Source organism: Sander lucioperca, chromosome 9 (assembly GCF_008315115.2).
Source record: "Sander lucioperca isolate FBNREF2018 chromosome 9, SLUC_FBN_1.2, whole genome shotgun sequence".
Taxonomy (NCBI): Eukaryota; Metazoa; Chordata; class Actinopteri; order Perciformes; family Percidae; genus Sander; species Sander lucioperca.
Window position 1 is genome coordinate 24432342 of NC_050181.1, and position 144179 is coordinate 24576520.

The 144179-nt window shown below is 40.7% G+C and overlaps 10 protein-coding genes and 2 pseudogenes across 21 annotated transcripts in view; 11 read left to right on the top strand and 1 right to left on the bottom strand.

Annotated features, from left to right (window-relative positions):
- The first annotated feature begins 16636 nt into the window (after window positions 1–16636).
- LOC116043980 (tripartite motif-containing protein 16-like) lies at window positions 16637–18698 on the top strand. The gene has a single exon (XM_031291035.2). It carries the CDS (start codon window positions 16675–16677, stop codon window positions 18340–18342), a length of 1668 nt encoding a protein of 555 aa, XP_031146895.1. The 5' UTR covers window positions 16637–16674; the 3' UTR covers window positions 18343–18698.
- Window positions 18699–21944: 3246 nt separating this feature from the next.
- LOC116043974 (tripartite motif-containing protein 16-like) lies at window positions 21945–38489 on the top strand. Its single transcript, XM_031291031.2, has 2 exons — window positions 21945–23845; window positions 38383–38489. Exon 1 carries the CDS (start codon window positions 21960–21962, stop codon window positions 23649–23651), a length of 1692 nt encoding a protein of 563 aa, XP_031146891.1. The 5' UTR covers window positions 21945–21959; the 3' UTR covers window positions 23652–23845; window positions 38383–38489.
- On the top strand, window positions 25293–27792 carry LOC118492922 (tripartite motif-containing protein 16-like). Its single transcript, XM_036004917.1, has one exon. It carries the CDS (start codon window positions 25703–25705, stop codon window positions 27407–27409), a length of 1707 nt encoding a protein of 568 aa, XP_035860810.1. The 5' UTR covers window positions 25293–25702; the 3' UTR covers window positions 27410–27792.
- LOC116043972 (tripartite motif-containing protein 16-like) lies at window positions 28410–38471 on the top strand. Of its 2 annotated transcripts, none has more exons than XM_031291028.2 (3): window positions 28410–31114; window positions 31214–31219; window positions 38383–38471. In XM_031291028.2, exon 1 carries the CDS (start codon window positions 29232–29234, stop codon window positions 30936–30938), a length of 1707 nt encoding a protein of 568 aa, XP_031146888.1. In that variant the 5' UTR covers window positions 28410–29231; the 3' UTR covers window positions 30939–31114; window positions 31214–31219; window positions 38383–38471. The 2 variants fall into 2 exon arrangements, with proteins under 2 accessions (XP_031146888.1, XP_031146889.1); XM_031291029.2 differs by lacking the exon at window positions 31214–31219 and adding an exon at window positions 35714–35716 and having other exon boundaries at window positions 28410–31117; window positions 38383–38436.
- LOC116043976 (tripartite motif-containing protein 16-like) lies at window positions 32470–34672 on the top strand. The gene has a single exon (XM_031291033.2). It carries the CDS (start codon window positions 32644–32646, stop codon window positions 34327–34329), a length of 1686 nt encoding a protein of 561 aa, XP_031146893.1. The 5' UTR covers window positions 32470–32643; the 3' UTR covers window positions 34330–34672.
- Window positions 36344–38376, top strand: LOC116043977 (tripartite motif-containing protein 16-like). Its single transcript, XM_031291034.2, has one exon. It carries the CDS (start codon window positions 36525–36527, stop codon window positions 38202–38204), a length of 1680 nt encoding a protein of 559 aa, XP_031146894.1. The 5' UTR covers window positions 36344–36524; the 3' UTR covers window positions 38205–38376.
- Window positions 38490–41439: 2950 nt separating the features above from the next.
- LOC116043952 lies at window positions 41440–48932 on the top strand (annotated as a pseudogene).
- An 8003-nt stretch (window positions 48933–56935) lies between these two features.
- On the top strand, window positions 56936–58788 carry LOC116043981 (tripartite motif-containing protein 16-like). The gene has a single exon (XM_031291036.2). It carries the CDS (start codon window positions 57010–57012, stop codon window positions 58672–58674), a length of 1665 nt encoding a protein of 554 aa, XP_031146896.1. The 5' UTR covers window positions 56936–57009; the 3' UTR covers window positions 58675–58788.
- Window positions 58789–65938: 7150 nt separating this feature from the next.
- Window positions 65939–72312, top strand: LOC116043978 (annotated as a pseudogene).
- LOC116043975 (tripartite motif-containing protein 16-like) lies at window positions 66039–68116 on the top strand. Its single transcript, XM_031291032.2, has one exon. It carries the CDS (start codon window positions 66065–66067, stop codon window positions 67751–67753), a length of 1689 nt encoding a protein of 562 aa, XP_031146892.1. The 5' UTR covers window positions 66039–66064; the 3' UTR covers window positions 67754–68116.
- Window positions 72313–74377: 2065 nt separating the features above from the next.
- On the top strand, window positions 74378–116325 carry zmynd11 (zinc finger, MYND-type containing 11). 6 transcript variants are annotated; one of them, XM_031291022.2, is made up of 16 exons: window positions 74378–74600; window positions 80406–80541; window positions 87840–87999; window positions 90207–90230; window positions 96573–96734; window positions 98229–98306; window positions 101319–101411; window positions 102584–102671; window positions 102802–102857; window positions 103450–103527; window positions 104288–104406; window positions 106133–106499; window positions 109767–109841; window positions 111599–111907; window positions 114153–114338; window positions 115522–116325. In XM_031291022.2, the coding sequence occupies exons 2-16, from the start codon at window positions 80411–80413 to the stop codon at window positions 115642–115644; spliced, it is 2049 nt and encodes a 682-aa protein (XP_031146882.1). In that variant the 5' UTR covers window positions 74378–74600; window positions 80406–80410; the 3' UTR covers window positions 115645–116325. The 6 variants fall into 6 exon arrangements, with proteins under 6 accessions (XP_031146882.1, XP_031146886.1, XP_031146885.1 ...); XM_031291026.2 differs by having other exon boundaries at window positions 111629–111907; XM_031291023.2 differs by lacking the exon at window positions 74378–74600 and adding an exon at window positions 74664–74884.
- Window positions 116326–130275: 13950 nt separating this feature from the next.
- The window catches only part of LOC116043966 (disco-interacting protein 2 homolog C), a 270352-nt gene continuing 256448 nt past the window's right edge, over window positions 130276–144179 (bottom strand). For all 6 annotated transcript variants that reach the window (XM_031291012.2, XM_031291010.2, XM_031291011.2 and 3 more), the window contains 6 exons: window positions 143070–143131; window positions 140381–140438; window positions 138983–139057; window positions 138143–138317; window positions 135361–135484; window positions 130276–131266 (listed from right to left, as the gene is read on the bottom strand). In XM_031291012.2, coding sequence (XP_031146872.1) covers window positions 131014–131266; window positions 135361–135484; window positions 138143–138317; window positions 138983–139057; window positions 140381–140438; window positions 143070–143131 — 747 coding nt within the window. In that variant the 3' untranslated portion in view covers window positions 130276–131013. The remainder of the gene's footprint in view (window positions 131267–135360; window positions 135485–138142; window positions 138318–138982; window positions 139058–140380; window positions 140439–143069; window positions 143132–144179) is intronic.

The following is a 144179-nucleotide window of genomic DNA, read 5'->3' on the forward strand; positions in this document are numbered from 1 at the left end:
TAAAGTTTGTAAGTTGTAACTACAAATTAGGACAACATTTCAGGTCAGGAACGAATAATTACGGTAACTCCTACATGACTAAATACACACACACACGTGTTTTTGCTTACTTTGTCTGATTGGACCTCTTCCCAGGGTTGTGCAATGTGTAAAGATTTTTCTCCCTGACTCTTCTGTTGCACCTGTTCACATTAAGTTAAGGTCTTAACAGACATAACTGAAAACACCTGCGAGGAGGCTTTCTATCCTCATGTAATCTCTGTCAGTAGGCTGAGGGAAGAAATCCACTGTCACACCAAAGAGTAACATTTGAAGTGTTTTGTTTGCTTTGTGAGTCTAACGTTTGCTGGTGTTAGTAAGAGAAAAACAAGAAAGGTCAGATGGATTCCCTGTCAGCCAACGACTTCTCTTCCCATTTTGCATCCTGAAGGAATATTATACCACTTAGATGTGTCTTTTACTCAGAAGTGTCGTTAATGGCCTCTTGACCCTGTGTGTCATAAAACTGAAGTATTGTGTAAGGTGTACTGTTTTGCAGGAGTGTCTTTGTCGGATGAAAACATGTTTGAGCAAGAGGAAGTTATGCTGTATGACACACAGGGTCAAGATGTCCAAAGTGGTTCAGTTGCCTAGAACGAAGTAGAAAGTAGAAGTTGTGAAGGCCTTGCGTTGGCCTTGCGATGGCCTTGCGATGGCCTTGCGCAATGTCGCGGTCGGAAGGAGGATGCCTGGGCCAGGTGCAACTGATAGCAGCGGGATGCACCGTTTCGTGGAGGAGGAACCTGAAGAGGATAAGAGAGTAGGGCAGAGATAGGTACGGGGTCAGAACTCCGGAGAGACTGTTGTTGTCAGGGCGAGAGAGAATTGGCCTTAAAGGAATTCTGATCCTTATGCATAAGCTGTAATAACTTGCAATATTGTCACTAAAGATGATTGACTTCAACTAGAGGACTCCTTTTGTGTTATTTCTGGTCTACCGTCAAAGAACACAAAGGTTAAAGGTGCAGTCTGAGACAACTTGAATTGGTCCCAAATCCACTCAGGCCACTGGGGCCAGGCCCGAACCAGCACCAGCACCTAACAAAAACTTCAATCCTGATCTTGAAAAAGTTTAAATGAGCAGAGCGTCAGTGGCTCCACCGCCTTACATTCTATCTGTCAAAAGTCCTCCAGTCCTTTTAACTGCTCTCTAAAGCTGCTTCCACTCATCAGATAAGAGTGCAAACAATATAAGCAGTAGACCGCAATCGGTCTGTCTCTTAAGTCAATTCACTGACACTGCAGCAGGAAATGCACATAACAAAAACTTTAGACATGCATGATGAATTTCAGTTTAAGTGCTATGGTGGCTTTACGTTCTTTCAAAAACTGTGTATCGATTTTATATAAAGATGGAGAAAAAAAGAAGTCATTAGTTTGTGTTTGAAACTTCCCTTCTATCAATTAACAGAAAATCTAAAGAAAAAAATGCCACATTCAAGCTGTTTGACTGACCCTTAGTAGTCTCTCCTCTAAAGCGTGCTGGAGGAGGGTCTGGCTACTCCACATAGTATTCGGGGATGGGAGGGAAAGTTGCTCTGGTTTATTGGCATTTCTTTAAACCAATCGCAATCGTCTTGGGCGATGCTAAGCACCGGAGGAAAGCCGCGGTGCTGCTGCAAAATAGCCTCCGGAAGGAACTTGTTTTGGTGGAACGTGTACGTTTAAAAGTAGTTTTAGTCGTGCAACAGAAAACTCAGATTGGACAGATAGCTAGCTAGCTGCCTGGATTTACCCTGAAGAGATCTGAGGAGCAGTTAACCATAGTCCTCATACTGTAAATCCACCAGAGTTTAATATGCCAACACAAAGGAAGTCCAAGGCAACGGATATCCGGCCTAAATGAGTGAAATCCAGCACATTTACTGGCGGCAACGGAGCAATCCCGGAAGTGGAACGTCAAGGATATAGACTAAACCCTTAGCAACAGAGATGGAACACACCATTAAAATATGTATATAAATATCATATGGAGGCTTACAGCTTCTTCATGGTCCCTTATTTTTCTTCCTCCTCCTCTCACATGTCCTTTCTACATGTCGGCTCCATCCTCAGGGCTGGCCGGCCTGGAGGTGGCAAGCTCGATGTTCAGTCATCTCTGAGAAGACGAGCTGCCTTTGATCGGAGCTGACGGGCGGCTTGAGGCGAAGACACCGCTAATTGGGAGGGAGAAGGCGGCTGGGCGTGGGGGTCCGTGTTAGAGCGATGACTGAACACTTGGCTTCATGTCGCTGGTTGCTGTGTGGAAACCAGAGTCCTCTGGAAGGGGGGGGAACTGAATCTTTACTGCGGTTTCTATAATGGCCAATAAGGAAAAAAGACTAAAAATACAGAAAACATTCAGTCCTGCAACGACACGATCTCAGCTCTAGTGTCAAACGGGTTGTTTCCAAACTACTCAATTCAACAGTTGTGACAGGACGGCATGTACACCGCAGTATGCCAGTAACATGTTCATGCAGCTTTTATTCCACGTATGTTTTGCTGTATGCACCACATTGACTGCTGCTGTTAAAGAACACTGGGGACCGCGTACGGAGGAGATCGGTGGTGGAGGTTTGGGTCATAAAACATAGTGCTTTCAAGCCGGGGAGCGGAGTTCGCTTCCTGGGGAAAACAAAAGACTTTCACCCAGGAAACGCACGTTCATTCCTCGGGAGGAGTGCTTTGATCCAAACCCACTCTTTTTTTCTAATCTTAACTAGTCGTTTTGGTGCCTAAAGTTAAATGTCATCGCCGCATGATGCTCACTTTTTGTCAGCTAAACTCAACTGCCACGGCCCCTGAAAGGGCCGTCATCTGGCGGTGCCCTGTAGCCGGCGTACAGTCACCTTTTGTCAGCTAAACTCAACCATCAGCTCTGTAGCTGGCATCACGTTGGCCGACTAATTTCGTAGAATATCATTCGAACCGGCCAGGGCTGGTAATCAGTCTATCCCTACTTTCTTTAGTGAACACGTCACATGAATTCACACATTTTTTAGACAGCATGGCATTTTAATGAGCAGTTGGTCAACTTGTGAGAAACAGATCAGTGAGCTTGAAGAGTCGGGACGCCTTCAGCCATCTGGTTACTCCATCTGTCAGCGACAAACATCTGTTCACCGGTGACTTTCATCTCAACATCATTTTTTGAATGCTGATTCACTAAAACTCATAGTCTGCCAATTGTTCTGACACACAAACCCGTTTAATTGCAGAAACATATAGAAAACTCATTCCACCAGCAGCTTTTCAACATCACTGGTGTTTATTGACTGTGAGCGGCTTTACACCTACAAACTATGGCCTCATTTGTGTGTCACGTGTTTAGATAGAATCCAGTTATGATGTAGTACAATTGTTATTTAAAGGAGCTTGAAATGGGGCCAACACCTGCACCCACAGTTTCCCTTCAGGTGAGACCTAAACGAGCTGCAGACTGGGTCAGACAGGTAGCTACATTATTCTCAATTACCCCTCCTCTCAGGATAATCACAGAGACAGGAGGAATATATTTTTAACGTTGGAGGGAAATGCAAACAGTGGCAGAGAAATCCTCCGTCCCTTGGGGCTAAGGTCGGTGCATCTGCTTTGTTTTTTTGCAGCTGTTTGGACACTTTCAGGTCACTGCTGAGGCATTTAATGTGTTTACCTCTTCATAGGTTCAGTCAACGGGCACATCGCAGCTTTAGCATAAAGATGAGACTGAGACCATTACTGCAGTTTGTTAGTTCAGCGCTGTATTCTATTAAGCTGTTGTTTGGGGAAATCCGAAGCAATTACATTCAAGATATCTTGAATTTATGTGTGTCGTCTGCATATATATGACGATGCACTGAGGGTATCTTTAATGCAAATCCTGTCCATCTGTAAAATTAAAGGGGGCTTGCCACATGCCTCGGTTTATTCTAAAGATCAAGACGTTATCTGCTTGCAGAGCTGCAACTAACAATTATTTTAATTTTCGATTAGTCTGTTGATTATTTTCTCGATTAATCGATTAGTTGTTTGGTCTAAAGAAATGTCAGACAATGGTGAAAAATGTGGCTCAGTGTTTCCCCAAAGCCCAAGATGACGTCCTCAAATGTCTTGTCTTGTTCACAACTCAAAGTTATTCAGTTTACTGTCCCAGAGGAGAGAAGAAACTAGAACAATATTCACATTTAAGAAGCTGGAATCAGATACGTTTTGCTTTCTTTACATAATGAATGACACACGATTAATCGATTATCATATTTTGTTTTTAATAACTTTTTTTGCCTGAAGATGGTCTAGTACCGAAACGTTGCCTATTAAACTTTATATAATTCTTGCAAGTTAGACAGTGTGCGGGAGATTTCTTTGCAACTTCTGACCTACTTGTCCTACCCCAATGCACCTGTCTCACGTTAGGGATGTGCAAAGTATTTTTCTGCACTGGTTTTTAGTGATCAACAATAATTATAGACACTTAACTGACGTGAGAGAGTACAATTCATAATCACATAGATCTATCACTATGCACCAAGATTGTGCAATTTGTAATCCGGTGAAATTTGGCCAAATATTTTATTTGTTCTTCTTGTTACACTAGGTGTTATTATGTTAAGTAACACTTAACACTGTGCACACACTCACTCTCACAGGCCATACAGCTCTATCCCTGTGTTGGCTACCTAATGTGAACTGACAGGATGTAATGATAAAGGGGAGGACGTGATACAGTAGGTGTCATTATCTGTCATGATGCATCCTTTCCACTACGTAGGCAGGTGGAAAGCGGCAGATATGTCTCTGATTCTTCTACTCTGTCATTCCTCTTCTATTTCCGGGCAACCTGGACACTGAAGAGTTTACCACTCTCTGCTGCGGTTGGCTTTTTGTGTTATCTGTAAGCAGTAATGTGATGTTTTTCGGAGTATCCAAGCGGGTGTAATCAGGTTTCTAAAGCAGCTTTTGATCGTGTTGTTCTTCTTTAAATCAGATGTGGACCCGATGTTCTTTTGTCCTGTTATTGCTGAATATATATAATTGTCAGAATTTGACTTTAGGCAGCTTTTCATTTTGATCCCAACATTGCATGTTTTGGTTAATTGCCCAGTTTGAATTTTAGCAGTGTGTGTATTTTGCATGTGGTTTTACGGGTAGATGTGTTGCGTGTTTTAACATTTATTATTTGCATGGTTTTGTGGATTTGCTGGGTTTTGTTCATTGTTTGTTGGACTGGGAATCAAGGTGATGAGAAGCAGCTGTGATTGACTGGACCACAGCTCAGGATTGGCCACAGGATAGTATGATGTGCTTGTTAAAGATTGATGTGAGACAGGTGTGAAGAACAAGGAGGACAAAGGAAAGAATCACGGGTGTGGCCAGCTGCAGAAGAGTTTTGTTTTTTTAGTACTTTTTATGCTGTGCAAAAGTGCACTGTAATTTGTAGGTATTCCATGTATTTATTGCTGTATGCAGCACATTGACTGCTGCTGTATTGGAGCTCTCAGGTCCGAGTAGGAAGACGGTTGTGGTGGATGGGTAGAACACAGCGCCAGGAAAACACAAGTCTTTCACCCAGAAAACGCATGTCACGTGTTTTTTAGGCTACAACTTTTTTTGTCACATACAGCAAACATCTCCTCACTATCTGCTAGCTGCCTGTCCCCTGAACACACTGTCTCTGTAGACAGCCCCGGCTCCACAAACGGCAACAACAACAAACTGCGCCAACCTGCACCACCAAACATAACCAACAGTGTTCCAGCCAATAACAGACAAGAAGGATTTGGGGGTGGGGGTTGAGGGGGTTCATGACTGTTTCAGGAAGCACGGAAGGGAGGGGGATTCGACGCGATAGCCTCCGTTTTGTTTGACATTACTTTGAACATCAACAAGAAATGACGTTACCCAACATCGCTTAGAGCACCTTTAAGGGGAACCATGTTTTAAGCCAAACCTCAACTTTTTTTTCTAATCTTAACTAGTCATTTTGGTGCTGTCGTCGCCGCATGACGTTCATCTTTTGTCGGCTAAACTCAACTGCAACGGCCGCTGAAACGACCTTAACATCGCAGTGCTCAGTACCCGGGTACAGTCACCTTTTGTCGGCTAAATTTAACTCTAAATACTGCTAAACTTAACTACCACCATGTCGTCACATGACTGGTCGGCTGTTGTAATTCCGTTGGATATCATTATCATACGAATTGTTGTGCATACGTTTTTGTATGATATCATACAAACCCATTATATATCACCTTTATTTATTCAGGAAGGGCCAATTGAGAGCAAGCTCTCCTTTCCAATGACCCTGATTAGATGCCAAATAAAATTACAGTATATATAAAAATTGCTGAACATAGTAATTGATATATAATGTAATATACAATTGCAATACACAGTACACTCATAAAACAATTACAGAATGTTAAACAACTCAAAGTGCACATGTATATTCAGAATACATGGAATACAATTATTTAAAAGAAAAGTCTGAATTCTGACTTTAATCTCAGAACTCAAATACATTTTTCACATATGGCACTAATTATCTTCCGTACATTGATATAATATATTAAAAAGACGTAGAAGGGAACCTGATTTAAGCCATAAAAGAAAAATATCCCAGCTGATGTTTTTTGGATGGTTGGTGACACACTCCAGAGGAAGTCCTCTTTGCATTACCGCCAGAGTTTTTTCTTTATTCACTCTTTCTGATGTGTCCTCTACCTGTCACTTGAATGTGATGAGATTGTGTCTGAGAGAGCTCGGGGTGGGTGTGTGTGTGTGTGTGTGTGTGTGTGTGTGTGCGTGTGTGTGGAACTGAGAGAGAATGGTTGATAAAAGACTGACAGCCCGTGGGGAGAAAGTGATGGCCGGTGGTGGGTTGGCGTCGGCGGGGTTCAGGGGTCACCGGTGGAGCTCGTCATTACGATAACAACCAGAGGGGTCGGGGGGGGGGGGTGAGCTGTCACTCCGTCTCAACCAACAAAAGCCGAGACGTGTGTCTGACATCGCGGGCCAAACCTGCAACCACGATGATCAGTCAATCATCCGAGCCAACACTCTACCTCGCCACCTTGGAGGAAGTTCAAGAGAATCGATTCAAATAAAAGTCAAATTTATTTCCTGTGCTTTTTGAGCTTCTCTTGAACTTTACCCCCGACAACAAATGGGCACATCGTGTCCTTTTCTTCGACGATATCTACCAGCTGTTTGCAACCGGAAAAAGAATTTCAAATGATCAAGCGGAAAGGTTCAGCTGCACTGAAAATTACAAGGATTTGTGAATATTATTATATTTCAGGGTTACTTTGAAATAGTGTCAAAGGATTTGACATCACAGAGAGAAAAAAAAAATCTGTTTTTCTTGTTGCCCATGCACTGGAGGAAGCTTTGTTCTAATTTTTCAGCACTTGAGTTTGTCTTCAAACGTTATAAGAAAATGAGATAAGATAAGAAAAATGTTATTGTCTGTCATGAGTGACAGAAATTTGTCTTTGAAAGGGCAGGCTCAGATGACATAAAACAATAACATAAAGATACATATAGAAACAGTGTTAAGACATTGACCGTACAAACGTGCAAAATACAAAAACAGTGCAGGAAGAAGACTGATGAATGAAGCTGTTTAATGTTGTCTATGTCTGGCTGTTCAGTGTGGTGATGGCAGTGGGGATGAAGGATTTTTTATAAATGTTTTCGTCTTGCAAATGGGACTCTGTAGCGTTGAACTGAATGGATTGGTAGATGGGATCCTGTGTGATTATAGTGGCTTTCCTGAGTACTGACCATCCGGACTAAAATGAGTTGTTTTCTTCAAAAAAATAAGATACTGTACCAAGACAATGACTAAAATAGTCTTTACAAAAAAAGTACATTCTGCAAACAATCCCACAATACAATGTGTTATGCAGATGATAGTCTGGTTCAAGGGAAGTACATTTACAGGATAATTGCCATGAGTCGGATGTCCCTCACTTTCCACTCTCTGTGTGTTGCCGTTCTCAAACTCTGTTCGCTTCGGGAAACAAAAGAAAAATGCGGCATTAAATATTAAATGAAGTTAACTATTTAAATTAGCTGGACGAATGGTTAAACGTTTTTTTGCTCTTATCAGTGTATTGCCGTGTGTACATGTGTACGTCCACAGCAATCCCACCAATCAGCCCAAAACGTCCCAGTTAGAGAGTAAATGCCGTAAACATATTCTTTGTTCATCTTTACAGTCATTCCCCAAAAAAACCAAGCATGCCTGCCTTGTTGCACGATCCTAATTTTCTTCAAAACTTGCCATTTTCAGAGTGTAGTTGCCAGCTCGAAGTTTGTTGTAGTTTCCTGAAGCGAAGGGATTTTGAGAACGACACCACAAACAGAGTGGAATGTCAGGCAATTATTATGAAATGTACTCCCGTTCATTTTAAATGGACATCCTGCAGCCAATCAGAATCGAGTATTCGCCCAGGCCAGACCATGGTATACAGTGGTGAATGAATGAAGGAGGCTGTGACTTCGGACACATCTCCAGGCGAGCTTTTTCCCCCTGCTTCCTGTCTTTATGTTAAGCTATGAGTGAATATCCTCTAGCTCTGCATTTAACCACTGGTGTAGTGATCTGTGTACAGGATCATATTATCTCTAGGGGGTTTGTGTACAACAGTATGTCAGATGACGGATTATAGAAACGGTTTCAAACACTCAATAGAAATTCAACCATCTGGATTGCACTGCTACACGTGAAGTCCATGTTGTAGCATTAGTGAGGCAGGCTGGATTCTCGTGTCAGTCTGTGTTAGAGTCAAGATGTCTTCAGATGACACACACACACACACACACACACACACACACACACACACACACACACACAAACACACACACAAGCCTGGCCGACGTCCTCAGGATAACTTCACCACTCACTGTCGCTGTCACACATGAAATAATCTTTTTTTTATGATTACCGACGCTCCCTCAGAGCTGCCTGACAGCAAATTAGTATCTCCTGGCAGGAAGCCCTCCAGAAATTCTGTTTTCTTTGGAAAGACGTGTCCTATAAAGTTTATGAAAGGGCCTTTTGCCTTTTCTGCTTCACAATCCACTTGTCACTCTGGAGGTGACTCTCCTCCATCAGAATCAAAATAAAAATGTGTCCATTTTTTTTAGATCTAACTGCGAACGTATACTTTTCCCGTCACTAAGTGCTTTCCGGAGCAGTAGATAGATGACATAAATGCACATAAAAACAGGGTAGAACAAACACAACTTGAAGGAGGTATTAGTCATTAGATTATCCCTGTCATCCATTAAAAATTCAACTCGCCTTGTCACCTATTTACAGAAAAGCACATTAATACATTCAAATTGAAGCTTTTATGTCATTCTTGATTCTCATTTTTACCTGGGTGATTTAAACATATTTAATGAGCATTTTTGCAGGGAGCCAGAGATTTAACATCTTCATTGCCAACAACTGCTTCTCTGTAACTGTTGTGCAAATGACAATAAATAAGTTAAAACCTTATAAATACACTGAAGCTTGCGACTACAAGTACAGCTCTCGGGTGAATTCAATTAACCTGACGAGACAGATGATTTGTTAACACAAAACTATCTAAGAAGCTGTCATTGGAAACTGTTTGGAAAAGATCAAGAACTTTAAAAAAAAAGATTGTAGTAAAGATGAATCGATAAGTCCGCTGATTCCAGCTTCCTAAATGTGAATATGTTCTAGTTTCTTCTCTCCTCTGTGACAGTAAACTGAATATCTTTGAGTTATGGACAAAAGACATTTGAGGACGTCGTCTTGGGATTTTTGGGAAAACACTGATCCACATTTTTCACAATTTTCTGACATTTTACAGACCAAACAACTAATCGATTAATCGAGAAAATAATCAACAGATTAATCGTCAATGAAAATAATCAGTTAATAAGTTAGTTGCAGCCCTAGGATGAACTATTTGTCTGTCACGTCCACCATTGTTGTTATGAACCAACAGTCGCGGCCTCGAAACCCACAAAAACCAAACCGGTAGCTTATCCCCGGACGCTGATTGGTAGTTCAGACACAAAGGCATTACTTAAAGCTATAGTACGTAGTTTCTGTTGCCCCCATGAGGAATTCTAAGTAATGACAACAAAACTGTTGGCGCGTCCACATGATACAAGCCTTCCGTGACCGTGCACAGCCCCCACACCCCTCCTCCACACAGTTGCTAGTAACCAAGGAGGACATGGAGGATTAAACAAACATGATGGGACTCTTCAGAAGAGGTAATTATCTTCACTTGAGTTTCTGTGTGTGGAAGTCGCCGGACGCCCTAATCTTCTGAACATAGTCATACTGAGACATACAGAGAGAGTTGTGTGGAGCTGATAGTCTTAATTAGCTTTGTAGCAACTCATTTGGCGATGGCTTGAATGTAACGGACGGTCATTAATATGAAAAAGTTATGCACTAGAGCTTTAAAGCCTGACAAGATGGGTTTTGGTGTGATATGTATTCTCGCGGGATCTCGTGATATTGTGAAATTTCAGCTGCCGTGCAAGGTAAGAATAAAAAAGCCTACATTTAAAATTGAAAAAAAGAATGAGGCCTTTTTTGTTCGCATGATAAACATGATAAAAAAAAAAAGAAAATCTATAACCAGAGTTGACTGAGTTGTAAATGAGCGAACTAAAGAGCGGGGAGGAGGTGTCAGCTGTGCAGGCAGGATCCCAAATGTATTTTTCATGTACTTCCTCACTGCCACTTAACACTGCAGCCGCAGGTGAAGCTGTTGATATGTTAATCCCCTGGGTCGCCACAGCTGAAACAATTACATCCTTTTTTTCCAGTCTCTGCTGTGTGTAATTGTGTTTCATTGTTTGCTTCAAATTAGCGCATGGTGGGCTGAGTGATAATGAATGAATGAATGACTGAATTGTTTATTCGCTTACACGGCCCATCCATTATAGGATTATTCAGAGTAGTTTTATCCCTTGTGTTGACTTCGGGTCACATTGACCCGTTTTAAATTTTTGTTTTATATCAGAAAATATGGGACGTAGAAATAAGCGCTGAAAATGTGTAGAAGAGAAATTAAAAAACTTAAAACTAAATTGTGAAAAAAGGCGTCAAAATGTCGGGAAAAAAAGGCGTCAAAAACGTCGGGGAAAAAAAGTGTTTTTTTCAAGGTTGAAGGGAGGACAACACAAGGGTTAAATAAACACTTTCCTAGTGCTGACACAAAACAAAATATGTACATAAAGGATATGAGTATACAATGTACAATTCAACACCAAAAAATCTGATAAATACAGGGTAAATACAAGTAGGGTACTAACATAAAGTTAACATTTCAACATCAAGCCCTTTCAGACCAAAATAAATGATGGTACAAGTAGAAAATAAACAGATTGGGCAGGTACTGTTGGAGAGAGAGCGAGACAGACAGACAGACAGACAGACAGACAGACAGACAGACAGACAGACAGACACTGTGTTTATATAAGTACGCTTAGACATTCATACACTAGGCAAAATGATGCTCTGCAAGATCTACTCTATGAGCTGACTACTGTCCATAAGTTCTGTGTTTTCTTATATATATATATATATATATATATATATATAATTAGATATGGCAAATATGTGGTTAGTGAGTGAGTTTCATAATCCTTGGGAAATTGAAGATACTTTCATTTTCCCATACATGAATGTTGCAGGAAAAGGGAAACACCACCTTCATGCACATGCTTGTTAGTAGTCTATATCCTCGAATGTTCGCTTCCGGGATTGCCCAGTTGCTGCTAGAAATTCCGCCGTATGTCCTTCTTTTTGGCCGCATTTCCGTTACTGTTTTCTTTGTTTGAATTGTGAACTCCGGTGGATTTCTGAGGACTATGGTTAACTGCCCCTCAGATCTCTGCAGGGTAAATCCAGACAGCTAGCTAGACTATCTGTCCAATCTGAGTTTTCTGTTTCATGACTGAAATAACTTTTGAACGTATACGTTCCACCAAAACAAGTTCCTTCCAGAGGCTATTTTACAGCGCCACCAGGGCTTCATGCAGCGCTTAGCACCGCCCAAAATGATTGTGATTAGTTTAAAGAAATGCCAATAAACCAGAGCATGTTTTTCTCCCATCCCAGAATGCTGTGTGGACTAGCCAGACCCTCCTCCGCAGCGCTGTGGAGGAAGGTCTGGCAATGCGAGACTAGCTTGTTAGCAACCGCAACTTCGTTTACTCTTAAACTCTACTCATACAACTTCTGATGAAAATATGCTGTAGCCTAGTTTATAAGCTCAAAACCAGTTGAAGGAAACACACCTAATTCATATTTCTTTTGCAACATTTCAAAAGTTCGCTAAAAATTCACTTGACAATTGAATGGAAGCACAACTTATGTTACCTGCTTATACAGTATCTCTTCGTGCCATGACTACAGAGTCATCCCTATTCTCGGGTGCAACCTACAGCAGCAAGGCTCTTTGTCAACTCTTGTGATCAAATGTACTCAATAAATTAACTGACTTGACTTTTAGCTTTAGCAATTTTGGTGACTCTAAACGCAGCTTTTTCAAATGTTCATTCTGTAGAAAAACAGACTTGAATGCCCTTTACGCTTAAATAAGATTCTAAATGTACAGTGCAGCTGCATTTAGGTGTAATGGAGATAAGACGCCTTTTATCTAATGGTGCCATTAGATAAAAGGCGTCCTTGCACCCATACAGTCTTCTTTTTTCCTCTCTGTAATCTGGTTTGTCTGATAAAAGTCCAAAGCAGATGAAAGCAGTAAAATAAAATGAATGGTGGGAAATGTGTTGATAGCTTCCTGTCAGTGTATCTGGATGAAACATGGTTTACATGGTAAATGTGGCCTGAATCAAAGTAAAATAAATTGGGGAAAAAAGTGAAAAGAAAAGAGTTTGAAAGTAGTTGGTCTTCTTCCAATCGAGTATTTCTGTCATCAGTGATTGAAATGTATCTGGTGGACGTTTAACTTCACTAAACTATGATGTCTTGCACATTGCACTGGCTCTGCAGACTTTATTAACCATGTCTGATGGATTTATGGAAAACAAAGGCTGTTTTACTGCCACAGTCGGTTTAGCCTGTCTGATACAACAAAGAGTATACTCCTGCAGCGACAATTAAACGGAAATCTAATCCATCAGTGAGTTTTTGGAAAGCAGCGCCGAGTGGATGAGAGACGTGAAGTGAAGAAGAGTCAGCGCCTGCTTAGTTTTGATGAAACAACGTCTGCAAGCTTTTACGTCAGGCGGTGATCCAGATGTACGCATCATCATCACAATCTGGCTGTTGCTCCTGCACAGTGTCGAGCAGAAGAAATAGAAGCCATGAGAGAGTACCTGTAACTTTCTCCCTCAGTCTTATTAATACTTATTCAGACCGAAAACTCATACAGCAGAGAGCTGCCATACTATAGTGACTCAGACAGAGGATACAGGTCTTTTTTTGTCTAATTATATATACTAGTGCAGTGCCTGTTGAAAATGTGCCTGTTTGGAACGGGCAATTACTTGGCCTGTGGTATTGCTGCTTGTAGAATTCATCAAAACCAAATAGTACCCCAAAATGACTTACAAAAGGACCCCAAACCACTTAATATGCAACTCCACTGTATAGCCTACTACTGACTTACAGTGTAGGCTACTTCTACATCAGAGGAAGACATTGTACTACTGTATTAGTAGTACTGTAAGAGAACGCTTCAGATTCAGAATGTTATCACAAAATATCACAATGAAAATGTGGAGTAATCAGACATTAGCGTCATGGACTCATGGCAGTGCGCTACCCACCTGGCCCGTTATGAGAGCTAATACGCACATATCTGCGTTCACGTCCCTGCCCAGGATGGAGTAGGTTGTTACTTATAGGGGCGGCTGTGGCTCAGGTGGTAAAGCAGCCTACCAGTCGGAAGGTTGGTGGTTTGATCCCTGGCCCTGCAGTCCCATGTCGAAGAGTCTCTGGGCAAGACACTGAACCGTGAATTGCTCCCAATGCTGCGACATTGGTGTGTGAATGTGTGTGAATGTTTATCTGATGAGCAGGTGGCACCTTGTATGGCAGCCTCAGCCACAGTGTATGAATGTGTGTGAATGGTTACCGTGCTATGTAAAAGCGCTTTGAGAGGTCGTTAAGACTCGAAAAGCGCTAAATCAATGAAGGCCAATTACATTTAGGAATGTCATTGTCTTTCGAAACAACAGTAGAACTGCAGGTCATTAGCCATGCGCTAGTCGTTAGAGGAGTGGGAGGCTTTAGGTCTGCAGTTGTTGATCTCTCCAGACCCTTTCAGACAGAAGCAGTCGTTTGCTGAGAACTGCTGTTGGAGTTCCTCCGAGTACAGTCGTTTAACTTCTCTATCAGCCTTGATAAACCTGTACTTTGATTCTATAAATCTGTCCTTGTCCCCTTAGCTTGCTTAGCTGTGAATCAGAGTTCACCAGATATAAAAATATTGTAATACTAATAGATATACATTATTGGATTTTTATCCAAATTTTGCACAAAACTGAAAAGAATGTGACAGCCACACGTCACAAAAAAACTTGTATCCTATTATTTAGTTTTATTTAATTAATTTGTATTACATTTTATTTTGTTGTTTAAAACTGTTCCACTTTAAGGATATGGAATCATCAGAATCCACTTTAAAATTAAGCACTGGGTACTAATTGTTGGGGGCAGTAATTCACCTTGTAGTGTGTAATAATGACCAACCAGCATTGGTTCAACTGGAAGGAATCAAGGGTCTTATTTAAAAGATTTTCAAGGAAAAAAATCCAAAAATGTACTTGCAGCTGTTTCACAGTTGGTGTGTGTGTGTGTGTGTGTGTGTGTGTGTGTGTGTGTGTGTGTGTGTGTGTGTGTGTGTGTGTGTGTGTGTGTGTGTGTGTGTGTGTGTGTGCTATTTTTCTCAAAACAAAAAGCTCAAAACCAGTAATTTCTCCACATTGGTGAAATTTCAGTGGAAGTCTTTCGCCTCCCAGTGGCAGCTCTAGTTTTCACACCTTGTAATGCTAGTTCTGACATTAAAAACTTGTGTTATACTTGCAAGTTGAAAGCTCAGACCCAGATGGTGAACGACAGTTACAGAGACGAAGGCCATGGAAATGGTTCTGGACCCTCAATAGTTAGTCATTAGTTATTTGCAGCAAAACAAAAACATGTGATACATTATTGCACAAAGAGGGGATTGTGTTTTAGATAGAGAAAATGCAACATCAAACACGAAGATCAATATTCTTCTCTTCTATTCTGCTAAACTCTGAAATTATTCTTGGTGGAGTTTTATAAAGTCTTGGCTTTCTACAATATCTGCACACGGAAACTACAGTGTGATTAACGTTAGGAAAACCTTTTAGTAATATGGTTTTGTAACTTTATAAATCAGTGTTTAACATGCTCCTCTTTTCTATACATATTTAAAAGAAAGCTTGTTGAAACAAACAGATACAGTGTTTGCATTCATGTGAAGATGTCCTCTTCTGATAATGGGATTGTTAATCTTTGCAGTGTTAGCTACCATTGTTGTAACATGAAAGTAATTGAAAGAACTCCACGTGTAGATATATAATTGTATTTTTCTTCTAATCTTCACTGCATGATTAACACAGTGAAAAGTACACTTTTTTTTAGTACTTTTACTACTTTTAGTAGTACTTTTTTTTTTTTTTTTTTAGAAAGGGTACTTTTCACTGTGTTAGCAGATTCATCATTGACCATATTTATAAAGACTTTGCCTTATTGTGGAAGGATGTTATTTTTTGCTTTTATAAAAGCCATAGTAAAGAAAAGATGTACTTCACTATAAATGTATTAATTCTTTTGGCAAAATTTCACATTCATAAGTGTAAATTCAGCACTAAAAAACCTAGTTTTGTACTTTTTCTCCATGAAGTTGAACATTATATTAATCTGATTTCTGGCTGAAACAACGAAAAGGCTGTTAAAACTATCAACACATGGTCCTCTTTCTCTTTTAATGGCTTCCCCTGGTAATCTTGTTTTATATTTTGTTTATTTTTTTAATGTTGTATGTTATGTATGTTTTGGCTATTCACATGTGATTTGTATCCTTTATTTGCAATAAAAATATATATATATTTTTTAAAAAAGCATTCCGGGAAGGCGGCGCTGCATTTGAAAGAATGCTGCGCGTCCAGAAACTGGCCGATGCCCATCTTTATGCAAATTAATCCCTTGAACGCGACGCGACTATCCAGTAGAAGTAGACGAATATCTTTTAAACTGACCTTTGTCGATCTGAAATAAAGACAGATTCAGCAACTGCACGGCCTATTTCTCGCTTAAAATGTTTTCAGAAACACGTTTCGGTGAACTATTTTCGTAAAAAACGAGATCGTATTCTCGACGAGCCGCCATGACAGTCTGTTGAAATTCTCCAGAAGCCAAACCCACGTCACGCGTTCGTCCAATCAGCTGCCGGTCAGGGGCGTGGAGCATCAACCATGGATGTATGACGTGTGAACATGTTGCCTTGGTCCCTCCCCCTCACGGATCTGCATGTGTGAAGATGGGTGTAACCACAGTGGACAGGGCAGCAGCTGATTGGTCCTGCTCAGTGAGGATTAGCAAATGAACAGGAAGAAAAGGACACAGTTATGATTTAAATCAGAGCACACACCACACAGTCACTGACACGAGGTGAAATGGCACAGCGAAGAGTTAAGCTGGAACGAGAAACCTTCTCTTGTTCGATCTGTCTGGATCTACTGAAGGATCCGGTGACTATTTCCTGTGGACACAGCTACTGCATGAACTGTATTAAACGCAACTGGGATGGAAGGAGAATCCACAGATGCCCTGAGTGCAGCCAGACCTTCACACCGAGGCCTGTCCTGATGAAAAGCACCATGTTAGCAGATTTAGTGGAGCAACTGAAGAAGGCTGGGCTCCAAGCTGCTCCTGCTGATCACTGCTATGCTGGACCTGAAGATGTGGCCTGTGATGTCTGCACTGGGAGAAAACTGAAAGCCCTCAAGTTCTGTCTCATCTGCCGGGCCTCTTTCTGTGAGTTACACCTTCAGCCTCATTATGACTCCCCTGGGTTTAAAAAACACAAGCTGGTGGAGAAGAAGCTCAAGGAGAACATCTGCTCTCTTCACGATGAGGTGATGAAGATATTCTGCCGTACTGATAAGCAGTGTATCTGTTATCTCTGCTCTGTGGATGAACATAAAGGCCACGACACAGTCTCAGCTGCAGCAGAAAGGACTGAGAGGCAGAAAGAGCTCGAGGTGAGTCAACAAAACATCCAGCAGAGAATCCAGGACAGAGAGAAAGATGAGAAGTTTCTTCAGCAGGAGGTGGAGGCTATCAATCGCTCTGCTGATAAAGTAGTGGAGGACAGTGGGAAGATCTTCACTGAGTTGATCCTTTGTATGACAAAAAAACGCTCTGATGTGGAGCAGAAGGTCAGATCGCAGCAGAAAACTGAAGTGAGTCGAGTCAAAGAGCTTCAGGAGAAGCTGGAGCAGGAGATCACTGAGCTGAAGAGGAAAGACGCTGAGCTGAAGAAGATCTCAGTCACAGAGGATCACAACCAGTTTCTACACAACTACTCCTCACTGTCACCACTCAGTGAATCTACAGACTCACCCATCATCAATATCCGTCCTCTGCGCTACTATGAGCATATGACGGCCGCTGTGTCAGAAATCAGAGATAAACTACAGGAGCTTTTGAGAATGAAAAGGACAAACATCTCACTGACAGGGAATACAGTGTTTGGTTTACTATCAAATTCACAACCAGAGCCCAAGACCAGAGCTGACTTCTTAAAATATTCTCGTGAAATCACACTGGATCCAAACACAGCACACGGAGGTTTGTTATTAACTGCAGGGAACAGAAAAGCAACAGTTTTGGAAGAAGTACAGCCTCGTTCTCATCACCAAGACAGATTCAGTGAATGGATTCAGGTCCTGAGTAGGGAGAGTCTGACTGGACGTTGCTACTGGGAGGTGGAGAAGAAACTGTATGAAGTTGATGTAGCAGTTGCATACGAGAATAACAGACGAGCAGGGCACTCGGGTGACGTTGCATTTGGACACAATGACAAATCTTGGGCATTAAAATGCAACAAAAAAGGTTATAAATTTTTTTACAACAATGTACACACCACCGTCTCAGGTCCTCTGTCCTCTAAAATAGGAGTGTACCTGGATCACAGTGCAGGTACTCTGTCATTCTACAGCGTCTCTGAAACCATGACTCTCCTCCACAGAGTCCAGGCCATATTCACTCAGCCGCTCTATGCTGGACTTAGTTTTTTTTCCACTACTGGAGACACTGCTGAGTTGTGTAAACTCAAGTAAACAGAATTCATTTAAAGGCGCTGACGTTGCTTCGGTGTGTTCTGATGCACTTTTTTGACCAACTCGGGGAGACTGATCAGACCGACAGCCTTTTCTGCCGACGGTCGACCGTCGAGTTGATGTGTCAGAGCCTTACGGTTTGAATTCCGTTTGTTAACTCCTAAATCAGTTTGTCTCCATATTTGTTGCTCAGAGCTGATTGTTGTGGCAATTCTCACTGCACAGAGATCAGCTATCAATCAAACATGGGTGGTACTTTGACATTTTCTAAATAGTTGTATTTTGTTTGCATTACCCATGGGGTGCTTGAACAAACTGAAGGTTGACATTATGAATAAACAAACATCAACAAAGTATTTTCTTCTTGTCTTTATTCCAGGGTATCATACAAAGACCATATGGAAAATATGAAACTGTTCTGAGAGTATAACTGAGGCAGTTTTCCTCCTAACAAAGTACAGTGTTCATGTTTAGAGCAGAAGAGCATTTGTCAGTCAGTAACAACTGTTACCAGGCTTTATGGTAGGATCATGGGTAGTCCCTCCTCTTTCCGGTAGATTATCATGCAACCTTATTTCGGGAAAAAATATGTTTAGTTGTGATCAGCAAGAGACGAATAACAATTTTTTTTATTTTGTATTGTAAAATGTACAAAGTACAACAGTGGTTTCCAACCTTTTAGGTCTAAAGTACCCCACAGTCCTGTCAGATGAACACATGACGTAGCCCTTCATTCATTTCCAATGTATGTTCTAAATGTACAACACTGGTTATGCAATACTTTTTCAACCGTTTATCCATTACTTTTAGCTAACTAAAGTAATTAGTGTAGCCATTATTTTTACCTAACTATTTCAACTGTTTAGCTATTATTTTTAGCTACTTCCACTGTTTATCCATTACTTTTAGCAAACTATTTTAACTGTTTAGCTATTATTTTTAGCTAACTAGTTCAACTGTTTAGCCATTACTTTTAGCTAACTATTTCAACTGTTTAGCTATTATTTTTAGCTAACTACTTACACTGTTTATCCATTACTTTTAGCAAACTATTTCAACTGTATAGCCATTACTTTTAGCTAACTATTTCAACTGTTTAGCTATTGTTTTTAGCTAACTACTTACACTGTTTATCCATTACTTTTAGCTAACCTAAGTAATAAGTGTAGCCATTATCTTAAGCGAACTATTTCAACTATTTAGCCACTACTTTTAGCTAACTACTTCAACTGTTTAGCCATACTTTTAGCTATTTATTTCTACCATTTGTTCATTACTTTTAGCTAACTACGTGTTTAAACTTAAGTGCGCGCCTCCCAACTAGTTTTCATACACTCTTACATAACTGCAGCAGATAGTGTTCGGTGTTAGATCTGATTTATTCTTTTAATCAAATCAGTATTTCTGTTTATTTTTTGGACAAACATCACATGTCCTAATTTTATGTCATATGAAATAGGTTTCCCTTTGCTCATCATTATATAACCTATTGTTCTTTGTCAAACATAACCACTGGTTTAGGCTTTAATAATCTGATATATGATTTTTTTTAAAGGTTACTTGAAGCACCTTCGAAGTAATTTTAAGGCATTTGAGTAACCAGTTTGATATTTGAGTAACCTCACCCCATGTAAAAGGTTTCCTAAAGCATCTCAATTATATTTTTAAGATCTTTGGGTACCGTATTAGATATTCAAGGCACTTTGGGTTTATGTTGTGTCGGTTAATCACTTTACGAAGGACTCCTTTCGCCTTGTTATCCCTTTGTCATTTAATTTCATACATTGTTATTTGAAAAATGTTGACTATAGCTTGTCTTCTCCTATGAGGTGTTTCTTCTTCAATAAAAGATAGAGCTTAAAGAACCCTGTAAAGCTGAAATCATTCGTAGATTAATCAGTTTGATAGTGGAAATTAAATAGGTTAATCGTTTTACAAGTGAAAATGCCAAAAAGGCATCTGTTACGCAGATTTTCTTTGACCATGTCTCCAGTTACGCGTGAACCCTGGAAATGGTTGATCAGCACAGTGATTCAGGTGGAGGGTGAGACTGTCTAGTCTTGAACAGCCTGTTAACGTCCCTCTCTGGGATGGAGAGAGTCGTCGGTGTCAGGACTGTCCTATTGTCTTTTGAAACGATTCAGGGTGTTGGCCATACACAAGACGTTAAGTTTGCAGGAGGTGATTTGTCTCAGACCCTTTCAGACAGAACATTTAGAAACCTTCTCATCTGTCCCTGAACAATGCAACAAGTATCCCCCAAACACTCAGACCTGTTTCTGCCTACTGCAACGAGCACCTACTAACAAAGCCCAGAAAAAAGGGTCAGTTAAATTACTTTTTTCAACACTGACATAATAAGCTCAAAATCAGGTTTGATGACTGCATTGAATGCTGTGTTGGGAGTAACGCGTTACAAAACAGACAACTTCCGTGTAGCCTACTTCAAAATAAAAGCACTTCCTGTGACGGTTCGCAGTAAAACTAAATTACTGTTAAATAAGGTTGTGTAGGCTACCTTTTCACAAATCAGCTGTAAATCAAGTACTGTAAATAATGTTAATAGTGAGTTTTAATCACACTATAATTGAACATTTCCTTTAGAGTGTTTTAACCTAAACAACATGAATTTCTTAATGAAGTGCTATAAACAAACATTTTACAACAATGCCGTACTTTTAATTGAGTATTTTCATTTTCTCCTACTTGCCTATTATACGTTTTACTTATCTATTTTGTATAGCTTTAGTTACTTTGCATATTTATATTAATTATACAAAATATGAATAATCTATGATGTATTAAAGTGGATAAAGACGAGACTTTATTGATCCGGTGGTGAAATTCACAAGCTAGCTGCCAAATCAAACTTCCCCTGTTATTTTGGTGAAAGTAACTCAAAAGTAATGCAAAAGTAGTGTAACGCATTACAATTCAGAGACAGTAATATTGTAATATAACTAATTACTCTCAAATGACAGTAACTAGTAATCTATAATGTATTACATTTTGGAAGTAACTTGCCCAACACTGATTGAATGTATGCTGCTTGCACATTGATGCAACAGTATTATAGTTTATTATAGTCTATTTATCAGTCACAGGGGCCAAATGTCTGCAGAATTAATACCCCGTATCTTTTATTTACTCCTTATTTCTTTCATCTGTAAAGCACTTTGTCAGAACAGTTAAAAGTTCTGTTTCAATAAAATAAGTTACCCTGCTGGTATCAAACAGACACAGTGTTTGTCTTGATGTGAAGAAGCTGTCCTTCCAGAGAGAATATAAAAACTGTCCTGATAATGGGGTTGCTTATGTTTGCAGTGTTGTGACCTAAAATTGATCGACATGACTCCACATGCAAATGAATTATTTTATCTTTGTTCTAATCTTTACTTTAGTTGAAAAACACAGTGGAACTTGCACTGCCCCTTTAAGAGCAACCCCCTCCTGCTTGAAAGCATGAAAGCTTGGCAACTCCTCCCTCTTCTTCCTGCTCTCAAACACAGGCAGCTCCACTTTGAGCACAGGTTGCCTTGTTCCCTCCAACTCGCTGATCTGCAAGTGTGAACGAACAACAGACTTACATTTTTGTTCAGAGAAACTCTCACACAGTCATGCCAGGAGGTGAAATGGCGCAGAAACGAATCAAGCTGGATTGGGAAGCCTTCTCTTGTTCGTTCTGTCTGGATCTGCTGAAGGATCCGGTGACTACTCCCTGTGGACACAGCTACTGCATGGACTGTATTAAAGCTCACTGGGATGGAGAGGATGAGAAGAAAATCTACAGCTGTCCTCAGTGCAGGGAGACTTTCCCACCGAGGCCTGTCCTACTGAAAAACACAGTGTTAACAGATTTAGTGGAGCAACTAAAGAAGAATGGACTCCAAGCTGCTCCTGCTGATCACTGCTATGCTGGACCTGAAGATGTGGCCTGTGATGTCTGCACTGGGAGAAAACTGAAAGCACTCAAGTCCTGTCTGGTGTGTCTGGTCTCTTACTGTGATCAACACCTTCAGCCTCATTATAACTCCTCTGCATTTGAAAAACACAAGCTGGTGGAGCCCTCCAAGAATCTCCAGGAGAACATCTGCTCTCGTCATGATGAGGTAATGAAGATTTTCTGCCGTACTGATCAGCAGTGTATCTGTTATCTCTGCTTAATGGATGAACATAAAGGCCACGACACAGTCTCAGCTGCAGCAGAAAGGACTGAGAGGCAGAAAGAGCTTGAGGGGAGTCAACAAAACATCCAGCAGAGAATCCAGGACAGAGAGAAAGATGTGAAGCTGCTTCAACAGGAGGTGGAGGCTATCAATCGCTCTGCTGATAAAGCAGTGGAAGATAGTGGGAAGATCTTCACTGAGCTGATCCGTCTCATGGAGAAAATAAGCGCTGATGTGAAACAGCAGGTCAGATCGCAGCAGAAAACTGAAGTGAGTCGAGTCAAAGAGCTTCAGGAGAAGCTGGAGCAGGAGATCACTGAGCTGAAGAGGAAAGACGCTGAGATGAAGAAGATCTCAGACACAGAGGTTCACACCCAGTTTCTAAACAACTACTCCTCACTGTCACCACTCAGTGAATCTACAGACTCACCCAGCATCAATATCCGTCCTCTGCGCTACTTTGAGGATGTGACAGCGGCTGTGTCAGAAGCCAGAGATAAACTACATGAGGTTCTAAGAGAGACATGGGCAAACACCTCACTGACTGTGATTGAAGTGGATGTTTTATTGTCAAATCCACAACGAGAGCCCAAGACCAGAGCTGGCTTCTTAAAATATACACGTGAAATTACACTGGATCCAAACACAGCTCACACACAGCTGTTATTATCTGAGGGGAACAAGAAAGCAACATTAACGAGAGACCAACAGTCTTATCCTAGTCACGCAGACAGATTCTCTGTACAATTTCAGGTCCTGAGTAGAGAGCATCTGACTGGACCTTGTTACTGGGAGGTGGAGTGGAGAGGGAATGGAGTTCATGTAGCGGTCGCATACAAGGATATCTGTGGAGTGGGGAGCTTGAATGAATTTGGACAAAATAAAATATCCTGGGTTTTAAAATGTGACAGAAAGCGTTACCACTTTTGGTACAACAAAGTTTACACTCCCGTCCCAGGTCCTGTGTCCTCCAGAGTAGGAGTGTACCTGGATCACAGTGCAGGTACTCTGTCCTTCTACAGCGTCTCTGACGTCATGACTCTCCTCCACAGAGTCCAGACCACGTTCACTCAGCCGCTCCATGTTGGACTACAGCTTTATTATCGTTTTGGAGACACAGCTGAGTTCTGTAAACTCAAATAGACAGAAGTCATTCAAAGGTTAATTTCTGTGTTTTAACTCTGAAACTTATTTTGTCTCCATGTTTGTTGCTGAGAGCTGATTGTGGTGGCATTTCTTTACTGCACAGAGATCAGCTGCCAATCGGACATTATGGGATGTACTTTGACATCTTCTCATTAGTTGTTGTATAAATGTTTGAGTTTCTTTAGGTGGCGGTACGTCCTGTGTCTGTTTAGCCATGGAGGCTATCACTGATGCTCATGATGATGTTAGTTGATCTGAACTAAAAATGTTAACTTCTCTGTGCTCTAAATGTTTGATGAATGTTTGTATCGATGCATTTGTAGGTTGTTGTTTCTCTTCCACTGCATGAGTCTAAAGAGAGAAAGCACCAGACCTTCTTTATCATAGATATTTTATTCTCTTTGTGTACATTTTAAAGAAATCTGTAATCACATTTGCATTTATTTTTATAGAACTGTATTCATTCTGATAATAATCAATGAGTGAGATGAGATTCAAACAAGGTGATTGTGTGGATGAAGTTAATCTGTTAACACTGAACAGACGTTACTGATGGGATGTGTGAACAAACTGAAGGTTGACATGATGAATAAACTAACATGAACAAAGTATTTTCTTCTTGTCTTTATTCCAGAGTATCATACAAAGATGGAGAAAATGTGAAACTGATATGAGAGTAGAACTGAGGTAGTTTTCCTCCTCACAAAGGACAGTGTTCATGTTTAGAGTTTATCTCAGGGTGCTTTTTAAAACCAATATTTTCTTTGTGCACTGAGTCAATGAAGAGGATTTAAAGGTTAAAAAACCTGTTAAAATCGGCTAAATTATTTTGGACAAGTGTGGGTGTGAAGACGTTTTGTTGTGTCTTGACACACATGAACCAGATATTGTTTAGATGATTCTTTACATGTGATGTGAATAATATTTGTAAAGTGGAAAGTCTTCCCACCCATGTTTCCCACGTGCCCTGAATGCAACATCAGTATTATAGGGTGGGACTCCCGTAAACAGACTGACACAGTGTGATATTACATCTGTTTAAATGTCCATTTGAATGTTATTTGAAGTTTTTGGATGTGTCTTCCTGCAGTGAACATCACAGCAGGTTAAAAATGTGAAAACTGATGCTCAACACCAGAGGGCGCCTTCATCCTGCTAACCAGATATGTAGTGGAGGTTGAAGCATATTAGTTTAGACTATACTCTGCCCTTATAATAAATACAGTCATCTCCAGTGTTTGACATTTTACAATACTGTTGTGGTTTATTCTTTACTGATTGTAGCTTCTGCCTCAGTTACTAAAGTTCAGGATCACTACAGTGTGTTTGTTTTTATGCTAATGCTTTTGTGTGAATAAACACTAATTCATAAAACGTCACTGTCGTGATGAGAACGTAACTGCTAAATGTGGTTCACTGTGACAAAACTCAAAAGGGTATGTATTAAAATGTAATTGCTCCAGATTCATCTAGTCATTACAGTTTTCAACGTAATAGCAGAGTGAGTAATGTTCTGGTGCATTCATGTCCTGTGGGATTCCCAGTTGCAACGAATAACCGACTACGTTTACTAGTTTGTTTGCATCCAACAGTGAAGTACAGTAATCATTTAAACTGTTTATCAAATTGTGTTTTTAGGAGAACAGAAAAGAAAATTCTGAAACCTATGCAGGCGTCTCTGAACCCTCTGATTCTAAGAAGAGATTACCTCCGAAAAGCTGAAGTGAGAAGAGTTTTTAAATTATAAATGAGCTCTATTGTATACAAGTATTGAACACACAGTATCTCTCTCAAACCGCTCCTCTTCCTGGAAGAAATCATAGCTTGGTAACCCCTCCCTCCTCTTCCTCCTCTCAAACACAGCAAGTTCCACTCTGTCCATACATGTTGTTGTTCCCTCCCCTTCAGATCTACAGTTGTAAGATGGGAGTAACCAACATGTGGTGAAGTGCAGGAGCTGACAGGCCCTATTCAATGCAGAAACACATGCTGTTTAGATCACAGCTCAAACTACTTTTAATTCTCAGGAAGTGAAACTCAGACAGGCGATGTCACTGAGAGGAGAAATGGCGCAGAAAGGAGTTCAACTGGACCGGGAAACTTTCTCTTGTTCAATCTGTCTGGATCTACTGAAGGATCCGGTGAGTATTCCCTGTGGACACAGCTACTGTATGGACTGTATTAAAGAGTTCTGGGATGAGAAGAAAATCTACAGCTGTCCCCAGTGCAGGGAAACTTTCATACCGAGGCCTTTCCTGCTGAAAAACACCATGTTAGCAGATTTAGTGGAGCAACTAAAAAAGGCTGGACTCCTCAGTCTGAGGCATGAAGCCTCTCCTGCTGATCACTGCTATGCTGGACCTGAAGATGTGGCCTGTGATGTCTGCACTGGGAGAAAACTGAAAGCCCTAAAGTCCTGTCTGGTGTGTCTGGTCTCTTACTGCGAGAAACACCTTCAGCCTCATTATGAATTACCTATATTTGAGAAACACAAGCTGGTGGAGCCGTCCAAGAATCTCCAGGAGAACATCTGCTCTCATCATGATGAGGTGATGAAGATATTCTGTTGTACTGATCAGCAGCTTATCTGTTACCTCTGCTCTGTAGATGAACATAAAGGCCACGACACAGTCTCAGCTGCAGCAGAAAGGACTGAGAGGCAGAAAGAGCTCCAGGGGAGTCGACAAAACATCCAGCAGAGAATCCAGGACAGAGAGAAAGATGTGAAGCTGCTTAAACAAGAGGTGGAGGCTATCAATCACTCTGCTGATAAAGTAGTGGAGGACAGTGAGAAGATCTTCACTGAGCTGATTTGTGTCATGGAAAAAAGACGCTCTGATGTGAAACAGCAGGTCAGATTCCAGCAGGAAACTGAAGTGAGTCGAGTCAAAGAGCTTCAGGAGAAGCTGGAGCAGGAGATCACTGAGCTGAAGAGGAAAGACGCTGAGATGAAGAAGATCTCAGACACAGAGGATCACAACCAGTTTCTACACAACTACTCCTCACTGTCACCACTCAGTGAATCTACAGACTCACCCAGCATCAATATCCGTCCTCTGCGCTACTTTGAGGATGTGACAGCCGCCGTGTCAGAGGTCAGAGATAAACTACAGGACTTTCTAAATGAGAAATTGACAAACATTTCACTGACTGTGACTGAAGCGGATGTTTTATTGTCAAATCCACAACCAGAGCCCAAGACCAGAGCTGACTTCCTTAAATATTCACGTGAAATAACACTGGATCCAAACACAGCACACACACAGCTGTTATTATCTGAGGGGAACAGAAAAGGAACATTAATTTCACATCCACAGTCTTTTTCTAGTCACCCAGACAGATTCACTAAAGAGTTTCAGGTCCTGAGTAGAGAGAGTCTGACTGGACGTTGTTACTGGGAGGTGGAGTGGAGAGGTGAAGTAATTTATGTAGCAGTGGCATACAAGAATGTCACCAGAGCAGGCAGCTCGAATGCATGTAGATTTGGACTCAATGACAAATCTTGGGCGATAAGATGTGACAATAATAGTTTTAAACTTCTGTACAAGAATGTCCGAACTCTTGTCCCAGGTCCTGTGTCCTCCAGAGTAGGAGTGTACCTGGATCACAGTGCAGGTATTCTGTCCTTCTACAGCGTCTCTGACACCATGACTCTCCTCCACAGAGTCCAGACCACATTCACTCAGCCTCTCTACGCTGGACTTAGTTTTTTTACCACTACTAAAGACGCTGCTGAGTTCTGTAAACTCAAATAGAAAGAAGTAATTTAAGGGTTAAATTCTGTGTTTTAACTCTTAAACGTATTTTGTTGCTGAGAGATGATTGTGGTGGAATTTCTTTACTGCACAGAGATCAGCTGCCAATCAAACATTATGGGATGTACTTTGACATCTTCATATTAGTTGTTGTATAAATGTTTGAGTTTCTTTAGGTGGTGCTTTGGCAGACCAAATGTTATTGTTGTTATATGGTTTTATAGAACTGTATTCATTCTGATAATAATCAATGAGTGAGATGAGATTCAAACAAGGTGATTGTGTGGATGAAGTTAATCTGTTAACACTGAACAGACGTTACTGATGGGATGTGTGAACAAACTGAAGGTTTACATGATGAATAAACTAACATGAACAAAGTATTTTCTTCTTGTCTTTATTCCAGAGTATCATACAAAGATGGAGAAAATGTGAAACTGATATGAGAGTAGAACTGAGGTAGTTTTCCTCCTCACAAAGGACAGTGTTCATGTTTAGAGTTTATCTCAGGGTGCTTTTTAAAACCAATATTTTCTTTGTGCACTGAGTCAATGAAGAGGATTTAAAGGTTAAAAAACCTGTTAAAATCGGCTAAATTATTTTGGACAAGTGTGGGTGTGAAGACGTTTTGTTGTGTCTTGACACACATGAACCAGATATTGTTTAGATGATTCTTTACATGTGATGTGAGTAATATTTGTAAAGTGAAAACTCTTCCCACCCATGTTTCCCACATGCCCTGAATGCAACATCAGTATTATAGGGTGGGACTCCCGTAAACAGACTGACACAGTGTGATATTACATCTGTTTAAATGTCCATTTGAATGTTATTTGAAGTTTTTGGACATGTCTTCCTGCAGTGAACATCACAGCAGGTTAAAAATGGGAAAACTGATGCTCAACACCAGAGGGCGCCTTCATCCTGCTAACCAGATATGTAGTGGAGGTTGAAGCACATCTTAGTTTAGACTATACTCTGCCCTTATAATAAATACAGTCATCTCCAGTGTTTGACATTTTACAATACTGTTGTGGTTTATTCTTTACTGATTGTAGCTTCTGCCTCAGTTACTAAAGTTCAGGATCACTACAGTGTGTTTGTTTTTATGCTAATGCTTTTGTGTGAATAAACACTAATTCATAAAACGTCACTGTCGTGATGAGAACGTAACTGCTAAATGTGGTTCACTGTGACAAAACTCAAAAGGGTATGTATTAAAATGTAATTGCTCCAGATTCATCTAGTCATTACAGTTTTCAACGTAATAGCAGAGTGAGTAATGTTCTGGTGCATTCATGTCCTGTGGGATTCCCAGTTGCAACGAATAACCGACTACGTTTACTAGTTTGTTTGCATCCAACAGTGAAGTACAGTAATCATTAAAACTGTTTATCAAATTGTGTTTTTAGGAGAACAGAAAAGAAAATTCTGAAACCTATGCAGGCGTCTCTGAACCCTCTGATTCTAAGAAGAGATTACCTCCGAAAAGCTGAAGTGAGAAGAGTTTTTAAATTATAAATGAGCTCTATTGTATACAAGTATTGAACACACAGTATCTCTCTCAAACCGCTCCTCTTCCTGGAAGAAATCATAGCTTGGTAACCCCTCCCTCCTCTTCCTCCTCTCAAACACAGCAAGTTCCACTCTGTCCATACATGTTGTTGTTCCCTCCCCTTCAGATCTACAGTTGTAAGATGGGAGTAACCAACATGTGGTGAAGTGCAGGAGCTGACAGGCCCTATTCAATGCAGAAACACATGCTGTTTAGATCACAGCTCAAACTACTTTTAATTCTCAGGAAGTGAAACTCAGACAGGCGATGTCACTGAGAGGAGAAATGGCGCAGAAAGGAGTTCAACTGGACCGGGAAACTTTCTCTTGTTCAATCTGTCTGGATCTACTGAAGGATCCGGTGAGTATTCCCTGTGGACACAGCTACTGTATGGACTGTATTAAAGAGTTCTGGGATGAGAAGAAAATCTACAGCTGTCCCCAGTGCAGGGAAACTTTCATACCGAGGCCTTTCCTGCTGAAAAACACCATGTTAGCAGATTTAGTGGAGCAACTAAAAAAGGCTGGACTCCTCAGTCTGAGGCATGAAGCCTCTCCTGCTGATCACTGCTATGCTGGACCTGAAGATGTGGCCTGTGATGTCTGCACTGGGAGAAAACTGAAAGCCCTAAAGTCCTGTCTGGTGTGTCTGGTCTCTTACTGCGAGAAACACCTTCAGCCTCATTATGAATTACCTATATTTGAGAAACACAAGCTGGTGGAGCCGTCCAAGAATCTCCAGGAGAACATCTGCTCTCATCATGATGAGGTGATGAAGATATTCTGTTGTACTGATCAGCAGCTTATCTGTTACCTCTGCTCTGTAGATGAACATAAAGGCCACGACACAGTCTCAGCTGCAGCAGAAAGGACTGAGAGGCAGAAAGAGCTCCAGGGGAGTCGACAAAACATCCAGCAGAGAATCCAGGACAGAGAGAAAGATGTGAAGCTGCTTAAACAAGAGGTGGAGGCTATCAATCACTCTGCTGATAAAGTAGTGGAGGACAGTGAGAAGATCTTCACTGAGCTGATTTGTGTCATGGAAAAAAGACGCTCTGATGTGAAACAGCAGGTCAGATTCCAGCAGGAAACTGAAGTGAGTCGAGTCAAAGAGCTTCAGGAGAAGCTGGAGCAGGAGATCACTGAGCTGAAGAGGAAAGACGCTGAGATGAAGAAGATCTCAGACACAGAGGATCACAACCAGTTTCTACACAACTACTCCTCACTGTCACCACTCAGTGAATCTACAGACTCACCCAGCATCAATATCCGTCCTCTGCGCTACTTTGAGGATGTGACAGCCGCCGTGTCAGAGGTCAGAGATAAACTACAGGACTTTCTAAATGAGAAATTGACAAACATTTCACTGACTGTGACTGAAGCGGATGTTTTATTGTCAAATCCACAACCAGAGCCCAAGACCAGAGCTGACTTCCTTAAATATTCACGTGAAATAACACTGGATCCAAACACAGCACACACACAGCTGTTATTATCTGAGGGGAACAGAAAAGGAACATTAATTTCACATCCACAGTCTTTTTCTAGTCACCCAGACAGATTCACTAAAGAGTTTCAGGTCCTGAGTAGAGAGAGTCTGACTGGACGTTGTTACTGGGAGGTGGAGTGGAGAGGTGAAGTAATTTATGTAGCAGTGGCATACAAGAATGTCACCAGAGCAGGCAGCTCGAATGCATGTAGATTTGGACTCAATGACAAATCTTGGGCGATAAGATGTGACAATAATAGTTTTAAACTTCTGTACAAGAATGTCCGAACTCTTGTCCCAGGTCCTGTGTCCTCCAGAGTAGGAGTGTACCTGGATCACAGTGCAGGTATTCTGTCCTTCTACAGCGTCTCTGACACCATGACTCTCCTCCACAGAGTCCAGACCACATTCACTCAGCCTCTCTACGCTGGACTTAGTTTTTTTACCACTACTAAAGACGCTGCTGAGTTCTGTAAACTCAAATAGAAAGAAGTAATTTAAGGGTTAAATTCTGTGTTTTAACTCTTAAACGTATTTTGTTGCTGAGAGATGATTGTGGTGGAATTTCTTTACTGCACAGAGATCAGCTGCCAATCAAACATTATGGGATGTACTTTGACATCTTCATATTAGTTGTTGTATAAATGTTTGAGTTTCTTTAGGTGGTGCTTTGGCAGACCAAATGTTATTGTTGTTATATGGTTTTATAGAACTGTATTCATTCTGATAATAATCAATGAGTGAGATGAGATTCAAACAAGGTGATTGTGTGGATGAAGTTAATCTGTTAACACTGAACAGACGTTACTGATGGGATGTGTGAACAAACTGAAGGTTTACATGATGAATAAACTAACATGAACAAAGTATTTTCTTCTTGTCTTTATTCCAGAGTATCATACAAAGATGGAGAAAATGTGAAACTGATATGAGAGTAGAACTGAGGTAGTTTTCCTCCTCACAAAGGACAGTGTTCATGTTTAGAGTTTATCTCAGGGTGCTTTTTAAAACCAATATTTTCTTTGTGCACTGAGTCAATGAAGACGATTTAAAGGTTAAAAAACCTGTTAAAATCGGCTAAATTATTTTGGACAAGTGTGGGTGTGAAGACGTTTTGTTGTGTCTTGACACACATGAACCAGATATTGTTTAGATGATTCTTTACATGTGATGTGAGTAATATTTGTAAAGTGAAAACTCTTCCCACCCATGTTTCCCACATGCCCTGAATGCAACATCAGTATTATAGGGTGGGACTCCCGTAAACAGACTGACACAGTGTGATATTACATCTGTTTAAATGTCCATTTGAATGTTATTTGAAGTTTTTGGACATGTCTTCCTGCAGTGAACATCACAGCAGGTTAAAAATGGGAAAACTGATGCTCAACACCAGAGGGCGCCTTCATCCTGCTAACCAGATATGTAGTGGAGGTTGAAGCACATCTTAGTTTAGACTATACTCTGCCCTTATAATAAATACAGTCATCTCCAGTGTTTGACATTTTACAATACTGTTGTGGTTTATTCTTTACTGATTGTAGCTTCTGCCTCAGTTACTAAAGTTCAGGATCACTACAGTGTGTTTGTTTTTATGCTAATGCTTTTGTGTGAATAAACACTAATTCATAAAACGTCACTGTCGTGATGAGAACATAACTGCTAAATGTGGTTCACTGTGACAAAACTCAAAAGGGTATGTATTAAAATGTAATTGCTCCAGATTCATCTAGTCATTACAGTTTTCAACGTAATAGCAGAGTGAGTAATGTTCTGGTGCATTCATGTCCTGTGGGATTCCCAGTTGCAACGAATAACCGACTACGTTTACTAGTTTGTTTGCATCCAACAGTGAAGTACAGTAATCATTAAAACTGTTTATCAAATTGTGTTTTTAGGAGAACAGAAAAGAAAATTCTGAAACCTATGCAGGCGTCTCTGAACCCTCTGATTCTAAGAAGAGATTACCTCCGAAAAGCTGCACACAGCAAGTTCCACTCTGTCCATACATGTTGTTGTTCCCTCCCCTTCAGATCTACAGTTGTAAGATAGGAGTAACCAACATGTGGTGAAGTGCAGGAGCTGACAGGCCCCATTCACTGCAGAAACACACACTCTTTAGATCACAGCTCAAACTACTTTCAATTCCCAGGAAGTGAAACTTAGACAGGCGTTGTCACTGAGAGGAGAAATGGCGCAGAAAGGAATTCAACTGGACCAGGAAACTTTCTCTTGTTCGATCTGTCTGGATCTACTGAAGGATCCGGTGACTATTCCCTGTGGACACAGCTACTGTATGGACTGTATTAAAACCCACTGGGATGGAGAGGATGAAAAGAAAATCTACAGCTGTCCTCAGTGCAGAGAGACTTTCACACCGAGGCCTGTCCTGCTGAAAAACACCATGTTAGCAGATTTAGTGGAGGAGCTAAAGAAGACTGGACTCCAAGCTGCTCCTGCTGATCACTGCTATGCTGGACCTGAAGATGTGGCCTGTGATGTCTGCACTGGGAGAAAACTGAAAGCACTCAAGTCCTGTCTGGTGTGTCTGGTCTCTTACTGTGATCAACACCTTCAGCCTCATTATGAATTACCTATATTTGAGAAACACAAGCTGGTGGAGCCCTCCAAGAATCTCCACGAGAACATCTGCTCTCATCATAATGAGGTAATGAAGATTTTCTGCAGTACTGATCAGCAGTGTATCTGTTATCTCTGCTTAATGGATGAACATAAAGGCCACGACACAGTCTCAGCTGCAGCAGAAAGGACTGAGAGGCAGAAAGAGCTCGAGGAGAATCAACAAAACATCCAGCAGAGAATCCAGGACAGAGAGAAAGATGTGAAGCTGCTTAAACAGGAGGTGGAGGCTATCAATCGCTCTGCTGATAAAGCAGTGGAGGACAGTGAGAAGATCTTCACTGAGCTGATCCGTCTCATGGAGAAAAGACGGTTTTATGTGGAGCAGAAGGTCAGATCGCAGCAGAAAACTGAAGTGAGTCGAGTCAAAGAGCTTCAGGAGAAGCTGGAGCAGGAGATCACTGAGCTGAAGAGGAAAGACGCTGAGATGAAGAAGATCTCAGACACAGAGGATCACAACCAGTTTCTACACAACTACTCCTCACTGTCACCACTCAGTGAATCTACAGACTCACCCAGCATCAATATCCGTCCTCTGAGCTACTTTGAGGACGTGACAGCGGCTGTGTCAAAAGCCAGAGATACAATACAGGAGACTCTGAGTGAGATATGGACAAACATCTCACTGACTGTGACTGAAGTGGATGTTTTACTGTCACAACCAGAGCCCAAGACCAGAGATGACTTCTTAAAATATTTGTGTGAAATCATACTGGATCCAAACACAGCACACCAAGAGCTGTTATTATCTGAGGGGAACACGAAAGCTACATCAGTAAAACAACTACAGCGTTATCCTAGTCACCCAGACAGATTCACTAGGTCTAAACAGGTCCTGAGTAGAGAGAGTCTGCCTGGACGTTGTTACTGGGAGGTTGAGTGGGATGGGAAAGGAATTGATGTAGCAGTTGCATATAAGGATATCAGCAGAACAGGGAGCTCGGATGAATGTGGATTTGGACGGAATGACAAATCATGGGCGATAAAATGTGACTGTAACTGGATTAGGTTTTGGCACAACAACGTTGAATATTCCATCTCAGGTTTATATCCCTGGAAAGCAGGAGTGTACCTGGATCACAGTGCAGGTATTCTGTCCTTCTACAGCTTCTTCACTGACAGGATGACTCTCCTCCACAGAGTCCAGACCACATTCACTCAGCCTCTCTATGCTGGACTTGGTACTTTCTGGTATGGAACCAGTGTTGAGATTAAACTCTTAAATTCTTTGCTTTAACTCCTAAACTTATTTTGTCTCCATGTTTGTTGCTGAGAGATGATTGTGGTGGTATGTCTTCACTGCATAGAGATCAGCTGTCAATCAAACATTATGGGATGTACTTTGACATCTTCATATTAGTTGTTGTATAAATGTTTGAGTTTCTTTAGGTGGTGCTCCGTCCTGTGTCTGTTTAGCCATGGAGGCTATCACTGATGCTCATGATGATGTTAGTTGATCTGAACTAAAAATGTTAACTTCTCTGTGCTCTAAATGTTTGAGGAATATTTGTACTAATGCATTTGTAGGTTGTTGTTTCTCTTCCACTGTATGGGTGTTAAGAGAGAAAGCACTTATATTCAGTAAGGAGATGATTCATTATTGTCTTTTACAAAGCTGAGAATCAAACAAAGTGATTTGTGAAGGTTGACATGATGAATAAACTAACATGAACAAAGTATTTTCTTCTTGTCTTTATTCCAGAGTATCATACAAAGATGGAGAAAATGTGAAACTGATATGAGAGTAGAACTGAGGTAGTTTTCCTCCTCACAAAGGACAGTGTTCATGTTTAGAGTTTATCTCAGGGTGCTTTTTAAAACCAATATTTTCTTTGTGCACTGAGTCAATGAAGAGGATTTAAAGGTTAAAAAACTGTTAAAATGTGGGTGTGAAGACGTTTTGTTGTGTCTTGACACACATAAAACAGATATTGTTTAGATGATTCTTTACATGTGATGTGTATAATATTTGTAAAGTGGAAACTCTTCCCACCCATGTTTCCCACGTGGCCTGAATGCAACATCAGTATTACAGGGTAAACAATCTGACACAGTGTGATATTACATCTGTTTAACCCTTGTGTTGTCTTCCCTTCAACCTTGAAAAAAACACTTTTTTTTTTCTGACATTTGTGACGCCTTTTTTTCACAATTTGTTTTTGCTTTTTCCAACGTTTTACATTTTTTTTTAATTTTTCTTCTACACATTTTCAGCGCTTATTTCTACGTCCAATATTTTCTGATATAAAACAAAAATTTAAAACGGGCCAATGTGACCCGAAGTCAACAGGTTAAATAGCTTCCAATCTCACATTCCCAAATACTATTTACAACCTAAGAGCTGAAACTCTTCTCTTCTATGTTTCCCATGTGACCTGAATGCAGCATCAGTGTTACAGAGTGTGACTCATATGAAAAAGCTGACACGGTGTGATATTACATCTATTTAAATGTCTCTTTACTGATTTTTTTTATGTTTTTTGGACATGTCTTCCTGCAGTGAACATCACAGCAGGTTAAAAATGTGAAAACTGATGCACAACACCAGGATGTAGTGGAGGTTAAAGCACCACGACTGTCTACAGTTTTAGTTTAGTCTGTACTCTGCCCTTATTATAAAGACAGTAATCTCCAGTGTTTGACATTTGACAGATAGTGTAGGCTGCTTGTTTATTCTTCACTTATTTTAGCTTCTGCCTCCAGTTGCTAAAGTTCAGGTTCACTACAGTGTGTTTCTTTTAACGTTGATGCCTTTACCAGTATACCTTCAAAACTTCACTCATATAAACTGAAGAGAACAGCACTGCTAAGGTTGGTTCTCTGTGACCATACTGAAAGGATATAACGCTGTAAATGTTCCATGTCTCCAACTTAACAGCAGAGGGAAATGATGTGGTGCATTCATGTCCTGTGAGATTCAGAGTTGCGACAAGTAACTGACTACATTCATTAGTTTGAATGCATCCAACATGTTAAATACGGTAATCATTAAAAATGTTAACCAAACTGTGTTTTAGGAGAACAGAAGAAATAATTCTGAAAAGCAGTCTACAAACCCTCTGGTTCTAAGAAGAGCTTACATGCTAAAAGCTAAAAGTGAGCAGAGTTTTTAAATGAGAAATGAGCTATGTAAACAAGTGTCGAACACAGTATCTCTTTCACACGGCTCATCTTCATGGAATGAATCCTAGCTTGATATCCCCTCCCTCCTCTTCCTGCTCTCAAGCACAGTGAGCTCCACTCTGTCCATATTTCCTTGTTCCCTCCCCTTCAGATCTACAGTTGTAAGATGGGAGTAACCAACATGTGGTGAAGTGCAGGAGCTTAGAGGCCCCATTCACTGCAGGAACACACGCTGTTAAGATCACAGCTCAAACTACTTTCAATTCCCAGGAAGTGAGACTCAGACAGGCGTTGTCACTGAGAGGAGAAATGGCGCAGCAAGGAGTTCAGCTGGACCGGGAAACTTTCTCTTGTTCAATCTGTCTGGATCTACTGAAGGATCCGGTGACTACTTCTTGTGGACACAGCTACTGTATGGACTGTATTAAAGCTCACTGGGATGGAGAGGATGAGAAGAAAATCCACAGCTGTCCTCAGTGTAGAGAGACTTTCACACCGAGGCCTGTCCTGCTGAAAAACACTATGTTATCAGATTTAGTGGAGCAACTGAAGAAGACTGGACTCCAAGCTTCTCCTGCTGATCACTGCTATGCTGGACCTGAAGATGTGGCCTGTGATGTCTGCACTGGGAGAAAACTGAAAGCACTTAAATCCTGTCTGGTGTGTCTGGTCTCTTACTGCAAGAAACACCTTCAGCCTCATTATGAATTACCTATATTTGAGAAACACAAGCTGGTGGAGCCGTCCAAGAATCTCCAGGAGAACATCTGCTCTCATCATGATGAGGTGATGAAGATTTTCTGCCGTACTGATCAGCAGTGTATCTGTTCTCTCTGCTTAATGGATGAACATAAAGGCCACGACACAGTCTTAGCTGCAGCAGAATTTACTAAGAGGCAGAAAGAGCTCGAGGGGAATCAACAAAACATCCAGCAGAGAATCCAGGACAGAGAGAAAGATGTGAAGCTGCTTAAACAGGAGGTGGAGGCTATCAATCGCTCTGCTGATAAAGTAGTGGAGGACAGTGAGAAGATCTTCACTGAGCTGATCCGTCTCATGGAGAAAAGACGCTCTGATGTGGAGCAGAAGGTCAGATTCCAGCAGAAAACTGAAGTGAGGCGAGCCAAAGAGCTTCAGGAGAAGCTGGAGCAGGAGATCACTGAGCTGAAGAGGAAAGACGCTGAGCTGAAGAAGATCTCAGTCACAGAGGATCACAAGCAGTTTCTACACAACTACTCCTCACTGTCACTACTCAGTGAATCTACAGACTCACCCAGCATCAATATCCGTCCTCTGAGCTACTTTGAGGACGTGACAGCGGCTGTGTCAGAAGCCAGAGATAAACTACAGGAGCTTCTGAGTGAGAAATGGACAAACATCTCACTGGCTGTGACTGAAGTGGATGTGTTACTGTCACAACGAGAGCCCAAGACCAGAGCTGACTTCCTAAAATATTCACGTGAAATCACACTGGATCCAAACACAGCACACACACAGCTGTTATTATCTGAGGGGAACAGAAAAGGAACATTAATGTCCCATCCACAGTCTTATTCTAGTCACCCAGACAGATTCACTAACGAGTTTCAGGTCCTGAGTAGAGAGAGTCTGACTGGACGTTGTTACTGGGAGGTGGAGTGGAGAGGTGAAGTCATTTATGTAGCAGTCTCATACAAAAATATCAGCAGAGTACGTAGCCCAATTATATGTAGATTTGGATGGAATGACAAATCTTGGGCATTAAGATGTGACAAAAACAGTTATAAATTTTTGTACAACCACATCCAAACTCTTGTCCCAGGTCCTGTGTCCTCCAGAGTAGGAGTGTACCTGGATCACAGTGCAGGTACTCTGTCCTTCTACAGCGTCTCTGACACCATGACTCTCCTCCACAGAGTCCAGACCACATTCACTCAGCCGCTCTACGCTGGACTGTTGCTTTACTCTTCTTCTTTTGGAGACACGGCTGAGTTCTGTAAACTCAAATAGACAGAAGTCATTAAAGGGTAAGATTCTGTTTTAACTCTTTTACCTATTTTGTCTCCATGTTTGTTGCTGAGAGCTGATTGTTGTGGCATTTCTTTACTGCACAGAGATCAGCTGCCAATCAGACATTATGGGATGTACTTTGACATCTTCTCATTAGTTGTTGTTGTAAATGTTTGAGCTCCTTCCTGTGTCTGTTTAGCCATGGAGGCTATCACTGATGCTCATGATGATGTTAGTTGATCTGAACTAAAAATGTTAACTTCTCTGAGCTCTAAATGTTTGATGAATATTTGTATCGATGCATTTGTAGGTTGTTGTTTCTCTTCCACTGCATGAGTCTGAAGAGAGAAAGCACCAGACCTTCTTTATCATAGATATTTTATTCTCTTTGTGTACATTTTAAAGAAATATGTAATCACATTTGCATATTTTTTAGTTTGGCAGACCAAATGTTATTGTTGTTATATGGTATTATAGAACTGTATTCATTCTGATAATAATCAATGAGTGAGATGAGAATCAAACAAGGTGATTGTGTGGATGAAGTTAATCTGTTAACATTGAACAGATGTTACTGATGGGATGTGTGAACAAACTGAAGGTTGACATGATGAATAAACAAACATCAACAAAGTATTTTCTTCTTGTCTTTATTCCAGAGTATCATACAAAGATGGAGAAAATGTGAAACTGATATGAGAGTAGAACTGAGGTAGTTTTCCCCTCGAAACACCACAAAGTACAGTGTTTAGAGTTTTTTTTTTTTTCTATCTCAAGGTGCTTTTAAAACCAATATTTTCACAGTTAAAATAGTCAAAATTATGTTGGACAAGTGTGGGTGTGAAGACGTTTTGTTGTGTCTTGACACACATGAACCAGATATTGTTTAGACCAGGGGTCACCAACACGGGGCCCGCGGGCCCCAGGTAGCCCCCAAGGACCACATGAGGAGCCCTCAGGCCTGTTCTAAAAATGAAAATTGAATATTGATATTATCTGTTTCCCACCTTGTTAAGTCATTGTTGATAATTATTGATAATGAGAAATCATTAACGTGATCAGTGTCTTCACATAGATGACTATCATTAATCATTAATAATCATATATAACTAAAGGCAAACTGAGCAAATTTGTTATTTCGGAAGAGTATATCAAACTGGTAGCCCTTCGTATGACTCAGTACCCATGAAGTAGCTCTCAGTTTCTAAAAGGTTGGTGACCCCTGGTTTAGATGATTCTTTACATGTGATGTGAATAATATTTGTAAAGTGGAAAGTCTTCCCACCCATGTTTCCCACGTGCCCTGAATGCAACATCAGTATTACAGGGTGGGACTCCTGTAAACAGACTGACATAGTGTGATATTACATCTGTTTAAATGTCTCTTTACTGATGTTGTTGGAAGTTTGGACATGTCTTCCTGCAGTGAAACATCACAAAATGTGAAAACTGATGCACAACACCAGAGGGCGCCTTCATCCTGCTAACCAGATATGTAGTGGAGGTTGAAGCACCTCAGCTCACTTTGTCTGCATGTTGTAGTGAACCACATGTTTTTAGGCCGATAGAAACCTTTTATAATAAACATACTTTGTGTCACACATCACGGTAAATGTTGTCAAACCACTAAAAGTGCAGAAACATTCCCTGTGTGGCATTTTCTGAAATATATGTCAAATTCTAATCCCAAAAAGAACTAACACATAAATGTAGTGGAACAAAAATAACAATATTTTTCTCAAAAATGTTCTGGAGTAGAAGTAGCAGAGTATATCAATACTCAAGTAAAGTACAAGTACCAGTTCAGACTTGACTTCAGCGTAAAGTTTTGTGTTAATCGGACTAATTATTGCCAACATATACACTTCCTGTATTGATTGCAACATACAGGAAGTTGTTCCTCCATAACGTGTGCATTTTTGGGTTTATCAACATTCTTTTGATAACTTTTGATCATGATGGTCCACAGATATTGCATGCAAAATGTCATGCAGATCGGACTCGCGGTCTAGGAGGAGTCCGAAAAAGTAGGTTTTCCATTCAGTATATCAACATTTTTCCTAATTATTGAAATAAAATAAAAACAGCGCAATGTAGTGACTGATCCGACAATCCTGTAAAGCTGAAATGATTCGTAGATTAATCAGATAGTTTGTAGGCTGAAATTAAATTGCCAACTATACAGAACAAAATTATAAACGCAACACTTTTGTTTTTGCCCCCCATTTTTCATGAGCTGAACTCAAAGATCTAAGACTTCTTCTATGTACACAAAGGGCCTATTTCTCTCAAATATTGTTCACAAATCTGTCTAAATCTGTGTTAGTGAGCACTTCTCCTTTGCCGAGAAAATCCATCCACCTCACAGGTGTGGCATATCAAGATGCTGATTAGACAGCATGGTTATTGCAGAGGTGTGCCTTAGGATGGCCACAATAAAAGGCCACTCTAAAATGTGCAGTTTTACTGTATTGGGGTGGTCCCAAAAACCAGTCAGTATCTGGTGTTAGGGTTCAAGTATAAATGCCAAAAAGCATCTGTTTTCAGCTCCTCCAGTGTGAATCATGCAGGGTTTCTATGCCCATGTCTCCAGTTAGATGGGAACATTGGATATGGCTGATCAGCACAGTGATTTAGGGTGGAGGGCGAGACGGAGTCCGGCTGCTCCGCGGCGGTTCTTCTGTCTCTTGAACAGAGACAGAAGACTGTCTGTTAACGTCCCTCTCTGGGATGGAGAGAGTCGTCGGTGTCAGGACTGTCCCATTGTCTTTCAAAACGATTCAGGGCGTTGGCCATGCACAAGTCGTTAGTGTAGTAGTATCTCTTTCACACGGCTCATCTTCATGGAATGAATCCTAGCTTGATATCCCCTCCCTCCTCTTCCTGCTCTCAAGCACAGTGAGCTCCACTCTGTCCATATTTCCTTGTTCCCTCCCCTCTGAAAACACACACTCTGAAAACTAACAAACCAAACTAAAATGAAATCCAAAAGTCAAAACAACTGAAAATTCTAAACTTTTATAACCTTGGTGCAGACAAGATATTTGCCACAATTTAACAAAAACTCAAGTTCACACAGAATCTGTTGCAACAGTTTTTAAACATATTTGATTTTATAGTACTAACTTCCAAATGTGTTTCTTGTACATCGTAGTAGGCCCAATTATTACTGGAGCAAAACAGGAAGTCCGCACACTGACATCCTCGAGTAAAAAGGAGAGCTTAAATGTCACGCCCTCAAAGGTAAGCAACAGTTGCTGCGGTGGAGTTTTTCTGTTTCTCCCTTGAAGAACAATTCATTTGAATTTCATCAGAATCAGCAGACTATCAGCCAAACACTGGTGAGTACACTATCCCAACGAGCTCAAATCCATTTTATGACATAGAAATGTGTATTTTTCATTAAAAGCAACATGTACATCTTGGAACTATTAAAACAGGAAAAATCAAACCACAGTGACTTTTCCAACCTGCTTCCTGTTTCTCTGAAATTAGTAATTGAGTTTTTATACCACATATGCAGTTAAGATACTGAAAAACGGAAACAGCACCTTAACATAATTGACGATTAACTGAATGATGAACTGAAATCTCACCGAAAAAATCACTGCCTTTCTGACATTAAAGGGTAATTTGTTTTTATCTATTTTAGCATGCATTGGCGTCTTACTCCACAGCGCTGTAGAGGTAGGTCTGGCAATGTGAGACTAGTGTCTAATGTGAACAAGAATCTTTGAAGTTGGTCCAGTACAGTCTTGTATAAAGTACTTGAAAGCAATATTTGAGTGAAAGTACAAGTATTTTACCAGAAAGTGACTTTGGCAGAAGTTAAAGTCACCTTTTATTAGATTAGATTAAATTCAACTTTATTGTCATTGTGCAGTGTACAAGTACAAAGACAGCGAAATGCAGTTTGTGTTCAACCAGAAGAGCAAAAAAAAAAGCAGAAAGTGCAATGTGATATACAAAGTATAGACAGGTGGTGCACTTTATGTAGCATATTGTATTCTGTGTTCTTGTACTATATTGAATGTGAAACTATTTGTTGTCTTGCACGCCTACGCTTTTCTTGGCCAGGTCGCCATTGCAAATGAGAACCTGTTCTCAACGGCCTACCTGGTTAAATAAAGGTTAAAATATATATATATATATATATATATATATATATATTGCAGTGTTGTAAGAGCAGAATAAATATGGCTATGTAATATGAACAATGTCTGAACAACATGTACAGATATGTGCAATGTAGTAGCAGTAACATTATACTAATAGTAAGAATAATATATTTTAGATTTATTACGTGAGTAAAAGTCTTAAAGTATCTGATATTTACTGTACTTAAATATTAAAAGTAATTTTCTGATATTAAATGTACTTAATTATAAGAAGTAAAAGTAAAAAAAAACTTTGATTATGAACTTTATGGCCAAAGGTGTGTAACGTTATCTTCGTCACCACTGTCGTCGGGGTGGTCATCGTCTGTTACCATGGCAGCAGAGCCTGCACCAGGTGCTTCCATGACACTATCAGTCATTATGGTTTCTCCTCTTGTTCTTTAGTTTTGGCCTATGGTTGGTTTTTTTTGCCGCTTGCCAACAAACAGGCATTACGTCACCAACTGGAATGGAAAAAAGCAGGTTTGGTGAGTCATTGCTCCTAGATTGCAAGTTAATGCATGCCATTAACTTGCAATGTATACGAGCAATGACTCACCAAACCTGCTTTTTTTCCACTAACAAATATCTTCTGATTTTAGTTTGTGGTAACAAGTAACTAAGATGCTTAGGGGAAATGTAGTGGAGTAAAAGTGAGTTTCCGCAAATATAAATAACGAAGTAAAGTACAGATAGGCTACGTGTAAATACTACTTAAGGACAGTAACAAAGTATTTGTACTTCGTTACATTACAACACTGCTCCAGTATTGAGCGAGCGCTGTAATCGGCAGCCGCGAACCGGGCTGCAATGTAACCCTACAGGGCAATCATCGTCAATTTCCGTCTACTAATAGTTCTGTGTTTGTCACTGAAAGGCTCAGATTATTATTGTAAATGTCTGACATCATTATGGAAAGGATCCCTACAGAGACCTTATTGTTAAAGAGTGAAATCATTTTTGTCTTACGAGAAACGGCTCTGGAATCGGTATCGCCAATAGTTACCCATTTACCTCAAAAGGCTCTGAACATTGTTGTTGACTCAGCAGTTCCTTTCTGTTAAGGAAGCAGCAATAGTTATAGGTTGTGTTTAAAGCAGTATTGTAGCAGCCCCCAGAGGAAGGCATTGTTCAGGTTTTAATCCCGACAGCAGCAGCACAGCTGAATAATGAGCTGAAACTCACCATGAAGCAGAGGGGAGCTACAGATTCAGTTGATATTTTTCTGTGGATTAATCTCTAGCAGAGCGGCTTTAATGCTGAATCTAATTGTGTGGGTTGTTTGAAAGTGTGTAAATGAATATAAAACCAAATGAGTTAAAAGGGCAAATGAAAATGTAAGGGTGATTGGACATGATATTATCAAATATTTTCGTCAGAGAAGTGAACTAACAAGCCGTTGTTAATTTTGTCCAGTTCAGACTAGGGCTGGGCTATACATCGATATTATATCAACATCGATATATATGAGGCTATATCCTCTTAAAGGTGCCGTAGGTAGGATTGTGAAGATCCAGGACTTAGCCAAAAAATGTGAACATCGACAACTTCTCAGTCCCTCCCCCATTTCCGCTAAAGCCCTCCTCTAAGCCCCTCCACTCATAAGGGAGAATGAACGCGTGTGCATGAGCAGTGATTGACAAGCAGTTAGACACCCCCCCCACCCCCGGCCCTGATTGGTGCATCTGAACAGGGAGCGGTGGATTTTTGCAAATCCCACTACAGGCTGTAGGTGGAGCCAGAGGAGCTGGATTTTTTTAATGACCTGCTTCATGTAGTTCTACTGGAACATAGGGTCAGTTTCAGCAAATATGACAGAAAGTTAGTTTTATAAGTCTTACCTACTGCAACTTTAAATTCTGGATATCCTGATATGACACAAGTCTTTTCCTGGTTTTACAGGCTGCATTACAGCCATGGACTCTGATGCCAGTGGGACGATGGAGGTAGCGGCGCTCGGCCGGCCTTTCAGCCTCGGGATGTTGTACGACTGCCGCAAAGACTCACTCGTCCCAGGTGAGGACTCACACGTAAACATACTTAATGCATTACAACCAAATGTTCAGAAATGTAAGTCATATCAGCAGCAACATTTTCATCCCAGATCTTTTGACCAGTTTTGCTCCCTATTTATTAGTGACCAAGGCTATATCCAAGTCATGAAAGCCTTTCAAATTTAGTATTTTACTTTTTCTGGTTTAATGTAATAATAAAAAAAGGAGGGGATGCTAGACAGTTAGCAAGATATCAAGCCTATAGTGGATTCGGTATTCGGCCGAAACCCCAAAAATCTGGATTCGATGCATCCCTAATTTTAACATAACATTTCTGAAAACTTGTAAGGGACCGTTCGGTATTTATGGAATGGACCACCGGAGGAAAATAGGGGAGGGTCATGTCTTTTTATTCTTTGTTGATGGGTCATCCAATTTTTTTAGTCTAGGGGGGAGGGTCACCCAACTTTTGTATTCATGACAAGAGCAAAATTTCAAAGTTGCTTGTTTGGTGCATATTTATTCATGGAGCTCCATGTAGCTCTCTCGGTCTCGGCTCCTATCACTAGCAGATGGGTTCCTCCCTGTTTAGTCAGCCAGACCTGTAGCTTAGAGACCGTGGGATTACCCAAACTGAATAAATCCCGCTCGCACATATAAACACAAAACTGCTAGCTCAATCGTGTTGTAACTAAGACATCTGCTGAATAATAATTTTATTCATTAGCATGATTGCCGTACTGTTTAGTTCAAAAACATCCAAAACACCGTACGAAAACGTATCTGACCAGACACAAGCTTTTATTTTGAAAAGCCGAAACTCGCGTCGCAGACAGCACCAGCCAGCGGGTGGTATATCCTTTCGGTCCCGGTGATTATTTGTGAAATTGTGCAAAGAACAGCCTTTTCAAGGCATTTGAGAAGGAAGGAGTGGTAGCATGCAAGCTCCCAAATTGACGCTCGTCTGAGAAAATGAGTTTTGGATAATATTCAGCTTCAGCAGCTTTACCTATATGCTAAAATATACAATGACTGAGGAAGCCTAGTGACGAGTCCATAGCAACCAGTGTTGAACTACCCAGTGTGTTTTGCTGAATGGTCTCAATGTTTTATTGTTTAATTTCATGTGAATACTAGTTTACTAGAGGAGTAACTTAGTATTTGAAGTAATGCAGTAAGTGTGCATTTAGTTTCCATGCTTATTGTGTTTCCACAACCTCAGTGAGTAAATCTACTGAAATGGCCACCACACCATAACAGAGGAGTGGGATGCGTCAGATGAGAATGCAGAGGTTTAGTCACATATGTCATGGCTGTAAAAAAAACAATGGGAATCTGTAAATCTTTGCCAAGCACAAACCAGTACAATAAATTGCTGGGGGGGGGGTCATCCAAAATGTATTGCTGGTCAAGGGAGGGTCAGGTCTATTTTGACTAAAGGTCCCAAAACTCCTGAAATAAATAACAAACAGTCCCTAATGCAAAAATAAAACATATCAAACAAATGAAATGTAGTTTAAGCATCGTATCAGTCTTTTAGAACCTAACAACACCTCCAGTGTGGCTGGTTCTAAAAGCTGAACTTGATTTTTTATTTTTATTTTGCAGGAATGTCATTGTGGGACCGTGATGACTTGATAAGTCACATTGGAGAAAGGCGGCAGAACTATAATCACTCTGAGATAGTCGCATCTGAATCAATTGCAGATAAATCTTCAGCACTAAATGTTGAATCATCACTGAAGGCAAGTTTCTTGAGTGGACTGGTCAAGGTTGGAGGATCGGCCGAATACCTGAACAATAGTAAGACTTCCAAAAATCAGGCCAGAGTAACACTGAAGTACATGGCTACCACAAAGGTCCAGGAGCTGTCAATGAATCATCTTGGAAGAGACAATGTGAAGCATCCTTACGTCTTTGAAAAAGGATTAGCAACACACATAGTCACAGCTATTCTTTACGGAGCACAAGCCTTCTTTGTCTTTGACCGCGAGGTGTCTGAAAATGAAAATCATCAAGACATTCAGGGTAATTTGAAGGCGATGATTAAGAAGATTCCCAACATTGCGATAGAGGGTGAAGGTGTGCTTAAAATGAAAGACAAGGACAGAAAAAATGTTGAGAAATTCTCCTGCAGATTCTTTGGAGACTTTTCCCTTGAAAAGAATCCTGCGTCCTTTCAGGATGCAGTAGAAGTCTACCAAAACCTGCCAAAATTGTTGGGAGCCAACGGAGAAAATGCCGTACCACTGAAAGTCTGGCTGTTGCCACTGACAAGTCTAGATTCTTCTGCCGCTAAACTCGTACGTCAGCTAAGTATAAGAGGAGTTCAAGAATCACAGAGTGTCCTAGAGGACATGAGTGAGCTGGAAATTAGGTGCAATGATGCAATGAGATCCACCACTGTACAGCAGTTCCCACAGATTGGCAAAAAGATTAAAGCTTTTAAAGAGATGTGCTCCGAGTTCAAGCAGGAATTCCAACAAAACTTGGCAAAGAAACTCCCATCAATCTGAGGAGGAGGAGAGGAGGAGGCTGGGCTCACAGAGATCCTGAAGAAGAGACATTCTTCTCCTTTCAACAGCAAAAACCTGAACGAGTGGATGGACTGCAAAGAGGCAGAAATCTGCATCTTAAAGTCTTTCACCAACATGATGAAAAACACCAAGATCGTCTCATCTCTGAATCATCTGTACAAAGGGATTCAAAGTGCAGAGCACGCTGTGTGTTATGTTTTCACCTCACTGGGAAGTTCTGAACCGTACCTCTCCACTTTGTCAAACTACTTGAAACAAACACCCAAACCAGACGACCCTCAAGATGCACTTTCTCATGATGTAGAGAAGGAACAATGGTTCCTTTCAAGTGAAGTGCCAGATACAATGAGGGAAAAAGCAAAGCTCTTCAGTGACTTTGCAGAAGCCAACAAGAAGAACAAGAGCATTAAGTTCCTGACAGTGGGTTCACCAGATGAGACACAGAAAGGCTCTAGCATCTACCTTTATAAAGACGGCTTTTCAGTCAATAAGGACTTTGAGCCGCCTGCAAAGCCTGAAACAGTAACAGCGAGTGATATAAACCACAACAGCGTGACACTGAAGATTTCTCCACCCAGATTTGGAGCAGAGAACATCACCTCCTACTCTGTTGAGTACTGTGTCAGTGGAAAGTATAAATGGAAGCAAAAGACAGCATCCAAAGATGAAGAAGTCACAGTGAGCGATCTGAGTCCCAACACGGAGTATATGTTGAGATGCAGAGCGGTGACCTCAGTGGGTGTTGGGCCAGCCGGTGAAGTCAGTGGTTCCATTAAAACCTTACCTTGCAGCCCTCCTGGAAAACCTCAAGTTGAACCAAACTCAAGTGAGATATCAGTTAGCTGGGAGAAACCTGCAGAGCTTGGAAAAGATGTCCACATTTTCAGCTACATTGTAGAGTACACCAAAACGGACAACGGGATCAAAGAGGAAGATCTCCAATGGAACAAAATCATGGCAAGAACTAACAGGGCGATCATTTCAGGGCTTCAGTCAGAGACAGAATATGTTGTCCAGGTCAGATGTGATTGTGGTGTAGCTGGAAGAAGCAAAGAGAGCATCACCGTTAATGTCTGCACGACAAAGTTTACGCCTCTCGTCGAATTCCTCAAAAGCAATAGCAAAAGAATAAATACTGAATCGCCGTCGGTTTATAAACTGACTCTGACAGAAGACGATATGGACAAAGAAGATATGGACAAAGATGGATGCCGAAGATACAGTTTTGGCAAAGAAAGCACAAAGCAAAATCGCACAATTGTGCTTTTTGGTGCGAGCGGATCAGGAAAGTCCACTCTCATCAATGGAATGATCAACTACATGTTTGGTGTACAGTGGAAGGACAATTTCAGATTCAAACTGGTGGATGAGGATCAGTTGAAATCACAAGCTAAAAGCCAGGTCTCTAAACTCACGGTGTACAAAATCAACCACCAGGAGGGTTTTGAAAACGACTACTCACTGACCATTGTTGACACTCCACTCCTGGAAAGAGAGGGGGAGATCAGAGAACAGCTGCATCTGTTACATTCAGCTTTCTGTGAAATTGAGGCTGTGTGTTTCGTAGCTCCAGCTGGTTTAGCCCGACTCACCCCATCACAGAAATGCGTGTTTCATACTGTGCACTCAATCTTTGGCAAAGTTCTGGCAGAAAATATCCGGGTTCTGGTGACATTTGCAGACGGCCAGCAACCACCAGTTCTAGTGGCAATCAATGATTCAGGTGTCCCATGTCCTAAAACAAAAGACGGGCTGCCAATTCACTTCAAATTCAATAATTCCGCCTTGTTTGCAGACAAGTCATCTGCCGCAGACAGCAGTGTGGAAGATGACGACAGAGGCTTTGATCACATGTGTTGGAACATGGGGACCAAAGGCATGAAGAGATTCTTTGCTGCTCTGCACGTCACAGACACCAAAAGCTTGATAATGATGCAACATTACCTCAATATAGAACAATATACCATGACAGTGGATGAGTTTTTACAACGTTTAGTTGATGAGAATGCAGCACAACCAGATGAAATACTGAATTCCTGATTTAAGTAAAAGGAGGATAAAGAAAAAGGTACCTGAAAACCTTAGAGGCTAAGAGACCTGTTCAGTGACTCCGCCCACCAATAACTTGTTTTATTTTTGTTTTTTTCACATACAGGTTTGAATACATGTACTGTATAGTATATTTCCATGGCATTCTGTTAACGTTCATATTTTTTGACACTGGTTTTCAGCTTCCTGCTTATTTTGACATTTTATCTAATGAGTTTATTTTCCTGGAGATTTTTAAAACAAGAAGACAATCTGAATTATTTAAGTTCCTCCTGATGCTGTATTGGCCTACATTATATTGTCCTGTAAGGCTCCCACTGAAAAATGGAGAAATAATTTAAAAAACAATAGACTAGAAATAAATGTAATTATTCGGATATTCTGATGTGGTGCGTTCCAGAGCTCCTGAAAGTGTCAAATATTCAGACTGAGATGTTGGAGAGCTTCAGCGTAACTGTGCGAAACCTTCGCGAATCAGAAATCGGACCAAAGTAGCTTTTTTAAATTCCTTTTTTCATTGAGTAACGTTATTTCCGTCAAAAACACCTGTTTGGTCCATCCATCCATCTTCGTCCGCTTATCCGGTGTCGGGTCGCGGGGGGAGCAGCTCCAGCAGGGGACCCCAAACTTCCCCCGACTTCCACCTGTTTGGTAAATGGCTCAACTTGTGTTGACATGTAAGGCTGTGTTCACACTTGGCGTCTTTTTTGAAGCTGCCAGCGTCTGTTTTACATTAGAATCCTAGTGTGGAGTAAACCGTGTTTTAAAAAAAAGTCCTGAGCACTTTTTTAAACGCCAGCACCGACTTCTTTTTTTGTCTTTTTGAAGTTGAAAAAAACGCCCTACGTCAAGCATTTTTTTGACAGCCGACCAATGACAAGCGGAGTAGCAAGACCTGTCGTTTCCATAACAACACGGAAAAAATGGAGTCGGAGCACAGCGAGTTATACGGTATGGCCGCGTGCTTCCTGTACAGGGAACTCACTATTGGCGGTTTTCCATTACATGGTACCTGCTCAACTCGCCTCGACTCTACTCGCCTCGATGCACTGTGCGTCCGTTTTCCATTGCAGATTTTAGCACCGCAAAAGTAACGCCGCAGTAAACTGCCGTGACCTAACGCGACACACACACAGAACGTGGAAGGTGTGTTGTTGCCACAGCAAGAAGACACATTTAGTTTCAAAAGAAGCTGGAGGCAGCAAAAAAAAAAAACACAGCTGGCTAACTATTTAAAAATGGCGGGTTTGTTCAGGACACCCCCCGTCTGTCGCTTTCACGTCACCTTTTGGTATTGCCTCAGCTCACTTGGAACTAAAAAAAGTACCTGTTAGCAGGTACCAGGTATTTTTTTTCATAATGGAAAACCAAAAAAGGCGAGTAGAGTCGAGGCGAGTTGAGCAGGTACTATGTAATGGAAAAACAACATTTGTTTTATCTAACTTTAGCACCGCTCTCTCTCTCTGTTCTTTCTCTAGCTCGCTCCACCACTTTGTTTGATCTAACTTAGCATTAGCACGGCTCCGTGTTGTCTGTTGTCCTCTATCCGTGTCGCCTTCTTTACCTTCTAAAACTACATTTTCTCTTCCAGGACCTTTCAGGTCAGCCTGCTGACAACCACTTCAATCCATTCTACAGCAGCACTGCAAAGTAACTAAGTACATTTACTCAACTACTGTTCTCTAGTACAGTTTAGAGGTACTTGTACTTGAGTATTTTTAATTTAAGATTCAGATTTTAGAGGGAAATATTATATTAAAAACTAATTATTTAAGCCTATAAAATACAATGCAGGGTTAAAGATTAAACGTGGTTTTCCGCCTTTTGACTTTTAAATGTTTCTGAGTTATCAGTTCCACTAAAGACATATTTCATCTTTAAATTTCTCAAATATTTTCTTTTAAATAACTGGTTGAGGCCCAAACTAGCGCTTTCCTGTAATTCACCAAAACGGCAAATATAAATGTGTTTATCAGAAGTTAATTTCTTCTTCCCTTTCTCTCCCGTTAATCATCTCACGGCCCCCCAGATTTATCTGGTGACCCTTTGGAGGGCCCGACCCCTAGGATGGGAGCCTCTTGAATAACTTACTGTAAATAAAGTAGTTAAAAGTAGCTCCACTTTGAGCAGCTCCAACAGGAACATGCTGCTTGTCAAGGGTAGATGTAGATGAGTAGTCTTGAGCAGGTGTAAACACTCAGAATGAGTCGGAGATGAAGTTGAAGAGATGGGATTTTTATTATTTCATTCCCAATTAAGGCCACGGAGGCAAAATAGTGACACAAAATTTAACAAAATTATGGAAAGCAAAAAATATACTTTAAAAAAATAGAGTAAATTGACTTGGGAGTCAAAACAATCACAGAATATTAACAATTGTTCACTAATTGACCTTAAATCAAGTCATCACCCTGAGGACATCCCACAGACTCACGTCCTACTCCCTCAGGTGTTCTACAGCTCTCTCTCCAGAGCAAATACAACCGCTACTCTTTATAGCCTGAAGCCCCGCCCCTCAAATTGGAACATACCAACAATTCAATACAATGCAGGGGTGGTTCAGGTGAATAGACAATAAAGGCTCAAAACGGCCAAAATGAATACATCTATTAGACTAGAAATCTACCGAAGATTATTTACATGACTCACAAAAAACATTTCACCAAGCCACAAGATACCTTGACGGCTAATAAAATAATTACTTAAAAATTACGGTTCACTTCCTGTTACCCCGGAAGTCCCAACCTCATTTAAACCTGAGGATTGCGGCAAACTTTCCCCTACAACAAAGAGAGCACATGCTGGTAAGACGAAAGGTCCTGTTACCCTCTATTAGCTTTTAAACTCAATAAAGACACTAGTTAACCAAGACCTAAGTGTTGCGTGATTATTGTAACTGAACATGTTTGTGAAATAAACTGCATGGTTTTAAACAATAGAAAATGATGTATTGATGAATGTTGCTATAGCATTTAAATCACCGCAGAATTAGATGTTAAATATGTGCACAAGAAAACTACGGGATTATTGTGGAATTAGATGAATGAATTGCTATGCTTAACAGAATATATGAACCCAATATGATAAGTAACCGAACACGCTAACAAAACATATACCGGCTACATTTACACTCAGTCTTTGAGACAAAATAGATAGCGCATCGCTAGCGTGACGGCAGCCATGCGCCCCGTCACACTGCTCTTAAGGCTCTGACACACCAACCGCCGTCGGCATCCATTTCGGCCGATTTGACTTGTTGAATCGGCCAGTGGGCAGTCTGGCGCTCAAGCGAGCGTCTGGCAGGCGTAGCTCCTATGGCGCCATTTTGATGCTAACAAGCACTCACCCGCCGTTAGCATCCCATTGACTGCCATTCATTTTGACGTCACTTTGACAGAGAATAACTTTACATCTGAAGCGTTTAAAGACTTTATTTGTCCATTGTTTATTTCTAAAGAAACATGACAATGTATAAAAGGCTCCATTACCTTGTACCTCATGTTATGGCTCCGTAGCAGACGTTTTTATAAAAATAGGCTAACGATTGTGTCATAACCACACGACTTACTGTCGCATAGCAGAGGAATTACCGTATAGTACAGGAGAAGCTCGCAGGCAGTTTGGACTTACATTAGCTGTTTAAGTATAATTACTATTGTTAACTATCATTTTAGTGATCACTAATTAGCCTGTGTCTATGTTATCTCCTTACATATACCTACGCTCTCCGTCTCTGCTAGATTGGGAATGATTGAGATTTTTCTTGGCACAGCTACCAGAAGACTTCCAACTTTCAGACAGGTTGCTCACGTCACATCTACGTCGTCTCTCTCAGTTGGAGGCTGCGCAGTAACGCTCAGCCATCACCGGAAAAGTGCTTCTAATATCCTTCACTGGTCTCCGTCCAGAGCAACGGGATCTGTTGGTCCAGTTTATATACGTAACAGTGTGTTTTGCGTATATTCCAGCTAACTTTATTTTCTTAAGTGGTACTGTCTCAAAAGGGGAAACAGTATGTTCCATTTGTCGACAATGACAGGGGGGAGTGTGGATTTTACTACCTTCTTATAATGTTATAAAATGCAGTGATTGTGTTAGATTATCTTTGCCACTGTTGTTGAATTGTTTTCAGCCCAAAAAGAAAGCAGTAATGTTTCATGTACATTTATTTTCGTTTAGACATGTCGATAATTGTGATCAGCGAATCACCTGTGTATTGTGGTACATGCGCATGAGCGTCTCTCTCTCTCAGTCTGTTTCGGAAACTGAGAGAGACAGGTACGTTGGCAGAGTATTCCGCTTATAAATGTAATTCCAATGTTGATGCCCTATGCCATGACTATGTTCTGGAGGAGTAATGAGGGACAGATGTGGTGTGTAGGGCTGGAGTCTGTATTGTAATGTGTTTTGTACTTTTACTTAAGTACTGAGAGTCAGTACTTCCTCCACCACTGATAATGGTTGTCACTAACCCGATGTGAGTTGCGCATCGTCACTTTGCGACAATGACTTGTGAGGCTTGTTCAAGTTCTACAGATATAACGTTTGCCAGGTTATTCTTTGTGAGAAAACTACTACTATGCTTGTTTGTGGTCTTCATTTCTTTCCCCAGATACAAATAAAAAAAACAAACGTCATGGTCAATTTGACGCGTCAAGCAACAATAAAAATAGACCTAGCTACGTAACCAAGTTCCTTCACTGCTGGCTACAAGTTAGCAATCAAACACAACAAAGGCTGTCATTTGAATGGCGTTTTGAGCTAACGTTAGCAATCAAACAGTCATAGAGAGCTAAAACGTTTTTTGAAATGATTCCCATCTTCTGTTATTGTTTGTAATGAGAAAAGTGTATTACAAATTTCAGTATGACACAGGCGTGGATCATAGACAGTATATAAGAGTGGCCCAACAGATCCCGTGTCTCTGGACGGAGACCAGTGAAGGATATTAGAAGCACTTTTCCGGTGATGGCTGAGCGTTACTGCGCAGCCTCCAACTGAGAGAGACGACGTAGATGTGACGTGAGCAACCTGTCTGAAAGTTGGAAGTCTTCTGGTAGCTGTGCCAAGAGAAATCTCAATCATTCCCAATCTAGCAGAGACGGAGAGCGTAGGTATATGTAAGGAGATAACATAGGCACAGGCTAATTATTGATCACTAAAATGATAGTTAACATTAGTAATTAAACTTAAACAGCTAATGGAAGTCCAAACTGCCTGAGAGCTTCTCCTGTACTATACGGTAATTCCTCTACTATGAGACAGTAAGTTTCGTGGTTATGACCCAATCGTTAGCCTATTTTTATAAAAACGTCTGCTACGGAGCCATAACGTGAGGTACAAGGTAATGGAGCCTTTTATACATTGTCGTGTTTCTTTAGAAATAAACAATGGACAAATAGTCTTTAAACTCTTCAGATGTAAAGTTATTCGCTGTCAAAGTGATGTCAAAATGAATGGCAGTCAATGGGATGCTAACGGGGGGTGATCGCTTTGTAGCATTAAAATGGCGCCATAGGAGGTTCGCGGTCCGAGGAGAAGCTTACCCCCTTGGCGCGGATCCGGATCCCTTGGCGTTATGCTGTAAACCGTTTAAATCTGAGCATACGCAACTCACATCTGCACTCGACTCACATCGGGTAGAGACATCGGTTAATAGTATCAAACCAGTGAAAGTGCAGATAAAATCTCTGTGTGACTTCTCTTTGTGTAGTTAATGCAGCCAGTAATGGTCAAAGGTTGAACTTGACCAGGAGTGTCTTGTGTGTTGCTGGATAAGATGAGTTCTTGGTTTCACACGCAATTATTAAACACACTCTCCCCTGCAGAGATTATCATTTGTGTGCCGTATCGTCAGCACACTGTAGGAATTTCAACAGTCAGTTTTGGATTTTGATTTACAGAGAAAATAAGGCTATAAAGTGGCCTCTTGTGATGCACGTGTGCTCAGAGTACTCATCTCTAAAACCTTTAACACACATTCTAGGATTTCATCATTCAAATATGTAAGATTATTATGCAGAAATGTTATTTCATTTCAATTTAGTTTGATAACTTTATGTTGTCAGTCAACTGTTTTTGAACCAGTAGATAAAAATGTCTCGTTTTTTGAGGAAGAGTTGTATGTAGAGATGAATGGATCCATCACCAAAAACTTCAATATTTTCAGATGTGGAGCAGGTTTTAACGGAGTCCAGTAGTGTGTCTCAAATCGCGCACTTCCGTTAGTGTACTAACTGAAGTGCACTTCGTACACTATGTACTTACTTGCATAGTGCGTAAAATTTGACGGGGGAGTGTTGTCTCAAATCGCGCACTGCCTTATGTACTTACAGGAAATGACATCACAACATCTCAGTCCTCCTTCTTCTATGAAATTGTGAATTGTACCCAAGGCAGAGCATTCCCAACACTGTTGTCACTCGTGAAAAACACATTTCTGCTTTGTTCATCAAAATGAATGTGATTGTTGTTATTGTTGCTTGTTTTTGCCCTCTGTTTTATGCAACCGTAGACTTACCGGTATGATGATTTTCATACTTTTGCTCTTAATTCATTGTAAAAAACAACCCAAAATGGCCATTTTTAGTTATTTTAGCAAAATCTGAGCGATTCAAATGGTGTCCAACTGACATAAAGAACATACATAGAAAATAGTCATATTATATGTTTATATAAGGGTGTTTATTGCAATAGCTATTAATTACAGTGACAATACAAGAGTGAAAGCAGAGGCAACCCAATAGACATTTAAATATATCCCATTGTTCTATTCATTGCTGGCCCTGTACTTTGATGGGGAAAGTGATGTGATGGTGGACTTCAGACTCTCCAGGGGGATCCTTTAACGGTACATCCTCGGCACGGCGTGTGACCATGGCTGGGGACCCGTCATCGAGGCCCTTGTCTTCCTCTTTTGGCTCGCCAGCAGTACCTGTTATCGTGGTTTAGCCAGAGCCTTTGCTATGCCCCGGGCCACTGTGCACCGTGCTGTCCACCATACCAGCAGGGAAATCCTCTCTCTCCTCCCCCAGGTCGTTGGCCTTCCAGCAGAGGAGGACTTCCCTCAAGTTGGCAGCATTGACGGCCACGTCTGTGTCCCTAACGATTATATAAGTCAGGACACAAACAGCACTGTTAATACGTTATAACATAGCATACATTAACGTACTGTAACATTACTACTAACGCTCGCAGCTTAATGTATATCTACAAGATCACACATCTAACGCTAAAATCGTCTACAGTGAGGACGATAGTTTAACACAACAAACAACCGTATACCACAACACATGTAACATTAGCTAGGTTATAACTTATTTGCCAGTGGTTAAACCAAAGATTATAGACGTACCTGTAACTTCTTTGGTTAAACTGTGCCGCTGTTAGCTAGCTAAGGTTAGCTAAAGCTAGCTTGATAGCACATCAAATTACGGTACAAATTAACGTTATAATTCGCGGTACAAAAATCATCACCGACTCCAAAATTAACCAAATATACATAAACAGGTGGCTTATATGTTATACAAGTATAGCAAAAGACTAATGTTCAACTTACATTTGTAATACTCCGTGGGTCTCGCTGTCGCGTATTCGGCCGCCATTATCGAAAGTTTTTCACCTTTTGTTAGCTCCGCCCCTTCCGCTACGTAGCCAAGATGGTGACCGTTGAGTGTGGAAAGTGTCCATCGATCCACACTCAACTTTTTGACCGTTATGAGTGCACCATCCGGGTACTTGTAGTGCACTGCATTTACCACACTTCGACGAGTGACAGATTGAGTGTACTCAAATAGCTAGTATAAGTACAGAACCTCTGGAATGAATCACAGCTTTATAACCCCTCCCTTCTCTCCCTGCTCTGAAATACAGCGAGGTCTGCTCTGACCGTATTTCCTTGTTCCCTCCCCTTTAGATCTACAATTGTAAGATGGGCGTAACCACCGTGCTGAAGTGCAGGAGCTGACAGGCCCCATTCACGGCAGAAACACACGCTGTTTAGATCACAGCTCAAACGTGTAATTCTCAGGAAGTGAAACTCAGACAGGCTTTGTCATTCAGCAGTAAAATGGCGCAGAGAGGAGTTCAGCTGGACCGGGAAACTTTCTCTTGTTCGATCTGTCTGGATCTACTGAAGGATCCGGTGGCTATTCCCTGTGGACACAGCTACTGCATGAACTGTATTAAAGAGTTCTGGGATGAGAAGAAAATCCACAGCTGTCCTCAGTGTAGAGAGACTTTCACACCGAGGCCTGTCCTGCTGAAAAACACCATGTTATCAGTTTTAGTGGAGGAGCTGAAGAAGACTGGACTCCAAGCTGCTCCTGCTGATCACTGCTATGCTGGACCTGAAGATGTGGCCTGTGATGTCTGCACTGGGAGAAAACTGAAAGCCCTCAAGTCCTGTCTGGTGTGTCTGGTCTCTTACTGTGATCAACACCTTCAGCCTCACTATGAATTACCTATATTTAAAAAACACAAGCTGGTGGAGCCCTCCAAGAATCTCCAGGAGAACATCTGCTCTCGTCATGATGAGGTAATGAAGATGTTCTGCCGTACTGATCAGCAGTGTATCTGTTATCTCTGCTCTGTGGATGAACATAAAGGCCACGACACAGTCTCAGCTGCAGCAGAAAGGACTGAGAGGCAGAAAGAGCTCGAGGGGAGTCAACAAAACATCCAGCAGAGAATCCAGGACAGAGAGAAAGATGTGAAGCTGCTTCAACAGGAGGTGGAGGCTATTAATCACTCTGCTGATAAAGTAGTGGAGGACAGTGGGAAGATCTTCACTGAGCTGATCCGTCTCATGGAGAAAAGAAGCTCTGATGTGGAGCAGCAGGTCAGATCGCAGCAGGAAACTGAAGTGAGTCGAGTTAAAGAGCTTCAGGAGAAGCTGGAGCAGGAGATCACTGAGCTGAAGAGGAAAGACGCTGAGCTGAAGAAGATCTCAGACACAGAGGATCACAACCAGTTTCTACACAACTACTCCTCACTGTCACCACTCAGTGAAACTACAGACTCACCCAGCATCAATATCCGTCCTCTGAGCTACTTTGAGGATGTGACAGCGGCTGTGTCAGAAGCCAGAGATAAACTACAGGATGCTCTAAATGAGAAATGGACAAACATCTCCCTAGCTGTGACTGAAGCAGATGTTTTATTGTCAAATCCACGAGAGCCCAAGACCAGAGCTGACTTCCTAAAATATTCACGTGAAATAACACTGGATCCAAACACAGCTCACACACAGCTGTTATTATCTGAGGGGAACAGAAAAGGAACATTAATTTCACATCCACAGTCTTATCCTAGTCACGCAGACAGATTCTCTGTACCATTTCAGGTCCTGAGTAGAGAGAGTCTGACCGGACGTTGTTACTGGGAGGTGGAGTGGAGAGGGAATGGAGTTCATGTAGCGGTCGCATACAAGGATATCTGTGGAGTGGGGAGCTTGAATGAATTTGGACAAAATGAAAAGTCCTGGGTTTTAAAATGGAACAGAAAGAGTTATTACTTTAGGTACAACAAAGTCCAAACTCCCGTCCCAGGTCCTGTGTTCTCCAGAGTAGGAGTGTACCTGGATCACAGGGCAGGTACTCTGTCCTTCTACAGCGTCACTAAAACCATGACTCTCCTCCACAGAGTCCAGACCACATTCACTCAGCCGCTCTACGCTGGACTACAGCTTTATTATCAACATGGAGACACAGCTGAGTTCTGTAAACTCAAATAGACAGAAGTACTTTAAAGGTTAACTTCTGTGGTAAACCTGTGAGCTGTTATGCAGTGCAACTATGTATGATGTTTATTTTTGTCTTTTACATAGCTAGGATTCAAACAAGGTGATTGAGTGGAGGACGGTAATCTGTTAACATTGAACAGACGTCACTGATGGGATGTGTGAACAAACTGAAGGTTGACATGATGAATAAACAAACATGAACAAAGTATTTTCTTTTTGTCTTTATTCCAGAGTATCATACAAAGATGGAGAAAATGTAGGTAGGTAGTAACTGCCTCAGTTATACCCTCATATCAGTTTCACATTTTCAAAAATGAACACTGTAACTCACTTGTTGCTTTTTACAACCAACATTTTCCTTGTGCACAAGTCAATAAAGAGGATTTTTACACAGATTTAAACACTGTATGATTGATTTGGGTGTTTAGCATAGGTGTGAAAACGTTTTGTTGAGTCTTGATGCACATAAGACAGCAGATATTGAATAGATTATTATTCACGTGATGTAAATACAGTAAAACCCATGTTTCCCATGTGTCCTGAATGCAGCATCAGTGTTACAGTGTGGGACTCCTGTATGTAAACTAACACAGTGTGATATTACATCTGTTTAAATGTCTCTTTACTGATGTTTAAAGTTTGGGCCATGTCTTCCTGCAGTGTCTATCACATCAAGTGAACATAAGTATTCCACACCACAAGAGGGCGCCTTCATCCTGTTAACCAGGGATGTAATAGAGGCCCATTTTGTCACACATCAAGGTTACTGGTGGAAATGCTGCAAGTCATTATGAATTCATCTTTCAAGAGAAAGTGAAGAAAGCATTCCCTATCGTTTGATATTGGTTCTAACACTGATTGGTTTTATGAAGTTTGTGCATTTTTTTAGGCTATACTCTGCCCTGAAGACAGTAATCTCAAGTGTTTGACATTATCCTTTTGTTTTTTCTGTTTATCTGCTGTATTTGAATACCACACACACACACAAGCTGAAAAAAATCCTTTTGTGGCATTTATTTCAATCACCACACCATTTACAATACATACACTGACTGCGAATGATAAAATAACAGTAAGAACAGACACGACAGTTTTTAACGTGTGCAGAAATACTGTGAAAAACACATTCTAACGCTACTAACAAATCGTTTCTCATGGATGTGGACAACCTTTTGACAACATATCAGCGTCTTTTGTGCCATTCTTCAAAACAGTTCCTGGTCAGCTGCAGACAAAGGGGAACATCACGCTCCTTGCACTTCCACAGAGTGTTCACTTTCTTTCCCTTGTCTGTCCTGCACATAACACAGGTCCTGCGATCGGCAGACGCCACCTCGCTGGCGTCGGCGCCCGGTGCTGCCACGGGAACAGGCACATGCTCACTTGTTGTGTCCGATTGGACCGTCTCTGATTGGACAGTTGACACGCCACACAGCTGCGCAGTGAGCTCCTCCACGAAGGCCTTGTGGGTCATCGCTTCCTCTCGTCTCAGCGACGCCACTTCTTTGTGGAGGATGTACGCGTTCGTGGCAGCAATGTCCAAGAAGTGCAGGAACAGCTTCCGGTACCATTTCATGGACTTGTGCTGCGCCGTGTGGTACTTAATCAGTCGGTCCGACAGGTCGACGCCCTTCATGTTCCGATAGTACTCGGCGACAGGCGAGGCGTCCCCGACGACGGCTGCGTGGATGGTGGAGCAGACGGAGACCTCTTCTGCGTCCATCCACTTCACAAAAAGCAGAGGGCCGTCCCTAATCCACCTGTAAGATCCCTTGCTGGACTTCTCATCCAGCGCGTTGCGTGGACAGTCCTTCCTGTTGTCTCGGTACGTCCCACAAGCAGCAAAATGTTGTGCGTGCAAGTCCCTGAGGAGCTTTGGGCTTGTGTGAAAACTGTCCATGTACACGTGATACCCAGAGCCCAGGTAGGAGCGAGTCACGAGGGACGTTACAGAGGTATGTGAAAGTCCGACGTGTCTTCCCGTGTACACGGAAAAATCCACTGTGTAGCCGTTGCTCGAGTAGACGAGCGCGAACAACTTGAAGCCCCACTTCGATCGCTTTGCCTTCTTGACTGTTTTGGCCTCGGCCGTTATCATTCTTTCGTTCACCGCGAGGACCTTGTGAGGATGATAAAGGGCTTTGCAGGCGTTCCGAATGTCGTCCATGAGGGGCTTCACCTGGAACAGGCCGTCGTGTTCTGGTGTCCCTCGCTTTTTCCTGTTGTCTTGGTCCTTGTCAGGATCGCTCATGTGAACGTTCCCGGAAATGGTTGTGTATCTGCCCCTGGACATCACTGTTGACGGGAACGGAACAGAGAAAATGCATTTTTCCCGCCAGTAATCCCTGATTTGGTCCAGCTTTATTATCGCCATGTAAAAAGAGAGTCCAATGTCCTTGTAGAAATCGTCGATCCCAACATCAGTCCACTTGTATTTGTATCCTTTTGCGATATTCCTGGCAGCCTGTTTAGGTTCGATTACAATAAAATGCAGTTTTATGAAACCAGAAGTGCAAAAGAATGGTGTTATTTATACTAAAGTGATGTAAGTACCTGTTTGTTTGTGTTCTGACACAGTGTCCTGACAGTGGCCTCAGCGAAGAACAGCTTAAACAGGTCCAGAGGAGTGTATGTGTTTGTTGAACTCAGCTGGACTCCGGATGGTCGTGCAGGCCGAAACCGCGTCTTTGGTGGAGCCACATCGACGTCTTTCTCTGTCCTCCAGGCCAGAGCTGGCTGGGCTGCCTGTGAACTCTGACCGTTGCGTTGCCTTTTTGCTGGTGGCGTTATATTTCTGTAATTATAATAACAAAAGTAGGCTAATGAGTAAATGTAGCATATTTAGATAAAAACAGAAGAAGAGGAGGGGTGGGGGGGAGGAATCCTGTTCACTGTTTTCTGGCCCCTCACACCTCCACAACTCAGCTTTTACCAGAGTTTGTTGACTGGTGCGATAACTGCCACTTAGAACTGAACATCAGCAACGCCAAAGAAATGGCAGTGACATTTTTCCATCAAACAGAAAGATCAGGCTGCAGCAGTCACCTCCATCCCTGTCCGACCACCACTATTCACCCTCTGTGAGCAGCAGACCATGAGAACAACAGGAAAGCAGAATCGGTCAGTGTAACGCTTATCAGTTCAATTTTCTAAGCACAAATGGACATTTGGAAAAACAGAAATGGGTGCAAATATCCAATTTTTCATTTTTTTCCGCCTTGACAAATAAAAAAATTGGATCTTTAAACTGTTTTTCCAATTTTCTGTTTTTATTCAGAGGATCAGAAATTGAGAAAAATACAAAATTGCGTCTGGGCTCCAATTATTCAATACTGCGATGGTCTCTTCCTCGTTCCGCCTAGCTACACTCTGCCCCCCCCCACTCGAAACCATCAGTTGCACCTCTGACCCCAAAGTCTATCAGTTTGTTTTTTTTTGGTCCATATGCAGTTAATGACCTGCATATTCCGCAAAGTAGAGGAAGAGAATACCATCGCAGTATAGAATAATTGGAGCCCAGACGCAATTTTGTAATTTTCTCAATTTCTGAAGGTTCGGTGCCTTGCTCAACCCAACTCCCTACTGACTAGAGATGGCCCGATACCATTTTTTGCTTCCCGATACCGATTCTGATACCTGAACTTGCGTATCGGCCGATACCGAGTACTGATCTGATACCAGTATGTCATATATTTTATTATGTTTTAACAGCTGTATACTACTATCCCTGTATGGATGATATGATGTATAACAGCTGTATACTACTATCTCTGTATGGATGATATGATGTATAACAGCTGTATACTACTATCTCTGTATGATGATATGATGTATAACAGCTGTATACTACTATCTCTGTATGGATGATATGATGTATAACAGCTGTATACTACTATCCCTGTATAGATGATATGATGTATAACAGCTGTATACTACTATCCCTGTATGGATGATATGATGTATAACAGCTGTATACTACTATCCCTGTATGGATGTGATATGATTTCTATCTTTGTTGTCAGTCTGGCTCAGGTTAAACTCTTTGTGAAACATGAACTTTCTTTTATTCTGCAGTTTGACAGTCAGTTATAACGGAAAAAGAACATAAATAAACTACTTTAACGTAGATTTTCTTTAGGGCTTTATTACGTGGTATCGGATCGGTGCATAAACTCCAGTACTTCCCGATACCGATACCAGCGTTTTAGGCAGTATCGGAGCCGATACCGATACTGGTATCGGTATCGGGTTCGGACGAGCTGCTCAGACTATCCTCGGTGTCCAGAGTCTTCGGAGGCGCCTTCTGTTTTTTACTCCGGGTTGCCATCTTCCATAAACAGGCTTACTTTAAAACAAGCGAGTTCTGTTTCAAACTGCAGGACTTTTTTAATCACGTTTCCCGCTTCCCTGAATGCTACGCCAATAGAAACCGGAAGGAAGACTGGAATCGAATGTTATTATCATATCGTTACAATGTGAACAGTGAGGGGGCGTGTCCTCAGCGGCTCCAACTCTGCTCTCAGAAGTTTTCTTTTTGATAGATAGATAGATAGATAGATAGATAGATAGATAGATAGATAGATAGTTAGATAGATAGATAGATAGATAGATAGATAGATAGATAGATAGTTAGATAGATAGGTAGGTAGATAGATAGATAGATAGATAGATAGGTAGGTAGGTAGATAGATAGATAGATAGATAGATAGATAGATAGATAGATAGATAGGTAGGTAGGTAGGTAGGTAGGTAGGTAGATAGATAGATAGATAGGTAGGTAGATAGATAGATAGATAGATAGGTAGGTAAGTAGGTAGGTAGGTAGGTAGGTAGGTAGATAGATAGATAGATAGGTAGATAGATAGATAGATAGATAGGTAGGTAGGTAAGTAGGTAGGTAGGTAGGTAGGTAGGTAGGTAGGTAGATAGATAGGTAGGTAGGTAGGTAGATAGATAGATAGATAGATAGATAGATAGATAGATAGATAGATAGATAGATAGATAGATAGATAGATATTGATCCCAAGGGGAAATGTAAGAACCTAGTAGCTTAAAGACATCACACACAACATCCACATACATCATAAACAGGATGATAAAATAACTAATCCACATGAATACTATGGACAATAAAAAAAAGATGCTAAATAAGAAATCCACATGAATGTACTAAGGGATGTATAAGCATGAGAGGCTTGCAGTGACAGGACAGGGACTGACCCTGTGATTCAGTCTGCATGGTAAGGTGCTCTATGAGAGTGGGTGTCATGGTGGTAATGCAAATAAGTCCAATAGTGCTAATAGGATAAAGTCCAGAGACCAGCATTAAATATGGACAATATAAGAAAATAATGTAGACATAGTAATATAAAAACTATAGCAGTTCAAGGATAAAGAAAAAAAAAAAAAAGACAGCATTAAATATGGGTATTATAATCTCACTCATGCAGGCTAATTTTAAAAACACACATATTATTTGGCAGTGGCCACATCATAAAAAGGACATTATAAGATTTTTGTCAATATTTTTGTCACGATTGTATCGTTAAAACTCGAGGAGCTATTTATATAAATACAACTGGAGACAAGTCATCTTTATTTATAGGCTTATAGCACATTTAAAACAACAGAGGTTGACCCAAAGTGCTTTCCAGTCAAAGCAGAAGGTTTAAGATCCGCCTCAATACAGATAAACAACATTAAATAAATGAAAAGTGCAAGTAACTCTGCTGTGACTAATGTAAAAAGTTGTATGTTTTATCTATTTCAATTGTTTTAATGGCAGCACATAATCACACTTGTCCTCTCGGGTCAAAATTGATTATTTATGAAATTTGATTTAAAAGTTTAATTAAAGCCATATTTGGAACATTTCAAAGTTTGAATGGGATTTCCAATGTACAGTATGAGTAGATAATGCATTAAAGCGTGTGCTAATTTTCTTTTGAATGAGGAAATTTCCCCAGAAAATGAAGTAATATCACAAGAGAGGGAGTGCTGTTGTACTGAAACTCAGCTGTGATTCAGACAACTGTAAGAGACAAAGACTGTTGAAAAATGTTTGGATTCCTGGGCTGTATCTCTAATTAGTCACACGTTATTTGCACTAAAGCAAACAAACCAAAATAATACATCAATGGACATATAAAGACATTAATGGTGTGTTTTAGATATCATTTAAATTTAACTTAACACTTGTGTTGTCTTCCCAGGTCCAAATTGATCCGGTCTGTTTTGCCTGTTTTATAAAGCATAAAATATACATTTTCCAATTCTGTGTTACATCTTCTAAGCCAACTTCATTCCAACTTATCACTGCTAGTTCTACACTTATGTTTGGAATTGATGATGATTCATATTAAAATATGCCTAATTTTGAGTTAAAATTATGAATTACTTTAGCTAATAATTAAGATCAGAGGAACATATGTTGATGCATAATTACTGTGCCAAGAGAAATCATTCCCAATCTAACAGAGACGGAGAGCGTAGGTATATGTAAGGAGATAACATAGACACAGGCTAATTATTGATCACTAAAATGATAGTTAACATTAGTAATTAAACTTAAACAGCTAATGGAAGTCCAAACTGCCTGAGAGCTTCTCCTGTACTATACGGTAATTCCTCTACTATGAGACAGTAAGTCGCGTGGTTATGACCCAATCGTTAGCCTATTTTTTATAAAAACGTCTGCTACGGAGCCATAACGTGAGGTACAAGGTAATGGAGCCTTTTATACATTGTCGTGTTTCTTTAGAAATAAACAATGGACAAATAGAGTCTTTAAACGCTTCAGATGTAAAGTTATTCGCTGTCAAAGTGACGTCAAAATGAATGGCAGTCAATGGGATGCTAACGGGGGGTGATGGCTTATTAGCATCAAAATGGCGCCATAGGAGGTTTGGGTTGTGAGGAGACGCTTACCCCCTTGGTTTCATGTATGGAACCATCCATGTTATTTTTGGGCAATTTGGTTGGAAGAAACCCATATTTATATACTGGTATTGTTTATCTTTGCAGTGATAGCTTCAACTGTTGTGAGCTGAAAGTAATGTACTCAACATGCAGATATTTAATTTCGTTTTTGTTCTAATCTTCACAGCATGTTGAAAATAAACAGTGAAACCTGCGCTGCCCCTTTAAGAGACCTCCCCCCCCACAACCCCCCACCCCACCCTCTTGCTGGAAGCATGAAAGCCTGATAAGTCCTCCCTCTTCTTCCTGCTCATAAACAGCCACATCCACACCTTGTTCCCTCCAACTTACTGAACTCAGAAGGAAGGAAACGAAAGATTCAAAGTTCAGTTTTGAGTCTGAGCAGACAGACTTCATATTTCTGTTCAGAGAAACTCTCAACCAGTCACTGCCAGGAGGTGAAATGGCACAGAAAAGAGTTAAGCTGGACTGGGAAGCCTTCTCTTGTTCGGTCTGTCTGGATCTACTGAAGGATCCGGTGACTACTCCCTGTGGACACAGCTACTGCATGGACTGTATTAAAGCTCACTGGGATGTGGAGGACGTGAAGCAAATCCACAGTTGCCCTCAGTGCAGAAAGACTTTCACACCGAGGCCTGTCCTACTGAAAAACACCATGTTAGCAGATTTAGTGGAGGAAATGAAGAAGACTGAAGAACTCCAAGCTTCTCCTGCTGATCACTGCTATGCTGGACCTGAAGATGTGGCCTGTGATGTCTGCACTGGGAGAAAACTGAAAGCCCTCAAGTCCTGTCTGGTGTGTCTGGTCTCTTACTGTGATCAACACCTTCAGCCTCATTATAACTCCTCTGCGTTTGAGAAACACGAGCTGGTTGACCCCTCCAAGAATCTCAAGGAGAACATCTGCTCTCGTCATGATGAGGTAATGAAGATTTTCTGCCGTACTGATCAGCAGTGTATCTGTTCTCTCTGCTTAATGGATGAACATAAAGGCCACGACACAGTCTCAGCTGCAGCAGAAAGGACTGAGAGGCAGAAAGAGCTCGAGGGGAATCAACAAAACATCCAGCAGAGAATCCAGGACAGAGAGAAAGATGTGAAGCTGCTTCAACAGGAGGTGGAGGCTATCAATCGCTCTGCTGATAAAGCAGTGGAGGACAGTGCGAAGAGCTTCTCCAGTCTTATCCGTTTCATGAAGTCCAAAAGCACGGCTGTGAAGTGGATGGTCCGATTTCAGCAGAAAACTGAAGTGAGTCGAGTCAAAGAGCTTCAGGAGAAGCTGGAGCAGGAGATCACTGAGCTGAAGAGGAAAGACGCTGAGCTGGAGAAGATCTCAGACACAGAGGATCACAACCAGTTTCTACACAACTACTCCTCACTGTCACCACTCAGTGAATCTACAGACTCATCCAGCATCAATATCCGTCCTCTGCGCTACTTTAAGGACGTGACAGCGGCTGTCTTGGAAGTCCGAGATAAACTACAGGACCTTCTGAGAGACACATGGGCAAACGTATCACTGACTGTAACTAAGGTGGATGTTTTACTGTCAAATCCAAATCCAAAACCAGAACCCAAGACCAGAGCTGACTTTTTAACATATTCACATGAAATCACACTGGATCCAAACACAGCTTGTAGACAGCTGTTATTATCTGAGGGCAACAGAAAAGCAACATGTAGGTATGAAAAACGGCCTTGTTCTCATCACCCAGACAGATTCACTGATGTTTGGCAGGTATTGAGTAAAGCGAGTCTGACCGGACGTTGTTACTGGGAGGTGGAGTTGAGAGGGGGGAGAGTTTTTGTAGCAGTCGCATACAAGGATATCAGAAGAGCAGGGAGCTCGGATGAATGCGGATTTGGACTCAATGACAAATCATGGGCATTAAGGTGTGAAAAAGAACATTATACATTTTTGAACAACAATGTCCAAACTCATGTCCCAGGTCCTGTGTCCTCCAGAGTAGGAGTGTACCTGGATCACAGGGCAGGTACTCTGTCCTTCTACAGCGTCACTAAAACCATGACTCTCCTCCACAGAGTCCAGACCACGTTCACTCAGCCGCTCTACGCTGGACTTGGGCTTTGTTTTGATGGAGGCACTGCTGAGTTCTGTAAACTCAAATAGACAGAAGTCATTCAACTTCTGTTGTCTCCATGCTTGTTGCTGAGAGAAGAATGTTGTGGCATTTCTACACTGCACAGAGATCAGCTGTCAATCAAACATTATGGGTGGAACTTGGGACATCTAATTGGTTGATGTGTAGAATTTCGTAATCACGTTTGCAGACCAAATATTATTGTTATGAGGTATTATAGAACTGTCATAATTCTCATTATAATCACTTAGGAGATGATTCATTATTGTTTTTTTATATAGCTGAGATTCAAACAAGGTGAATCTGTACATGGAGTCATTGAACAGATGTTACTGATGGGATGTGTGAACAAACTGAAGGTTTACATGATGAATAAACAAACATGAACAAAGTATTTTCTTCTTGTCTTTATTCCAGAGTATCATACAAAGATGGAGAAAATGTGAAACTGATATGAGAGTAGAACTGAGGCAGTTTTCCACCTGAAACACCACAAAATGCAGTGTTCATGTTTAGAGGTTGTTGTTGTTTTTTTTTTTTTTATCTCAGGGTGCTTTTTAAAACCAATATTTTCTTTGTGCACTGAGTCAATAAGATGCTTTTAATACACAGACTTAAAAACTATTAAATAGGCAAAATTATGTTGGACAAGTGTGGGTGTGAAGACGTTTTGTTGTGTCTTGACACACATAAAACAGATATTGTTTAGAAGAACAAATATTCACATCACATGTAAATGGAATAAAAATACTATTCACAAACGTCGGTTTGCAAAAACTCCCCCAAGAACTCACTACACTGTCTCAATAAAGCTGAGAGGAGCTGCAGATGCAGCTGTTAATTCGCTGTAGGTTAATCACTACGAGTGCCTCTATTCACATTGTTCTCATTTTATTATTTCTCACATTGATATTAGAACAACATTGATTATAGTCATTTTTAAAGTCATATCGTCTACTATGAGGTCTTTCTTCTTCAATAAAGGGGGGTGGCAGTAGCTCAGTCCGTACGGACCGAAATACAGAGGTGGACTAGTAGCTGGAGAGATGCCAGTTCACCTCCTGGGCACTGCCAACGTGCCCTTGAGCAAGGCACCGAACCCCCCCGCAGCCCACTCACTCTGACATCTCTCCATTAGCGCATGTAAAAGGAACTGAGCATGTGTGTGTGTGTGTGTGTGTGTGTGTGTGTGTGTGTATTTCAGGCCTGTGTGTAGTGTGTAATAACAACAGAGTGTAAATTGTAATTTCCCCATTGGGGATCAATAAAGAGTATAAAAATAAATGATTAAAATACAGGATGACATTTAAAGTACCCTGTAAAGCTGAAATGGTTCTTAGATGAATTAGTTAGTTCATAGGTTAAAATTAAGATGCCAACTATTTTGAAGATTGATCATCAGTTATTGGTTATGAATCATACTTTTCTGTGTCCATGTCTCCGGCGACGTGTGGACCAGAGATAGCTGATCAGCACAGTGATTCAGTGTGAGAAAGAGTCTGGTCTTGGTTCTTTTGTCTCTTTAAGAGCCTGTTAACGTTCCTCTCCAGGATGGAGAGAGTCGTCATTGGTGTCAGGAATGGTCCCATTGTCCTTTAAAACAACAGTAGAACTCATTCAGGCACAAGTCGTTAGCAGGGTTGGGTATCGTTTGGATTTTTAGGATTCCGATGCCGAACCGGTACTTTTAAAACGATTCCGATTCCTAAACAGATTCTTAAAAAACTGAAAAATGACATCAAAGAAAGGCTTTTACGTCCGTTTCGGAGCGACAGAGGGGAAATATTTCACTCGACACATCAAGTGGACCTGAAATAAGGAACCGAAATTTGCGTTCTAATCTGGTCCGATTCCTACCGGTTGCGTAGGAACCATTCCATAGTGTAACCCAACCCTAGTCGTTAGTGGAGTGGGGGGGCTTTAGGCTTTAGTTTTGCAGCCGGTGATCTCTCTGAGACCCCTTCAAACAAAAGCAGAGTCGTTGGCTGAGAACTGCTGTTTCTCAGAGTACAGTCGTTAGCTTCTATCACCGCCCTGCTAGTCTATATCCTCGACCTCCCACTTCCTTTGTGTTGGCATTTTAGAGCACGTTTTCCTCCCATCCCAGAATGCTGTGTGGACTAGCCAGACCTTCCTCCGCGGTGCCGCGGTGGAGGAAGGTCTGACAAAGCGAGACTACAGCCTTGCTAAAGCTGTACTTTGACTTTAAAATGACTCTTTTAATCCACCAATACAGAAAATGAAGTGTTTGACGTTCAAAATTTCAATTTAGCTCAAAATTGGAGATCCCAACTGCCCCAATGTTGAACCCAAAGTTACGCCCTTGCATTAGTAATATCAGTCTCCATTATTTATTCCTCTTTTCTTTCTTCTGTAAAGCACTTTTTTAACAGGTGTTAAAAGTGGGAGAAAATGTAAAAGACTTATTTGATATTGGTGTTGTTTATTTTTGCAGTGTTAGCATCAACTGCTGTGAGCTGAAAGTGATCAAATGAACACATGCAGATGTATAATTTAATTTGTGTTATAATCCTCACTGCATGTTGAAAAGAAAGAGTGAAACTTGCACTGCCCCATTAAGAGAAACCCCCTCCTTCTTGAACGTGTGAAAGCTTAATCACTCCTCCCTCTTCTTCCTGCTCTCAAACACAGCAAGCTCCACACTTAGCACATGGTGCCTTGGTCCCTCCAACTCACTGAAGTCTGAAAGAACAAGAACAAAAGGATCTAAGTTCAGTTTTGAGTCTGAGCAGACAGACTCATATTTCTGTTCAGAGAAACCAGTCGCTGCCAGGAGGTGAAATGGCGCAGAAAAGAGTTAAGCTAGACTGGGAAAGTTTCTCTTGTTCAATCTGTCTGGATCTACTGAAGGATCCGGTGACTACTTTCTGTGGACACAGCTACTGTATGGACTGTATTAAAGCTCACTGGGATGGAGAGGATGAAAACCAAATCTACAGCTGTCCTCAGTGCAGAAAGACTTTCACACCGAGGCCTGTCCTGCTGAAAAACCATGTTAGCAGATTTAGTGGAGGAAATGAAAAAGAATGGACTGCAAGCTGCTCCTGCTGATCACTGCTATGCTGGACCTGAAGATGTGGCCTGTGATGTCTGCACTGGGAGAAAACTGAAAGCACTTAAATCCTGTCTGGTGTGTCTGGTCTCTTACTGTGATCAACACCTTCAGCCTCATTATAACTCCTCTGCGTTTGAGAAACACAAGCTGGTTGACCCCTCCAAGAATCTCCAGGAGAACATCTGCTCTCGTCACAATGAGGTAATGAAGATTTTCTGCCGTACTGATCAGCAGTGTATCTGTTCTCTCTGCTTAATGGATGAACATAAAGGCCACAACACAGTCTCAGCTGCAGCAGAAAGGACTGAGAGGCAGAAAGAGCTCGAGGAGAATCAACAAAACATCCAGCAGAGAATCCAGGACAGAGAGAAAGATGTGAAGCTGCTTCAACAGGAGGTGGAAGCTATCAATCGCTCTGCTGATAAAGCAGTGGAGGACAGTAAGAAGATTTTCTCCAGTCTTATCTATTTCATCGAGCGCGAAAGCACGGCTGTGGAGTGGAAGATCAGATTCCAGCAGAACACTCAAGTGATGCGAGCCAAAGAGCTTCAGGAGAAGCTGAAGCAGGAGATCACTGAGCTGAAGAGGAAAGACGCTGAGCTGAAGAAGCTCTCAGACACAGAGGATCACAAGCAGTTTCTACACAACTACTCCTCACTGTCACCACTCAGTGAATCTACAGACTCATCCAGCATCAATATCCGTCCTCTGCGCTACTTTGAGGATGTGACAGTGGCTGTGTCAGAAGTCAGAGATAAACTACAGGACGTTCTAAATGAGACATGGAGACACATCTCAGTGACTGTGAATGAAGTGGATGTTTTACTGTCAGATTCACGACGAGAGCCCAAGACCAGAGCTGACTTCCTAACATATTCACGTGAGATCACAATGGATCCAAACACAGTAAACACAATGCTGCTGCTATCTAAAGGGAACAGGAAAGCAACAGTAATGAGAGAAAAACAGATATATTCCCATCATCCAGACAGATTTGATGTTATGACTCAGGTCCTGAGTAGAGAGAGTCTGACTAGACGTTGTTACTGGGAGGTGGAGTGGAGCAGGAGAGGAGTTGAAGTAACAGTTGCATACAAGAATATCAGCAGAGCAGGGTGGTCGGATGAATGTGAATTTGGATGCAATGACAAATCATGGACATTAAGATACGAAAAGAACAGTTATACATTTTGGAACAACAAAGTCCAAACTCCCGTCACAGGTCCTGTGTCCTCCAGAGTAGGAGTGTACCTGGATCACAGTGCAGGTCTTCTGTTCTTCTACAGCGTCTCTGACACCATGACTCTCCTCCACAGAGTCCAGACCACATTCACTCAGCCTCTCTATGCTGGAATTCGCTTTTACTGTTATGGAGAAACTGCTGAGTTAAAGTGAAATAGACAGCAGTGATCCTCATCTGTGTCTGTTTAGCCATGGAGGCTATCACTGCTCATCATGATGTTTTTGTTGATTTCTCTGTTCTCTGTGCTCTAAATCAGTGTTTCTCAAATGGGGGTATGTGTCCCCTGGGGGTACTTCGGAGGACTGCAGGGGGTACATGAATTTTTTTGCAAAATGGTTATCAGTTACAAGGCTGTAGTTACTTCTACTGGCTTTTTTTTCAAAGTTTTTGTCACTTTTTTCGAAGTCTGTCGCTTAGGCTATTTGAATTTTTTTGTCACTTTTGTTGCCCTAGTGTTGCCTTCCTTCTTTCTACTGTGTTTTTTCTTTTTTTTCGAAGTTTTTATTACTATTTTTGACCTATTCTTGCCTTTCTACTGTCTTTTTCCAAGATTTTGTCTTTTTTTTCATTGGCATTTAAATGTTTTCCAAGTCCAAGGCTGTTGTTTAGTAAATCTATCGCTGACATCGCTGTATTGTTCCTCTTTATAGAGACTTTTTTTTTTTCTATCAAAGATTATTCGCGCTGGTTGGGGGGGTACATGGCTTAAAAAAAACTGGAACATTATTGAAAAAAGCTTGAAAACCACTGCTCTAAATGTTTGATGAATGTTTGTATTGATGCATTTGTAGGTTGTTGTCTCTTCCACTGCATGAGTCTGAAGAGAGAAAGCACCAGACTTCCTTTATTGTAGATATTTTGTTCTCTTTGTGTACATTTGTAAGGCCATCTGTAATCAAATTAGCATTTACTTGTTTGGCAGACCAATAGTTATTGTTATGAGGTATTATAGAATTGTAATACTTCTCATCTTAATCAATAAGGAGATTATTCATTATTATTTTTACATAGCTGAGATTCAAAGAAGGTGAATCTGTACATGGAATCATTGAACAGACGTTACTGATGGGATGTGTGAACAAACTCAAGGTTTACATGACGAATAAACAAACATGAATAAAGTATTTTCTTCTTGTCTTTATTCCAGGGTATCAAAGAAAGCTGATGGAGAACATGTGAAACTGATATGAGAGTAGAACTGAGGCAGTTTTCCTCCTCACAAAGGACAGTGTTCATGTTTAGAGTCAGTGAGTCTCAGTCCTTTCTACTTTTCTCACTAAAACAGCTTTTAGACCATAATTTTCTTTGTGCTCTGAGTCAATAAAGAGGATTTCATTACACAAACTCAAAGAAGGGAAATAGTCAGACATTAATTTGGTTAAGTTCAGACGTGAAGGTGTTTTGTTAGAATCCTGACACACATAAGACAACTTATATTGTGTATGTTGTTGACTTGAGATCCAGGGTTTCTGAATCGGTATTTCTACAAAACAGCCTGCTGTGCTGAAGAGCCTTTGCTCAACTGACAACAAGGCGATGCATCCCCAAAAGTCCCATGAGGGTTTTGGACAACTGTGATTGATTTATTGCACTATTACAGGTAAAGTTACTCCACCTTTCCCAGTACAAAAGTATTCAGGAATCATTTTATAATAATGATTATATCCATATGAAATCATGCATTCAGTTCAACATTAAAAGGACTCGATGTCTGAAAGCTACATGTTTAGTCTCAATTTTAAGACATAATCATTTGTAGTGTTGTTCCTGAGAAATATTCTGAGTCTTCACTGTGGTGAGCGACTCAGCTTTTACAACAAGTGAAATATTTTAACACCAACAAACAAATCGAAAATGTGCAGCCCATATGGTCCAGTCACAAAAACACAAAATTATGAAATAAGTATATGATTATTTACATTTGTATGTACAAGTATGTCCATGTTGTTTATTCAGGATTAAAATTACTATCAATTTTAATAGTTGTATATTCAGAATTAATATTACTATGCTTTTTTAATTACAGTTAATTTAGATTTGGACACATTGGACTAAACAGTTCATTGTTCAAAATAGATGTGATGGCATGAAGATATGATTACTGTGGGCAAGAAGAATTAAAAGAGTATATTATCCTATATTGTTAGAGATATGTGGAAGAAAGATATGTATTAATTTATTATTATTTAATTTTTTGTTAATGTTTTGTAGGCTATATATTAAATATTGTAATCCACACTCCATATCTACCAATTGGTGGCGGTAATGCATCAAATCGACCTCAACCTCCAAGAAGAAGCCCCGGGGGTTAGGTGTAGTAAGTCGGATTCCACCACTAGAGTTCTCCCGGTTCTCCCTCTGGTTCATCCGCTCCGCTCGGCTCTGTTGGCGCTGTCTGTGTTTACCTCCCAGCCCAGCGCTGCTGTACTGTGGCCAGCTGGACACAAACAACCATCCTCAGTCTCACCTAGCCCGAACAATACTGATGTAAGCTGCCTCGCTTTTAATCCTTCGAGGATTTCCTGCAGCGCTGTGTGTACGTGACACCGTAGCAAAGGTGAGTTAGATTTTTGTATTATGATGAAAATGGTTCAGTGACAACACGGCGGCTAGCACTGTTAGCTTAGCAGTAGCTGTCTTTTCTATCCCGTGATGGAGGATTGTGAACATGGCGCCCTCCAAAACAAACGATTAGGTGGCTGGCTGTGTTTTGCTGTTTTGTGACTGCGGATAGAGCTTCTGGTAGACCCGAAATACTACTAGTTTGTCGCTTTGTTTGTGAAGCTTGTCTGGGTTCGCTGACAAGTTGGCTAGCTTAGGTTTACCAACCAACCAGCTATGGTGAGCTACAGTTCACTAGCATCGCTAATAGAAATTAACTAACCACGACAGCCTGTCTGCCCGTCAACCATTCAATTTACGTGTTTTTTCGGGGTTATGTACTGCCATTAAATATATATTAAATGCAAACTGTGTGGTTTGAGGTATTTAGTGCATGTTAAATCAGTAATTCTGTCTCGACACGCGTTGGTTTGGACGTTAGCTTAGCCTGCTACTAGCTAAATTCAGCTTCTTGAATGGCAGTGCCTGTGGCCTTTTACGGCTAACCTCTTTGTTGCCAAATCTACGACTGGTGTTTAAAGGTCCTATATCATGCTAATTTTCAGGTCCATTCATGTATTTTGGCTTCCTACTAGAACATGTGTACATACTTTAAAGTTCAAAAACTACATTTTTCTCATACATCTGAATATGCCTGTATTCGCCCACTGCCTGAACGCTCAGTGTTAACACCTGTCTCTTTAAGCCCACTCTGCTCTGATTGGTCAGCGTTTCCAAAGTCTCTGCTCTGTCACATCATTGCAGCCGGGGAATGACTGTAGTGGCACTTTTTACCTATATATATTTAGCATTATTGTGACACGACCGTACGGAAGTCCTGACAGCCCATTTGGTCCCCTGATATTGTTGTCAGTGTGGTTGCTAGCTGGCTAATAGTGAATGGCAGAGAGTCATGTTAAACATCTTTGGAGAGCACTGCATCTTTCAAAACTGTACAGAGCCCCCCAGGTGTCAGCGCAGAGGTAAAAGAGCCATGTCTAAATCTGTGCCCACAGATATATGAACTGTGCCCTTTTTTCCCCCTCACCTGACACCAGGGGAGCTCTGTAAAACTTCAACTGTCATACTTGATTTAATTGATATCATAACTAAGAGGGATGATGTTTAATGTGGAGTCACGTTTGGAGGAGCTGTCTGGTTTTCTAAAGAGGGAAAACAGAGCTGTGTAGTCTCATTGTTTATCCTGGGAGACACAAATCCCTGTGTTGGCTCTCTTCTAATTGGCCCCCGGTGGCGGCCACCTGGCTGCCTAATTGACTGGGGACGTTGACGTCGCCTTGTCGTCATGTAGTGTGATCTCTCTGGAGACAGAGGTGCAGGCTGTCAGCGGTGTGTCATGCAGAGGTGACTGTGTTGTTTATATGCCTGCCCGGCAGACGCACATGGAGGAGGGAGAGCAGGAGTGGCCCTGCTGCCGGCTTGGCATCATGCCACAGGTGGCCCTCCATTACACCTACTCCACTTGACACAGAATAGGGGAGCTCACATTACCTTCAAGTCACCTTGCTTACCTTATTCTCTTTCCTTCTTTCTCCTTCAGCTGTGTTGTGACGCTGTGAAGTCTGCAGAACTACCTGCTTTTAATGTCTAGGTTGACTTCCCGCTCACTGTGGCTCTTTTAACCAAGAGTGCTGTGATGTTTTAAGCCACGATGGTACACAAATGTTGTTCCACCTTACCTAGTTCTGAGTAGTGCTGGGTGGTGTGACCAAAAATTTGGATCTGGGTATTTTTTAGGATTCTGCTGGTTTCACAGTATATCGCAGTATTTCTTTTTGCACAGCTGGGCCTTATTTTAGCTTTATAGTGGTTATTCTACTGCCAGGAGTACATAGAATGTAAAAACAAAGCTGTTCGGCAGTGTCATTTTGTAATATGTAAAATTAATTGGTGTGACAAGTTGTTGTGTGCCATGGTGTTTTGCCCTGTTTAAGAGAGTTGTTATGAGTTATTAATTGTTGTCCTAGAAGTTATAACCATAAGTAAGAAAGGTGTGCAGTTAATAGGGGTCCCCTCTCAACACACACACAGCTCGACCCGACCGTAGCACTCTTAAGTGTCGAACTATTTTATATATTTTGCTCCCTATTGATAGCCTGACGTCGTCATACTCCGATTCTAGTCAGAATATGAGTCTGATACCGCTCCATTGGGCTGTAATTATGGGGCGTGTTTCAACCGAAACCAGGAAAGAAAATGCCTCTGCACTCAATTGGATAGACCTCCAACCAATCAGAGCAACAGATAGACCTACAACCAATCAGAGCAACAGAGTTGTAAACAAATTCAACCCAAGCGCTCTTTGGTGACGTGGTTGATTACCTTACTGTTGATCATCTGTCCATCAATGTATAAAGCCCGCCCTGACAATTTGATTGGTCCGAACAGCTTGTGGGCGGGGCTAAGTTCGGCTGGCATCCAGGCTACCCTATTGAATTGTTTTTAGCTATTAAATTCATATCATACGGGAAATTAAAACCGGTATAGCCGTTCAACCGCTTCATAGTGACACTACACATCGTGTTTTACCTCCTGGAGACGGCATCATTGCACTCAACGTGGCCAGAATTCGTTCATTTGGCACATCCACAGTTTATAATCTCTAAAAAAATATTTTCTTATTTGTAATTATTTGCTTTTCCTAATTTGTGTACTTTTGTGAAATTATAAAAGCAAGAAAAATTCAGATTTTGTATTTTTTTTTTTTAAAGGCAGAAAAGTATAGTTCAGTCACATTTAGAGAAGTCCAGATGGTGACAATGAGTGCTTTAGGTGAGCATGACTTAATATTAAATGCACCATGCTGGTGTTTTTCTGTACTTTAGCCCAGGATCAGATATCGTCTCTACCAGTCTGAAAGGAGGAGAAATATAAAATACTATGCATATAGAGATGATTATATCACACACAGTCTCATCTTAAGAAACCTCCACTCCGACCATGACCAAAATGTGAACCACTACATCTCTAGACAATATATTTTGCCTGTTTGCTGCAACTAAACCCACTGTTTGTGTTGATTTTTAGCTTAATTTGCATTTATTTTTGGGTGATTTTGCTCATTTGCTGTCAACACCAAATACTGTATGTTTCTTGCTGGTTTTTTTTTCTTTCACCCAAACTATAGTCGGTTCATACTCTCACGACAAAAACGTGAAGATGAACATCCTCTTTCGACATCCTTCACATCCTCTCATGCCACAAAGTGCACTAAAGCCAAGCCTCCTTCTCTTTGTATAAAAATGCCCCAAGCGTTATTATGGTTAGCTGTTGGCTGTGATTTATGAAAGTGACATCTTAAGTTTCACGGATGGTTAAGAGGAGGACCGCATAAAATTGGATTTCAGGATGTACGGGGAAGGCCAGGCCTGTGCACCACAGTAAAGAGGCAGCGAGTATTATTCAGAGCCTTTGAAGGTCTAAGACTTTTCCATGTCATATACTCTGACGTTTTCTGAGTATTCATCAGCATCGCAGTATTTGTTTTCACGTCCACATGTCACTGAGGGAACTGAGGACATTTCAGCATAATTCTAAATGTATGCCTGCAGCAAAAAGGTGTTTTGTAGCTTTAGGGGCTATCCACACAGAGACGCTTTTTGATGCAAACGCACACATTTTGCATCGTTTGGGCCGACCGTCCAAACGGATCCTGTAAACGCACTGCCTGAAAACACACTTTTTTGAAACCTGGTCCCAGGGTGAAAAAATTCGAAAACAGCTCCCTTTTGGCTTCTTTTGGACGGCGAAGCCGCATACGTTCGTATCAATGATGTCATCGCCACACCCCTCGACCTCTTTTACACCCTCTCTTACCCGCGGCCACTGACACACACACGACTGCGGTGAAGCTAAGCGAGCATATCCCTGTCTCTGCTCCCTGGCACTTCCCTCTGCCGGTCCTGGATTCTACACCAGATATATTGCTAACGTTATGTAGCTAACGTTAAACATCGCTAAAGTAGCTGACCACTCCAGTAACGTCAACGTTGGCTGCTATGGTTAGCTGTTTATAAAGTGGCAGTAGGCAACTTATCAACTAGCTAGCTAATCTGTCTGCTTATCAACTCCTTGAACGGATTATAGTAACTTTTAGCACGGCTTATTGTAGAAAGGCTACCGCAAGAAAAACGTGTAGATTATCAGAAAGACACTGGATCATTGATGTTTGTTTGACTGCCGATGTTAGCTAGCAGAGCTAACGTTAGCGCGCTGCAATCATGTCCGATGGCAGACAGAATTGCAAAATAAAAAGCAATCCAACAGCACATTATACAATGTAAACAAAGACACGTTTTCTTGCGGCAGCCTTTACAAAATGAACAGTGGTGAAAGTTATTATAGTCCACGGATGTATTAAGAGAACGTTATAGTCTATCATGTTATGATGGGAAGTGGAAGTGACGATGCTCTTCTTCTCCGTGTTTTGGTGAATTTCTGTAGCAGAAACAGCGCCGCCTATAGGCCTGGAATGTGAAGTAGCGCGTTGAGTCTTTTACAAATGGATCCGTTTGGACGCAACTATTGTGTACTACTACTACTACTACTACTTGAAACAAATCCAGGGAAGACGTAGTACGTGTGGACGTGGCCTTAGTTTGAGTGACATCAAGAGTGATCACAACAAATATGTCTTGGACTTGTCAGTGCATCAAAGCCACCACACATTTCCCAAGTACTTTTATTCAAAGAAGTTCAAACTATTGTGATAGCATGTAAACCTAGGCCCAAACATCTCAAGCACATTGTTATTGAGCAGTTTGCTTTAACGTACCGTTAAAAAAAGGATTCAGTTGTTGCTGAGGAGGTGACTGAACTATCTCTTGCACGACAGGAAGATTTAGGGTCCTATCTTGCACCCAGCGCAGCGCAAAGCCCGACGCAAGTGTCTTTGCTAGTTTAAGACCGACGCAGTTGTCAATTTCCCGTCCAGCGTCCGCGTTGTTTAAATAGTAAATGCACCTGCGCCCATCTGTGCGCCCATGGGCGTACTGGTCTTACAGGGAGGTGTGTTCAGGTGAATTCTTGGCGTATTGCTATCTTGAGGCAGCGGGAAGTGATTGCGCCATTAAGAGCAACTTAGTGAAATGCGCCTAGGCTCGTGCACAGCGCGCGCACACTATGCTTGTTACACAGCAGCACACACACATGCAAAAGTACAAATAAAAATATTACGGTGCAAATCCTCCATCATAACAGCAATGCTCCAAGGTCCAAACGTGCCTGGCTTTTAAAGGGAATGGGAGATGATCTCTGATTGGTTGATTGCATGTTACGCCCAAAACACACCTCTGATTAATGAAGACACTAAGTACAACCCTTTAGAACCATGCGCCCGGTGCACAGACACTTTTTTCCGCCGTCAAACTAGCAAAAGTGGATTTGGACACGCCCTAAACACACCTGCGCCAGGCGCTTCACGCCGTGTGCTTAGATTGTTAAAATAGGGCCAAAAAAAAAAAAAAAAACTATGCTGCTACTACAACTCAGACTATTGTTACTGACGCTGTTACTATTATATTAAGGCTTAAACCACAGATGTTCTCATGACTAGAAACAGTACCACTGGTACTCTTTTTAACTTGTAGTACTACTGCTATTACAAACGTAGCCTCTCATAAGTCTGTTTCTTTGTAATTTGGTACCACAACTCAACTGCACTTCAACCTACTTTTAATTCACAGAAAAAAAAGAAAAATACATCGGCTGATTTCTTTCTTTTTCTTTTGTTTCCCCACAGTTGAGATGAATAAGGAGGTCATGTCACGCGTGGTGAAGAAGAGGCAGGCGGACCCCAAGGTGGTCCAGTATGTGTGGGCGGCCATCGAGGTCGTCCGCAACCAGAAACAAATTGCAAACATGGACAGGATCTCCAAGTAAGTTAATCACCGACAAGACGGATATGATGACCTGTATCTTACACGGCACGTCTGTACGTTGTCTATAAACTTTTTAAAGGGTCAGTTCATCTGCACGTTGTCTGTTGACTACAGTTAAGACCTGTTAATCCTCCTGTTGTCCTCGGGTCAAATTTGACCCATTTTCAAAAACGTTCCTATATCCGAAATTTCGGTTTCAACCAAATTTTCAAAAAAAAATAACGTGGATGGTTCCTTACAACACTCTTCACAAGTAAAATAAATGATCACTTCACTACTTTCATTTGAATTTTTAGTTTTATTCAATTTTATTTTTGAATATTTTTGAAAAAAGTGACAAAAATGTAGGGAAAAAATTCACAAAAACGGCAAAAAGTGCAGAAAAAAAATTGACTAAAATATCGGGATAAGTGACCCAAAAAAAAACTTGGATAAAAGTGACAAAAACGTTGAAGAAAGTGACGTAAACATTGAGGGAAAAGCAACAAAAGTGTTGAAAAAGACGACCAAAACGTTGGAGAAAAAAAAAGTTAAAATTTAAAATTTTGACCCAGAAAAACTAAAAGTTGCATGGTCGACGGGAAGACAACACAAGGGTTAAAGGATACCTTTTAAAGGGTTAGTTCAACTAAATTAAAAAAGCAGTTTCCCACTGATCAAGCCATGCAGGTTGCTCTGATTTCATCTGCTAAGATTTTAAAATACCTGTTCCTTACGTATTATTTAACCAGCGCAATACAGATGAGGTGAATGGGATTTTATTTATACAGTTCACAGCAGTGCAAAGGGACATTTATGGCGTTTTTCCATTACATAGTACCTGCTTCACTCGCCTCGACTCTACTCGCCTTTTTTCGTTTTCCGTTACGTCACGGCAGTTTCCTGCGGCGTCTCTATGACGACCAGCCACGCTCGCCTCACGCATGAGGCGGTACTAAATCGGCAATGGAAAAAGGAAGACGGGGCAGCGCGGTCGAGTAGAGCTGGTACTAGCAGTGGGTAAGCGCCATTAGTCACTGCAAACTGTTGTCACGGTGACTACTTTCACATTTTTGTTGTACAACAAAGTGGCAGGAGGTACAGAAAAGAGTGAGAGGGGTAATAGACTTATGAGATTTTTCAACGTTTGAGTAAATGCCGTGCGTCTAGGCCCACTTATCCACGGTGATGTACATTTATGAGTATTAGAGGTGAAAATGCAATGTCCTTTTTTATGAGGAATTTTGTTTGGAAGGATGTTTTACCTCTTAAAAAAACCTTTTTATGGTTTTCCACTGCTTACGTGTCCTTAAGCAAGGTATTCCCCAACGGCTCCCTATTTAAAGATTTTCTGGTTTTTCACATCAGCACAGTGATGACCGGAGGGGAGAAAACCAGTTCCACACACAGACATGCCATTACTTGAACCTACTGTATGTCGACATGTTGTTTTACAGGAATCATTTCCCAGGCTTTTTGTGCTATTATGCTATTTTTTTTTTACCTTGAAATGAAATATCTATACTTGTGTTCATAAAGGTTGCTGAATAACTCACAAATACATTTAGTTTTTTTTTTTTAACTATTGGTACAGTTTTAACATAATCAATAGATCATTTACCATTCGTTTCTAAAATGACAGGAAGTAGTGAAAGCGTGCCATCACAGTTTACAATGATATAATATGGAGAAAAGCATGAATGTTTGAGAAGCTGGTATCCCGTCATCTGTGCTTGATAAATAACTTCACGATTAATAGAATTGAGTTAGACATGCCTAAATGACGTCTTCAAATTGCTGTGTATATCCAACCAACAGTCCAAAACCCAAATATATTAAATTTACTATGGTAAATTTACTATATTTGGGTTTTGGACTGGTTGGCTGCATTTAACGGAGGAAATTGGTAAAAAAACTCACATTGGAGATGCTGGAACTAGAGAACGTTTGCTATCATTGGACTAGAGATTAAGCAATCATTAAAATAGTTGCTGATTAATTTTTCTGTCGAATAACTTATCGATTAAGCCACTAATTGTCAAGCATTGTTGTTAATGTGCGTGTGTATTGGTGCAAAGGCAAGGCATTGATGTTCTGTTGAGCCCTGTTTGCATTCAATGCCATACCAGGCTGCGATCAGTCAGATTGACAGCTGTTGGAGTTTTGACATTCTCCAGCTGTTATTCACTCATTGCCATTCTTGCCATCAAGTCAGCCCCGTATTGCAGAGCAGGTTGGGTTCAGTCTGCATCAAACGTTGTTATTTCATCCGTGGAGTGAATCTCACGTTGTTCAAACAATGCAAACTGGCGACCAATCATCAGCAGACCTCACTGATCAGCCGGCGGATGGGCTAAATGCAACACTTAGCACATCTCATACACGGCGAGTTGGCGAGCACCTTTGGAGCTGGCTGCCTGCCAGATCAATACCCCCGGCGGCGGGCGGCTGTTGTCATGGTAACAGTCTGCAGCGGCATGCAACGGACATCCCCTAGCTCTCCAGCACAACCACCCCTCCCCGCTCCCACACACCTCCACCCTACACCCAGTCACACTGTGGCTTCATTTCTCCAAACTTGCTTTGTGGCCAAGAGGGGGATGACTTTGGTTTTGAGGAAATAGAGGAGACTGAAGTCAGCGGCAAATAATTAACCGCCCTCTCTCACGTGATGGGAAATAAAGGTATTTTACTTTATTGTCACATACACATACAGTTATGTGAAAAAATTACGACACCCATGCTGAAGTTGACTAAAAAGAGGAATAAAAAAAATCATCTTTTGGAAAGTGAGACTGGCATGGGGTACTTTCCATAAAATCATCTCTCAATGCAAATCAAACCAGCTATTAGGCTAACTGAAATAAAACCATGCCAATCTCTAGGTATGGTGAAGGGTATGTGATGATGTGGGGTATGGTGAAGGGTATGTGATGATGTGGGGTATGGTGAAGGGTATGTGATGATGTGGGGTATGGTGAAGGGTATGTGATGATGTGGGGTATGGTGAAGGGTATGTGATGATGTGGGGTATGGTGAAGGGTATGTGATGATGTGGGGTATGGTGAAGGGTATGTGATGATGTGGGGGTATGGTGAAGGGTATGTGATCATGTGGGGGTATGGTGAAGGGTATGTGATGATGTGGGGGTATGGTGAAGGGTATGTGATGATGTGGGGTATGGTGAAGGGTATGTGATGATGTGGGGTATGGTGAAGGGTATGTGATCATGTGGGGGTATGGTGAAGGGTATGTGATGATGTGGGGTATGGTGAAGGGTATGTGATCATGTGGGGGTATGGTGAAGGGTATGTGATCATGTGGGGGTATGGTGAAGGGTATGTGATCATGTGGGGGTATGGTGAAGGGTATGTGATGATGTGGGGTATGGTGAAGGGTATGTGATGATGTACAAGGGAACTTTATCAGGATGCAGAGTATCCAGGATACTCTGCATCCTGATAAAGAGATGATAGAGAGATGATTTTCTGGAAAGTACCCCATGCCAATCTCTAGGTATGGTGAAGGGTATGTGATGATGTGGGGCTATTTTAATTCCAAAGGCCAAGGGAACTTTATCAGGATGTATAGTATCCTGGATCCATGAAATAACTGGCCTTTAAAAATAAAAATCTGCCTGTCTCTATGGGAATTTAACATAGGGGTGAAAAACAGAGGCACTTACTTATGCCCCCTGTATTTTAAGGAAGAACATTTATTTATTTACGATACATTATTCATTCACAAAGAAAATTGGTGTCCTTAAAGATTGGATTTTTCCTCATTTTTTTAATTAAGGCATTAAGATCAATTTCCTAAAGATGATTTTTTTTATTCCTCTTTTTAGTCAACTTTAGCATGGGTGTCCTAATTTGTTCACATGACTGTACATGTAGCGGAATTCATTCTCTGCATTTAACCCATCCCTCAGGGGAGCAGTGGGCAGCCATTTACAGCCCGGGGACCAACTCCAGATCTGAGCCAGAGCCTTGATCAAGGGCACTGACTGGAGAACCTAGTACATGTTTTTTGGTGGTGGGGGAAACCGGAGCACCCAGAGGAAACCCACGCAAACACGGGGAGAACATACAAACTCCACACAGAAAGGCCCGGAACGACCTGGATTCGAACCCAGAACCTTGTTGTTGTGAGGCCCCAGTGCTAACCATTGGGCCACCATGCTGGAAATGAAATGCAATTGAATGAAACTGTAATTTTCTCGTACGGCAGGGTCACAGCCACAGCAGTCAGGCTGCTTCTAGAACCAATTAGTTAATCATTAACCAAGCTAAGGGCTAATTTACAAAGCCTGGTGTGTGTTTAACCAACTGTAAAATTCATGGAATATTTGTTTTTTTGTTCTTTCTAGTTAACATTTAACAGTCAAAATGATGAGTCAGTTAATGAGAGAGTACCAAAGATACAAAATAATGCCTAATCACTCACAACATACAAAATAACCCTGTACAATATCAATAAAAATCAACCAACAAGGAGACCAAACAAAAACACCACACCAAAATGCATCTTTCTCATTTTGCTGAATTGCTGTAAATGTATTTTTAGGCCAATTAAAGGAGCACACTGGGTTGGGGGTGGTAGCTCTCAAAATGTGTAATGCTGCCCAACAAAGACAACTAGACACACAATCAATTGGCAACTAACTTTTGTGTAATTTGACTTGAAGTCTTTTTAAAAAATATAATCATTAATATCAAACATTAGATGGTTGCAGCCCCCAAAAAGGGAGCATTTGCTATTTTTCGTTTTGTCTCTGAGAAAATTGCGATAGCCCTTTTTATATTACAGTAGATTGATAAAATAATAGTTACTTTTTAGTCCTACATGATTACTATAAAAGTACTTCAGAAGTATAATTCTAAAGTTAGTTTTTGTGCTCATGACCTGAAATAGTTAAAGCCAGGTGTTCTTAAACTTTTCATGTCACCTTACCACAATAAGACATTCCTAAGTAAAGTTGTGATTTCAATTCTGTGCAACCCAACTCAGAAAAATGTTGTTTTACTACAAATATGTTCACAGTAACTCCAGAAAACGGTCTGATACATTTAAAGTGCTCATATGATGCTCATTTTCAGGTTCATAATTGTATTTAGAGGTTATATCAGAATAGGTTTACATGGTTTAATTTAAATTAAAAAAAAAAAACCATCTTTTTGTTGTACTGCACATTGCTGCAGCTCCTCTTTTCACCCTGTGTGTTGAGCTCTCTGTTTTAGCTACAGAGTGAGACCTCTCACTTCTGTTCCATCTTTGTTGGGAGTCGCACATGCTCAGTACCTAGGTAAGGATTACTAGCCAGTCAGAAGCAGAGTATGAGGGCGTGCCCTGACAGTACCTAGGTAAGGACTACTAGCCAGTCAGAAGCAGAGTATGAGGGCGTGCCCTGACAGTACCTAGGTAAGGACTACTAGCCAGTCAGAAGCAGAGTATGAGGGCGTGCCCTGACAGTACCTAGGTAAGGACTACTAGCCAGTCAGAAGCAGAGTATGAGGGCGTGCCCTGACAGTACCTAGGTAAGGACTACTAGCCAGTCAGAAGCAGAGTATGAGGGCGTGCCATGCTAGCAGCTAGGTAAGGACTACTAGCCAGTCAGAAGCAGAGTATGAGGGCGTGCCCTGACAGTAGCTAGGTAAGGACTACTAGCCAGTCAGAAGCAGAGTATGAGGGCGTGCCATGCTAGCAGCTAGGTAAGGACTACTAGCCAGTCAGAAGCAGAGTATGAGGGCGTGCCCTGACAGTAGCTAGGTAAGGACTACTAGCCAGTCAGAAGCAGAGTATGAGGGCGTGCCCTGACAGTACCTAGGTAAGGACTACTAGCCAGTCAGAAGCAGAGTATGAGGGCGTGCCATGCTAGCAGCTAGGCGAGCATTATAACGTATGTTCCAAAGTGACCACGTTTGTCTCTGAAGTAAAGGCTGGACTACAATAGAGCTGTTTGGAGCAGTTTGTGAACAGTGTTTTCTGTTGGAGATGGCAAGTCCCTTTGGGGTGGACTTTGGGCTTTTTCACTTTGTAAACCTATAACATGCACAAAAAAGATATATAACACGATAAAGGAAAGGGAAAAGCCAAAAAGCATAATATGAGCACTTTAACATCTTTCCTTTAAGTAATCCAGTCTGATTTGTGTTCACCTCACAGACATACTATATAGGCCTCTCCATTGTAACTCCGGAGTAAATACAGACTCTCACCTGATTCCCCTCTGACACATTCTGTTCGTTGGCTGTCGGCCACAGTAGAGGATCCATGACCTTGCTCAGAGAGGTTCACTGCCCGTCAGCCGGCAGCGGCAGGAATCAAGCAGGCCATTATTTGAAATGGTGGGATGCATTAGAGGAGGAAATGGATAGGAAAGACATTCTCTAAAACAGACAGTCTGTAAAAGAAGAAATAGACGGTGTCTTGGGTGGTATAAATATCATTTACAGAGCTTTGGGGTATTGTTGCTGGAAAAATTATAAATCTGGGAGGCAAGTAATTTTCCATCCATCTTCGTCCGCTTATCCGGTATCGGGTCGCGGGGGGAGCAGCTCCAGCAGGGGACCCCAAACAAAAAGTAATTTTCCGACTATATAAAATGCCTGCTCCCTGACTGATGATCATGTATACCACGTGTCAAACTCAAGGCCCGCGGGCCAAATCTGGCCCCTCGCAGATTTTGATCCGGCCCGTATATCAATTTAGGTTCACGTTACATTTTGACCCACATAGTTCATGTCACTTTTTCCAAAGTTTTTGTCACTTTTTCCCGACATTTTTGGCATCTTTTTCCAACATTTTGGCGCTTTTTCCGATATGTTTGACGCCTTTCCCAACGTTTTTGGCACTTTTTTCAACACTTTAGCCGTTCATTAGACGTTTTTGGTGCGTATTTCAAGTTCTTGACACTTTTCCCAACGTTTGTGGCGCTTTTTTTCAACGTGGTTGGTGCTTTTTTCTATGATGGCTGAGGAACTTTTTTGCTGACTTTTTGGGGGCTTTATGAGGCCCAAACTGTAAGTAAGAAGACTATATGAGACATGCAAAAATACAGTCAACATATTTGACATTTTCTCTTAAATAAAAGCATGTCAATGAACTACTTGATGCGATTCTCATTTTCCAGTCTTAGTGAAACTGAATTCGACACCCTGATGTATACGGTCATTAGAGCTGGTTTCAAGGATGTCAAGCGTCTTGAGCAACCATTTAAACAATTCATGACCGCAGCGCTAATCCAAGTTGTAAATGGCACAAAGAAATGGCTACCATACCCACATAGCTCAATTCCTTCTCATTCTCCTGTCCAGGTACCTGAGCCGTGTGTTTGGCATGCACCCTAAGGAGACTGCCAGACAGCTGAGCTTGGCCGTGAAGGACGGCCTGGTGGTCGAGACCCTGACCGTCGGCTGCAAGGGCTCCAAGGCCGGCATCGAGCAGGAAGGATACTGGCTGCCCGGGGATGAGATGGTACGTTTATCCGGTTCCTAACGCAGTGGACAGTGAATCCTTTTTCTAGAATATGTTTTATCGGTCTCCAAAAGAGAGCAGATGCGTCCTTTTAATGTCCAATATTTACCTGGTGGTGTGTCTGTCGGTGCCTGTGTATTCACACTGTGAGCGACGTTGTTGTTAGGAATTCACTAGAAGTCCAACATTTCCAAAAGAGCTGAATTTTGGAAGTAAACCTGTTCAATAACGACTAATTAACTTTGCTTTCACCGGCCAACAGGATGTATTGTTTCCCCTCGGATGGGATTTAGTTTTATGATGTAGTTATAGCTGGCAACAAGACATGTATAATTCCAGCCAATCAACGCTCGACAGTAAAACATTTATTATGAAGATTATTTTCATGATTTGTTCATTTTGCTGAGTGTTGTCTTGATTGATCCATTACTAATTTGGTCTAATAAATCTTTAGAAAACGGTGAAAGATGCCCATCACAGTTTCCTGAAGCCCCATGTGATGACATTGAAGTATTTCTTTTTTAACTAACAGTCCAAACTCAACAAGTTCCCATAATGCAAGATGAGGAAAAGCAGGAACCTCAGCTATTGGGACGGGGGAAAGTTTTACATTGTTGAGATTAATCGGCTCATAAAATAGTAAGCCGATTGTTGGCAGCTCCTTGAAAGATATATAATAATACTAAATAGATAGAAGTCTTGTAGAATGGCTGCATGTTTCAGTGTCATCTATGGGAATGTCAGTATTGTTGATTTAAATATTTATATTCTTTTGAATGTAGAGACGAAGAAAAAGTCCAAGGCACTCTTCTTCAAAATGACTTAAAAAGCCTTTATTTTACTGGCTTTTTCATGATAGAAAATTTAAAAGACATTGGGAGAACTAACCCACGCGTAGCGGCACTGACAGCCTTCTTCATTTATATTCTTTATTTTTGTTTTCTTGATTCCAGATTACTGCTTTAGTTTATTTGTATTGTATTAACTGAGACGCACGTCTCAGAAACCAATTATGATTATTTATGTAAGAAGAAAAAGAAGTGAAAAGGAATGAAATTGTCCATGTGGCCATAACGTACTGCAAACGATAAAGATCCAAGCAGCAAAAAAAAAAAAAAAAAAAAAAACCCAGACCGTTTTGGCTAATAAAATGAAAAAACACATCTTCGGTGATGAAGTATTCGAGACCAGCAGCACACCGATTCTGTCAGGATGTAGGCGCCCATCTGTCAAGTTGCTCGCAGTGTGAACACAGTTTTAACAAGAGTCACAGCACGCACACATTACAGGAGGACGGACTCGGCAAACGGGAGAGGGAAAGTTGAAGAAAAAGAGTGGTATTTTGGCCAAATCGAGGACTTCAATATTTAGTTCTGTGTGTACTGTATATAAAATTGTACACATGTATCATCTGTTGACCCGCTCAGGCAGCCCTCTGCTGTGCAGCGTTGTGATATTAATGTTTTTTTTTGTCTTCATGTAAAGTCCTTGTTTTCATTTTTCTCTCTTATTTCCCTTGTGAGTTCACAGTGTAGCGTTGTTTTTCACTCGTCTCCGTCACAGTAGCGCTGTCACTTCACTGCACTACCTGGGGAGAATCCTCAGGCCTTCTGCCATTTGAAATGCAAAAGAGCACTTAATGGATTACTGTGGAAGTGCCACATTAACATGTGTTTGGTGGTTGCTTTAATCCCAGTGCTTTTTGCACCAGGGTGCTAAACACCCTGGCTGAATCTGCTACGCGTCACCCATTACGCTGCAAGAGCTTCACGAGTGATTTGTAAGAAAGAATTATCACGCGGGAAAAACAGAGATGACGGATGATCCGAATAGTAATAATACAAGAAACTGATCTGCTTTTCGGAGTTCTAACATGAACTAGTTTGTGGATTTGACTTGCTCATGTACAAAACATGTCCCAGTTTATATCGACTCAAGCTACATTGTGTAGATAAGATTTGAATCTAAGGTTATTTGTTATGATCGCAGGCCAGAAAATGAGTCATGGATATCCTGCAAAATTTGGCACACAAAATTGGAAAATGGGTCTGTCTGTACCGTTGTGGTGTGTGTCACCACAAAACATTGATATGATTTGAAAAGAAATCTCTCTCACGACGTGACGCTGTCCCGTGTCCAGCGGAGCTCAGGTCGTTTTTAGCAACAGGACTTTTAAACACTACTCTCTGAATCACTTGCAATCACAGGAGCCGAAAGCCGAGGGAAGCAAGGTAAGGGCTGCATTGTTACTTTCAAAATCAGGGTTTTTTCCCCCCTCATCCGATCCCTTCATTTTCTCTCCCCCACACCCCCGCCCCCCCCTCTCTCAACTAACATCATTCTGTGAGAAATCGGTTCTGCCACATGCAGTGCTGTCGGGGATTTGAGTGAATCTTTTTTCATGCAGGTTGCAGACAAACTAAACAGCGCAGAGTATGTTCTGGTCAGTTCAAAAGTTGTAGGCTATGTTTAAATTTATATGGAAAGCCTCCTGAGCCAGCAGCGGCGAGAAATTCAGTCTCCTTGCACTACGCAAGGCTTGAGATTGAGTCTGCTCGCTGCATCCTTAAACGAAATTATCACACAAGGTGAAAGCGGGAAAACGTATCAGCTTTCCATTTGGAAAATTGCCTACAGTGCATTCTATCGAACGCACTGCCAGAAGCTACTCGCTGTCATTCAGTTCTGCTGTAAAAAGCTTCATGAAAGTCTATTGCAGCGCTGTGTCTACATGGCCAAATTTCTTGTGGAAGTGATCAGTGATCTTGATGAACTATGGGCTCGCTACTTATCTACAGATGTGCCGTTGCTTGATTTTTTTAAAACACAAACGCTCACTTTGTGCAGCTCAAAGCTGCATGCAGTCTTTGGCATTTTAGACGCTGCCAACTAGAATCAAATGTCAAGTGTAAATTTCCGCTTGAACACTTCTTAGTGTTTATTTAATTGAACAACATGACAAGCAATGCTAGCATAGCCGCAGGTTGGTAGCAAGCATCTGTGCGTTTTTGTAGTATTTTGGTCTTGGTAGTTGTAGTTCTCCACAGAGGGGGTGTGTTCTGCCGTGTTCTTAACTTCTGTCTGGCATGCGTATTTTTCTTTTTTTTCCTCCTTCATTTTAAATTGATCAAACAGGGTGGGGACGGGGGGACGGGAAGGAAGTGTGGTTGTGGTTTGTGTGGTTGTGTTCTTTAGTTTGCTCCGTGCCTTTCAGCCGACTGGCTCCGTCAGGTTAGCTGTTACTCAGTGGACAGAGTTTGAATGTGAGAAGCAGCGTAGAGCAGTTGCTAGATGGAGGCAGCGCTCCCTCCGCAGGTGCCTGGATTCAATCCAGTTGGCATGGGCTGTGTCCTTGTATCGACCGCAGGAATATATTTACTCCTCAAACAGCTAACCACAGCGTTTCAACCCCAATCATAACATTTAAAGATAGAGTCAAATTCTTGAAAACAAGTTTTTAAATGCACTGCCTCAAGTCAGATTGGATTAAATCCAGGTTTGCCAGGAATGATTACCTTTTCATCTGGAAATGTATAACCTAAATTTGAGAATTGTGAGAAAAATGTGAATTTTGTAGTTTGGTAGTTTCAAGTTTGGTAGTTAAACTAACAACTTGCATGATAATGAACATGACATGATGTGTTGAAGCACTTTAACAGTAACCACATACACTGTTAACAAAACCCTTATTACACATTATTTCATTTGATTTACTAACCCATTATTTGTGACAAAGTTCTGTGAGCGTCCTTGTTCAAACACGGTATTCATCTTTACACCCTCCTCGGTGATTTTACTTAGTTTATGAAGCTTTTTTTCTGCTCTATAAGCTTCCAAATGGAAGATGATCAAGGATGAATTGTGTGGAAACAGTGCTAGTAATATTATTATTATTATTATTATTATTATATAGTGCAGGAGTTACTTAATGGACACCACCTCCCTTAACATCATGAACAATTTCTAATTATGAAGTAAAGCATTAACCGTGCTATTTAATGTGTGTGGCTTACCATCTTGGTTAACCAATTTCCTGCAGGAAGTCCTGAAATGAGGAAGAGCCATATGATGATACATGTCGTGAGACACTTTAGAAGCATGCATTTTTTTTTGTACTGTCAGATATTTTACCTACATACCGGTTTTATACAGAGGTGTCTTTCCTTTGACGTAATAGGAAATGTTGCAAATCACTGAGCAGGACTTAATATGAATATTGGACTTTATAGAATAGAATAGAATGCCTTTTATTGTCACTATACACATGTACAATGAGATTAAAAGCAACTCCTTTTCCAGTGCCAACATGTACGTAAAATAAAGAAATATAACAACATGAAATGAAATGAATAGTGCAAAAAAGGGGGGTAAGGTGCACAGTTCTTAGACGCTATATACATATAACAAAAATAAATAAATGTGGTGTTATATACAGTGTGACATGCAGTGTGGGTTATTACACAGTATTTGAATATTGCCCAGTAGTAGTGAACATATTCAGTGAGTAATAGATATTGCACAGTATACAGATATTGCACAGTAATGGAATTGCACATTGCTTTAAATGATTTTTGCATCAATGTGATTAAATACTTAGATTTGTCCGGTATTTATTTAGCTAAATAACTCGTCGGCAGTTGCACTTCTGTTGGTAATATAGTTTTTTTTAATGCCACAATGTGATATAGCTCACTTGATGTGACGTTGACCGATCACTTTAGGCTCAACGTGTGAACGCCGGCCAAAATCTTGAAATGCAGTCAAGAAACTACTGTCTGAAAAGAGTTTTTTAGGAAATAAAAAGCCCGTACAAAACGTGCAAAAGTACATACTCATTTACAGTTAAGAATCTGTCAGACACTACATGTGAAGCACTTAACAGTCCTTCCAGAAAAATGCTTTTTTTTGTGATTGTTGTGGGCAAAATCCTTGATTATGCGGCACGTTTTCTTAAAAAATGCGATGGAATATGCGGGATATTTATGCAATTTTATGCGATGAAATTGCGGGAACTTGCAAAAACTGTGGTTTCATCGTGGCTTCATCGCGGGGTTTGCAGCTTTTCGATGATGATGATCATGTCGCGTAATTACATCACTTCATAACGTTCCCATGGCAACAGGGGGAAATGGTTGCTCTTGTGTGAAGTAAACGCAACATTTTTCAACTTTCTGCTAAGATATATGTGACTTTTTTGCAACGAAAATGCGGGGATTATGAAATCATGCGAGCCCCGCATATTTTGCGGCCAAAGTGCGGCATATTTGAAACAATGCAGCCCCCGCATAAATATGCGGATATTGGCTGATTATGCATTGAATTATGCGATCGCATAATCACGTTTTTCTGGAGGGACTGACTTCACCTCTAAAACAAGCAGGATCCTGGGGGAGTTTTTTGGCGTTTACCCACTGCTAGTACCAGCTCTACTCGGCTTGGCTCGACTCTGCCGCGGTGCCCCGTCCTCCTTTTTTCCATTGCGGATTTAGTACCGCCTCATGCGTGAGGCGAGCGTTGCTGGTCGTCATAGTGACGCCGCAGGACACTGCCGTGACCTAACGAGACACACACTCACAGAACGTGGAAGATGTCTTGTTTTTGATTCTCGGCATGTGGCTGTTTGCCAGAAGACACATTTAGTTTCAAAAGAAGCTGGAGGCAGCAAAAAAAGCTGCTGGCTAAACTTTTTAAAAATGCCGGGTTTGTTCAGGACACCCCCCGTCTGTCGCTATAGCAATGATGACGCAGTGATTAGTGACGATTCTCTCCGACCAATCAGTAGTCTGCAGGTTTTCACGTCACCTTTTTGGTATCGCCTCAGCTCGCTTGGAACCTCGACGGAGAAAAAGTACCTGTTGGCAGGTACCAGGGACTTTTTTTCATAATGGAAAAACAAAAAAGTAGAGTAGAGTAGAGTCGAGTCGAGCAGGTACCACGTAATGGAAAAATGCCATTTGTGTAGGTCATTGGCAGCCGTGCTAACCCTGCTGCTCAGCCTTGCTCGGCGCTCTGGCGTGTCCCAGCTTGACACAGACAGTGCAGAGCTGAGTGGGAAAGCAGTGGGGAAAGATGGCTTAAGGAAGCTAACCCTCTGGCTGCCTCAACTCCTCCTCTATCACTATCCAAGTCCCTGTCCTTGTTGGCAGCTTTTAGTTGAGGCCCATTTCTTTCCCCAAAAAGCACAGAGGTATGTTTAGAGAAGTGATTTAAACCCAAAAAGCAGATTTTCTGGCTTTGTTTTGAAGTCTTTTTTTTTGGTTCTTCCTGATTTTGCTGGTAGGCTTTTGAACGTTGGTTGCAGATCTTTCATTGGCAGGGGAAACATTGTTATGTCTTGCTATTATTTCATCTTTCAGTGTCAAACATTATGTCGCTGTTATCCGTTTTTGCTTGGACCCAGTTCTTTCCCCGACACGCTCCTGTCGAAACTGGCTGTACTGCGGAACCACAGACACCGTGTCCTTGGCTCAGAGTGCTCCGGCCTTTTAAAGTCGGCCACTTGTCTTTCATCAGGCGGCCAAAACCATAGTAAAGTGCCTCTTGACATTCAGCAGAACACAAGGACTATTTCTGTGTTGTCGAATGTTTGTGTGGGTGAAGAATCTCTTACGCTCTAAAAAAAAAAATAGAAGTCCTTTGAGGAATCTGTGGATAGTTTTTCAGAGTATATTCTCACCTGGATGGGCTTTAATTGTGAACCCTCTATACATTTCCCTTTTTTCCGTTCTGATCATTTGAGAATATGTGCTGTGCTGTACTCTACGTGAAGAGCCTTTTTGGAGTGAGAATGTGATCTGACCATGACAGTGTTTCCCCTAGGTTGACGGCTTTGGTGCCGTAGGTTAGTGTTTTAGATTATCCTTTTTAAAAGAGTCCCCGAAGAACCGCTGGATTTGAGTGCGGAGTGCTTCCTCCTGGGGGGCCCTGCTTCTGATCAGGGCGTTTGGTGTTGCAGCGACACTGGCTGGCAGCGTGGATGTCAGAGCTGTCCCCCATCTTTTTGTTCTCCGTGACTATTTATGATTACGTATGGGCTTCTTTCCCCTACACTTCGGACTGAGGGGTCCACGTTGGTTTCAGTCTGCATGTTGCTGCTGCAGTGTGCATCCTCGTTAAAGATTTATGCAAATCAGGGTTATTTAGGAAAAGGCATTCATGCAGTAAGATGTTCTTCTCTGATCAAAACCACAGCGGTAAGCAACCTCTTTCTCACACAGTTCATTACCTGACCATCACTGCAGTTACAAGCTGATTCTAGTGTGCTTCCTCCAGCTCAAACCCAACCTACAGCACATGAACACATGGAGAAAAGATCAAGATAGAGATATTTTTTTCCCCTCTCTAGCTTTTATAGAGCGGCCCTCCTGCTCTCCCCTACTGAGTCGCTCCAGACTGTGAGTGGGAGGAGTTGGACTCTTGACAGATTGATAAGTAGTTGAATTTTAAGCGGTTCATGCTTCCTGTCTCTGTGCCATTGACTTAAACCGCTTACTGAAAACTACTACTGCAACATGTGTGTATTAGGATTAAAGAATACATTGAATAAATTGTCTAATTTTTCGCTCACTCTCATCCATTCATTACCTTCCTGCCACAAACAGAAACACTCAAATAATTTATTAACCTTTAATTATCACAGAATAAAGGCAGGTTTATAATGGTGTTTTTATGATTAAAATTGCAACACACACACACACACACACACACACACACACACACACACATAATTACGTTTTGTTTTTATTTGATTTGTATTGGTAGCTAGCTAACATTAGTTGACCAGTTAGCGGGCAAGCAAGCTAACATTTGCACAGCTAACAGCACTCAGCTAAAACCATAATATCACAATATATTTCAAGTTGGTGTCACTTTTTGGGTGTTTTTCAGCACCGAGTAGGGGGGGGGAGTGTTTGCTGTAATGTTACAACACCGCTGAGAACTTACTTCACGGCTCGGACTGGCCGCTGAGTATCTTCTGGGCTGGCCGCCGAGTATCTCGGCATTTGATGCATTACTTCCTGTAGAATTTCAATGATATGGTGTATTTTGAAGTTGCTGAAATACAGTGTGTGCCTAGATATAACAATCATGCTACCAGATCTGGAAATATTCATAGCTGGAATTTGTCAACTCTTATTCTATGCAGTACCAGGATTTGTTGGATTGAGGCGTTTTTGAAACTGTAGTAATTAAAAAGTTAAATTTTTTTGTATACACTTCATAGCCACTTTTAAAAGGATACCGACCAATGTTCTTCTTTTATTCAACTTCAACTAACCTGGGACTTTTAACTTGATCTTTTTTTTTTTAAGCATACAAAGTCGAAACAAGATCAAAGTTGTTTTTTCTTCTTTTGTTTGATTGAATGAGGAGGAGGTTGATTTTGGGGATGTGGGCTCCAACCTGAAACACCCTGACAACCAGCAGTACAGTCGTCACGAATCTGTACGTCGGAGCTAGTTTTAATTAAGAATGTAGGATGAAGAAAGTTGTTTCCTCCCCTCCCGCTGTGGTTCGCGGGTTGGAGGGGGGGGGGTCACCCAAACTTGTGCTCTGCTGTGTCTACCCTGCAGGAGTGGGAGGCAGAGAGCCACGACTGGTACTGCTTCGAGTGTCACCTACCGGGCGACGTCCTCGCATGTGACAACTGCTTCCGGGTTTACCACCTCAAATGTCTGTCGGAGGAGTTCAAGCCCAGAGACGGAGGATCTCACTGGCAGTGTGTCGCCTGCAGGGTAAGCGTGGCTATTGAGAGCTGTAGTCTATATCCACGACGATCCGCTTTTGGGATTGTTCAAGTGTCGCTGGAAATTCAGCCGGATGTCCCTCTTTTTAGGCCGGATGTCAGTTACCTTCCTCTTCCTTTGTGTTGGCGTTCTAAACTCTGGTGGATTTCTGAGGACTATGGTTAGCTGCTCCTCAGATCTCTGCAGGGTAAATCCAGACAGCTAGCTAGACTATCTGTCCAATCTGAGTTTTCTGTTGCACGACTAAAACTACTTTTCAACGTGCACGTGTACCACCAAAAAAAGTTCCTTCCCGAGGCTATTTTGCAGCGGCACTGTCATTGTGTCCGGTTGTGTCACAATTGTGATTGGTTTGAAGAAATAACCATAAACCAGAGCACGTTTTTCTCCCATCCCGGAATGCTGTGTGGACTAGCCAGACCTTCCTCCACAGCGCTGTGGAGGAAGGTCTGGCAATGGGAGACTATTAGAGCTATAACATTCCAAATTTTGCTGTACAATTAATTGTCTCAGAAAAAAAAATTGATTAACAATATAATTGTCTCTTTCAGTCAAATAAAAAAAGAAAAAGAAATCTATATTTATTTTTAACTTTTTCAAACACATTAAAGGTCCCATGACATGGTGCTCTTTGGATGCTTTTATACAGACCTTAGTGGTCCCCTAATACTGTATCTGAAGTCTCTTTTATATAGACCTTAGTGGTCCCCTAATACTGTATCTGAAGTCTCTTTTATATAGACCTTAGTGGTCCTCTAATACTGTATCTGAAGTCTCTTTTATATAGACCTTAGTGGTCCCCTAATACTGTATCTGAAGTCTCTTTTATATAGACCTTAGTGGTCCCCTAATACTGTATCTGAAGTCTCTTTTATATAGGCCTTAGTGGTTCCCTAATACTGTATCTGTGTTGAAATCGACCGGAATTCTCCTTTAATTCACAAATGTGTATTAGTCTGGAGGGGACAGACATATCAGCGAGAGCAAATGAAACATGAGCTCACAGAGTGGTCTGGTTCCCAGGCCAGTAATTATCCAGTGTCTACAGAGACAAAAAAACGTCTGGTTTGTCCTGCAGAAAACTTGCTGAGTTAACTGTGTTTCTCTTCTTTCTCCAGTGTAGAGTCTTGTTTTCATGACATTTAAGAAATCAGTCGTCTGCAGAAGCAGACACAATGTTAGTAGTGTCAATATTTGTCATTCAAACTAATGTTTGTGCTCGCTGTGAGTTTGTATGCCGAGAGAGACGCCTGATATATAAAGACAGTTGTTGTTTCTAGCTTATTTGTAGCCCCGTTTCTGTCCCTCGCTGTCTTTACTCCCTGCTTGTTCCTCTTTTCACTTCCTGTCTCCTCTACCAGTCTCTTGCCTTTTGGTATGTTTTGAAGATACATTTTTTTTTTTTTTTTTTAAGTGTGCCTAATCTGAATTTTCCCTCTCTTGTCCCTCTTTCTCCACATCATCCCTCTTTCAAACCTGCAGGGCAGTAAAAAGAAGAACCTGAACAAACAGGAGATGAGTAAATACCTGCGCTTCATCGTCCAGCGTATGAAGGAGAGGGTGAGAACAACCATACATGTATTTCTACCTGTTATCCGCCTTCAACTTATCAAACCTCCCGGTGACAACGCAGCAGATTGTTGTCCGAGTCTCTCAGTTTCCTTTCATTTATATATCTACACAGTCTATATACAGTTTATACATACACCCATCTGTATACATACATATCTATATAAATCTAGACATTACTCAACAAATGCATCAATGAGGAAGTTATACAAGACAAACCTGCAGAGGGCTAATTTAAAGCCGGTCCAGGAGGGCTCACACTAGCATGGTCAGCCAAGTCCAGAGAAGGCAGAATGTCTGTGAAGGGGCCCCAGATTTCTCCAAAGGCCGCATGCTTCCCTCTCACATTATATAATATCTTTTCAGGTGTGCAGTAAGACACAAGCTCATTAATCCAATGTCTTACTGATGGTGAATTTTCATTTTTCCAGTTGATCAAAATACATTTTTTTTTACTGCAGTGCTCGCAAGTAAGATAAAGTATTTCTTGTAGTAGTTCACATTAATGGAGCTTGTGTTGTCCGAGTCTCTAACCCGGATTTTCCACTGGGCCCATCTGTGCGCCATACCACACCGGAAGCCACTCAGAAGGGTCAGGGTTAGGTCTAACCCTAGTCGACCTCATTAGAAATCCTTTCCATAATGTTGTCAGACACTTAGAATATTAATCTGAGCCTGTCAGCGGCAAAATGAGCACTTTTGTGAAGGTAAATACAAGCTGGACAATTGCCCTATTAACTTACATTGTAGCTTGTTTCACCGCTGCCGACTGCAGCGATCTCACTTAATACTGGACCAATGTCACCGGTTGATCAGTCACAAAAACAGGAAAATAGGGTCCAGGTTGGAAAAAACGTTAGTTTCCCTTAAAGCGGAGCGGAGAGCCGCTTCACATACGCTTCTGGGACGCGGTGGTGGAATATCAACCGTTGACTTGAATGGCCGGGATTGCTTGCCGGGGTCGCAGCGCCTCCGGACCGCAGCGCAGACGTGCCGGTGGAAAATAGGGGTAATTGTTGTGATAAAAAGCAAAATCCACCTTATATTTTCAGCATGTTTATGCTCTCTCCTTTGCAAGGTTAATGCTTGTTGTAATGCGCTCGATTTTACTTGAGTTGGACAAGGATTTGTGACACAGGAATGCTGCGTTATTTTTTTTTTGCGTTATTCTTTCATAGTCTACACAGCGGATGCAAGCGTCATGGGCGATGCGTGAAATGCAATACACCGGTCACGCAACAGGGGGTAGCAGAGTGTTCCACGGTGTTCGGTCGGCACAGAGTGATACTGTCGGCAGAGCCAGAGCGGCACTTTTTTTTTTTTTTTTTTATAAGATGCTGCCGTGTTTCCCCACCAGTACAGTGTGCTACGATTGGGTAGCACTGACCAATACATTGATAAAAGGTCGCTTAAACATGGTTTAGCAAGTTTAAAAAGATGGAAATACATCTGGGTCTCTCTCTCTCCTGCCGTAGGCTATTCCAGCCTCTCGGGGAGGACACACACACACACACACACACACACACACACACACACACACACACACACACACACGTACGTTGATTAAATACCGAAAAATTTGACTCGTTAGTCCTATGCTTGATGAATTCGCTCAGCTAAGTTGATTCAATATTTTTGGGTAATAATGTGCAATACCCCACTGACAACGCATAGTATTGCGCGCATCGGCGCGTCGCGTAGCAAAAACTTGGACGACACATTTTGCTACGCATCGACACATAATGGCGGCCGATGCGTAGCCTTGCGGACGCGTATGCAAACCAATGAGTTAACTCTGTAACGCCCCTTAATCATGTCAGATCACCATTTCACCATCACATGAAAGCCAGTGATTCCCTAAAGTGTTTGCAAATTGCTCTATCACTTAGCAATGACTTTAATGCGAGAGTTACCAGCACAAGTTTGTTTGCATTGTGTCCTGACAGCTGTCACTCAAACATGTACACCAGCCCATCTAAAAGAGCATTTTTTGAAATGTCTCAAAGGAAGAATCCTATTTGAACGTGATTTCTGACAGCAGAAAGCATAACTTTAGTTGGACTTGAAGGCCTCAATCCTCTACTCTGTCTGCGTGGTCTGTCGGCAGCGGCGAAACAAGTTACAATGTAGGGTAATAGAGCAATTGTCCAGCTTGTATTCACCTTCACAGAAGTGCTCATTTTGCCACCGACAGGCTCAGATTAATATACTAAGTGTGAGTAAGATCCTTTTTTTTTAAACATAAAAACATCTGTGAAATTGCGTTCGCTAAACCCACCAGACTCCATGTAAATAAACAGTGATTTTAGCATCGTAAAATACACTTCATTCAAAGTCGACAGAAACAAAATAAAAACAATGAAAAGCCATTTTGGGTCGTTATTCTACTTTTCCAACGAAGAGCCTGGGTCTATCCAAGGTTTCTCCCTGAAAGGGGGGTTTTCCTCAACACTAAATGCTTGCTCTTTGGGGAATTAGCCGAATTGTTGGGTCTTTGTAAATTATAGTGTGATCTAGACCTACTCTATCTGTAGAGTGTCTTGATACTATAAATAAAATTGAATTGGTTGTGGCCTCTGCTGTGTTCTTTTGAAATATTGCACTAGTATAACTACCCACAATAACCCTCACTCCTCCTCGTAATTAGGAATGAGTATCCCCTTTGTTCTCCTCCCATTACCCCACCCTTTCATCTGCCTTTTCATCCACTACTGCTCCGTCTACTTGCTCTCTCTCTCTCTCTCTCTCTCTCTCTCTCTCTCTCTCTCTCTCTCCAACCTCCTCTCTATTAAAGTTGTGTTAAATCTCATTACTTCCCCCTCCTTACGTCTCCTGTTCTCTCCTTCCGTCTCCCTTCATCCCACCGTTCCCTATAAAAACGGTATTAAATCTCATCAGTTGCCCTCCATGTGTCTCTGCTTCATTACTTCCCTCTAACACTGCCCCCTCCTCGTCCTCTCTATAAAGTGGCATTCAATCATTATCCCTCCTCTACATTTCTAGGCAGTGGACCTGCACAAGAAAGGCAAAGACACTAAACATCCCATGTACAAACGGCTGATCCACACCGCGCTGGAAGTCTCAAACATCCAGGAGGTAACCACCGTGCCCAGCGTCCCCGTCAAACTCCCATCATCACTTACTGTCTATCTTTTTCTTCCATATTTATTTATTCATCTAATCGTTTTTCGATTTACTTTTTTTTTGTATTTTAAGCTTTTGTTTTGAACCCTTACACAAATCCCCTCAGACTGTTAGATTGAAACATTCCTGCACACACTCTTTCTAGTTTAAAAACCTTAACTTTTTACATTTTGGCAAATTGGCACTACTAAGAGTATGCTGAATTAGCTTTTAGCAGTTCCTGTTGGCATTAATCTCATGGATGTACAGACAGCTATCACTTAGTCACTTTGATACTCAAGAAAACCTAAAATTGTTAAGTTTCTCTGGCAAGGTCTTGAGTTGTAAGGAGGTTCTTTTTTCTCTTTTTATTTCTGGATGTTTATTTGTGGTGGACATTGGAGATAATGATATCCTTGAATATGTGAATCAAGCCTGTATGTTTAGATTTGACTGTGTTATGGCTCAGAGAAAGAGTGCAAATTTTGACGCAAATTTCTGCTATCTGGTGGAAAAGGGTTTTAAAGTCCCTTATCTCCCTCCATGAGCTGTCTGTCCGTGATTTAGATTTTAGGTCTCACTGGTAACATTGTTTCAGTGTGAGTGCAGTGAGATTTTCGGTGTGTTTGTTGGGTCAGGCAGGACTGTGCTGTGGGCAGTGGTGCATCACTCCCAGCTGTGTGTGTGTGTGTGTGTGTGTGTGTGTGTGTCTCTCTCTCTCTGTGTGTGTGTGTGTGTGTGTCTGTGTCTGTGTGTGTCTCTGTGTCTGGCGCTCTCGCATGTCGGTCACCAATGACAAACATGCCAAGCGTGTGAATAGACCTCTTTATACTTGTTCTCTCTCTGACCAACTTTCTCTCCATGTTTTTGTCTCTCCCTTACTCTCTCTGTGTCTTGGTTTCTGTCTGTCTGTCTCTTTCTCTCTGTCTGTCTCTCTCTTTCTGGCCATCTGTCTGTCTGTCTCTCTCTGTCTGTTTCTCTCTTTCTGTCTGTCTGTCTGTCTCTCTCTTTCTGGCCATCTGTCTGTCTGTCTCTCTTTCTGTTTGTCTGTGTCTGTCTGTCTGTCTCTCTCTCTCTTTCTGTCATTCTCTTCCCTCTGTCTGTCTGTCTCTCTATTCACTTCTCTCTCTGTCTCTCTCTCTCAGAACCTGTCTGAAGGAAAGTATAAAAGCTTCGAGGAGTTCAAAGCAGACGCTCAGCTGATTGTTCACAACACTTCCATCTTGTATGGAGGTGGGTCAAAGTTTGAATATTTGGCACCTTGGGATTTTTTTTTCTTTTACTAATAACTTCCAGTTAAGTGAATTTTTGTTGATTCGTTTTTTATTTTACAAAAAGCGTGTCCTCTGGTTTTGTGTGTCAGTTCACAGCGACCAGGCGGAGATCGCACGGCTGCTCTTCAGCGACACATGCCATGAGGTACCACTGTTTTATTTATTCTCTGTCACAGCTCAGAGATTTACTTTAGTTCTCCTGTTAAAGCTTTAGTGCGTAACTTTTTGATATTAATGAACGTCCGTTACATTCAAGCCATCGCCAAATGAGTTGCTACAGAGCTAATTAAGACTATCAGCTCCACACAACTCTCTCTGGATTTCTCAGTATGACTACGTTCAGAAATTGGTGTCGTCCGGCGACTTTCCCACGCAGAAACTCGATCGAAGATAATGACCTCTTCTGAAGAGTCCATCATGTTTGTGTAATCCTCCGTGTCCTCCTTGGCTACTAGCAACTGCATGGGGGAGGGGTGGGGGCTGCGTGCGCGGTCACAGAAGGCTTGTATCATGTGGACGCGCCGACAGGGTTGTTGTCATTACTTAGAATTGCTCATGGGGGCGACAGAAACTACGCACTATAGCTTTAAGAGCTTATAAGTTTACATCTCCTTTTGTACTTTTTAGAATTTGTGTCCAGTCCAGATTTGTTCAAAAGTTTGTGTACATTCAACTTTTCTGTCTTTCCTTTCTCCATCTTTTCTCCCTTCTCCCTTCCTGTGTCTTTTCTCTTCCAGTTAAATGAGTTGTTGTTGTGTAAGAACTGTTTCTACCTTTCGAACGCCCGGCCAGACAACTGGTTCTGTTACCCCTGTGTGAGTACAACCAAATCTGCTCTCATCAGCTGCAGCAACACAGTTTTACCTTTTTATTTCTAGTAGAAGCTTTACAAGTATACAACTATGATGTGTAGCAGTTGAGAGGTGTGTATATATAATGGTATATACAGATCATACTTAAAAATTTGATGCATTGAACAAAAACTAAGTGCTCACATTATGCTCATTTTCAGGTTCATAATTGTATTTAGAGGTTATATCAGAATAGGTTTATGTGGTTTCATTTTCAAAAAACACCATATTTTTGTTGTACTGCACATTGCTGCAGCTCCTCTTTTCACCCTGTGTGTTGAGCACATGCACAGTACCTAGGTAAGGACTACTAGCCAGTCAGAAGCAGAGTATGAGGGCGTGCCCTGACAGTACCTAGGTAAGGACTACTAGCCAGTCAGAAGCAGAGTATGAGGGCGTGCCATGCTAGCAGCTAGGTGAGCATTATAACGTGTGTTACAAAGTGACTAAGTCCCTTTGGGGTGGACTTTGGGCTTTTTCACTTTGTAAACCTATAACATGCACAAAAAGATATACAGTATAACACAATAAAGGAAAGGGAAAAAAGCCAAAAAGCATAATATGAGCACTTTAAGGAACAAAGCAGGTTGTCTTGCCATATAAAATGTAATTTTAGTATAAAAGTCAACCCACCACAAAGTAAAGTGTTTTTCTTGTTAGAAATACACCCCTGGGTCGTATCTTTGGTCTATATTGTTGCTTTGTGTGTGTGTTCCCTCGGCAGAGCCCCAACCACGACCTGGTGTGGGCCAAGATGAAAGGATTCGGCTACTGGCCGGCCAAAGTCCTTCAGAGGGATGAAAACCAGGTGGACGTACGCTTCTTTGGCCACCAGCACCAGAGGTTAGCGCAGCTGGCTGACATCACAACAACACACAGCATCACTTTTCTGTTCCATTGGTCTGAGCACCTCAGGTTGAGACTGCTTGTGTCCTTAATAATTGTTCTTCACAACACACAAAACAAGGACTGTTCGGCTCTCACAACATTTATATAAATAGTGATGTCAGGATACCACAAAGTGTCATGTCACCTGTGAGTTTCAGTTTTTTATTTTTTTATTTTCAACTTTCTGTCACTCTTTGATTTGGAAGGGTTTTAGGGGAGGGGGCAAGAAGAGTGTGATTTATATGTAATCTGGAGAAAACGTCATTCTTCTGAACCCCACAGCCCACTGCTCTGAAGCCTGGCATCACCACACAGTTAACGTTAGCGTGTTAACGTAACGTACGCTAACGTTAACACCTTATGAGTCCACCCGGAACTCGGCGAGCAAGTATGTTTAGAGACAGTCTGTTTCTCTTTGCCGTTAGTTAAGTTAACTTAAGTTAGTTAAGTTAACTAACGTTCTAGAGGTCCGCTAAAAGAAGCATTAAAGTTAGCTAAAACAAGCGTTAAAGTTAGCTAATGTGAGCTATTGGAGCTAACGTTAACAGCAGAGAGAAACAGACTTTACTTTCAGTTTGAGAGCTCCAGGTGAAGTTGTGTAAGCCGCTGCCGTCGATGTACCGTAAAGCCAGAGGCTGACTGCGGTCAAGCCCTCAGTACGCACGGAGATGAGGCGCTATTCTGTTTTTCTGTGCTGGTGGACGTTTTTCTTTTTCTTCAGCATTTAGCGACCGACTAGAACACTTCAAGGCGTATATACTGGCCCCGTCAGGTCCGGAAAAATTGCATCCCTCGGTACCTACGGTACTGTTAAAAAAGTACCGTCACGTTTTCAGAATTTTGGTACCGACTTTTTTTTTTTTTTTTATTTGCAACTTTTACAAATATGTTATACAGTGTTTGAACAATTCGGCATCATACTTATAAAACATATCAAAAAGATATTCATTCCCATCCAAAGAACATTACAACCTTACTTAATGATAAAAAAATAAAACTCAAGAAGAAAGGCACAAAAAAAAACCCAATACAGAAAATACAATACAAAGAAAAGGTGAAATGGAATGTAGGCTGTATAATATATTACTTTACTACATACTATAATCACATTTCCTTGAAAAAATCTTGCAGTACATCAGCTATATAAATACTTTTCTTATTATTAATAATTTGGATAGACTCAAAAATTCCCAAATTCAATTCTGAAGTGAGTAAAAGCTGGCCGAGATTTAGAAAATGTATAATTATATTTAAAAGATATGAAATTTCCCTTTTAGAATTAATAGGTTGACAATCCTATGTATTGTTTTGGTTTTGTCATCATAATTAAGAATAACATCTTTTGCTTCCAATTTAATTGCGTGATTCTTTTGAATATTAAAATGGTTTTCATTTTGGTACCGACTTGGTACCAAATTACCGGTTCTCGTGACATCTTATTTATAAAGCAACTTTACTCTGCTGAAGCTAGTTTAAGAACATCTCAGATTCGAGGTTATAATTGTAAAGAAGACGTCCTGTTTCTTGATTTAAAAAATAAATAAATGAAGATACAACTTTTTCAAAACGGAACTTCATCCAAAAACAAACCAAAACCCGATGAAGATGGAACTGAAACGGATTAAAGAGTTGCAGTGCTGCTTGGTAAATCTCGAGCACTGTTTTTCTTGTCCTCCCCCAGGGCGTGGATCCCCTCGGACAACATCCAGGACATCAAGGTGAGCGTCCAGCAGCTGCAGGTGAAGCGCAGCAACGGCTGGAAGAAGGCGTGCGAGGAGCTGGAGGTCTACCAGCGCTTCCTGAGGGAGGGCCGCTTCTGGAAAACAAAGATGGAGGAAGGCACCATGCAGTCACACCAGCAACTGCAGCAGAACCAGAACCAGAACCAGAGCCAGAGCCAGAGCCAGAACCAGAACCAGAACCAGAGCCAGAGCCAGCGGCAGCCACAGCCGCAGCCACAGGAGTGCAGCGGGAGGACGGATAGGCTGGAGCGGACAGACGAAGCCGAGTCCAGCATCTCCTCCACCAGCAACGAGCAGGTCCGACATGTAAGTAGGCTCAGCATAATTCTTAACCCTCTGAACTCTGCATCAGAAAATCCGGGTGTTCCCTTCCACTATAAGGTTTAGGTGCAGCTCCAGAGCCGTTTTAGGCAACACCTAATCCGAATGAATGTAACTAAAAGGCTTTTCTCAGATCTAATGATTGAAGTTGGTCATGAGTGGACTTCTTTCAGCAAGTTTTGTCTTTTTGAGTGGTATTTATGTATCATCTGCCCTACTCTTTTCCAACGTTTCAGACACAGATATGGTGATAATAGCGGTCCAAAATGATCCGAGAAACAGTCGCAAAACTACCACAAAGGGACACAAAGCTATCCCAAAGGAAACAAAAATGACCAAAAAGAGACAGATACACTTTACTTGAAGGTATCTACATGACAAGAGTGACATGACACTGTCATGAACGTGTCATAAACATTAAAAACAAGTCATAAACGTTTGACATAACGCTTCTTGTAGTAAGGGTCATTCGGTTTTTGTCATGACAAGTTAGGGTTAAAGCATAGACAGTATATAAGTGGGCCAACAGATCTCGTTGCTCTGGACAGAGACCAGTGAAGTATATTAGAAGCACTTTTCCGGTGATGGCTGAGCGTTACTGAGCAGCCTCCAACTGAGAGAGACGACGTAAATGTGACGTGAGCAACGTGTCTGAAAGTTGGAAGTCTTCTGGTAGCTGTGCCAAGAGAAATCTCAATCATTCCCAATCTTGCGTAGGTATATGTAAGGAGATAACATAGACACAGGCTAATTATTGATCACTAAAATGATAGTTAACATTAGTAATTAAACTTACACAGCTAATGTAAGTCCAAACTGCCTGCGAGCTTCTCCTGTACTATACGGTAATTCCTCTACTGTGCGACAGAAAGTCACGTGGTTATGACACAATCGTTAGCCTATTTTTATAAAAACGTCTGCTACGGAGCCATAACGTGAGGTACAAGGTAATGGAGCCTTTTATACATTGTCATGTTTCTTTAGAAATAAACAACGGACAAATAAAGTCTTTAAACGCTTCAGATGTAAAGTTATTCGCTGTCAAAGTGACGTCAAAATGAATGGCAGTCAATGGGATGCTAACGGGAGGGGATCGTTTGGTAGCATCAAAATGGCGCCGTAGGACGTTCGAGTTCTGAAGTGAAGCTTACCCCCTTGGGTTAGGGTTAGGGTTCATGTGTCATGACAGTGTCATGTCACTCTTATGTAGATACCTTCAAGTAAAGTGTCACCAGAGACCAAATCCCACAAAGAGATAGAAAATGTATGGGGAAATTTATTTATTTTTTTTTATTAAAAAGCATCATTTCTTGACGAATGACGCTTAAACAGAATACCCCGCCGTCATCTCTTGGAGTATCTTCAAATGCTCCATATCCCTAAAATCAGTACCACCTAAACAAAAGGATATGCAAAGCAATAAACCATAATAAGTATTGAACTTGTATCATTTAAAAAAAAAAAAAAAAAAAAGATTTGGGGGTTTTATTTAATATATATTTCAAATTTGACTAAAAACACACGCAAAACTTCCTCTGAGGATTTTCACTTCTGTTGTACCTTTTTCTTATCAGGCTGCTGCAGACTTTCACTAAAACCCCTAACCCACCGGCAGTTTAGTGTAAAACTTATTTAAACCAAAGTTCTACAGTGCTTTAGAGAAAGAGGAACACAAATGAGAGGATGAACCAAGTTGAAATACATAAACTGAACCTCCTGTAGATAAATCCAGTAAACATTGCCACCTGGTGGCTGAACTGCACGATGTCAGTACAACAACTGTGCAGGTATTTTTTTACATGGTTGGCAGTGTTTTCTTTTAAGTGGCTCTGTAAAATGTAAAGAGGAATTATAGCTACAACTTTTCTCAAGTGGTCAAAGTCTTTCTTTTCACTGTACACCATCTTTCTTACACAATCTGGACTGTGGTCATAACATCTACATCTTATAACTTATTCCCTGCTATATATTGTTCTTAAAGTATATTATTTCTTTTCTTGTTTGTCAAGCAATTCTATTATGTTTACATTCTTGTCTTTTCATAGTCCTAGTTAATATTTGGTTACACTTTACTTGAAGGTATCTACTTAAGAGTGACATGACACTGTCATGAACGTGTCATAAACATTATAAACAAGTCATAAACGTTTATGACATACCGCTTCTTTTAGTAAGGGTCATTGGGTTTTTGTCATGACAAGTTAGGGTTAGAGTTCATGTGTCATGTGTTCATGACAGTGTCATGTCACTCTTATGGAGATACCTTCAAGTAAAGTCTTACCTAATATTTAATAATAAGCTATTGCTCTGTTCACTTTGGCACTACCACCATTGAACACACTCTACCATAGCACCTTATCATGGTCATTGCATCATCATAGTCAGTCCATATCAGACCTTTGTGATCACTTCACAAATTGTTAACTCTTTACATTTCAGTGAGTGATTTTTATGTATATGAGATATATGTGTGTTTGTGTTAGTTGTGTTATGGTTGTCTAAGCTACTGGATGCCTAAAATTCCCTCGGGATGAATAAAGTATCTATCTATCTATCTATCTATCTATCTCTCTCTCTCTCTCTCTCTCTATCTCTCTATCTATCCTCTGTCTCTCTCTATCCTCTGTCTCTCTCTATCCTCTGTTATCCTCTGTCTCTCTCTATCCTCTCTCTCTCTATCCTCTGTCTCTCTCTCTCTATCCTCTGTCTCTCTCTATCCTCTGTCTCTCTCTATCCTCTGTCTCTCTCTATCCTCTGTCTCTCTCTATCCTCTGTTATCCTCTGTCTCTCTCTATCCTCTCTCTCTCTATCCTCTCTCTCTCTATCCTCTGTCTCTCTCTCTCTATCTCTCTATCTATCCTCTGTCTCTCTCTATCTATCCTCTGTCTCTCTCTATCCTCTGTCTCTCTCTATCCTCTGTTATCCTCTGTCTCTCTCTATCCTGTCTCTCTCTATCCTCTGTCTCTCTCTCTCTCTCTCTCTCTCTATCCTCTCTCTCTCTCTCTCTCTGTCTCTCTCTCTCTCTCTATCTTTCAAAAATACAGATAATTAAAAACTTTTGTAACTATTTATTTCAAAATGAATGTTTGTAGCTTCCAGGTTCCCTCCTAATTATTAAGTTAAATGCTTCACATGAATAAGTGTTTTCTCAGTCTATATTGGAAACAGGAAAAGAACACATTTAAGACATTTTACCAATAGTTTATTTTGTAATATGTAGTTTTGTTCTTTTCCTTTTTTTTTTTTCTCCAGCTCAAAAGCAGCCTGGAGCCCAAGGCCAAGAAAAGCCGTCGAACTCAAATAGTCGAACCCAAAGAAGAAGCCAGTGTAAGTTAGACTCTCATCACGCGCATAATATTCTGTCAAAACCACAATGTAGCTACACAGATAATATCTGTTAGTAGTTGGGACAAATGTATGGTCTGCTTTGGTCTTATCTGTTAGCTTATTGCAGAGCTAGATTGCAAGATCTGTACCATTATTACAAATACGTTTTGGGTTTTTAGAAACATTCTCTATCCTTATGTAAAAGGTTGTGTTTGTTCATGTAAAAAATGCTTTTCTATATATCAAAAGATATAGTTAATAGACTCAAAAATCCAGTATGAGACGGGCTAAAATCTTGGCCTCTTCAGAAAAATTGTTGATGATACTAAAAAGATGAAGTGCTGGCTGTTTTCTGTTTAATACCTACCACATCAGCTTTATTGTCTTTGCAACAGGAAGGTAGTGAAGTTTCACAGGAAGTGTTGAGACAATAATATGTCACCAGAAGTGGCCGATAATATCTAAATGTTTTTTTGCTTTCAGGAAGCTAATGTAGGTCTAACATCCAGGCTTTCTGCAGGCCGTCTTCAAGTCTTGAATTGAGTTTCCTTATAGGCCTGAGAAAAGGCTTTAATGTTTTCTCTTTTGCTGTCGCGACACACTATTTATTTTACAGTTTTACATTTATTACGCATATTTATAAAATAAAGTGGGATTGTTTCTACAGTGAACTGTGCTGCGGGAGGCTTTTTTTGGTGGAGTTTCAGTCAACCAATCACTGTCACTGCTGCAGCTAAAGGAGCCAGGAAGCTCGTTGTCTCATAATGGGCATGTGTGTGTCGATTTGAGCAGAAACTTAAATTATTTAAAGGAACACGCCGACTTACTGGGACTTTAGCTTATTCACCGTATCCCCCAGAGTTAGATAAGTCCATACACACCCTTCTCATCTCCGTGCGTGTCATAACTCTGTCTGATGCACCCACCGCTAGCCTAGCTTAGCACAGATCCTGGAGGTAACTGGCTCCATCTAGCCTACTCCTCCCAATAAGTGACAAAATGACGCCAACATGTTCCTATTTACATGTTGTGATTTGTATAGTCACAGGGTGTACAAAAAACAACGTAACATGAGAGACAGCCATCTTCTAACCGTATACATACTGGGAACTATATTCTCAGAAGGTGAAGCACTGCTACTTGGGCGGAGTGATATTACTCCAACTCTGAGCGAACGCTCTGCTCCTCACCACGGGGCTTCTCAGGTGCTGCGAGCAAATCACTCCGCCCAAGTAGCAGAAGTGGCAGTGCTTCCCTTATTGGGAGCAGTAGGCTAGATGGAGCCAGTTACCTCCAGGATCTAGGCTAGCGGTGGGTGCATCAGACAGAGTTACGACACATACGGAGATAAGAAGGGTATGTATGGACTTATCTAACTCTGGGGGATACGGGGAACAAGCTAAAGTCCCAATAAGTCGGCGTGTTCCTTTAATCATTCACAGGTTCCATCCATTGAATGCCACTTATCCAGATCTAAGTTGCAATTATTTGTTTGATAGTATCATTCAGAATTACTGTTGTTACTGCTGGGAAGATCTACAAAAACAAATTATGTAATAAATCATTCTAGGCCATATAGTCCCTTCTGGCATACTTTTATACTTTGCCTGGTTTGATGGTGAAACGAGTATTAAAGAGGTCTTTAAATGTAACTTAGTGAACCTTGCAGAAGAAGAGTTTTTCTATAACACCTAAAAATGTGTCTTCTCCTCTTCTTCTTTTTTTTTTTTTTTTTTTTTTTTAAATCTGACTTTCAGTCTGTGCTTCACTGCTCGTCTCTTCACCAGGACCCGGAGCCCGAGATGGAGGCGGTCAGCTCCAGCCAGGAGATCCCCGTGTCCTCGGCGCCCCAGCAGCCCGAGAAGCTGTCGGTGTCCACGCAGACCAAGAAGGCCAGCGGCGGGTCGCCGCGCACGCTCCACCGCGGCACCCAGACCAACAGCGACGGCGCCTGCCAGAACATGTGCCACGAGAAGTACACCAAGGTCTTCAATGACGTCAAGGAGATGATGAAGGCCGACAACAAGCGGGAGACGGAGAGGGTCGTCCGAGAGGCTCTGGAGAAGGTGCGTTTTGAGTGTTTTATGATCGGGAAAAGGTCAATATCTGTGAGGAGGGCTGGGTACCGAATTCGGTACTTTTCTAAAGTATCAAATATCGAAAAATGCCTCGCCATTCAGTACCCAATTTCAATACCTAAGGAGTAGGGCTGCCTGAAATGAGTAAAATATGCGATATGCAACAAACCTGTTGAATAACGCAATAACGATATTACTTAGAAAAGAGAGAGTTCTCTGCACTTCTGCAAACCACAACAATCCGGGGCAACCAGGGCAGGACAGGTCAGTGTGGAGAAAAAAGATCGCCGGTGCAACACAGATGTCTTCTTAGTTTTTTTTATTTAATAAGGTGCATAACAGTGACTAACGTTTCGACGTAAGGTTACATCTTCTAAGAGTCCTTGGACTAAAAAACTAAGAAGACATCTGTGTTGCACCGGCAACGATTTTACTTATTCTTATTCTTATTGTGTATTTTATGAAGGACAACACACATTAATTAACATTTCTGTAAATGTGCCAGTGTTAGCCAGCGGGCTAATTTTCAACTGTAGTCCTTTGGCCAGATGATTTTAGACCAGAGCAACAGGAAACAACAAGACATCAGTACAGGTTAAACTATACAGACAGAAGTCAACAATTCAATTCAATTCAATTTTATTTATAGTATCAAATCATAACAAGAGTTATCTCGAGACACTTTACAGATAGAGTAGGTCTAGACCACACTCTATAAAGCCCCAACAATTCCCATAGTTCCCCCAAGAGCAAGCATTAGCAGTGGCTATTGCGACAGTGGCGAGGAAAAACTCCCTTTTAGGAAGAAACCTCGGCAGACCCAGACTCTTGGTCTGCCGAGACACCGTACAGACAGCTAGAGCAACACATACGCTTTCTCAGTAAGCCATGCAGAGCTACAGGAAGCAGCAAGACATTAGCACAGTTACACATCAACAGTATCCCCATTCAGTATAAGAAGCCATGCAAGCATCAAAACACAGCCAAGCAACACAGCCCCGAGCCATCTTCTTGCACCGTTCAACCGTGCAAAGCAGTAGCAAGCAGTAATAAAAAGATGAAATAGGCTACATCACTCATGAGGGAGGAGTTAATACAGCACAGGTTAATAAGATGGTAAAATAGTTAAAATGCAAGTTAAACAACTGTGATAAACAACCGGATATTAAAGTGTAGTCCGTTCTGCTGCTTTCAGTATTCTGCTTAAATACAACCCATTGCTTGTTGAATTTAAAACCAATGAAAGCAAATACTTTCCACCATTCTTTCATTGAACAAACTGAACATTGAATTGAAAATAAAAGGCACCGCTAAAATAAGAGACAGTTACATTTTAAAGTGCAGTTTTCTACTGATATTTTCTTTCAACTAACACAAAAAAAATCTCGGAGCATCTTATTCGATATGTTGCAGGCTTTCACCATGTGTTTATTGCGCCAGTTGATATCACGATGGCGGTAAAAAAACGAACATATATTGTGCAGCCCTACTAAGGAGTAAATCTAATCAGCGTCAGTGAGCCAATCAGCACGATTGGCTGTCTAACGTTACACGTCGTAGACACACGCAGGTAAAACTCTACGGTACGCAGAGAGACAGGGCTCACGTAGTAGGAGCTGGAAAATTAATAAAAAGATTTGTGCCGGCCGCCCAGATAGCACACCTGGTAGAGCGCGTGCCCATATATAGAGGTTTACTCCTCGACGCAGCGGCCGCGGGTTCAACTCCGACCTGCGGCCCTTTGCTGCATGTCATTCCCCCTCTCTCTCCCCTTTCATTTCTTCTGCTGTCCTATCAAAATAAAGGCTGAAAATGCCAACAAAAAGAAATTCTTTAAAAAAAAAGGGGCGTCTGGATAGCTCACCTGGTAGAGCGTGCGCCCCATGTACAAAGGCTCAGTCCTTGTCGCAGCGGCCGCAGGTTCGACTCCCACCTGCGGCCCTTTGCTGCATGTCATTCCCCTTCTCTCTCTCCCCTTTCACATATTCAGCTGTCCAATATAATAAAGGCCTAAAATGCCCCTAAATAATCTTAAAAAAATAAAAATAAATTTGTGCCGCAATGTTGTAATTTTGTTTTGTTTTATAAAATTGATAATGATAAAATTTATCATTTAGGAACCGGTATCGAAGTCACGGTGTTGGTACCGGTATTGAATATTTTTGAACGCTACCCAGCCCTACCTGTGAGAGAGTCTCAGTTTTAAACTCCCAGCCTGCCTCTGTCCCCTCAGCTCCGCACGGAGATGGAGGAGGAGAAGCGCCAGGCGGTGAGTAAGGCGGTGGCCGGAGCTCAGACGGAGATGGAGCGGAAGTGTAAACAGGTGAAGGAGAAGTGTAAAGAGGAGCTGGTGGAGGAAGTGAAGAAGGTGGTGGGCCAACACAAACAGCTCATCTCCCAGACCAAGAAGAAGCAGTGGGTGAGTTCTGGGGAAAAACACATTAGCTGCCTTTACTCGTGGTTTCAACTCAAAAAATTTAAATTTGAATGTTTGTAACTACAGTTTTTAACAAGAGACCCAGATTAATTACTGCCACTCTGTGTTCTTTCTCTACATGTCACCTTGTTATGTTTGTACTTTTGTGTGTCTGTTAGCGTGCTAACGTACGGTGTTCATGACTAAGAATTTCCCCCTGGGGGGAAAAAAAGTGTTAATCGTTTCCTGATCTGAAACCAGAGTCTTGACCGGAATCATTAAGTCATTTATTTATAGTAGTGGCCAAAACGATGGATGGATGGATGGATGGATGGATGGATTGGATGGAAGAATGGATGGATGGATGGAAGAATGGAAGAATGGATGGATGGAAAGGAAGAATGGATGGATGGTTGGATTGGATGACTGGATGGTTGGATGCATGGATTGGATGGATGGACTGAAGGATGGATGGATGGATGGACTGAAGGATGGATGGATGGACTGAAGGATGGATGGATGGATTGGATTGGATGGATGGATGGACTGAAGGATGGATGGATGGATGGAAGAATGGATGGATGGATGATGGATGGATAGAAGAATGGATGGATGGAAGAATGGATGGATGGATGGATGGAAGAATGGATGGATGGATGGATGGACTGAAGGATGGATGGATGGATGGATGGATGGATTGGATTGGATGGATGGATGGACTGAAGGATGGATGGATGGATGGAAGAATGGATGGATGGATGATGGATGGATAGAAGAATGGATGGATAGAAGAATGGATGGATGGATGGAAGAATGGATGGATGGATGGATGGATTGGATGGATGATGGATGGATAGAAGAATGGATGGATGGATGGATGGATGGAACTTTATTGGAAACATGGAAATTTGTCTTGCAATACAAGCTCCAACAATTACAACACAACAACCTAAAGACAAAAAGCTAAAAACATATAGATAACATTATAAAAAAAAAACTTCTGTTGCTTCAGCAGTGCGAGCCACAAAATGAGTACCACTGCTCCAGTCTCTGTTTGTGTATTCTTGCTTCCACGCTGTAAATGACTTTTGATCAATGTTTTAAAAAAGCTGGTGTACCTTTCCTTTCCTTTCCTTTCCTTTTGGCCCTTGCTCTTCTAACCGGGCCCCGTTTGTGTGGTTTCCAGTGTTACAACTGCGAGGAGGAGGCCATGTACCACTGCTGCTGGAACACTTCGTACTGCTCCATCAAGTGTCAGCAGGAGCACTGGCACGCCGACCACAAACGGACCTGCCGCAGGAAGAGATGAACAAGCCCCGCCCCCCTCCCCCCTTCCCTTCTGACCTCACACAGCACACCATTGGCTCTCGCCTTCTCCTCTTCCTGTCAGTGTCTACAACACACACACACACACACACACACACACCTCTGTCTCCTGCTTCTCTTATTGCCTTCCTGAAAACTTTGTGGACCCGATGTTTTCTGCGTGAAAAGAGCAATCTGTTCCCTTTTTTTTTTTTTTTTTTTTTTCATTTTCTATTATTTAACATTGTATTGATATTTTTTTTTCCTTCTATCTTTTGTTCTGTCCCTCTGAATCGCGAACAGATTGCTCGAGAGCATGGCTCGAATGCCGAGTCATGGCATGGATTTTTGCGTTGGTTTCCTATTCAGATTTCTTTTGGGTTTTTTTTTTTTTTTTTCCTTTCTTTACTGAAGTGCTAATTTTGAGCTTGTGTCCGAGAATGTGTTATTTAAGTGTGTCGTAAACAGATGCGCGTTGACTGAGAAGATTTTATTACCTGAATTTTTAAATAAAATCACTTTTCGTACTGTAAATGCAAACCAATACACACTGTCGATCTCAAAAGAAAAACTGAAAACATACCGTAAGTACTATCGCAGCATCCAACGAGCTCCGCTTCCTTAGAGAAAACCTATTTAAAAAAAAACAACAACAAAAAAAAAAAAAACACAAAAAACTACCTAAGATATTAATTTGTAGATGACTTGGCTCACCGACGTTAACACACATATATATATATTTTTTTTTCTTTTCATGAAACTGTTGCGGTGACGAATAGCACCTTTTTATCATTTCTACCTAAAACTCTTAATGTGCTCAAGTCATTTATTTGGGAACAGGGTCACGAGGTCGGCATTAAAAAGATGCCGACAAAATAAATCTTCAATGTATTATTATGATGATAATATTATTATGCACATTTTGGGGCTCTTTTTGTTTTTGTGTGAATAGACGTTTTTTTACGAGTCGGATATTAAAAAAAACAAACATTTTAATTGGTTCTAAATTGGGGAATTGTAGCGCAATCTTCCCTGAGCTGGATCTTAGAGAGGTTTTCATGACTTGACAGTTTTTTTTCTCTCCCCACTTTCTTTTTTTGTGAACATTTTTTTGTTTTCTTAACAACCCAAATGCTTGTAATATTGCCAAAAAAAAATATCTGACATTTTCTTGAACCTACCTGAGAAGATCTGGTGTGTCCTCCCTCCTCCTGCTCCCCCCCTCCAAAAACCTTAAAGTGCTCATATTATGCTTTTTGGCTTTTTCCCTTTCCTTTATCGTGTTATATATCTTTTTTGTGCATGTTATAGGTTTACAAAGTGAAAAAGCCCAAAGTCCACCCCAAAGGGACTTACCATCTCCAACAGAAAACACTGTTCACAAACTGCTCCAAACAGCTCTATTGTAGTCCAGCCTTTACTTCAGAGACAAACGTGGTCACTTTGTAACACACGTTATAATGCTCACCTAGCTGCTAGCATGGCACGCCCTCATACTCTGCTTCTGACTGGCTAGTAGTCCTTACCTAGGTACTGTCAGGGCACGCCCTCATACTCTGCTTCTGACTGGCTAGTAGTCCTTACCTAGCTACTGCACATGTGCGACTCCCAACAAAGATGGAACAGAAGTGAGAGGTCTCACTCTGTAGCTAAAACAGAGATCTCAACACACAGGGTGAAAAGAGGAGCTGCAGCAATGTGCAGTACGACAAAAATATGTTTTTTGAAAATTAAACCACGTAAACCTATTCGGATATTTATCTCTAAATACAATTATGAGCCTGAAAATGAGCATCATATGAGCACTTTAAATGACTAATGATGTATATTTTTCCGAGCGTCGCCAGTGTCATTTTTATTTTAATAGTGATGTACACTCGAAAATCATTTCGCTTTTCTTTTCTTAACCCCAAGTGACTCTTTCATTGCTTACGCTGTAGTTGGTGGTCAGTGCCTGCCTCTCTTCTTTTTTTTCGGTTTCTCATCCTCGCACTAAAGGCGACATGCATGTTGATAGTTTCATAGTTTGTCTTTTTTCTTTCATTATGGTTAAAAACAAAAAAAACACAAAAAAAAAAAAAAAAGACCAGGAGCTCGCTGGTGTTTATTAATAAGCAGTGACGACGGATGGACCAATATAAACAATATGCAAATGTGAATGATCAAATTAATCTTTTCTATCGTTTTTTTTTTTTTTTCCTGCACTGGATGTCGAGTGTCGATGGTGTATAACTTTTTTTTTTTTTTTCTTTTTTTTTTTTATTCTTCCAAAAGCTGGCAATAAAATTGCCAGTTTTTGATTTTCTTTTGAGGAAGTGTGACTTTTAAAGTTTGTTGACTGTTTCCTCGGTAATGAAGATTTGACTGAACGGAGGAATAAATAATTGAGCTATACGCTGTATAGACGCAGCGCTTTGTTTTTACACACAGATTTATGCTTCTGTTAACATGACAAATAAAATACCGTAAATTCTCACGTAGTGGGCAGGACCCTTTCTTAATGATTTGATTTTGATAATCTCTGATTTCACCTCCACTAAAGAGAGAATCAGACTTTTATACCAAACTCTTTTTATTTTTTTTTTAATTTTTTGTATCCTGTTTTAAAGTCCTGTTGCTTCTTTTTTGCTGTGAATGAAAACGCAGAACTTCCTTCATCAGTTCAGGTGCAAATTCCACATCGCGTACTACTTGTATCCAGTATGTACTACCTATCAGTTGTCATGGTGACTGATTTCTGCATTTAGATGACCAGAACATCAAGTCACTCTTCCATTCAATAGGAACGAATGCAATACACGAGCCAACAGACAAAACAAACTGTTTTTCAAAGATTTTATACTTTTTCATCTTGATATATTTCTGTAGCTAGTAGTCCCAATTCTGTACTACATACTATCTGAATCAAGTGTGTACTACACCCTTATATTCTTATACTGTTTTTGCACTTACTACACAAAAAGTACACCCATTTGAATTGCAATTTAAATTGCAACTTTGTACTTCAACTGCCAATCGACCGTATTAAGAAAGCAAAAAGTTTGACAAAATCTTGTGAGATGATCTTGGAGATGATCTTGGAGAACCACCGTAGTAGCTCCTCCAAGTCCTTTCGTCAACGTTATTATTTCCATTATTGATTCTTTTCCCATCTATTTTTATTTATTATTACTGGTTTTGTCAACACCAAAAAGATATTCAATTTACATCAAATCGAACAGAAGAGCAGCAAATCCTCACTTTTGAGCAATAACAATGACATATTATATTGCTTGATTGTTTTATTTGAACATTTTCTTAATTACTTGTTTTTTTTCCAGTGTGAAGTCACTGCAGACTTGCTTAGAAATGGTGTGACGTACGGAACTGGGACATTGTTATATAAATCTTATTTTACCTGGGAAGGCTTTTATTGTGGAATGTGTACAGGAAGTGTGAAGAGATTCATAAACGGCAGCCTAAAGCACAAATGCACGGCCACGTTCAGCCCCGACAAAACGTAGCAAAGCGTTTATTTAGACCCGGGGGGGGGGTGTTTACAGACCATCCACGAGTTTACAGACCTGTCTCTGCTGATTGGGTATCACCTGGGACACAGCCAATAAACGAGAGACACGGCCACCAAACGAGAGAAAACGTATCTCAAAGCCCTTTGCACACCGCTTCACACCGCTCCGAGGAAAATGCCGTTCAACCAGGATTTAAGATTATGTTTTGGGCATTTTTAGGCCTTTATTTGACAGGACAGCCTGAAAGGGGATTGGGGGGTGGGGGTGGGGGTGGTTGACATGCAGCAAAGGGCCGCAGGTCGGAACCGAACCTGAGTCTGCCGCGTTGCGGAATAAACCTCTATATAGAATACTGAGCTATCCGGGTGCCCCTGCACACAGTTCTGGGATTGAACGTGCCCCAGGTGTTCTGAGTTTTGATTATTGTCAACAAATCCCATGCTAGTCCGTCTCTTAATACTGTCTGACTTCCTGTTTGTGGCTCTCAGCTCCGAGCTTATTGGTTCCTACTGAAGACTTACAATCTTTAAAAAACGCAAACGTACAGTTTCTACAGATACAGCTGGTCACTGTAGTTTTTAATCAAACACACAGGAGGAAGTAGTGCATTTGTCTGGACTATTTTTTTTTAGCAGCGGATGAATCTACATTTGGTGCTCTAGTGAGTATTTGGGGCAGCAGGACTGTGTGTGTGTGTGTGTGTGTGTTTTTAACAAGGCAGCTCTGTGACACAGAGGAGGAAGATAAAGCAGGCTTTGATACACAGATAATACTTGTAACTTGATCCATTATTGTTAAAAAAAAATGGGCCCACTATTCGAGAATTTACGGTAACTGTTGTTCCAGACTTTAAGGACATTAACACTATTTCTTCACTCGTCTCTTGAGTCTTTTCTTTGGGAACTCATTTAAGTGTATCACTTTAAGATGTAACATGTTATTGTACAGTTTGACCTCTCTGTTCTTATCCAGCGTTTTCTGCAGCTTGTGATTTCTTTTTTTTTTTGGGGGGGGGATTTCTGGAAAGAGTTCTTTTAACGTTCTCTCGTGTTTTTCCTCACATTTCTCCTCCGCGGGCCTTTTATTTTTTATCATCATTGCACTACATGTAAATAAATATCTCTACCTTCATATTATATGTACATTGTAAATGGATTCACAAATATTAGATTTCAGTTGGGTTTTTTTTCTTCTGTGTTCACAGTGATCTGGATGACTGTTCTAGTTTTGTACAATGTACAACCGTTAATCATATCAGCTTCTGATGTTCCCACCACACTGAGAGCTTTGTGTTACTGTTACGCATACCTGTTTATATATAATTCATCATTTTTATTTTTTTTGGGTTATTTTTTTTTTATTTCATAACACCGTTAGAGCTACACTGCACCTTCGATTTATCCGAATATTTCAAAACGTCATGTTGAGAAACCAAGCCAATGAACTGCATGTTCTCCCAAAAGCTGACATGTTTTATGTTTATTTCTCCCTTTTCTCACTGTTTTTATATTCGTCCATCCAGCCGTTTTAAAAAAAAAAAAAAAAAAAAAGGTTTTGGAAAAGTTTTTGATGTCATTCCAGTTTGCAGCTTATTTTTTTTATTTCTTATTTTTCTGTTACTGCATGAGTAAAAGGTGTGTGTGTGTATCTCCGGCTCCTTGTTTCTTTCTTTTTCTTTTCTTTTTGTCATGTTAAGAAAAAGATGCAATATGACAATGATGTTTTGTATTTTTATTTTTCTGGAACTTCAGTCGAGCTAAACATCTTTTTGAAGTGAGTAAATCGATCCGATTGTCGCCCGTAACCAGACGTTTTCGCTGTTCTTATTCCACAGTATTATAGTACAGAATACTATGTGAGTATAAGATGAAATCCTTCCAGAGTATTTATGTACTTCTAACTGGAATAAAACCAGTGTAAAGTTTCCTTTTTGTCCTCGCCTCCTGTAGGTCATCTTCTGTTCTGTCCATATGTAAACTATAATTGTGGCTTAACATTTTCTATCCTCCTGACATTTCTTTTTTTTTGTTTTTATGCTTTAGCTAGCAATATGTATATAAATATATTCTATGTGCTAACAGGGAGGAAATAAATGTATCAACAAGTTCATGTGTTTTTCCAATTTTTGGTGACTGAACGCGAGTTACAACGCATTTTAACCTGACATTTAGTGGCGTTTTTTAAAGTTTTTTTTTTTAAAGTGCCCATTTTATGAAAAAAAAAAATCACTTTTTCTGGGATTTGGGAGTTATTTTGTGTCTCTGGTACTTCCACACGCATACAAACTTGAAAAAAACAAACCATCCATGCTGTTTAGAATGAGATACGGTTTCTGAATGTGTCCTGCTTTCAGTCTCTGGGTGAGCTGATCAAAATCTGCACGGCTTTCTACGTAACTAGCCGAGACGAGGGGCCTAGGGGGCTAACCGTTAGCATGCTAGCTCGTTCTCTATGGCAAAACACTGCTACAACACACAAAAATTCACCCTAATATACAAAATAAATTGTATAGAACTACTTCCATGTCCCTGTTCTGCAGGTATTCCACGCAAAGTTGGAAGTGCGCCCTCGTTTAGAAGAAGTCTCCCGGCTAATCCTGCCTTGTACAGGCCGAAGTTGGAGAAACAGCTAGCTAGATGATGTGATCCTTACCTAGCTACTGAGCATGTGCGACTGACAACAAAGATAGAACAGAAGTGAGATGTCTCACTCTGTAGCTAAAACAGAGAGCTCAACACACAGGGTGAAAAGAGGAGCTGCAGCAATGTGCAGTACAACACAAATATGGTGTTTTTTGAAAATTAAACCATGTAAACCAGGGGTGTCCAACTCAACTTCCCTAAGGGCCACACTGGAAAATAAGAATCACATCAAGGGCCAGACATGTAGCATTGACATGCTTTTATTTAATCGAAAAATTCAAATATCTTTGACTGTCTTATTGCATGTGTCATATTTCTCACTTACAGTTTGGTCGACATAAAGTAGAAGAGTAGTCACAGAAAAAAAGTGCCCAAAAACGTCAGAAAAAGTGACAAAAACTTTGACAAAAGTGACAAAAACGTTGGAAAAAGTTACAAATCGTCAAAAAAAAAAAAGCAACAAAAACTAGGCGTGCCAAAATGTATTGTGAACGTAAATTGATATGCGGCCGGATCATAATCTGCGAGGGGCCGGATTTGGCCCACGGGCCGTGATGTAAACCTATTCTGATACAATCTCTAATTACAATTATGAACCTGAAAATGAGCATAATATGGCCACTTTAAAGTGCCCATATTATGAAAAAAACACTTTTTATGGGATTTGGGGTGTTATGTTGTGTCTCTGGTGCTTCCAAACACATACAAACTTCCAAAAAAAATCCATCCATGCTGTTTAGAGTGAGATACGGTTTCTGAATGTGTCCTGCCTTCAGTCTCTGGGTGGGCTGTTCAAAATCGGCACGGCTTGTGACGTCACAAGCCGAAACGAGCAGGCTAACCGCAACCATTAGCTCGTAGCATGCTAATGCTAATGCTAACGCTAGCATGCTACCTCGTTCTCAATAGCAAAGCACTGCTACAACACACACAAGTTCACCATAATCTACAAAAGAACTACTTACATGCGCCCTCATTTAGAAGTCTCCCAGCTAATCCTGCCTTGTAACTGACCGAAGTTGTAGAAACAGCCTTTCTTTTACTGTCTATGGAGCTAGCTAGCTGACATGATCTACATCTGAGCTACTGGGCATGTGCAGTGCAATCAAAGATAGTACAGAAGAAGAAGAAGGAAAGAGGTCTCACTCTGTAGCTAAAACAGAGACCAGCTGAAAAGAGGAGCTGCAGCAGTGAGAGAGAGCGGTGCAGTACAACACAAATATGGTGTTTTTTGAAAATTAAACCATGTAAACCTATTCTGGTACAACCTTAAAATACAATTATGAACTGAAAATGAGCATAATATGGCTGCTTTAAGAACTCTCCAACACCGCGAAAACATTTCGGGACAGAAAAGTGAGTGAAGAAGAGTGTTATTTCCTGTTGCTGGATTCGCTGGTTGAGATGACTGCAGAGACGGATACATTTGCGACATGGATATTATTTTCAGGAGTTCTTTACGCTGCGTTGAAGCGAGCTGTCCCGTCACTGTTCCCGTGGTCAGAGCCAGAACCAGAGACGGTAGTCTAGGGACATCTGCGTCCTGTCAGTGCCGACAGCAATGTGCCCAGCAACTGACGGATAGCATGTCGGGAATTAATGTTTAGTCTTGCTATACGTAATATCATTACATTTTTATCAGCGGTGGAAAGTAACTATACTGTAGGCTACTTCGATTCAATGGTAAGGTGCTTTTAATTGAGTATTTTCATTTTCTCCTACTTATTAGGCTACTTCTAGTCCACCACAATTCAGAGTCAAGTAGGCTATTGTACGTTTTACTTAACTATTTATTTCATAGCTTTAGTTACTTTGCAGATTCAGATTACTAATAGGCTACAAAATAATATGAATAAATGATGATGTATATAGTGGATAAAGATGAGACTTTGTTGATCATGTGGTGAAATTCACACGCTACCTGCCAAGTTATACTGCCGCTTTTAATTTGGTGAAAGTAACTCAAAAGTAACTCAAAAGTAGTGTAAAGCATTACAACTCAGAGACAGTAATATTGTAATATAACTAATTACTCTCAAATGACAGTAACTAGTAATCAATAATGTATTAGATTTTGGAAGTAACTTGCCCAACACTGGCTCCAACACTACTCTTTCACTATAATCAATGAAACTTGCGACACCGGGCACGAGAGCAGCGCGTAGTGGTGCGTCTGCTCCGCGGAGATCCGCTCCACAAGCGTCAAAATAGGGCAGTCTGCTATTTATATTTTTTTACATGAGGTGTGTGCGGCCCTTTTACACAGAAATGGATCACAAAGTGTCTATATTTCTTTTTAGCTTTCGCTAAACCCACCAGACTCCATTTAAATAAACAGTAATTTTAGCATCGTAAAATACACTTCATTCAAAGTCAACAGAAACAAAATAAAAACTATGAAAAGCCGTTTTGAGTTGTCTTTCCACTTTTCCAACCATCACAACTCTAGTTTTGGTTGAAATAAACAAATAGTTTACCGATTTACATGTGAAAATGTGTTGGCTCTATACACGCTAAAAGTATTGTTTTTTGAAATGGAGTCTGGTGGGTTTAGCGCTAGCGACTTCAGAGCTGTTTCTGGTTAAACAGAAAGGTCTCAAAGAGGTTTTAAAGCTCTATCTCTGAAGGGATTCTTTTCATAATATTGTCAGACACTTACCGGCAATTTCCACTGGATGCGGAACGTCTCCTGAACGTCGACGGAGTCATTAGGTTTCCATTAAAGTCAATGTGTGTATTTCCACTGACTGCAGAACGTCTGCGTCCCGACTCCGTCCCAGCTCCGGCGTTCCCAGCCCTCCGGAGCAGATACGCAGAGCTTCTATTTTTGACGGACGACGGAGAGCTCCGCAGCAATTCAGCACAATTCAGATTGTGCGGGACAGGAAGTCCAGCACAGAAACAAAATAAAACATCCGGATACTTTTCAAAATAAAATACACCGTGCTCACGGCGGGTCATATTTCCCTGCACTACACCTTGAAAACACAGCACAGAGTTGTTTCCCCTCTACTCCTCTGGATGGAAACAAACTGTTGTTGGTTTTGTGGTTCTGTTTATAGAAACTACATCCTGTTATATCGCACGAACATACGTGAATTCGTGAGATCTCGTGGTCGGCTGGCCGCAGCCGTTACGCAACAAATCCGGACCTGGTGGGTATTGACGGACGGCGGAGCACGCAGCCGTTCCGCAGTGGAGCCAGACGTTCCGCATCCTGTGGAAATCCACGGTTAGAATAATAATCTGAGCCTAAACCTTTGTTTGAAAAAGTAATACATAGTTGTTTTTTTTTCAAATTTGACTGAAAGAGAAAATTATATTGTTAATCGCAATTATTTCTGAGACAATTTATTGCACAGCAACATATCTTTCTAGACGTAATATTCCAGTTACTCTGGATGATGATGATGATGATGATGATGATTAACTGGAACTACTTTCCACTGAAGAAATAGTTCCTATAAAAACTCGGCAGCTGTGCTACGTGCTCAAATAAGAAAATGTTAACATTGTTAACATTGTGTTAAATATTAAAACAAGTTATTTTGAACCAGACTCAAATCAAGTAAAGAGTTTCATCTCTGAAATTCTTCATTATTTTTTTACCTAAACTGTTTTTTTGTGTGTTAACTTCAACATACCAGATTGTTCACTTCTTCAGATAAAAAGTTTTGATCACAAACATTTTCTTAAATCTGAATTTGTAGACAAATTAATGAAATTTTGGACATTGCCGGAACTCAATGTAACAAAAGTATGATGACAATTTTGAAGTGCATAATATGTGATATTATGTGATTCGGTATATGTATAGATGGTCTAAAGACACTTTTTAAACATACTTCGGACCCATTTGTTTAACAGTTTCCCAAAAACCTACATAAAAAAATAAAATAAACACACCAACATCTCATTTTTATTGACAAAATTGTTGAAATATTTATTTAATTGAAAGACATGAAGTCAACTCAAATAAGACCTTTTTAAAACCTATAAAAAAAAAAACATACCGGGGAGGGGACAACATACGTTTTGCTGATAAAAGAAAGAAACGAACTGTGAAGAAAGTGCTTTTTTTTAATTTTTTTTCCCCTCTTTCCCACGTGTTGAAACTACAACATTCTGGTATTCCCGCGACCTTTGACCCCTCCGCAGCTCTGTGACGGGTTTAAAGGGCCTTCACTTCCTGCTTCCTGTTTTCAGTCATTTTTGTTCCTGTCGTGACATCACTGTTTATGAGCCCTGATTGATCGGTCCGTTTAAAAAATATGCAGGACTTTCTGACTCTGGTATTTACAACAACAACAAAAAAAAGTCTAGGCTGCTCTCCTACCTGCCGTCGCCACGGTGACACTCGAAGGTGTTCATGACGATTCACCTTTTTTCCTAAAAAGAATCCAGTTGCTGCGTGTTGGTCTGTTTCCCCAATTGATGAGTTTTATTCCAGTAAGGAGAGTTTGAAAAATGTAAAACTTAATTCCCATTTCTTACATTTTAAAGATCCGATTAGTTTCCTGATGAATAAACATGTGATATTTAAAGAGTTCTGATCCAAAGTGGAAAATCCTAATAATTTTAGACAAGTGGCACAAACTCCAGTTAAAGGGTAACTTATCTTTTTTTTCCAATCTTGATCCTATTTTCCTATGTTTTTGTGTCTAAGTGTTGTTCGTACATATATGTTCATATTACATAGCCATAAGTATTCTGCTCTTATAAGGTAACTGCTAATACACTACACATATTTATGTTTAATTTATATTACTCTAAACCACCTTCTGTAAACCACTACTGTCTACACTGCACTATATTTCTTGTCCTGTCTAGGCACCACATGTCTATACCCATCTATACTTTGTATATCGCATTGCACTTTTCTGCTCTTTTTGCACTTCTGGTTGAACATAAACTGCATTTCGTTGTCTTTGTACTTGTACACTGCACAATGACAATAAAGTTGAATCTAATCTAAGTGACGGGAACAACAATCTTTGACATTGGTCCAGTATTAAGCGAGATCGCTGCAGTCGGCAGCAGCAAAACAAGCTACAATGTAAATTAACTAGGACAGTTGTTCAGCTTGTATTTACCTTCACAAATGTGCTTGTTTTGCCACTGACCAGGGGTGTCGGACTGGGGGGAAAAAGGGGACTGAGTACCCAGGGCCCTCATGTGAGGAGAGCCCAAAAAGATGCTAGAATGAATTGCTGTGGATGCGGGGAGGGGCCCATAGAAAATGCCTTTCTACAGGGCCCAGAATTTTGTGCTACGCCCCTGCCACTGACAGGCTCAGATTAATATTCTAAGTATCTGACAACATTATGAAAAGGATCCCTTTAGAGAGACACCTTTAAAACCTCTTTGAGCTGTTAACCAGAAACAGCTCTGAAGTCGCTAGCGCTAAACCCACCAGACTCCATTTAAAAAAGCAATACTTTTAGCGTGTATAGAGCCAACATATTTTCACATGTAAATCGGTAAACTATGTGTTTATTTCAACCCAAACTAGAGTTGTAATGGTTGGAAAAGTGGAAAGACGACCCAAAACAGCTTTTCATAGTTTTTATTTTGTTTCTGTCGACTTTGAATGAAGTGTATGTTTATTTACATGGAGTCTGGTGGGTTTAGCGAACGCAATTTCACGGATGTTTTTATGTTTAAAAAAATGATCTTACTCTTTAACAGAAAGGTTGCCCCCCTCAGAAATCCTTTCCATAATGTTGTCAGACACTTAGAATATTAATCTGAGTCTGTCAGTGGCAAAACGAGCACTTTTGTGAAAGCTGAACAAATGCCCTATTAACTTACATTGTAGCTTGTTTCGCCGCTGCCAACTGCAGCGATCTCACTTAATACTGGACCAATGTCAAAGATTGTTGTTCCCATCAGTCACTTAGACACAAAAATATAGGAAAATAGGGTCCAGGTTGAAAAAAAAACAGTAGTTACCCTTTAAGGTCAGTGTTATTTTAATTCCTGCTGGTCACCACTAGAGTTCAGCAAAGATCCTGGATCTCTTAACGTTCCCTTTACAGTTTTGTTAAGAGTACACAGCCCATTGTTAAGGAATTGTTTTTTATTATTAGAATAAGTCATTTGGGTTCTTAAAGTACAAATGATATCATTATCCTATCCTCCCCCCACCCCTAAATTCAATAATTCACAGACCTTAACCCTCCCGTTTTCCTTGGGTCAAAATTGTGGGTTTCTTTAAACAAATTATCCAAAAAGAAATAATGTGGATGGTTCCCCACAATGCTTGTCACAAGTAAAATAAATGATCAGTTCAGTACTTTCATTGAATTTGGATGTTTCATTCAATCTCATAGCATTTGAAGAAAAGAACTGATAAAATAATGTTGAAAAAAGCTTCAAAAACGCCAGGAAAGTGACAAAAACGTCATCAAAATGGGGCAAAATCATCGGGGAAAGCGACAAAGGTGTCGAAGACGACCAAGGGTTAAGATCTGTAATCTGTCTCCCCGAAAGGAAAAAAATAATTTGTGCCCTGAACTTAATATGACCTTGCAATGGACCGCTTAGATTTTAAACTAAATGTAATCTATCTTGTACAAAGAGACAGTCAATGGATATAATGTGTCTGTTAAACAACTTTGCGTCTCAGAATTTAAAATGAGAACAAGGGATTTTATAATATTCAGCATGAATGTTTAAAAAAAATCTCAGTCATTATTATAAATTATGATTGATTAAATTACGAATCATTTCCTTGCATTTCTACTCGGTGCACTCAATGTTTTCAAAGTGAGTAATTTATAAAATAATACAACTAATCATATATATATATATATATATGATTAGTTGTATTATTTTATTATTATTTTTATTAATTTAAAGTGCTCATATTATGCTTTTTGGCTTTTCCCCTTTCCTTTATTGTGTTATATATCTTTTTTGTGCACGTTATAGGTTTACTAAGTGAAAAAGCCCAAAGTCCACCCCAAAGGGACTTACCATCTCCAACAGAAAACACTGTTCACAAACTGCTCCAAACAGCTCTATTGTAGTCCAGCCTTTACTTCAGAGACAAACGTGGTCACTTTGGAACACACGTTATAATGCTCGCCTAGCTGCTAGCATGGCACGCCCTCATACTCTGCTTCTGACTGGCTAGTAGTCCTTACCTAGCTACTGTCAGGGCACGCCCTCATACTCTGCTTCTGACTGGCTAGTAGTCCTTACCTAGGTACTGAGCATGTGCGACTCCCAACAAAGATGTTACAGCAGTGAGAGGTCTCACTCTGTAGCTAAAACAGAGAGCTCAACACACAGGGTGAAAAGAGGAGCTGCAGCAATGAGCAGTACAACAACAATGTATAAACCTATTCTGATATAACCTCTAAATACAATTATGAACCTGAAAATTAGCATAATATGAGCACTTTAAGGGTACAAATGGTGAATGACTTTTTAGAGAGAAAACCAGACTTAATCTACTAAAAGTTGTGTTTTGATTTCAGAACTCTTGCTGTGGAATAAAACTCCTCAAAGCTTCACTTCTAATTCGACTGATTGCACCATTTTAGACCAACACGCAGATAACAAAGCACCGCGTGTCAATCTGCTTCTCTCTGCTGTGAATCCTTGACTTTTCATATAATCTATAATCATATATCTCTATTTCTCCATAATACGCTGGACGCGAGTGAGTTTCACTCGAGATAATACAATGCTTTTGTAGATTTTTTTTATATTAGCAAATATTCAAGAGCAAAACATTCTTGAACGTCTCGTCATATACTTCTAAAAAGAGAAACAAAATAAATTAAATCAGTTTCTTTTTGTACATACTTACATGATATGAAGTCTGCAGCTGTTAGCTATTAGCGCTCTGATTTTCCCGTTGACAATGGACGGACGCCTCAGAAAATAATGAATAAAACAAATGTAACACTTACAAAAAAAAAAAACCAAGCTAAGCATGAAACAAACGTGTAGTACCTCATCGTAACGTTGAAGGGCAGCTGCGACCCCCCCACCCCCCCACCGACCCCGCCCTCGTATCAAAACATATCGCGCTCTTTGTAAGTGGTCGATATCGTAAAATACCATTTTTGCCACAGTTTGTTTTGTTTTCCTATAAATATCCTTTTCAAAAAAATAGGCTGAAACTTTTTCGAGGACATGTTAAAAAAAACGGAACTAAAGCAACTTCAGCAAATACTTAACAGGAACATATCGAAATGACCCACACGCAGTTATTACAAGCCAGAATGATTGACCGATTGTCCTCTTCTGCCTTTTTGGGACGCACGATAGCAACTTTTTCGATAAAACGCTCAGCACAAATGGGAGAACTTTCTTGCTCTGGATGGGGGGTGGGGGGTGGGGGGGGTGGCTGCACTTCCTTCTCTGGCCTTCAAATTAAAACCACAACATAAAAACACACGATTCTGTGGAGCTAGTTGACAGCAGCACATAGCCATGGGGGCGGGGGGTAAGCACTGCCTGAGAAATTCAGGGCTGAAAAGCTGAAAAATTTTTTCATTCTCAGGAGCAGAGCGTCTTTGCATTCCTTCATCCACCTCCATGTTGGCCGTGGGGCGGGGGGGGGCTACATGTTATAGGCCACGTAGATGGGGTCCAGCTGGTCGGACCGGAAGCCGTCGCGCAGGTGGTTGATATCGTAAAATATAATTTTTGCCACCGTATTTTTCTGTAAATATCCTTTTCAAACAATAGCCTGAACTTTTTCGAGGACATGGCAAAAACTAAACAAAAAAACAAGCAAGCAACCTCAGCAAATACTTTACAGGAAAATATTGAAGTGACCCACACGCAAATTTAAAAGCCAGAATCTTTGTTAACGATTATCCTCTTCCGCCTCTCGGGACGCAGGATTGCCACTTTTTCGGTAAAACGCTCGGCACAAATGGGAGAACTTTCTTGCTCTAGATAGAGGGTGGCTGCACTTCCTCTCAGGCCTGCAAATTCCGCCGCCTCCAAATTAAAACCACAGCCTGAACACTAAAAAAAAAAAAATACAAAAACACTTGATTCTGTGGAGCTAGTTGGCAGCAGCACATAGCCATGGGGGGGGGAGGGGGGGGGGGGATAAGCGCTGCCTGAGAAATTCAGGGCTGAAAAGCCAACAACCTTCACATGCCTCGGACTCCTGTTCAATTCTTTTCAGTCTCAGGAGCAGACTGTCTTTGCATTCCTTTATCGAACCTCCGTATCGGCCAGCGGGCAGGGGCGCTACATGTTGTAGGCCACGTAGATGGGGTCCAGCTGGTCGGCCAGGAAGCCGTCGCGCAGGTGCATGCGCTGCTTCTCGCCGCGGGAGTTGATGGGGATGACGCCGATGTCGACCACCACCACCACGCCCACGATCAGGTAGTGCTCCTCCAGGACCACGTTGGTGACCAGGGGGACCAGGTCCAGGGCCTCGTGCTCCGAGCCATCCAGCTCCACCACCACCACCAACAGGTTGGTCCACGTGAACACAGCGCTGGAGGCACACGGGAAGAAACAACATGACACATACGGCCCTCCAGGATCTCTGATCTCTGTCAGAAAAATGTCATTGCATCATAGGCGTAATTTACAGGGGGGATGGGGGGGGGTTACGACTCCCCCAATAATACAGTCTGGGCTTTTTCCGTAGTTTTTTTAGGCATTTCTTTCTGAGTTTTTGTTGCCTTTTTGAGGGGTTTTTTCAAAGTTTTTCCCGTTTCTTTAAATTTTCATAGTATAGTCATAGTATAATCATAGTATAGTCATAGTATAGTATGTCAAAAAAAGTAATAAAAAAGTCATAGTATATATGTCGAAAAAAATTATAGTATAGTATGTCAAAAACAGTTATGAAAAAGTCATAGTAGTATGTCAAAATAAAGTAAAAAATGTCATAGTATAGGATTTAGAAAAAATGTTATAGTATGTCAAAAAATATATAAAAAAGTCATAGAATAGTATGTTGAATAAAGTCACAATATAGCAAGTCTGGAAAAAGGTATCAGTAAAGTATGTATTAGGGCTGTACAGTAGGGCTGTGCAATATATCGATATTATATCGATATCGACTAGATATCGTCTTAGTTTTTGGATATTGTAATATCTTGATATGACAAGTTTTCCTGGTTTTAAAGGCTGCATTACAGTAAAGTGATGTAATTCTCTGAATTTACCAGACTTACTAGCTGTTTTATTATTTACCTTTACCCATTTAGTTATTATAGCCACATTATTGGTGATAATGTATCACAACTCACATTGTGTTAATATTTTGTGAAAGCACCAATAGTCAACCCTACAATATCGCGGCAATATCGACATCGATGTATTTGGTAAAAAATATCAGGATATTTGATTTCTTCCATAGCGCCTAGCTCAACTGCACACTATATCGGTTTTTTTTAATCATCAACGCGATATCGACTGGTGCATTAAACACATCACAAAAGACCTTCATAAAGGTCTTTTGTGTTAGTTGAAAGGAATTATCAGTAGAAAATGGCACATTAAAATGTAACTGTCATTCTTTTTTAGTGCTGCCTTTTATATTCAACACAATGTACAATTTGTTCATTATAAGAATGTTGGAAATGATTTCCTTTCATTTGTTTTAAATTCAACAAGCAGTTTGTTGTATTTTAGCTGAATACTTAAAGTAGCAGAAATGCAGAGCTGAGAACACTTTGATATCTCTTTATTTATTGCAAGTAATATCAGTATCCCAATATTCAACAATGTTATTACATATGGCATATTTTCCTCATGTTGTGCAGCCCCATTATGTGTAGTATGTCTGCTTGGTTCCTCTGCTGTTTATGTGTTTTCCGTCTCCAGGGCTGAAGACCTGTGTAGAGTCTAACCAGCGGCAAGGGACACGCCTTGGTCCATTGTGCGCCGTATAAACCAGAGCAGCAGCCATTCTGTGGGCAGATCTCCTCACCACACATCTCTGCATTGTGTCTTTAGCTTCCTTTTCCTTGTTTATTACAGCACATTTTCACTAATCCACTCCATGCACTACTGACTCGACAGATTCCTCCCATATATTTGTTTGATTTCTTTGGGTTGTTTTGTGATTAATAAATGACTGTACTGTGTGTGTCCTGTTTTTGTCACAGTCTTACAGCCAGGCTGTGACAATAGTATGTCAAAAAAGCCCTAGAACAGCATGTCGACAAAAGTCATAGTACAGCATGTTGAAAAAAGTCATGAAAAAGTCATAGTATAGTATGTCGAAAAAAGTTTAAAAAAAACATAGTATAGTATGTTGAAAAAAAGTCACGAAAAAAGTCGTAGAATAATATGTCGAAAAAAAGTCATAGTATAGCATGTCCAAAAAAAGTCATGGTATATAGCAACAAATAAAAAAACAAAGTATAAGTTAAAAAAAAGTCATAAAAAGTCATAGTATAGTATGTCGAAAAAAGTAAAAAAATATATCATAGTATAGTATGTTGAATATAGTCATAGTATAGCATGTTGTAAAAACAAAAAAAGTCATAGTATAGTATATCGAAAAAAGTTTTAAAAAGAATCGTAGTATAGTATGTCGAAAATAGTCATAGTATAGTATGTTGAAAAAAATCAGAACAAAAGTCATAGTATAGTATGTCGAAAAAAAGTCATAAAAAAGTCATACTATAGTACATAAAAACGTTATAAAAAAAACATAGTATAGTATGTCGAAAATAGTCATAGTATAGTATATCGAAAAAAGTCATGAAAAAGTCATAGTATAGTATATCGAAAAAAGTCATGAAAAAGTCATAGTATAGTATGTTGAAAAAAGTCACAGTATATATGTCAAAATAAAGTCACAGTATATATGTCAAAATAAAGTCATAGTATAGTATGTCGAAATAAAGTCATAATAAAGTCATAGTATAGTATGTCGAAATAAAGTCATAATAAAGTCATAGTATAGTATGTCGAAATAAAGTCATAGTATAGCAGGTTGAAAAAAAGTCATAGTATATATGTCAAAATAAAGTCATAGTATAATATGTCGAAAAAAAGTCATAAAATATAGCGTGTCGAAAAAAAACAAAAAGTATAAGTTGAAAAAAAGTCATAAAAAGTCATAGTATAGTATGTCAAGAAAAGTAAAAAAAATATAGTATAGTATGTCGAATATAGTCATAGTATAGCATGTCGAAAAAACTAAAAAAGTCATAGTATATCGAAAAAAGTAATGAAAGTCATAGTATAGTATCTTGAAAAACATCCTAAAAAAGTCATAGTATAGTACGTTGAAAAAAATCAGAACAAAAGTCATAGTATAGTATGTCAAAAAAACAAAAAAAGTCATAGTATAGTACATAAAAACGTTATAAAAAGAGTATAGTATGTCGAAAATAGTCACAGTATAGTATGTTGAAAAAGTCATAGTATAGTATGTCGAAAAAAGTCATGAAAAAGTCATAGTATATATGTCAAAATAAAGTCATAGTATAGCATGTCCAAAAAAAGTCATAGTATATAGCGTGTCGAAAAAAAAACATAAAAAGTATAAGTTGAAAAAAAGTCATAAAAAGTCATAGTATAGTATGTCGAGAAAAGTAAAAAAAATATAGTATAGTATGTCGAATATAGTCATAGTATAGCATGTCGAAAAAACTAAAAAAGTCATAGTATATCGAAAAAAGTAATGAAAGTCATAGTATAGTATCTTGAAAAACGTCCTAAAAAAGTCATAGTATAGTATGTCGAAAATAGTCAGAACAAAAGTCATAGTATAGTATGTCGAAAAAACAAAAAAAGTCATAGTATAGTACATAAAAACGTCATAAAAAAACCCATAGTATAGTATGTTGAAAAAGTCATAGTATAGTATGTCGAAATAAAGTCATGAAAAAGTCATAGTATATATGTCTAAATAAAGTCATGGTATAGTATGTCGAAAAAAGTAATGAAAAAGTCCTAGTATAGTATGAAATGAAATTTTGTTATTTTGACATACTATACTACGACTTTTCTTTGTTTTTTTCGATATACTATTCTATGACTATTTTCGACATACTATACTAAGACTTCTTATGATGTTTTTCGAGATACTATACTGTTGACTTTTTTTTCAATATACTGTACCATGAGTTTTTTTTGTTTGTAATGTCATGAAAAAGTCATAGTATAGTATGTCAAAAAAAGTTTAAAAAAATCATAGTATAGTATGTCCAAAAAAAGTCATAGTATAGCATGTCGAAATAAAAAAAAAAATCATAGTATAGTACGTCGAAATAACAAAAAAAAGGTCATATATAGTATCTTAAAAAATGTCATCAAAAAGTCATAGTATAGTATGTCGAAAAAAAGTACTAAAAAAGTCACATGGTTTGTCCAAAAATGTCATAAAGTCATAGTATATGTCGAAATAAAGTCATAATATAGCATGTCTAGAAAAAGGCAGTGGTGGTTAGCGAAGCGAGCTTGTGACCGGGAGGTCGTGGGTTCAATCCCCAGAACAGCCATAGTGTAATATGTCGAAAAAAGTCATAGTATGTCGAAAACGTCATGATGTCACTGTGTTTCATGATGTCAGAGTGTTTCATGATGTCACTGTGTCTCAGGTTAGCTTGCTGCTGTCCTCACCACTCTGTGATGCTCTTGTGCGTCCTGATGACGGAGGTCTCGATATCGATGGGGTGGTAACGCATCCCTCTCAGCTCCATGGCTTCCTCCAGAGCACCAACCACGTACAGGGCGTCGTGACGCTCTACATACACACAAGTTACACATTTATAACTTTTCTGACAGTAACTTGATGACAAATGTACTTTCTCTAATTGGAATGTTTTTAAAGTGTTGTTGTATTTTCTCATATATCACAAAAAACAAAAAGAACATTTCCTCCTGGATATGGGAAATAAAACAGACCAATAAGATGTTTGTAAATAAAAAAAATTGAGATTACTTTTGCAAGTGTATTGTGTTATTTCACATGATTGTGCTGCCACTCTGGCCTGAACACTCAACAGATCCTGGTCAATTAACAATTCAAATAAAGGAAGATACAAACAGACAGAATGCACTCCAGGACCATCCACTGGTTACAGGTTAACTATTTAATTTGGCCTGGGAACGTCTCACTGACAATGCCATTCATCATGGCTAAATAGCTGAAGACATTGCACTTTCAATCTAACAGGTTCAAGTCTTCTTCACACTGATTTATCACTGTTAAAAGTTATAAAATAAACTCAGCTTCTGTCTGTTTTCTAGGTTGGTTTAAGGGTCTTCTTAAGGGTGGATTGAAGCAAAACATTTCCTACCAGTATTCAGTGTGTAAACATCTGACTATTTAAACACCAAAGATATGAACATTATAACACTGCAGTGTGTTAGATGTGTGCTCATCAGAGAGGAAAGATCCTCTTTGAGACAGACCGTGACGTAACTCTCCGCTGAAAACCAGACTAATGGATTCCTTCAAGGATGGCAGCACTTAAAATCAGCCCTGAAGCTGTTTAATCCTGTTATATGAGAACACTAAAGGTCAGTTTTGGCCCCATCAATTATAAATTTCACATTATTCTATGATTCATTTAAGTCACATCCTCACCTCTAGGGCTGGGTACCAAATTCAATACTTTTTAGGCACCGACTGGATTGCCTCTAAAGCAGGGGTCTTCATGTTTTTTTTAAACCAAGGACCCTTTAACTGAAAAAGAGACCCCTACATATATTGTATAAAATGAAGTTGCATATTAAACTGGGCCTACAATAACGTGTAGGGCGGCCTAAAGCCTTTATACATACATTTTTAGTGCATGGAATACTAAGCTATTAACATAACAACTGTGTTTTATAAATCATCTTTAAATGTTAAACATACATGTGTCACAGTGAATCCTTAGGATTAACTGTATCAGTGGATCTTAGTGACTACCTTACCTATAGACCAGTACACCTATCATCAGTGGGGATTTATATTTGTTAATAATATTTTTGATTCATGTTAAGGCATTTTAATTTGAATAATTTTAAAAAATTAACTATAATTTGGCGGCCCCCCCTGCAGTGACTATGAGGACCCCTAGGGGTCCCAGACCCCCTGTTGAAGATCTCTGCTCTGAAGTATTGAGTATTGAAAACTGCCTCGTCATTCAATACCCAATTTTAATACCTAAGTTTTAAATCTCATCAGCGTCTGAGCCAATAATGTTTAATCTTAAGGTTTATAAGCGAAATAAACATCAAAACAACTGTAATGTAATGTAAAATTGTCGGAAAAAAAACGTCAAAAGGCGAAAAAAAAGGCAGAAAAGGCGTCAAAAACTCTGAAAGAAGCAACAAAAACTTAAAAAAAAAAAACTACAGAAAGACGACAAAAACATTGTCAAAAAAAGCATTAAAGAAAAAGGTTACACTTTACTTGAAGGTATCTACATAAGAGTGACATGACACTGTCATGAACGTGTCATAAACATCATAAACAAGACATAAACGTTTATGACATAACGCTTCTTTTAGTAAGTGCCATTCAGTTTTTGTCATGACAAGTTATGGTTAGAGTTAGAGTTAGGGTTAGAGTTCATGTGTCACGTCAGTGTCATGTGTTCATGACACTGACGTGATGTCACTCTTATGTAGATACCTTCAAGTAAAGTGTTACCGAGAAAAGCAACAAAAAACTCAAAAAAACAACAGAAACTTCTGAAAAAGCCCAGAATGGATTACTGGGGGGGTTACAACACTGTAAATTACGCCTATGGTCTAACGGTACTCGTAGCAGAGGCAGGCAGGAAAAACTCGTTACGCACAGAGAGATGGGGCTCACATAGTAGGAGCTGAAAAAAAAAGAAAAAAGAATGTGCTGTAATGTGTAAGGTTGTATTAATTATAGGAATGCACCGAATCCAGATTTTTGGGGTTCGGCCGAATACCAAATCCACTGGTTAAGATTCTGCCGAATCAGAAACCGAATACCGAATCCTCCTCCCATCCTCAGTCCATTAACACAGTAAACACATTAATGAAGTAAACAACGTTGCACAACTCGTATTCTTTCAGATGTTTCATACCAGATGTTGTAACAGCGGTGATGTTGTGTATAGTTTAGGGTCCTCGCCACCACCAGACAAATCGGCATTGCAGATTGAACATGTAGCTGGACTTGAATGGCCTTCTTTTGACTGAAAGTACTGCCAAACATCACTTTTTCTGCTCATGAGTTCCATTGTCACTTTCTCACAGCCTACTGCACTGAACGGTCCACCTACGTAAACACCTTCCCGTATCAACGGTGGCGTCATTAATTAATCTAATTTCTTTTGTTTTATAAAATTGGCATCGAAAAATCGTTTAGGAACCTGTATCAAAGTCATGGTACTGGTATTGAAGATTTTAGAACGACTCCCCCAGCCCTACTCACCTCCGCTGGCGTCGGTCAGCTCGGTCCTGCGGAGGAAGCCCAGGTATCCGGTTCGAGCCCAGACGGTTTGCGTGTCGCCGAAGCTGAGCCTGGAGTTGAAATGGTCCGACTGCAGCGCCTCGTCTCCGTAGACGGTGAAGTAACCGCTGGCGTTGTGGCCGCTGTGTACCCAGATCTACAAACACACACGTCGTACCAAAAGGACAAATCCCATCACAAACAGAATGTTTTTCATGATATAAACAACATTGCAGAAGCAGGAACCAACAACGTTTTTATTTAACAACTTCATGGATGATTAAAACTATTATGAACATTTTCTCAAGTCACTAGTCACTAGCTTAATCCAACAAATAGTTTACAAAACAAGATCACATTTTGTCCTAATTTGCAAGAAGAACAAGAAGTTTGCTTAGGTATGTATATTTTTATTTTCTAAAATATTAAGAAATATATAGTAACACTTTACTTGAAGGTATCTACATAAGAGTGACATGACACTGTCATGAACCCATGAACTCTGACCCTAACTCTAACCATAACTTGTCATGACAAAAACCAAATGACCCTATGACCCTTATGACCCCCATAAACGTTTATGACAGTGTCATGTCACTCTTATGTAGATACCTTCAAGTAAAGTGTAACGTTGCGTTTTAATCACTTTTATTCAATCATCAAGCATGCCCACATCAATGTCAGATATGTCTCTGCAGACAGGAAGAAGTGAGTCAGAACTAGACCGGGAAGTACACACTTTCTGTTTGTGAAGTGCTAAACTCTTCTTCCCATGTTCTCTCATGATCTCTGTTTGTGTAAAAAAGTGATTTATAGACCAACCTCGCCCAGATGTGACTCTCCCATTGGTCCCTTGGTCTCTGGGTTGGCGATGATGATTCGGACCCCCGGCAGGATCTGTTCCCAAATCAGAGACCACACGTCAACATTTAGACCAACGGTGTCAAACTCAGTTTCACTAAGGGCCGGACTGGAAAATGGAAATCACGTCAACACGCCAGACGTGTAGAGTTTATTGACATGCTTTTATTTAAGAGAAAAAGTCTTATACAGCTTCCTAACTTACAGTTTGGGCCTCATAAAGCCCTAAAAAAGTCGGGGGGAAAAGGTGCTTAGCCATTGTAGACAAAAGCGACAAAAATGTTGGAAAAAGTGTTTTTGCCACTTGCGGAAAAGTGGCAAAAACCTAAAAAAAAACAAAAACAAAATTGATATGTGCAGTTGTCAATTTCCCATCCAGCGCCCACGTCGTTTAAATAGCAAATAGCCCATCTGTGCACCCATGGACGTGCTGGTCTTACAGGGAGGTGTGTTCAGGTGCATTCTGGGCGTATTGCTATCTTGAGGCAGCGGGAAGTGATGGCACCATTGACCAACAAAAACCTGGTCTGAAGTCAATAACGCAGCATTTCATTGTTATTTCAACAGCAAATTAGTAAAATGCTCCTAGGCTCATTACACACACAAGGATGCGCAACAACACACAAACATGCAGAAGATTAAAAATAAAAATATTACGGTGCAAATCCTCCATCATAATAGCAATACACCAAGGTCCAAACGCGCCTGGCTTTTAAAGGGAATGGGAGATGATCTCTGATTGGTTTATTGCATGTTACGCCCAAAACACACCTATGATTAATTAAGACATTTATATACAACCCTTTTGAACCATGCGCCCGGCGCACTGACCCTTTTATCTGCTGTTAAACTAGCAAATGTGGATTCGTACACGCCCTAAACGCACCTGCGCCAGGCGCTTCACGCCGTGTGCTTAGATCCTTAAAATAGGGCCCTTAAAGGTGCTCTAAGCGATGTCACGCGTTTTTTAGGCTACAAATTCTTTTGTCACATACAGCAAACATCTCTTCACTACCCGCGAGCTGCCTGTCCCCTGAACACACTGTAAAGAAACACGGTCTCTGTAGACAGCCCAGGCTCCACAAACGACAACAAAAAAAAACTGTGCCAACCTGCACCACCAAACATAACAAGCAGAGTTCCAGCCAATAACAGACAAGAAGGATTTGGTGGGGGTTGGGGGGGTTAGTGCGCGGAAGCACGGAAGGGAGGGGGAGGGGACGGGATGAGGAGGAGGGAGGGGCGAGCTAGCCTCCGTTTTGTTTGACAATACTTCGAACGTCAACAAGAAGTAACGTCACCCAACATCCCTTAGAGCCCCTTTAACCTACAGGATTAAGAAACAAAAAAACACCTTACCTTCCCAGACTCCATCAGAGGCAGGCTGTGTGGTGATCCCCTCTCTACCAGTCGGACCCTGCAGAGGAAAACAAAGAGACAAAGAGACTTTTCTTAAACAAAAAAATTGAACACAGATTTAAGGAAACAAGAGTGTTTAACCCTCTGAGGACAAAAGACTCACCGGCAAGTCCAAGCAATGTTTGACAACACTAAAGCGATATTACAAAATTTCATTTTAGACATTTATTTACTATTTTATTTATCTATTACACTACTTGTGTGAACCCAAGACTTTTGTAAACTCATTTCAAGCACAAAAACAATTGTTTTCACGAGAGATTTGAGAAATTTCAAAAAGCGAACATCAACTTTTCAGCTTTAGGGCCAACATATCTCTTTACACATTGCTCTTGAACACATTTGGGCCTCACTTTACAGAAAGCGGAGTTTGTTCTGAACATTTTGATATGAAACACACGGGTATCCAGTTATACGCAAAAATCCCTAAAATGTGAATTTAAAAAGAAATGTAAAACTGCTCTTAGAACTCAGAGGGGTTAAATTAAAAGGGACAGAAGCAAATTTAGATACTCCAATAGGGAAGACGTTATGTCCTGCTTATACTGTATGAACTGTAAATATTCTGTCTGTAAATATAAAATTGTATTTATATATATTATATAATTTATATAAAACACTTTTCTTTTTTTATTGTAAAATATTTGAATTGTTTTTGCAACTTTTTAAAAAATGTATTTATTTTATTTTATTTTTTTCTGTCATATTTACCTCTGTGGTTAACAAAGTTTGGACATACTGTAGTTTGACAAATGTGTAATAAAACAAGAACTAACCAATTAACTGTTTTTCTCCTCAGAATAAAGTTCTCATATTTCTTAGTTTTTTTTTAATTTGTACTTTTTTTTTAAGATAATTTTTTTGGGCATTTTAGGCCTTTATTGACAGGACAGCTGAAGACATGACATGGGAGAGAGAGAGAGAGAGAGAGGGGGGAATGACATGCAGCAAAGGGCCGCAGGTTGGAGTCGAACCCGCGGCCGCTACGTCGAGGAGTAAACCTCTGGACCCTGGATATGGGCGCGCGCTCCACCAGGTGAGCTACCTAGGCGCCCTTTAAATTGGTACTTTTGAAGGATTTGATTTATATTAACACAATATGCTCACGGGGAACAAACCAGAGACTTTTTAGAATTGAAATGTGCCATTTTAAATGAAATTACACAGGACGTTGGGGAAAAAAAACACAATAATTATATTTCAACCCAACAACTACAAATAAAATAAAAATGTCGCTCCTCAAAAGGAAGGCGACAGAAGTGGTTGGTCGGATTATAAACGTGAAAGACGGAGCGTCTCTGCTAGAAACAGGCCTGCTTGAATCAACAGTGATTACATGTAATCATGCACACTGACAGTTCTATTTTTACACAGCAGGACTGGGACTTCTCTCAGGCTGAAGGCCATAATGATCTGCACTGCAGCAACAGGAAAGTGAAGTTTCTCCAGACACACATGTGGGAAACTTTTGCTAACAGCTCCTGACACGTTTAACCCTCCTGCTGTCCTTGGGTCATAATGGCCCAAAAACGAACATGGATCAATGCTTTACGCAAGAAAAATGAAGGGTCAGATCAGTACTTTCATTAAATGTTGGGTGTTCTATTACAATTTAAAGCATTTGAAAAAAAAATAAAATGGTTTCTAAACAGTATCCGGACTAAACTTTGACAGTCTGTAATTATCTACTCAACCGTAGTCTATTTCCACGACGTTCCACTTCCGGGATTGCTCAGGTCCCGCCGAAGCCTTCTTTTTAGGCCGGATGCTTCCTTTTTTTTTGTGTTGGAGTTTTGAACTCCGGTGGATTTCTGAGGACTATGGTTAACTGCTCCTCAGATCTCTGCAGGGTAAATCCAGACAGCTAGCTAGACAATCTGTCCAATGTGTTGCACGGCTAAGACGATATTCACAGTTGGCGTCTTTTTTGATGAGAAAAAGTTGACTAGGGCGCGTTTGTAGTGAAAAAAAAAGCTGGCAGGTTGGTTTTTATTCCAGCTGCTGATTGTAAAATAAGTTTGGATATAATGAGAAGCTTAAAAAAAGTTTCTTTGTGACAATATGACGGTTTCAGGCACATCAGGCTGTCACCCTCACAGCCTCTGAAACACTTCCAGTCTGAGAAAGATGCACTTTAAACCCATCAAACTCAGCCTGAGTCACATTTCATGCTGGGTGACACCGAAAATAGCACCTCGGGAGTCTCCCGAATTTGTTTTGCCAGAGTTTTTTGGCTTTCTGCGGAGAAATCTGACTTCATGAAGCAACCAGAGGTTTGAAAATGGCTGTGAGGGCTCAACACTAGTGTCAGATGTCATCTCTTAAAAGTGGCGAAGCTGTCAGTTTCCAGGCAACAGAGATGGACAACAACTGCAGGGATGCCAAGCTAGACTTTAACAAGTGCCTTCAAGTGCGGTCGGAAACGCCGAAATCTATAAACGATCTGACGGAAAACAGTTAACTGTGAAATAGAAAGTCGACTTGTGTTTTGTTGGGTGGGGGTTAAGAACACGACGTCACACAAACGGGCCGTTTCATTGACACTCCCCCCTCGCTGCACCACCGTGCTACAAATCACTGGATCGCTTTGGTTGGTCTGAACGCCCCGTTTCCAGTTTATTCAACTCACCTGTCATGCCGTAGCGCTCTCATATCGACGAACACAGTCGTGGGGTCGGGTCCTGAGGTTCCCTGAGAAACAACATCAACAACAACAGCGTCACACCGTGTCCTTTAACACAACTCCTGCCCAGTGGTGTAGTCTAGTTCTTTTGTAGTGAGTATACTGTCATTTATTCCCTCCCAGCATTAGACTCGCCCGTCCCAGAGCGACAACCTCATAGGTTATTTGTAACATTACTGCGTAAAGCATCAGCCTCATCTGGGATCATTTTCTGTACTTTCTGTAGGTTAACGTTAACATCAGCTGCGGTGTCACTCGAAGCGGCAGTATAGCTTCAGGGGCAGACTTACCAAAACACTGAAAGAGCGTAGTTTAAATTTTGCTTTCGTTTCATATATCTACTTTAGTGATTCACATTAGTTAATTTCAAATTTGCGCAGAGAATGACCGCCAAGCAACTGTGTTGTTGTTCCTAGGCGACCCGCACAACAGACGGGGTGAATTTACGAACGTGAGTGTGAAAGTTCGTAACACTTTACTTGAAGGTATCTACATAAGAGTGACATGACACAGTCATGAACACATGACATAATCATGACACATGAACTCTAACCCTAACCCTAACTCTAACTCTAACCCTAACCCTAACTCTAACTCTAACTTGTCATGACAAAAACCGAATGACACTTACTGACAGAAGCGTTATGTCATAAACATTTATGACTTGTTTATAATGTGTATGACACGTTCATGAAAATCGTTTTTTTATACAGGAATTATTTTATGGAATAGTCTTCCACTTCATATTAAAATGGCAGCAACAAAAAGGGATTTTAGAGGTAAAGTTAGGGTCTACTTATGGAATAAAATAGACAATTAAGTGAAAATAAAATCTAGACTGGGGATAGGGTAATTTATTGCTTTTGTAGTTCATGGTGTTTTATCTGGTATTTTGATGTGTAGTTTTTTTATTTTTAATTGTTTTAACCTTAGAAGGACTGTATGTGTTTTGCATGTGTTGTATGTCTCGTCTCTCTTACATCAGGGACCATGTTGGAAACAAGTGTTTTTCGCTTTTACATGTTATCCCTTGGATACCACCTCCCCCCCTTGTTG

Coding starts and splice junctions, on each gene's coding strand:
- LOC116043980 (XM_031291035.2), top strand. CDS start 16,675: ATGGCACAGCGAAGAGTTAAGCTGGAACGAGAAACCTTCTCTTGTTCG.
- LOC116043974 (XM_031291031.2), top strand. CDS start 21,960: ATGCCAGGAGGTGAAATGGCGCAGAAACGAATCAAGCTGGATTGGGAA.
- LOC118492922 (XM_036004917.1), top strand. CDS start 25,703: ATGTCACTGAGAGGAGAAATGGCGCAGAAAGGAGTTCAACTGGACCGG.
- LOC116043972 (XM_031291028.2), top strand. CDS start 29,232: ATGTCACTGAGAGGAGAAATGGCGCAGAAAGGAGTTCAACTGGACCGG.
- LOC116043976 (XM_031291033.2), top strand. CDS start 32,644: ATGGCGCAGAAAGGAATTCAACTGGACCAGGAAACTTTCTCTTGTTCG.
- LOC116043977 (XM_031291034.2), top strand. CDS start 36,525: ATGGCGCAGCAAGGAGTTCAGCTGGACCGGGAAACTTTCTCTTGTTCA.
- LOC116043981 (XM_031291036.2), top strand. CDS start 57,010: ATGGCGCAGAGAGGAGTTCAGCTGGACCGGGAAACTTTCTCTTGTTCG.
- LOC116043975 (XM_031291032.2), top strand. CDS start 66,065: ATGGCACAGAAAAGAGTTAAGCTGGACTGGGAAGCCTTCTCTTGTTCG.
- zmynd11 (XM_031291022.2), top strand. CDS start 80,411: ATGAATAAGGAGGTCATGTCACGCGTGGTGAAGAAGAGGCAGGCGGAC. Junction 96,735..98,228: donor GGCAGTGTGTCGCCTGCAGG/GTAAGCGTGGCT, acceptor TCAAACCTGCAG/GGCAGTAAAAAGAAGAACCT. Junction 103,528..104,287: donor ACTGGTTCTGTTACCCCTGT/GTGAGTACAACC, acceptor TTCCCTCGGCAG/AGCCCCAACCACGACCTGGT.